Here is a 144,179-nt window from a genome sequence, read left to right as displayed (position 1 = left end):
GTGACGAAAGTTGGATTAAGAATCAGTGCCAAAAAGACCAAGGTACTCCGAGTTGGCTATACACGTGCCTGCGTTCCTGTCATGATCAACCAACAACGTGCTGAAGAGGTGGAGAATTTCACATATCTTGGCAGCATCATCTCGAATGACGGGATCTCTGATCGGGATGTCGACGTCAGAGTAGGGAAGGCGGTCGGTGTCCTGCAACGTCTCCAACCTATTTGGAACTCGACCTCCCTGAATGTTAGGGTCAAGATCAGACTATTAAACTCTATCGTCTTTCCTACTGCACTATACGCTAGTGAAACCTGGCGCTCAACAAGTGCAATTACTCAACACCTGAACGTGCTTCAACAATGTGGCCTGCGGCGAATCCTGAGAATTTCCTACCGGGACCGAATAACAAATGAAGAGGTCTTACGCAGAGCAGGCACCCGCCCGTTAGCCGATGTTGTTGCAGAAAGGCGCTTCCGCTTTGCGGGCCATATTTTACGTCTACCCCCTCATCGCCCAGCCAAGATTGCCATTACATGGCTCCCACGCACTGGCAAGCGAAAGCAAGGCCGACCAAAGATCACATGGCGTCGAACGTTCATGGACGATCTGAGAACTGTTGACATTGCTTGGCACGAAGCTGAAGCAGTCGCTGCTGACCGACATCGATGGAGATCATTAGCTGCCCGATGCGCCGCCCGGTGTAGGAGGAACTAAGTCTAAGTCTAAGTAAGTCTAATGATACTGCCTGAGGGAAGCATGTATAATGTAAACAGAATTGATCCTAGCACTGAACCCTGTGGAACACCATAATTAACCTCAGCGTGTGAAGAGGACTCTCCATTTACATGAACAAATTGGAGTCTATTAGATAGATATGATACAAACCACTGCAGTGCAGTACCTGTAATACCTACAGCATGCTCTAATCGCGCTAATAGGATATTATGGTCGACAGTATCGAACGCTGCACTGAGGTCTAGCAGGACAAGCACAGAGATGAATCCACTGTCAGAGGCCATAAGAAGATCATTTGTAACCTTCACTAAAGCTGTTTCTGTGCTGTGATGAGCTCTGAAACCTGACTGAAACTCTTCAAATAAGCCATTCCTCTGCAGCTGATCTGTTAGCTGTTTGACAACTACTCTTTCAAGGATGTTTGATATGAAAGGAAGGTTGGAGATTGGCCTATAATTAGCTAAGACTGCTGGGTCTAGAGATGGCTTTTAAGGTAATGGTTTAACTCCTGCCAGCTTTAAGGCCTGTGGTACATAGCCGATTATTAGAGATAAGTTGATCATATTTAAGATTGAAGCATTAATTAATGGCAGGACTTGTTTAAGCAGTCTTGTAGGAATGGGGTCTAAAAGACACGTTGATGGTTTGGAGGAAGTAATTATTGAAGTTAACTCAGAAAGATCAATTGGAGAAAAAGACTCTAAATAAATATCAATGGTACTGAATTGTTATCTAAAGGCCAAACAAAATGCCCAACACAGTTATTTTTTCAAGTGGACCATTGCGGCTTTTGCTATACTTTTCCAGTTGATAGTCATATTTTATTAGAATTTTTTTTTATTTTGAGTTGTTACAGTCAAAATGGACAAGACTGGGGGAATGCAAAGAAGAAAGAAAGAAGTTGGGTAGAAAGTTAACAGAAGGAGAGGGAGAGAGAGAGAGAGAAAACACTGAAAATCTGCTTCATCACCTGTTGAAAACAAACAAACAAGCAAAACAAGTCCATGCATAAGTAACAGTAAATAATAAATATTGAATGTTACTGAGCAGCACAGTACTAATAATACATATGTTTAGAGGCAGCAGCCGACCAAGATAGTGTGCATTTGTGAGGACCTGTGTGGACACCTGTGTGTGTGAGTGCACTTGTATTCATTAAGGTTTCTCCATTTAAGTATTTAGTAGTATGTGTAGGGAGCCACAGCCATTCCCCCCAGAACATGAAACAGGCATGGAGGAGAGCTGGCCCACCAGAGCATGAGATGTCTAAGAGAGGTGGAGTCGAAGACCCGACCTGACACATGGACAAACAGGCATACACAGAAACAAACATGCATTTTCACCCTCATGCACACATATACATATACTCACACACTCGCCCAACATGGAGATAGACTTGTAGTCAAGACCGCCTAATCCGAGACCAAGACAAGACCAAGACCAGAGGGTATCGAGACCAAGACAAGACCAAGACCGAGACCAAGTCGAGACGAGACCAAGACCAAGACCGAGACAAAAAAGTCTTTAAACTGCAGCCAGATGCTGCTACGTTTACGGGTGTCAGGCATATTTATGTGTTTTTGCTTTCGCACAGCCCTCCTCACCGTTGTCTACTGTCTCACTCACTTACTGAGAGGACAGACGGATGCTCCACTTGACTGTTGCGTCTCTCACCCTCTCTGTTTTTCACATAATGATATTATCCTATATCCTCGCATGTGATTGGCCACAACATGGAGGGATTGGAGCATAGCTGAGCCACTGTGTGAGAGCTGAGCAGCAAAAGGAAATTAAGTGAGGGTAGAAATGACTGAAAGATTATAAGGCTCTGTTTTGAGTTTTGTTCAAAAAAGAATGACTTCATATAGGAAAAAAAAATATATCACATATGCAGGACACCTTAAACTGTATCAAGACACAGGGACTAAACCCCAATTCAACCAGACCCAGAACTGATCCGGAATTAAAACAGGACTACAACAGTTCAAAATCAGGACTACTTAGGACTTAACCAAAACAGAACCAGAATCAAAACTAGATGATAGTAGCACTAAAAATCATCATAGACCTGCACTACACTTATTTTTTAATTCTACCAAAGTACACTATTTAGATTCAGAAAAGTTTATATAATTGTTTAGCCTTCATAAGCCTGCATAACTTCATAAATATAGAATTTGAAAAGTAACAAATGGTATCTAAAAAGTTACACTATGTACTAGATACATGTTCTGATGAGTTTTGGCAAACAACCATTTGACTAACATGTGTGTCCCACCTGCTCTTGTTCCATCTCTGTTTTGTCCTCTTTCTTCATCTCCCTCTCTGTTCCTCTCTCTCCCTCTTTGTGCTGACAATCAAGCCAAACACCAACATCATCAAATATACAGTTGAAACCAGATATTTACATACTCTTCAGATAAAAACACAAACATTGTAACATCAAATCAGACTAAATGTTTATTTTTTTAGATTGATAAATATAAAAAACATATTTGTTAACTTTTGTATTTTGTATTCAAAATTGAGCCACACTTATGGAGCTCCACAATTCTTTTCCTGGTGTTTCGGTTGACATTTCTTGATTTTCCCATGTCAAAGAAACAGGCTCTGTGTTTTGCCTTATACGCATCCACAGGTGTGTCACCAATTTACTCACATGGACTCTACTAACCTATCAGAAGCTTCTTAAGCTCAGAATGGAATCGTCTGGAGTTTTCTTATTAATTAACAATAAACTTAGTGTATATGTACTCCTACATTTGATGAAAGTGATTAAAATAGACAGCTCCCTCTTTTTATTCTGACATTTAACTAATTCAGAAGATATTTCAACATGTATTTATCTAAAACAAAACAAGTTCACTCTGAATTGATGTTTAACAGTAAAAAAAAAAAAAAAGTTTTTATGTTTTCTCCCTAAAGTGTAAATATCTGGTTTCACCTGTGAATATACTGCTGTGTATTGGAATTCCTCTTGTTTTGCATAGAAATATACTGAACAACATACAAAGCATAATATATAAAATAACATCTACCTGAGTTTTTTCTTTGAAAGAAGCTCCTTATGTCCATTGTTGTTTACATCAGTACACAATTGAAACTGATTTAGAGAGTTTGTTTAGCCGTGGAGGTTAAGAACTGAAAATATGAAATGTAAGCTAAGACTTTCTAAAAAATCAGCATTGTTGTTCGGCTTTTTATTTATCCATTTGTTGATTCACTCGAAGAGCAAGTAACGCAACCAAGTGATCAGTTTGATATCAATCTTTTGTGATACACCGTCATATTTACATTATTTGTACAGTACAAATGATTTGTGTTGGTACCTGGTCAAAGTTAAGCTCTCCTCTGTCTGCAGCGAACTCGCAGGGAGCAGCTTCTCCCCCCTCGCTTACATGTGTGCTGCGCTCAGTCGCCGGTGCCTGAGCTCGGATCATACCAAAATTAGGGGGAATTTATGACGGTGCGCTATGTGCTTCGTGTGTTGTTTTTGTTTTATACAGTTGTCAGTCAGGCATCTAACTAATAAATTACACTCCAAAAGACCCCATGCTTCTGAAAAAATGACCCTGGCTTAAGCCCAGTATGCCCCCCCCGCTCCGCTGATGGTTGACTCCAAATCTCCCGAACACTACGTCGATTTAAGAACGCAAGACCGAGACCAAGACCGAGACCAAAGTCAGTCGAGACCAAGACAAGACCAAGACAAAAGTCCGTCGAGACCAAGACCACGTAAAAATGGTCTCGAGACCAAGACCGGTCTCGAGACATCCAACTCTACATGGAGACACATGTACACCTGCAGCAGCAGGGGAGCCCACCAGTCCAGACCGCGACCAGGCGGTCAGCTCCTCCTCCCAGTCCTCTGTGAACAGAGAAAAGGTTGTGAGACGATTGGAATAGAAATTATAACGGAAACTAGCTTCAACTGTGACAAACTGAAACTTTTAAAAAATAAAAAACAAGTTAATCATGAATAGTGATAATATTTTGCATATAGCCATTCAGTGCAAACACGCTGATCAGGGGGGTTGAGGGTTATGGTGAGATCATAGCCAGTTTGAAGAGAACAATGCTCCTCCACAGACCACAGCATATACAATAGTGCAGAACATGAGCTGGTGAAATGGTGTCATTCTGCAGCTGAGACACACAATCATGACAGTTGCTTGCTCGCTTCAACGTCAAGCTGTACGAGTCACTTGTGGATCTGTAGGCTTCGTTTGGTTCATGGCAAAGCGTGACATTAAAAACTGGTGACAATATCTGAGCTCTAAAGCTGAGGACTGACCTCAGAATCACAGCTGGGACCTCTTCACTCATCGGGTTTCAAAGAGGCTTTATTGATTCTTTGCTTACATAAGATGTTAAGAGACAAAACTTGAATTTGGATTCTTGAATCTACTAAATGTACTAGGTATCTTGTTTGAATACTCTGAGGCTAAAGATATACAATGATACATGAAACTTCTGGAGGATTTCCATTGGACATTTATAGAACATCTTTAAGTCTTACACATTGTGACTGCAAAATAAACAATTTTAGCAGCTTATTTATTTCTATCCATTTACTCAAGTGGTCAGACAGGTATATGATTTCAGTGAAAAACTCCTTATTTCATGCCAAGACCTTTACACAATGCAACGAAATCTTAGGCAGTGACAGTAAACAAGTGAGTTTTCAGTAAGGTTCATGATTTACTTTAGGTTTATGAGGTTATTTATTTTCCAGTTATTCAGTGTTTCATCCTTGTATTTACTGTTGGTCTTAGTTTCCGATCGAGTCTTTAGCTTTCTGTTATCATTTCTCCCTGTGTTTCCCGTCCACTTGTGTCTAGTTTCCTGCGTTAGTTCTTCGTACCGCCCTGTGATGTCAGTTTCCCCAGTCATGTCTCAGTGTCTCTCGCCCTCTCTCTCTCTCTCTCTCGCTCTCCGTGTGCCTCTTGGTCTGCATCATCCTTTGACAGAGGTCTGTCATGTGCTCCCACATCTGTTTATCCCCTGTCCTAATGTCAAGTTTATGTGTCTTTGTACCCTCTTTATTTTGAGGGTAACTCATCTCATGTGTGTTCAGTTTTGTTCCAGCTGTGTTTCCACCTGTTGCCCATCGTCTCGTTATCATGTGTATTTAAGTCCTCAGTCTTCCTCTGTTCCAGGTAATGTCATTTAATCCTGTATTTTGGGTCCTAACCTTGCCTGCCACACAGTGAACCCATAATCCTTACACATATACATGTATTCTTTTTGTATCTTTATTTTGAACATGTTAAAATAGCATAACAACAACAGACAAAACAAGAGACAAAGCACAACAAAAGGAAAATAAAACACCAATTTAATGTTCTTTCTTTAGGTTCAACTTAAATGTTCAAAAAGGAGTAGGAAGAAGCATATGCTTATTTTACCCCCATTTCACTATTTAGTAACTAATAGTCAACATTTTTTCTTCCTGTTTATGGCCTATCCATCATAAATTCTTCCTTACAATTTGTTACATGTATTTGCTTTTATAACTCCAGTAAAACATCAAAAGATATACAAATTTACAGATAAATAAATTTGTATAAACAATTATGCATACATAAAAAACAATCTGTTCCACAGCTTCACTCCACACACACACATGCAAAAACTTCAAAGTCAAAGTAAACTTTATTGTCATCTCTGCCATATACAGTACAGTATATAGAGAAAACTCGTGTTTTACAAATACAGGATTGTTTTAAATTTTGGAAAACCATTTTAGAATATTGTCCAGAAGTAGATTGTTTATTGCTTTATACATAATCTGGGCAGTGAGAAAATGAACCAGATCTGTGAATTTTAATTAAGTAGATAAAATGTTTACCACATGAATTTTGCACAACATGGCAAACACATTGCCTGTATCCCTTTTTAACTCTACTGGTTGTGCATGCTGGTAGTGAAGGTCATCTAACTGGAAGGTTGTCGATTTAATCCCTGGCTGCCTCAGTGCTTGTATGAATGTGGGTGATCATGAGGTATGTTGTATAAAGCACTTTGAATGTGCATGTTAAAAAAAATAAAAATAACATTCACTGCATGCCAGTCCATTCAACCAGATAGATTGATTCTAATCAGTTTACAATTAAGTGTATTTCTTAAGACCAGGATTTTTTGGAATGGTTTAGAAAAAAAACTGCAGCCACAGGTAAACTCCATGTCAGATTCAAAAAAGACCGGGGAAAAGGATGAGGGAGCGTCAGGACCACGTTAAAAAAAACCCCATTATAATTAATCTCGATATTGTTTTTCATTCAGTTCTATGGAACCCGTTTTATTTTGGGTTATTATTGCTGTCACATGTATGTGTTCTTTGTATATTATTTCTGCAGATGTTTATATATTCTACTTATATAGTCTACAGTAATACATCATCTTTTATCTGCTCTTTGATCTGCTGTTGAGATGGTCAGCAGTGTGAAGTTCCTGGGTGTGCATGTATCAGATGACCTCTCCTGGAACCTGGACATCACCACCATCATGAAGAAAGCCAAACAACATCTTCACTTTCTTGGGAAACTGAATAAGGCCAGTCTCCCTCCTCCCATCATTTTACCATGGAACCACTGAGAGTGTCCTCTGCTGCTACGTGACTATCTGGTACGGGAATTGCACTTTCGCTGAAAAGAAGTCTCTGCAGTGGATAGTGAGGACAGCAGACAGGATTATTGGAGGCTCTCTCTCACTCATCTCCCAACTCTTCGACAAACACATAATCCGACGTGCAAACAGCATAGTGAAGGACACTTTCCACCCCTCACATGCACTGTTCTCCCTCCTTCCATCTGGCAGACGGTTTCGCAGCATCAAAACCGTAACGGCCAGACGCTACAAGAGCTTTTCCCCCCAAGCAGTCAGAACCTTCAACTCACTACCAAAGGACTGATAAACACAAACACTTTTACAAACATCTTACAACACTCACCAAAAGACTCAAACAACAAAAACTTCCACAAATCCACAACAAACTGGACCTGGGAACAATATGTTTATTTGCACACCTCAGTCACATCATGCTTTAACACATCTGTATTACACGATATTTGCACATTTTGCACCTTGCACATGTCTTCCTCCCGTCTTGTCTACAATGTCCTAACCATAACTTGAACCTGGCATTCAATACCTACAGCAGAGTCATCTCACTTTACTGTAATTGTACATGACCACTTAGTATTATCTCTGTCCTGCCTTTGTTTATTGTACATAGATATAGTTAGTAATAGTACCTTTTTATCTCTTAATTTTACCCAAATTTAGCGAGTTATTATTTGTAATTTCTAGTTTTATATCTCTTGGAGATGTTTTTTATGTTCTTATAAATGCACCATAGGGGGCTTGGGGTGAAACAGCATTTCGGTACGCTGTATACTGTGCATATTGTTGTATTGACAATAAAGACCTTGAATCTTGAATCTTTATAAGGATTCTGTGTGCATCACCTGCCCTGCTAGACCCACTTAGTAAAAATTATCCTGTTTAAGGCTCTGATATCTTTTCATAATGTGACTTAACGCAGTTATATGGTATGATTTTCCTCACCCAAGAAAGGGAATATTTAATAAATCAGCCTACTCTTCAGTTTATTAGAAACATGCAACTTGTGAGTTTTCTTTTTATCCAAAATAATGTAGTGGTGCAGATATATTAAAATAATATCCGGTATTCATATACAATATAGCCATATATACACTATATACATGTTTCAGCAGCTAGTGTGAGCTGCTAACTGACAGGCAGAATTGGGAACCACCAGTACTGGAAATGCATCATCTCATAATTACCATTTAACAATACAAATCTACAGGCTACAGTCACACACACCAACACAAATCACTATCCTAATGAGGAGACACATGTTATCTTTCTGTCAGCATTGACGTATAACCACTGTTATGTTCCCACCCCCACGTGGTGGGGGCTAAGACAGTTAGGAGACGGCAGAACATTACAACCAAAATGATCAGAATCAGAATCAGAATACTTTATTAATCCCGAAGGAAATTATGGGTTACAGCAGGCAGCACGCTAATGGCGCATGCGCACTTACAAAGGAACCTTCTGACCGAACTTTACACAAACATCACATTGGGAAGACATGTCAGAGAGGTAGGCGGATAGGAAAAAACAATGAAAATACATAACAGACGGGCTAGTGGAGAGATACAACCAGACTCTCAAAAGTATGCTGTGCAAGTTTGTCTCTGAGACAGGTGCTGACTGGGATCAATGGCTGCCATACCTTCTGTTCACCTACCGGGAGGTCCCGCGGGCTTCTACTGACTTCTCGCCTTTTGAGCTTTTGTACGGCTGCCAAGTGAGAGGCCCACTGGATCTGCTTAAGGACTGCTGGGAGGACCCCAAAGCAGAGGGTGAAAACATCGCAGCCTATGTCATCAACATGAGAGAGAGATTGGAGAAAATGGCATCATTGGTGCAAGACAACATGAAAGCTGCACAAAAACATCAAAACACATGGTACGATCAGAAGGCCAGGGATAGGATCTTCCCTTCCAGGTCAGAAAGTACTGTTATTGCTTCCCACCAGCGATAACAAGCTGCTGACAAAATGGCATGGACCATATGAGATCGTTAGACAAGTGAGTAAAATCACTTATGAACTGAATATGCCAGAAAGAGCCAAAAAATATCAGACATTTCATGTGAACCTGTTGAAAGAATTCCACAGCCAACAAGAGCCGGTCCATCAGTTACTGGTGCGTTCAGTTAGGGATGAGGAAGTGACGGAGAAGTTCTTTCCAACTAACATTCCAGTTTGTGCTTCAGTTGACCTTTCTCATTTGTCTCCTACTGAGCAGGCTGATATAAAACCACTCGTGGACCCACAGCTCTTTCGAGAAACACCCACTGGTTCAACACAAGATATGGGTGAAGGAGGATGCACCGGTTCCTCAAAAGAGCTACAGGATTCCAGAGCGGTTGGTGCCAGCGCTGAAGAAATAAATAAAACTGATGTTGGATCTGGGAATCATTGAGGTGTCAAGTAGTGAGTGGTGCAGCCCGACTGTTTTGGTACCAATGAAAGATGACACCCTGAGATTTTGTATTGATTTCAGATAATTGAGTGCAGTATCCAATTTTGATCCCTACCCAATGCCCAGGGTGGATGACCTGTTGGAGAGAGTTAGATCAGCAAGGTACATTACGACACCGGATCTGTGTAAGGGATACTGGCAAGTGGCTTTGGCACCAGAAGTGAAAGAGCAGACAGCCTTCAAAACTCCTTTTGGTATGTACCAATTTAAAGTCATGCTACTCCCTCTTCACCCACGACTGCAGACCTGCTGATGGTTCCAACACCATCATTAAGTTTGCAGATGACACCACGGTGATTGGCCTCATCAGTGACAACGCTGAGGCCGCCTACAGGGAGGAGGTGGATCGTCTGGCTGAGTGGTGCAACACAAACAACCTGCTGCTTAACACCGAGAAGACCAAGGAGCTCATCGTGGACTACAGGAGGAATGCTGACCCACATCCACCCATCCACATTAAGGGGACGGCTGTGGAGCGTGTGAGCAGCTTCAAGTTCCTGGGAGTCCACATCTCCGAGGATCTCACCTGGACGACCAACTGCTCCAAGCTGGTCAAGAAGGCTCACCAGCGCCTCTTCTTCTTGAGGACTCTGAGGAAGAACCACCTTTCCTCAGACATCCTGGTGAACTTCTATCGCTGCACCATCGAGAGCATCCTGACCAACTGTATAACAGTCTGGTACGGGAACTGCTCTGCCTCGGACCGGAAGGCGTTGCAGAGGGTCGTGAAAACTGCCCAGCGCATCGCCGGAGCACCACTTCCTGCCATAAAAGACATCTACAGGAAGCGGTGTCTGAAAAGGGCTGGGAAAATCATCAGAGACCCCAGTCACCCATCACATGGACTCTTCACCCTCCTGCCCTCTGGGAGGCGCTACAGGAGCCTCCGGACTAAGACCACCAGGTACCGGAACAGCTTCTTCCCCACAGCTGTCAGACTCCTGAACTCTGCCTCCTGACATCTGACAGCCTCTGTAGAAATTATCCACACCCTCACTTATCTTAACTGCACTACTGTATAGTTCTGTGTAAATAATCATTCTGTACATACAATAATTTTTAACCTTACAACTGTTTACAACTTGCATAGTTCCCATTTCTGTATAACTGTATATCTCATATTTCTGTAAAGTTATTTATTTCATATTCTGTATAGTTTTTCATATTTATATCCTGTTCATATCCTGTACATAGCTTGTACTCACTACAGCCTGTACATACCTATAGTTATAGAATATTCACAACATACTTCATACCGTGTACATTATAACATACCACAATAGACCCATTTCTGTAATATACTTGCATATCTATATTATTGCTAATATATATTGTAATATATCTATATCACTAAAGCACTTCTGGATGGATGCAAACTGCATTTCGTTGCCCTGTACCTGTGCATGTGCAATGACAATAAAGTTGAATTCTATTCTGTTCTATTCTATTTGGGCTTCAAGGTGCACCAGCGACATTCCAACGATTAATGGATCATGTACTGAGAGATGTGTCAGCATTTTCTGCAGCATATCTGGATGACGTGGTGGTGTACAGCCAGTCCTGGGAAGAGCATGTCATTCACCTACAGAAGGTGCTACACTGCATCAGAATGGCTGGACTGACTATTAACCCCAAGAAGTGTTCCATAGCCAAGAGAGAAGTGGAGTACTTGGGCTTTGTGGTTGGCTCTGGGAAGATAAATCTGCCGGTTGGAACGATCGAAGCAATCCAGTCCTTCTCAGTTCTGATGACAAAAAGGAAGGTGAGAGGTTTTCTGGGTCTGGTAGGCTGGTACAGGAAATTCATACCTTCTTTTGCAGAGTGATCCGCTGCACTGAATGACCTCACAAAGGGCTCAGCCCCCAACAAAGTGCGTTGGACAGAAGAATGTGAGTAAGCATTCAGAGACCTCAAGGAAGCAGTTTGCACACATCCAGTGCTCCACAGCCCAGACTTCAACAAGCCATTCATCTTACAAACTGATGCTTCAGGAGTGGGCCTTGGAGCTGTCCTTCAACAAGAGGTGGATGGTGAAGGAAGGTCTGTGGTGTTTCTGAGTCGGAAACTACTTGACAGGGAGACGAGGTATTAGACGGTGGAGAAAGAGTGCTTGGCCATGAAATGGGCTATTGAGGCCTTGAGGTATTATCTTCTGGGACCTCACTTCACTTTAGAGACTGATCATCGTGCCCCCCAGTGGCTGAACCGCATGAGGGATGCGAATGCCCGCATTGCAGGATGGCACCTGTCTCTGGAGCCTTTACGGTCCAGTACAGGCCAGGGAAGTCAAATGTGGTTGCTAAATGTTTATCTAGGATGACAGAGGTCCAGACACCATTTAAAGGTTTTCCGGGAGAGACCATGGGTTAAGGGAATGTGGGGAATCTTTTGTGCTTGGGTTTTTATAATATTGGGTTTGGTGTCAGATTAAAGTGTAAAATATTTAATAATCTGAAAATGTGAAATGTATTTATATATTTATTTATTCAAATTGATGTATTGTATACTGTGGTGGAAGGTTGGGATTTAAGAATTTATCTGAGAGTGGAATAATAGTTTAGTCTGTGACAGCTGAAAGTATTTAAGGCTGCCAGTTGTCATTAGAGAGTGTTGATTGTGCTGTGAAGAAGCTCGACGAGTAAATTGTTTGTAAGGAGACCTATATGGCAAATAAATACTTTTCGTTCCACTGCCCTTGCCTTGGTCCATCTCACTGTGATTCTAGCTGCTAAGGGCCACCCTGTTACACCCTTACTCCACAACAATGATACAGAAGATTTGCCCAGTGCTACAGGGCTATAACAATGTAAGGAATTCTTAAGTTCAAAAGTTGCTGCAGCCCAGCCAATCAGTATTGAGTAAACAGAGGTGGGAGAAATAGAACTCCATTTTGTTCAGCACTCCATGAGGTAGGCATGGTTGTTAATATCAACTGGTTCCATCCCAAATGATGCCCTGAAAAAAGGTGTGTCGTTACCAAGTTGTCACACAAAAAACATTTCATGATGTGTAAAGCCAATAAGTGCTCGCAACACCTTTGTATTCTTATTGTTGCAAAACATACTGATGGCACTGGTTACAGATACATTTCTAAACTACTGAAGGTTCCAATGAGCACTGTTTGAGCCACAGTAAGGAAGTGGAAAGAACATAATATCACCACAAACTGGCTACAACCAGGTGCTCCCCACCAGATTTTCCACAGAGTAAAATTATCAGAAGAGTTGTCCCAAGCCAAGGATCACTTGAAAACTCACGTTGAAGTGCATTTAAAGTTTGCTGAACAACATTTAGACAATTAATTTAGAAGAATTAAGTCTGGTCAGATGAGCCAGAGTGAACTCTTTGGATATCTTAATGCACACCATGTTTGGAGCACCATACCAACAGTGAAGTTTGAAAGTGAGGACATCATAATGCGGAGCTGTTTTTCAGCATATGGCTCTGGCAGGCTTCATATAATTTAAGGAAGGATGAATGGGAAAATGTTCTGAAACACATGATTAGTTCATTACCAGGCCTCTGGAGAACTTCAAGACATGTTGAGGAGGTCATTTAGCCATTTGTATCAGCTGTGTCGGATCAAAGACACATCTAAAACCTGCAGGACACCGGCCCTCGAGGCCTGGAGTTCGACACCTGTGTGCTAGACAATGTTTCAAGTTTCAAGTTTTATTGTCATGTACAGATAAACAGTGTAGCCACATTTACCCATAATGAAAATTCTTTGGCTCGTGCTCCTTAGCTTTACATGAGCATATAGAAAGTGTGCATTTATATTAAGAAGAAAATAACAGAAAATAGCAGTAATAATAATAATAATAATGAAAAAAGAGAAAAGGAGAGAAAAAAGTATTAAAAATTTAGAGAATTTAAGACAGTTGGTATTTACAGTTTGTGCAATGATCCCAAACACAGCCAAAGAAACTCTCAACTGGTTTCAGAGAAGGAAAATAAAACTGCTAGAATGGCCCAAACAATCACCTGACATGAATCCAAATGAAAATTTATGGAAAGAACTAAAACTCACAGTTTACAGAAGGTGCCTTCAGGATTTGAAGACTGCATGCATTGCTCAAAGCTGAGCAATGCATGCAACTAGTTTTTCCGTACAGGAGTCTTGAAGCTGTCGTCACCAACAAAGGCCTTTGTACAAAGTAATAAATACATTTTTACAGTGTTTAATATTGTTCCTTGTGTCATTTCTCACAATGACACATAATTTATGGACATCTATGGTGTCAGTTCTTTGCATGTGTGGATTGGATGGGTTGCTACTGACATCTGGTGAGAGTTTCATGTCAGTAGCACCTTTCCAAATATATTTAGTTAGAAAATTGGTGATGTGTTTAATACTTATTTTACCTGCTGTATGGTTAATATTTGACATTTAGCTCTGTTAGAGCACATTTATGAATAACAACCCCGTTCATTTTTGTGATAAATTGTATTAAAAAAACACTCTGTCATGACCAAGATATTGGTGGAAATAAGAATGGTTATATTGAAAAAAAAAAAACAAAACATTAAATGAATGAACCCTAACTTGCTAATGTTACTTATCAAATCACACCTCAACCTTCTGGTATAATTTTGACTGGACATTTGCTCACTCTTCCTGTCAGTATTGGTAGAGGTTGTCTAAATAGGTCACTTTCCTGGTATGGACATGATGTTTAAGCATAGTCCACAGATTTTTAATAGGGTTGAGGTCATTCCAGGAGTTTAATGTTAGTCAGCTTTTCCATTCCAAAACCAGTTTTGATGTATGTGTGGGATCATTGTCAGGTTGGAACACCCATTTGTATCTAAGTCTTAGCCATCTAGCTGTTGATCTGAACTGCTGTTAAGAAATTTAGAGGTAGTCCTCCTCATTTATTATTCCGTCCACTTTATACATTGTACTAGTACTACTGGCAGCCTCAGAGCATGGTGGTGGGAACACCATGCTTGACAGCTGATACTGTGTTCTTAGTCCGCGCCATGGTCCCTGCGTTATTGACCCAGGGTTTTGAGTTTTCTTTAGCTTTGTATTTTTATAATCTTGGTTACATTATTTTGTACTGGTATCATAGTTGTTCACCTAAGGGATTTCTTAGTCTTACTCTGGTTCTTCTTTCATTCTTGCTTGTTTTCCTCTAGTTTTTCCTTCTTCCATTGTGTTTCTGTGTCTGGTTCAACCTCATCTATGTTTGCTTACGTTTCTGTCTTTGTGTCAAGCATGTATGTCTTAGGAACTGGCTAACACTGACACCTGGACTGTCTTACATTGATAGTCTCTCGTCCTGTGTGCATTGTGTTCGGTTTTGCTTCCCGTGTCTCATTAGTGCACGATTAGTTTCAGCTGTGTTCCCACCTGTGTCCTGTTCCCTCATTATCGTCTGTGTTTATATTCTCTCAGTCTTCCCTTTACCTATTTTGCAATATCCATCTAGGCTGTGGAACCCCGTGTGATCCTTTGTTTGAGCTGAAGGCAAGGAGTCTGAAGTTGAAATCATAATAAATCACATTTTTCTTTTGGTAATATTGAAATGTGTCCCACAGATGTGAACATCACATAATGGTTAACAGAGACAGGCAGTAATGCTTACCCGATTACTTTTTTCAAGTAACAAGTAAAGTAAGGGATTAATATTGCAAAAAAAGTAATTAGTTTACTGTTACTTTCCCATAAGCATGCTGCGTTACTGCATTACTAAACTGTGATTTTGTTTGTGAGAGTGTCTCGTGACAATGACATACAAGCATGCGACAATGGATAATATGGAGTGCGGGAGAGAGTACGACCATGCAGCGTTTGAAGCGTGGAAATGCTTTGAGTTTGAGTCTGTAAAAAGTGACAAAAACATTAGCGTCTGCTGTACACTCTGGGAAGAAAACTTCTTTCTAGAGCAAAAAAATTAAACTTCAAATCTGAGCAAGCACCGAGCACACCGCCATGGGAATATCAAATTCACAGAGAAACCCCCGGATTCCCCCACTGACATGACCGCTGCAGCACCAGGCAAACCTCCACCGGCCCCACTCCTGCTAAACAGGTGACAATAGATTTAAGAGTTGCTGAATCTTTGATATTATTTATTTTTTGCTGTGTTTTACTTGCATCCATCTATCTATTTGAGAGAGTGAGTGTAAACACAAAACATTATTTTATTTTATATGCTGGAATATGCAGAAAATAGGTTTAAATAAATTTCTTCCAGTCAAACACTGCTGCATATAATTCAATCTTTGCTTGAAGTCAAAAAACTAATAAAACTAATAAAAAAAAGTTTTAAAAATAGACTTTTCCATTTGATTCAATTTTATATGATGAATTATGCACAAAAAATAGAATTGGGCTGAAAGGTCTATTGCTTTATAACGTATTCAGGTTGTGTATCATGTTTTTAAAAAGTAATAAAGTAACTAATTAGATTTGAAAATAAATAATCATTAAAGTAATAGGATAACTAATTACTGTTTTCAAGTAACTTGACCAACACTGATTGTGAATGGCAAAATCTTAACCTTGTCTTGATATCTTCACTTTTTGCATTAAATCATACTGGGATGTTTGTTGTACAAGCGTGGAACTTCAATATGAGAACTCGAACAAGAGATACCAAGAAACTTCATATAGCTTACAGATATTTTCACTGTGCTACTGTGCACAACTCACCTAAGACCCCATCACATAATTTCAATTGGGTTAAGGGCTTTACTTTGATTGGGCATTTCCACCACTTGATTATTTCCGTTGTATATTTACACGTGGGAATGGGATTATCATCTTGTGGCATAACCCAGTTTAGCTTTCAGACAGATAGCTTCACATTTAACTCTAGAATACTTTGGTATATAGGAAGTTTAATCAAATTATCAACCTGCCACCACTGCTTGACAGCTGATGGGGGGGGGGGGGAATCAATATGCTGGTACTGTGCATTATGGTCAGATATTTACATATTGGTCTAGTCTGTCTTTTTTTTGGTTTACTGTTATGAGCTTCAACATTTAACATGCTGAGGCCCTTAGAGCCTGAGATTTTTGTCTTCAGATTTTTAAAAATTATTTCACTATTTCATGGTTTCACCTTGGGGTGAATTTACTGACATGTTGACTTCTGGGAATACTGACTGTCTTAGACATTTTCCACTTAATAATCTTTCTCACTGAAGAATGACACTTTAAACTGTTTGGAATAATAAGTTAATCAACCACATCTGATTAGCAGAATCTGGCTGCTACTTGCCCTCTTAATAGAAGTAGTAAGGGTGGACTTAGTTTTCACACTGCTTCTACTTTCTGGCTTAGTTTTTGTTCAATAATGGCACTGTATAATGTGCTGCTATTCATCTGAAGTTGATATGTAAAACCTTAGAACTAAAAGGTATATACTGCTTTTTAGCTATTCCAGTTGAAGTGCTTACACCAGATTCAGAGCATTTTTAATATTAGGAAATAACATGCTATATAGCACTTTCATCACAATGGTGTGATTAAATAGTTTGCATTGTGTGTTTAAACTATGTTTTCTAATATTAGTTTACACTTTCTTCGGAAAATGCACAACTGCTGTAAATAGACCTATGATTATGACTGCTCGCATTGCCTCTTTTTTGTAAATATGCCCATAACAAGATTTGTGACATCTTGGGTTGACTTATCGACAGTCACCTACATTTGACCACCAGACTGCCGATTTTAGGGTCAGTGATTATCCTGATTATGTTGAACTTTTCAAGGTACATGTCCTAGCACCAATAGGGGAAAATTGTACACTTTAACAGCAGAACTCAAAACGCTCAAGGAACAAGAGTCACAAAGAAACTTTATATAGTTTTCAAGTATTCAAAACTGTTAAATAAGTACAAGATGTGTTCACATGATTTACATATTGGACAATATATGCACTGCCCATTTTTATTTGTCTTTACATGATTCCCACTACCCACGCAACAAGCTAAAAATTTCCGCAAATTATTCACATTTGTTTAGATGTTTTTCTTTTTACTTTTTGAGTGAGCTGGTTATTGTGACAGCTTTCTATTGGACAAGGACCACACAGATGGTAACACCTGGAAGAGTTTACAGTGTGGGATGGACAAGTCCAAAGGAGGGGATATTGGGGCCACACTGAGCATGGTCAAAATGGTGATTAGCTGCTGGTGATGTCAACAGTACATATTAAACACAGGAAATAAGATTAACATTGAGTCTCAGTCTTGATCCCTTGGGCTGTTCATTTACATCCACACAATAAGAAAATAATATACAGAAGGACTGACGGTGGGCTTTTGATGAAGTGTTTCTCTGGGAAAAGCAGATGGCTTAGCATTTACACTCTTTCATGATTAGCTATGTGAGAAATTTTGTCAAAATGTGTCAAAATGCTCTTTAAGGCACCTAATGCTGTTGGAAAGTATATGTGCTCCTGTAAAGGAAACTAAAAAAACAACAAGTGACTAAACATATAAGTGATACACTGTATTTCTAAATTCTAGGTTAATGCTGCCATTTGTACATGGAAGATAAAATCAAACAGGTGGGAAGGAAATTAAAGTAGCACCACAGAATGTATAAAAAAAAAACAGAAAAAAAGAAAGCCTCAGTACTATACCAAGAACATTCGAAACAGTGAAAGGTTCCTCTGCAAAGTCTAGTGTCAACAGACATCACTTCTGATTTTACAAACTCTCACAGTAAAGAGTGAGCGTGGAGAAAAAACATCATTCAACGGTGACACGGAAGCCAGTCATTCTGTACATTACTTTTAACATTTCGGATTTCAAAAGCATATACTGGTAGCCTTTAAAAGTGGATCTGAATGACCTTGAACTACCACATGTGCCATGTTACCATTACAGAGTAGCTCCAGAAATGAAAATTTTTGAAGAATACAATTTTATGTATGCTGGATTATAAAATGGTTTTTGATGTTGTTTTTTTAAATTATGCTGCTTAAAGTGTGTATTTACATCACTGAACAGGCTACAGGGATTTACCGAAAAGAAATGTGCTCAATGTCTGAACAATGAAAAACACACATGCATGTTCCTTGCTGCTAAAGCTGGACTACTTGTTTACTCTGTCAGTCGTTTCCAACACATAACAGAACCTGACCAATATATAAGCCTACCACAGATCTTTTTGTAGACCCACACATATTGTTTGAGAAGCCTCAATATAAATACCTTTCTAAAAAGGAACATAACGCAGAAAGAAATCATTCAAAAAGGTCTAGAAAAGGTGTCATCACATTTTCTCCACTAAAGCGCCTCCTTCCATTTTTATTCATGTATTTAAAAAAAAAAAAAAAAAAAAAAAAGATCCTCTTGCTGTCCATATCACTTGCAGCAAAGTAGCATCACAGCGGGGGAAAAATGGTGGGGTGCCTCTACTGCAAGTTGCTAACTACTTTGTGAATTACTATAGACTAAATATAAAAGTTTATTTAAAGCCTCAGCATTTGCATTGTGGCTTGCTTTACTTACTTATTTATTTTTTTGTTTGTTTCTAGCCAGAAGTGACCATGTGAGAATGAGTGGCTGGAGTGCTATGTTAACAGCTAATGCTAGCTTTGTTTGGTAGAAAGGTGTATTGCACCTGTTCCTGCACATTAGAACTGAGTAACACAAAAACACAGGAATCCGACACCCTAAACCTGGAGAACAGACTTCTCAGAAAAATAACCACTCAAAAAAAAAAAAACATTTTGTACTAAGACAGACAAAAAACACAGACAAGAGATCCAGTTCTGTGACTTCAATCACCTGAGGTGACATCCTGCAGACTGAGAGTGTAGCACTAACTATCAGTTATACAAAGAGTGATGCATAATTTAAGTCGATAAAGACTTGAACAAAATCTAGAGTCACACAGTTGTTACGAAGGAAGTAATAACCTCCCAAGGTAGCTACCAAAACTCGGCTGTAAAATGTGTAATTGTTCAACTGTGTAACACTTTTTATCATGGGAGTCCACAGAGATTAACTAACTTTTGGAGTCGGAATCATATTACCACAAGAGGAACTTTTGACATTTCATTAATTTTTCACTTTAAACTAATGCATGTCCCTCTTCCAATACAACTCACTTGCTATTTGTATTTAAGCATGTAATACTGAATTTTTGGGTAGCAAAAATTTAGTATAAGGATCGATCAGGCTCTACCTACCTGATATACCATAAATGAAAACTGTTCCTGTGGATAAGCTCATGATAGCCCAAATTTAACATCATAATTCAATTCTATACATACATACACATGATGAACTTAAATTATACTCTGAAAAAAGACATTCTTTCCCAGGAAAACTACTGAAATAATGAGAACATGGCACCTGCATCCTAAAGGACTGTCTGGATGATGTTACAATGCCTCTGGACCAACCACTCCACACTGTTCATTCAGTGCAGTTTGCCTACTGAAACTTATCAACAAAAGACAAAAACCAAAAGTTCAGTAAAATACCTGCCTATGAGACAGAGAGGAATAATCACCATACTGTACACTTTCTACAATATCCACGTCCATTATGAATAAACAAGTGCATTTACTTAAAGGAATAGTTTAGCTTAAAACAAATTCTGTTTTCACTTAGGAGCCAGCTAGATTATTCCCAAAAATGAGAAAGATTCCTATCACGGGATGGACTCGTAAAATTTCCATTAATCAATATTTTGGGTGGTTGGTCTTTATATGAAATAAAGTGACAGAGTGAACAACAAATTTGTTTCAAGTTAACAGCACCCTCTAATAATGTTCAATTTCTCTCTCTCTCTCTCTCTTTTTAAATTACTGTACTTCTTTTACATCAACACAACAGTTGATTAGCAGGTCGTCTATATTTACAGGGAAAAGTCCACCGCTTATGCATTGAGCCTCAGAGACTGATCCTCTCTCCTCCTGGAGGAGATATCAATGTCTATGGAGTCTTTACCCACAATGAGTCGGAGCCGCTTTGCTGGAGGAAGTGGAATGAAATCGTCTTCAAACTCATTATCAAAGTAGTCATCGTCATCCTCCCCTTCCTTGTCCTCATCGTCAGACGAAGGGTCTGCCAGGACCTTTTGGGTCAGATGTCCGCCATTCCTGGTCTCTAGACCTTGACTCATGTCTCCATTAAAGGAAATCTGGTCCACCTTTGTCTGTGATAGTCTTCGTGCATCATCCTCCCGCTTCAACTGGATTTTCAGCTTGGTGGAATTGCTGTGGACCACAGGGGCAAAGCCGTTATTCAGTTTGGCGATGTAGGAGCTGCCTTTATCCTTGTCATGATCCTTGCTGAACTTGATGCTAATTTTGCTCGAAGAAGGCGAATTGACCGTAGATGCAGAAAGATGGGAGGAGCCAACAGGATCGTTGGGGTCAGTGGTCTTGCTACTGCTGCTATCCCTCCGTCGGCGGAGCGTCAGTTTGGGGATGCCTGTGTTATTCTCTAGGATCAACTGAGCATCGTATCTTGTGATCCGACGCTTCTTCTTCCCCTTGTCCTGAGACCGGCAACTACCCTTTCCCTTGTCCCGGTGGAAAGATTTGCTGCCATGGGTGACGCAATTGTAGTCTCTATGTTGGTCAGCAAAGCTCAAAAGCATATTTCCACAATCTGAGAAATCTGCAGCATGGCTGCCAACCACTTGCGTGAAGGACTCCCCATATGTGTCTTCGCATTTAATTGTCCGCTCGGTCCTGAGCCGTGCTGGCCGTTTCTGCCTGGTGCTTGAGCGTCTTCTGGCATAGCCAGCATCTAACGATGGATGCTCTAGCTCAACTCCGTGGTGGAGGTACTCCTCCATGTCAGCTGGCTCTGTTTTGATGACCACCCCACCAGGGACTGGACTCAAACCATCCATGGCGCTGGGCTCTAGCTTAACACCAGATGCTGTTTCCCGAGCTTTTACAAGGGTCCTTGTGGACCTGCGAGTTCTGTACATCGAACACTGGCTGCCTTCGCTGCTCTGCACAGCTGGAAGGTGGCCATTTTCCTTGGCAGTATGACGTGTCAGATAGCCTTGCTGGCCCAGTGTCTGCTGCACCAGCTCCTGCCCATCCTTCTCCTTCTTTACAGTGACGCCTTTACACAGCGACATCTTTGAGTCCGTGAGACCCAACTGGCAGGTCTCTCGTTTGGCCAGTGCCTTGGGCTCTGCAACCCTCTTCCGACTTCGCAACTGGACTTTACTTAGTGAAGGCTTAGATTGGGATCTTAGTCTCTTTGGTACCCTGTTTACGCGACCTTGTTTTGAACATGAGGTAGTAAGGGCTCTTGACAAAGTCTGTCTGGTTTGAGTCCTGTTTTTATACTTCAGGCCAGATGATGATGACGATGATGATGTTCTTTTTCTGGCAGCTGGAGAAAAAACAGAAAAGGCTGCACATTATAATGTTTTTAGATAAGTAACTGTATATAGAAAAAAAAAGAAATCAAATGTAACATTTTGGAGTCCTGCAGCACAAATAATATAGATTACTGGGGATGACTCATGGTACAATTAAGAGATATAAGACAGTATTGCCCAAGGAGTTTCACATCTGGGCTGCGATAGACGAAATACATGTTAAACTGTTAGAGGACTCTTACACTGATGTGTTTTTGGCATTTCCTGAGAGTCTACATCGGTGTGCGAGCCTACAGAGTGACTGTCTGAGGTCCTGTTTCCCTCCCCTAGCTTCTTCAGCCTGTTGAGGCGCTTGTCTGTCTCCCGCAATCCGTACTTGCTGTTGATCACCGGTACTTCCACTGGCAGTCCAGCTTTGGATTTGAAAGCACCAGTACCTCGTCTACATGACAGAAGGGAAAAAAAAAAAGAAGTATGATTTATTTGTTCTTATTGTACTCAACTGAGATTCTGAGTTTGTTTTACTCAAATTCTTTTGTTTTTCCAACCCACACTGAAACACTGTGTTTAGTTTTCTCATGACGTATACTCCTACCTTTCACAAGTATAGCATTCACAAAATTCATTGTTTTCCCCAAAAAACCCATCTCCATAGTAGCACGAGATTTCTTCTCCTGGCTCAATGTCCCTTAAAACTTTTACACAAGCTGTGTCCCGACCTGTTGACACAAACTTGGAAGACAAACGGAAAAGGTCTTAATAACCTGAGTTTCCACATTTAAAAGTGACTGATCCCAAAAGACGCTGAAGAAAGCCTACCTTGCAGTTTGGCCGACAATCTGTGGGGGGAGGGCACAGCAATTAGTATACTCGTGAAAAACAGTGATGTTAAATTTTTAACAAGAGGACGTGATAAGATCTCCACAAGTAAAACGAAGATTACTACCATGATTGATGAATGCAGCTGGTCCAAGCCACAGCTGCGCACAGTTCTTGCGGGTCGAATACATGACACTGAAGTCATTCTCTCCATGCCGCAGCAGTAAGTTCTCCTCACTCTCTGAGAGCTCAGCAATGCATCCAACCAAGTACTCAATCTTATCGTTTCTTTTCCTGCGATATTAAATCAGGCAGAAAGGGTTATCACCCAGGTTAAAAACAAGTTTGTAAGTTAACATCATGCGCTACCACAACTCTGGTTATCTGTTTCTTCTAACTTCTAATAAACTGCTCATGTTTCTTCTTTTTGAAGTTTTATTTTTGAATATTTTACTATATTTTACTCACATCCTGTGAAGGACCTTTCATAGTGTTACAATTATTATTATTAGATCAAAAGTTTGAAATCACTGTAACTGGAATTATTTTTGAACTAGACAATGGCCAAGTTTAAACAAAACCAAAGTTCATAGTTATTAATAACATATATCAGTTGGTTCTCACCATTCCTTCGTTGCCACAATTTTAGCTCCATTTTGCTCAGATGAGTAACGGTTACAAGGAAGAATCTCAAACCCACTGTCTGTAGCAAACATGCGCAGATAAACAAACACCTATGGAAAACACATAATGAGCTTTGTGATTGGATGGCTGGCTTGCACAATAGTGGAAAAATAATAATAGTGTGCTTACATGCTGCTTGAAGAGCTTTTCTTGAGCCTTCGTCTTGTGGAGAAATATATTTCGAGCCCAGTCTCCTGATGTCAAAGCTTTGAAAGCTTTTTCCAAGTTGTCGTGTTTCTTGAAGCGCTCAATTATCTCTTTCAGCTCTTCTTGCCTTCCCTTAATAGGTCGAAATCTGTCAGGAGACATTTGAGATACAAAAGTAACTACAAGCTTATCATCTGGAATAATCTCAGGAGAAGCTGTAAGCAAATTAGCAGAGGCATATTTGCTAACCTGGTGTTCATTTTGTGTGTCTGAAAGCCCAGATATGGATCCAGGATGAGGCTCGTGGTTAGATCGTCATTCTCACACAACTCCTTGGCAGTCATTCCAGAGGAGGGCACATAGCGCCTTTCTGCCTCCAGACTGGCTGCATTAAATCCTACAAAAAGCACAAGCATGCTGAAGTTAAAGTATGCTGCAGCTGAAGAATCCTTGGATTAGTCAAAGCAAGCATTTTGAACTCACTGCGGCTACATCTTCGGTTTCTGGTGTGGCTCTTGTTGTGGCGCAGAGATGCACGTTGTGGATGCTGAGAACGAGTCTGGCTCTGGCTCACAGTCTGCTCGCCAGTCAACTTGTTTCCATGTCGTCTGCCATTTAATACCATGTTCTTGGATTCGCCCAGCCACTTCATGCCCACAAGACCCCTGGTCCAGTTGCATTTAGTCTCTGAGATGAAGCAACACTCTTGAGTGGGGAAGACTGGGGACAAGACTTTGAAACCTGGTGAAAGAAGAAACGGACAAGAAATTTTTAAACTGCAAAAATTCAATTGGTTAACAGAAAATATCTTATAAGTGGAATGATAGAGTTAATCTGTTTAAAAACAGGTATCAAATATTCAGTTTCTAACTTCAAGGTAAGTTGAATATTTTTTGACTGAATGACAAACCAATATTGAAGTTGCTGGTTACAAACTTTTCATGTTGCATTAAGAACACTTTTTGCTCTGTTTAACGTCGCTACATCAAGGCATCTTCATTTTAGATACCTCATTATCTGGGTTTGTAATGTAATGAGAACACAGCAGAACACAGTTACTGTAGGGTTTGTATCTTACAATACAAAGTGTCTTGGGGTAACCGATGCTGTGTAATGACGCTATATAAAGAAGACTGATTTGAAAAGTTACTCAGATGCCATTTGGCAATCACATAGGTAGAACAGTGAAGGTAAACATATTTCTTGCATTTCTTTCTTTTCTGATTTCACTGATATCTGAACTATAAATTCCTTTAATCAATCTCAAACTAATTTCAAGCAAAAAGGACAAATTTGCTGCTTATAGCTTTTCAATGATGACAATTTGTTATTATTTTTGTTTGCCCAGTAAACTGCCATTTAAAACACTACTGGCATAAAGTGATCAGCATCAGTGAATGAACCCAGCGCTGTGAGACGCTTCAGGTTTGGGCAATGTCAGTTCAGAACAATAATCCTCGAGCGCCGCTTAGCGTTAATTCCATATATTGCATTGCCTTACTGTCAAGTGCACCAGAAATGACTTCTCTCCTGTCATCCATCCACACAGTACTGTCCTGTTAATGCATGCATCATATGACAGACACGTTTTCGGCTTCATTACCATGCCATGATGTTTATGAGTCTGTCATACGAGCAGTTTCCAGGGCGCTAAAGTGTGGCATCATCGCAGTTGTGATCGAAGCAAATGTGCTTCGTCTTTATGGTTCAAAAGCTAACGTTAGCTACTATAGAACACAACATCCTCAGGGAATGGGAGAGGCAGTAGAAACCCGGAAGGCCACACCGTAATCTGAGGCCGAAATTGTACCACAGTTGTGAATATAGCAGGGTATTGTTTGCTGACAACTCCCCTCTCTCCACCCGTTCGCTTCGTTAGCCTGAAGCTAATTACCACGAACGAGGCCTGAGTGGTTAGCTTGCCGGCTACATGCCTAGGTATTTTCCAAAGACTAAGCACGTCTCACAAGTACTACCCATCAAACGCAATTAAAAACAAAGGCTGATGTCGAGTATTGTTAGACTGGTGCACATATTTAAGGACCATCTCATGCCACAGTACACCAATTCGACATCACAAACTGCTCTGACGTTTCCCTATCAAGCTGCTAAATTTCAGCAAAAAAAAGACCAAATACGGCTCGTTTGCCGGGCCTGCTGATTTAAATCCTCAGCGAATCCTCGAGCATTAACGCACTCCCCGAATCATGTTAGCCGACATGAAACTTCACCTTGTAACTTAACTTGATCGTCAGTGAGCAACGACTAATTGCATGTATTCAGTCTCTCCTCATCAAATTTATGTCGTCTCAAAAATCATGAAATATTCGGTGATTACACGGCATTTAGCTCCCAGCATGTCCCAGTAACTAGTTTACGGTATGCAGTCTACCTGCAAACAACTAGAATACACCAGCTAACGCAAGCTAACAAACTGCATTAGCACAGGTTGTTTGATATGGAAGCCATTAGCTAGCTCGATGGGCTAAATATTCAGTTTCTCAGCGAATTAAAAGTTACTTAATGTACCTGAATCCATGTAGATACAATATACTGTCGTTATCAAAGAAAGCAAATAACGAGTTACCCGGTGTAAGTAATGTTATACATCATAATGAGTTCAATAGCAAGCTGAGAGCGTTACACGGCTTGGTATCGTTAAATAACCCCAGTCGACAACAAAAAAAAGAAAAACACCAAACACACAGAATACTTACGATCTTAAAACGCTAAACCGTCGCGTAACAAAACAGCTCTTCTTTAAACAAATCCAAATGTAGCACGATACCCTAAAAGAAAATAACACAGGAAACACATTTTTTAAAAGAAATTAACATTAAAATTCAAGATGGCGGCCACGGACAACAGAGGGACAGAGAAAAACGCAGCACAGCCATCCTAAAGAAAATAGGTCCAACAAATACGACGCAATTCTTCCGTCTGTGCTTAAAGGATAAACATAATTAGAAAACGCAATGTAAAACTTGAAAAATGGACACCATTGGGAATTTTTCTAAACCTTTTTTTGTATTAAAGAACGCCGAAAATTGTTATCTTAGTTTGTAGCAGTAATTGTCGGAGGTACACAAAAGTAGTGCTGCATAAACAAACCTCGTTACACTTCCTAAAGAATCCACCGGTGTGGGAAGAGCTGGCTCTGCTGCATATTTTATGGAGAACCGTATCTGAACTACATCGGGATATGGAAAGTTCTCTTCCCAAAGTCCTTCTTCTTCTGCACTTTTATTTTTCATCCAACATCACTTTGTAATGAGAGTAGTCCGCATTCATATAGGCTTATCCTTATGTATTTATACGCAGACTAGCCCTAACCAATTTTTGTTATAAAATATATTCTGACTTTCCAATATTTGCTACCTTCATTAATTACACCTTACTAATTATAAATGGGTTTCAAAAGTACCCTGCCAATTGGGGTTTATGCGTAAACCCAATACTCCATAAAGCAGAATTAGTATGGGGACTGCACCCTCAGCTCTGTCTCAAGAGGACGGATATGGAAGACCAGAAGCGTCACATGTATCAAAATAAAGAATTTTTGTGCTTTTGTAATGAATTGTAAAATAAAATATGCATTTTTAATCAATCACCAATTATTTTGATTATTTAAACATGACTAAAGTAATTTATTATTTAATAATTTAATTTAAAAGAAAACATTACTTGAGTCAATATTTCAAAATGAATTAATCCATTAATAAACACTTCAAATCAAAAATGGATTTCACATTAAAAAATTAACCTTTCAATAAAAAATTCGGTTTGAATTTCAAATCAAAAAATAGATTTTCAAAATCCTTTTTAAAATACAATTTAAAAGAAGAGAAATAAGTAAAATGACTTAAAAATCAAAGATTTATTTCATGGGATTAAGTACGGGATTACTTCCATATTAGCTAACAGATTAACTATCAAATTATCTTTCACATTCCTTTTCCCCCCTTTCTTTTTTTATTATGAGTATTGGCATGAAACACAGTTAAGTATATGATATAAAAATATAAATTCGAGACTTATGAAGTTGAGAACATTTACAATGTAAAGCAATAAATAAAATAAATAGAAAAAGAAATAATGAAACATACAGGAAATACCTGACATGTACCCCACATGTCAGATATTTTAAACACAATCTTTAAAGGCATTTTAAGATACTTTTCATGGCTTTTCAAATCTGTTAAACCTTTCAAAGTCCCAAGGTAGGCTTTCAGTTCAGTCTTGAATTAAGGGGAATTGAGTTTTGTATCCGAGTTTTCCAAATAGAATCTAAAAGTTCTTCCTTATTTTGTAGGTTCATTTTAATACCAACATATAGTTGAAATAATTGTTCAGTTTCAGTCCAAAAAACTGAATATGAATACAATCGTAAAAATAAGATGCAAAACTGATTCTCTGACTGTTTTACAGAAGGTAAAAGATTCATGCAAATCATTTCTATATTTTTTGACAAAATGGTTTGTTGTAAATATTTGATGAATTATTTTAAAGTAAACGTCCTTGACCTTGTTGGTGACTAAAGACTTTTAAGTTACCAACAATTAGTATTCATAAAGTTACTATTCCAATAAAACTGACAATGAGCAGTTACAGGACAATGAATCATAGACACATTTTTAATTAATTTTTTGTATCCTACATATTAATGCAATTTATGAGAATTTATGAATTTATGAGAACATCTTTATATCTTTATATCTGGTCCATTTCTGTCTTGTAGCAGCCTTAAAAAAATAATTGCAATTGCATCAAAAACTGTGTTCTCTCACAGACCCTGGGACATCAAAAGTCCTCAACAACTCCTGACGTTTTTCATTCATTAGTTTAGATACATAATTAATATTATTTTGGATCCATTTCTTGTAAAACATTGATTTATTTTTGTATTTAATGTTTTTGTTATTTCAAATAAGAGATTTATGTTGGGAAAATTTATGTTTGTAGACAAGAATAGAATAGAATAATGCCTTTATTGTCGTTGTCACATGTCACATGTCACATGTATAACGAAATTAAAACTGGAATAAAACATAAATAGCAAGACAGCACCAATAAATGACAAACAGGAAAAATTAACACAATCAAGAGGAATATAGACAAACCATAGGAATATATATAAAACAATAGAACAGCACACATTGGAGAAAAAAGTGCTTGGAAGTAGTTGAACTGATTGAGGTCAGTTGGTGAGGAAGTCTTTGATCCAGGAGCAGGTGGCACAGGGGATCTGAAGGTGAAAACACAAAAACGTGCAGAGTAGAAGCCAACATGATAATGCCTGTCTGTGAAAAATAGATAAGTGAATGGGAATTTTGTTGACATCAAAATCACATTTAAGAAGGAATTCTTAAGGTTTGGTGTTAAATATCATAATCTATGTTTGTCTCTAATGAAATATTTGATCCAGTTCATCTTGAATATCACATCTGATGTATTGAAATCTAACATATTTAAACCCCCTTGATTATAACGATTATTTAGTACAGATCTATTTAAATAATTATATTTATTTTTCCAGACAAAATTATAAAGTGCAGAATCTATGAATGATTTAGGAACAGAGATGGGCAGTAACGCGTTACTGTAATCTGATTACTTTTTTCAAGTAACGAGTAATGTAAGGGATTACTATTGCAAAAACGGTAATTAGATTACCGTTACTTTCACGTAGGAACGCTGCGTTACTGCGTTACTAAAACCGTGATTTTTTGCGAGAACGTCTCATGACAGTGACGTAAGCGAGTGCGACGTTCGTGACAACAGCTGTGTGCAGATCATAATATATCGAGTGCGGGACAGAGTGTAGCATGCAGCGTTTAAAGCGTGGAAGTACTGACCTTATTTTGAGTTTGATTCCATAAAAAGTGACAAAAACATGTGTCCGTTGTGCGTGGGAAGAAAACTTCTTTTTACAGCGAAAAAAACCCTAAACTTCCAAGCAAGCACCGAGTGTACCACGACGTAATGTGAAATTCACAGAGAAACTCGCGGATTCTTCCACTGACCGCTGCAGCACACCTGCACCAGGGTAAACCTCCGCCTACCCCAGTCCTGCTTTACAGGTGAAAATAGAGCAACAGGACCGCTAGTCTTTGATTTTATTTATTTTCTGCTGTGTTTTACTTGCATCTATTTGAAAGAGTGAGTGTAAACACACAAAAAATTTTATTTTATGTGCTGGAATGTGCAGAAAATAGGTTTAAATGTTAAACAAATTTCTTCCAGTCAGAGAATGTTGCATATAATTTAATTTTTGCTTGATGCATAAAGTTAAAAGATTAAAACTAATAAAACAAGTTTTAAAAAGAGACTTTTCCATTTGATTACATTTTGTATGATGAATTATGCAGAAAAAGTAGAACTGGCCTGGAAGATCTATCGCTTTATCACCTATTCAGGTTGTAAATCGTGTTTTTAAAAAGTAACTAACTAAGTAACTAAGTAATTAATTACTTTTGAAAATAAGTAATCAGTAAAGTAACGGGATTACTTTTGGGGGGAAGTAATCAGTAATTAGTAACTGATTACTTTTTTCAAGTAACTTGACCAACACTGTTTAGGAACATGTATTACTTTTGCAGGATATACTAAGTGACATAATCCCTCTGTTTTAGATGAAAGGATTCTTTCCCAAAACACTGATTCTGTTCATTTGGACGTAGTGTTTTCACTCAACATTTATACACATTGTTAGAGCAATGGCTGCAACCTACAGCCTTTAAATCACTGAGCCATGATTAAAATGCTGTCTGTAAACACATCAGTCCAGATGTTACCATAATAACTTTCTGATACTTAAGTGTTAAAAGAACTGAGAAAGGGTGATTACAATGATAGCTGTCACTTTTATCATTCCTTATATTACTGCCCTCTGCCAAGGCAGAGAGTAGAAATGACATTACTGATTTAAGTTCATTTGTTGTAATTACACAAGAGGACACATTCATTCTCAACTAGACACAGCCTCTGACCACGGTATGTTGAATCTTAGCATTGAATGTTCAGTATATGTAGCATTTGACCATTTACTGCACCTACATCACTTATATGTAATCAATGTGTGGTAAACATACAGATAGTGAAATTTAGTTATTTATAAATTATATGTAAAGAAAACCAAAGCTGAAATGGATTCAGTTTTTTAATTTTCCAGTGTGCCCTGGCTATAAAGGCTCGGAATGCTGTGATGTAAACAGTAAATAATGTGGAAATACACACAACTTTGGCCCGTGAAAAATCTGATCTTAGATTGTTGAATATAAACAATGAATGCATGTAAAGCAGAAACTGCACATCCAGCATCAAGAGTTTGGTAAAGTAGCATGAGTACTGTAAAGTTTTGGAGGATCCTGTTGAAAGTCACACACGCATCACACCACATCTGCCAAATAAACTTTCACTTTATACAGTACACTGTTGAAATTCAGTTCTGTCCCAGTTAATTTTACTGTAGTTAGTCAGTTAATGGATGTCACTGGTAAATGAGTGGTGAATTTTACTTCAAGTGTTTTTAACGAACTGTTTCTTGTTTTTGAAGAATTCATCAGCAGATGTGGAGAGATGTATTTAATTATCTTTTGTTCCACTTTTCCTTACCTGAAGCTGAGGATGGCTTCATCCTAACAAAGAGACAAACCTCAGCACTTTACGTAGGCGTCACATCCTCCGTGCAGCAATTCCAGAGAGAGATCAATGACCACTTGTTAAGATCAGCCAAAAATCTGTCCCCAAGCAAGATAACAGGGAACAGACAAAATAATAAATGCCTTAATTTTAGGTAGATGATGATGAGACCTGTGGCAGAGTTCACATCCCTGAGCTGGTCTACAGAACCAATAAATCCAACGTATAATAAGAAAGTTTACATTTGTAAAATGCTGGGTTATGCATGAGTTACCTCTGACCATGTGTCATCATATTGGGATATTACATTCTGCCCCTTCATTGCGCTCAGTTAAGTGCTTTAAACTCTGTTAAGATATAGCAGCTTTGGGTTGTACCTTTTAATTGAAGGTGATTAGGAGGAGAAATTAGAAATGTAAACACCAAACCAGATTTTGGGTGTTAGCAAGATGACCTGTGATCAAAGGGGTCAGTTTCACATATTATGTAAGAACTTTTATTCTCGCTCAGTTTTAGTGAGAATTTCCGCATCTAACAACGACTTTTTCAGCCTCAAAAAGTTGGTTAAATTCAAGTGGACACAACATTTTACAGTGGGAGAAAAATTACACAACTCATCCGAGAACACTTAAGTAACTTGGATGCGTAATAAAACATTTTTGTCATGGAAAAATTTCCAGAGGAACTTTTAGGCATATCCTTACCTGGGAATAATTCATGCATTCAGACATCTGTTGTAGTTTTTTTCAGTTAGCATTTCTCTTTTCTTATTCTCAGCCTTAGCAAAAAGTTTTTAAACTATCTGCCAATCATCAAACCAGAAGATTATTCAGCCAGGTATTATTCTTGGGAGTTAAAGAGTGAAACTGAGCTCAAACAGTGAATTCACTTTAGATTGGAATTCATACGGTTGAAAAAATATACCAGTTTAGCTGGATGAGGATGTTTTCTTTGATGTCTGCTGAACGTGTAATTAAACAAGTTTAGACTTGATATTCACCTGGTCTGCACATTAACATTCAGTATGACTAGTGATCTGTACATTTACAACATAATGCAAAATGGAAAAAAGTCATTTATGTGAATAACTTTACTCTCCCTAAATATAACTCATGAAACAAGTAATAGTACAAATGTGAGGAAGTTACAGACTTCATTCTTAATAACTGTACATGACTCTGTTAGAAATGATTTGAATTGTGTGTTAAAGGAGAAACAGATTAGGAGGTAAAGCAGAGGACACAGAGTCAAACATCACTGAGGCAGTCTCTCCTGCAAGGTTGAAGGTCTTCCTGTGTGGGAGCTTGATGCTAAGTTCAAAGTGCTGTCAAAGCTGTAACATCCTCCATGACTGTGGTATGGAACAGATGTGGGTGTTTCGTCATCTCCCTGAGTCCAAGTTGTTGTCAACAAGCAAACCTACACACCCAAAAATCACTTGAAAGTGTCCACTTGAAATGATAAAAGTCAGCCAAAATATCAGCAGGGATTTAATAACATAACTTTATAAAATGAGCTCATTATATTCATTATATACATCACAGCATTCAGGGCGTTTATAGACACACACTACAGAGCACACAGAGAAAATTAATCAACTGAATCAATTGGTCTTCATTACATACATTTTTATTAATAACTACATTTCATTATCTGTATCATTACCACACATTTGACTACATACAGGTACTGCAGGTGCAGTAAATGGATAAATGTTACACATTGCACTACGTGGGACATTCAAGGCTAAGATTCAACATACTGTGTTAAAGGCAGGGCTGGACTGGGACAAAAAAATCAACCCGGGCATTATGACTAGAGTACCCACCAGGTATTATAGGAAAAGCTATAAAGCCTTTGAATGGAAACAAATGCTGTTGTAAAAATAAGAATTAACTGTAATTCTTGATCTTAGTATGTTCCAAAATGGAGGATATTTCTATCGTTGGTATGAAATGCTTCCTTATTAGTTAACTTGTTAATCACAAGTCCTTGATGAAGACTTTCATATTTTATTTCATTTTTTATACTGTGAAAATTAAACATTACACTTACATTACACTTTTACGACTACTCTTGAATTTTTGCTCAGTTTTATGCATTTATTTGTATCAAAATATTTTTACATAATGACTTTTTTGCACCCGTTAACAGCGGACATACGTCACAAGAAGGTCAGAGGTCGAAGTTTATTGCTGACGTAGGAGCTTCGTGGTAGTTGGAAGATTCGCGGGAAATGTCTGAAAATAAGTCGACTCTGACGTGAACGCGTACAATTTCAACCGGAGTTTGTAGTTGAACCTTTCAGACTTAACAGATAAATATCAGTGTCTTCATATAACGTACGCCCTGAAACGGAGGGAGTTTTATCGTGGGGTTGCTGAACTGAGTAACTCCACGCACACAGCATTGTCAACGACGCTAATCGGTTAGCTCAGCGGTAACAGTCCTCCACAGCCTTTTAGCAACGATAACGGCTAAATCTGTTCTCCTAGAGCGGCGGAAACAGCGGTGCACATACAGCGGGCCCAGATAAATGCACATTAAACAGTGAGAACAATGGCAGAGAGGCCAGAAGACCTGAACCTTCCCAACGCGGTAATCACCCGCATCATCAAGGAGGCGGTGAGTGTGAACATCGAAAGACGATAGCAGTCACAATGTCGCGCGCGGTTTGTCTTTTTGTTTGTTTTATACACGCTGAGGATGCTTAAATACGCCAAACAAATACAGGACGCAATTCTGGGAGGTCGCCGGTGACCCAGGTTAACTGTTTTTTACGTTAACCGGTTAGATTTGCTTATGTATTCCACTCTCCGTTTTTCAGATGTTCCATCCGCTGTCTTTCTGTAACATAAATAACGTGCTGACATTTCCCTCACGACACCACCGATCAGCTCGCCGGTGTTCCAGATTATCTGGCGTGGCAAATTAACTGGTGACTGTCGAACAGATGTGTGGTAGACTTGCTTTTAAGGAGCCGCTACCGACAAACCAGCAAAAAAACACTAAATATTTCATCTGTGACATTTGTGAGGTTATCTCAAACACAGGCCGTCCGCCTTGTTGCTGTTGAACAGCAAGATATTTAAAAATGTCGCGAGTTTACCTGGTGATATTCTCATGCACGAGGAGACCGCGAAAACCGCAAACAAATAAACGTCGCCACGCCGATACTGTTCACAAGACAGCAAAAGTAAACGATCTGGAGAATCTCGTCTTCGTTATCGTTCCCCTCGTACATTTTATTACTCCGATTTCAGCGTTTTCGCTTCACAACTAAAGCGTGCAGTTTACTTTGTGTGCACTCAAATTGAGTCGAGTCAACTAGCGTCACCTGTGGCCAAGTGCCATAGTCTAGAATCTAGACTCTAGATTAACTTGTAACACACATCTGCACCACGTTTGAATTTGTTTCGTGCACAATACGTTTGTAACTTTCATTTTTTTCTGTTTGTGCGTCTTGCAAATAAACCTTTAAACTAAATGAAATGGTATTATGTAATTATTTTTGGCCAAATTATATACACAAAGTTATAGAAGTCACCACTCCCATTGTTCATAATGATTTTAATATTTTTTCCCATAAGGAGATGGCAGGTACTGTGAATTATTTATGTTTTTTCTGGACTTCCCCTGTACAGAAGGTGACTACAAATGTTCTGAATGCTAAATAAACAGGAAAAAAAAAAGATCCCTGTTGTCTTTGCTTAATGACTGGTTTTAGTCCTGACAATCCACATTGCTGGCATTGCATCTTTCCACATGTTTGGGGGTCGATTTGAATGCTCCAGGTGTAAGTGCAGCCGTGTCACAAGTTCATCTGGTAGTAGGCTATGGCACTTGGCCACAGGTGGCAGTAGTGGACTGAACTCCATTTGAGACCGCTCCAGCTGCTATGTGATACGTCAGTCATCACTTGCATCATATGCAAGTTCTGGAAATTAAATTATGAATATTCTTAGCTTAGCTTTAAAACAAAAAAAATCAAACTCACCTCAACACTCAAAAACTTATGACAAACCAACTGAGACACCTGAGTCACTCACTTTTTTAAATCCACTCACTCTCACAAGCTCTACTCAATCAGACTGGCTCTGTTTATTACTAATCACTGTGTAACTGCTGTAAATTCACAGTAACTCCCATCTCCTTACAAATGTTTGTTAAATTAACCACACTTATACAGACTGTATATAACTACCAACTCTCTCCAGCCATGTTGATGTATTACCTATATTGGATCAAAATGTTCATTTCCAGAGAAAAAACACAGGCAGACTATGCTAACAGGATGTGATGTTACAACACTAGGGAAATAGTAATGTGTAATATATTTGTTCAAGACATATTTCTTTGTTATGGAAAAAAATATTAAAATCATTATGAACAATGGGAGTGGTGACTTTCTACAACTTTGTGTATATAATTTTGCATTTCCGACTGATGTAGGCCAAAAATAATTACATAATACCATTTCATTTAGTTTAAAGGTTTATTTGCAGGACGCACAAACAGAAAAAAATGAAAGTTACAAACGTATTGTGCACGAAACAAATTCAAACGTGGTGCAGATGTGTGTTACAAGTAGACTATGGCACTTGGCCACAGGTGATGCTAGTTGACTCGACTCAATTTGAGTGCTCACAAAGTAAACTGCACGCTTTAGTTGTGAAGCGAAAACGCTGAAATCGGAGTAATAAAACGTGCAAGGGGAACGATAACGAAGACGAGATTCTCCAGATCGTTTACTTTTGCTGTCTTGTGAACAGTATCAGCGTGGTGATGTTTATTTGTTTGCGGTTTTCGCGGTCTCTTCGTGCATGAGAATATCACCAGGTAAACTCGCGACATTTTTAAATATCTTGCTGTTCAACAGCAACAAGACGGACGGCCTGTGTTTGAGGTAACCTCACAAATGTCACAGATGAAATATTTAGTGTTTTTTTTTTTGCTGGTTTGTCGGTAGCGGCTCCTTAAAAGCAAGTCTACCACACATCTGTTCGACCGTCACCAGTTAATTTGCCACGCCAGATAATCTGGAACACCGGAAATCCTGTTCACCTGTTTAACAACACTTGCTAATTCAGGAAACACAACTACATTAACTGGTGACAGTCACAGTTTAATGTGGGCAGCGGCTGATCAATATAACGTAATGTCCCACAATATTCTGCACAAAATAAGCGAATGTGGCTTGTTTCCTCAGTGCAGAGCTGCTGCAGTTTGTGTGCCCCTTCAGAGTGACTCATGTGGGTTCAGGGCTCGCAAAATTTCAAAATCCCTGGTAGCCCTTCGGGCAGGCACTCTTCAGTGTTTGGTAGCCCAAAATAAATTTAAGTAGCCCGGGAAAAAAAAAAAAGAGAACAATTTTTTGATGGATGTTTTGTTTCCTTTACAGTAATATACATTAAAGTATAATATTGTAAAGGAAACAAAACATCCATCAAAAAATTGTTAAAACACAAATTACAACAATTGTATAAAAATTACAATCATCAACTCAAATATTTGGAACTGTGTAGAACATGAATCAGTGTGTGTCAGATCCTGAATCTGAAACCAAGATCTAGGCCATTTGCTTTTTGAAGTTTGCAAATATGGCTACATTTTGCCAATGGTATACTCTTTGGAACATAGTACACTGTTCTAAACAGGTTTTTCAGAACTTCTTGTTGTGCTTGGTTTATTTTTAGTATGTTTTTGCAATTGGTGTTTGTTCTGGGAAAGATACTGAGCAATAATGCATTTCTTGCGGATTCTGATGGGGTCTTTCTCAAAATTACTGGTCCCAGTAACAAAGGCGCTTGTCGACTCAGATATCGAGGGAAACTCACGACACACCCGGCAGAACATTATGTTATTTAGCTCGTCATATTCCAGCCACATAAATTCTTTTGTCCATGAAACCAAAAAAGCTATGCTTTCTTTTTGCCTCATAGTCTGATTTGTCATAATTTTTCCATTTTGTGGTCGGCTTTTCTTTGGCTGTCCCTTCTTCACCCTGACCTGTCTTATTTGGCTCAGCAGAACTAAAATTCCTGCGTAAATCCTGCTGCTTTTAGTTTGCTGCGGGAAATTTCACTTGTCACGTTTGAATAGTAAGCTAACGATTGATAAGACGATGTCAGAGGAATTGGTGCGCAATTAATCTGTCACTCACCAATCAGTGCTGCCGCTCTCTATACACAGTTCGCGCGATCGCAAAGTGAAAGTGAAAGTAAAAAAAAAGAAGCACAAATTCAAACTCGATTTCACATATTGACAGTGGCTCATCGATGCCAATGACATAATTACCCAGCTACATTTGCGAAAGAATGGAACAGCATTGACATATATTTTTCCTTCCTATGATAGCCCGACGGGCAGGGCTGAGTTAGATTTTGGTAGCCCGACTGGAAAAATCGCTAGCCCCGGGAGGTCGGGCTAGCGATTTTGCGAGCCCTGGGGTTAAAAAAGCCAGATGAACACAGCACTGGGGTGAATCAGAGCTCAACACAATCCTGCAGGACATTTGTCCACTAACAAGGACCTGTTGGACCCTTTGAGTAAGAAAGTTTAAAATCGGCACCAGGAGTTGGTCTGGGAGGCCAGTCTCTCCCTCAGATAATGAGGCTGTATCTTATTACAAGCAGAGGAGTCAGCAAACAGAAGTCGTGCATGAGAACTGGGTTTTTCGAGGTTGCCTATAGATGATGTTTAATTTAAAAAGTTTCTTGTCATCCACACTTTTACTTGGCTGATAAGCAAATTGCGAAGCATCAAGTTGATCAGCAATAAAGGACACAATAATACTCTTTAAGATATTTTCAAAGGTTTTAGGAATAGGTATGATAGTAAATGTCTTCCACAATGTGGGGAATTGTCCACTATTGATACACCACTGGAAAAGTCTGGTGAAGACCGCGCTAAGCTGGTCAGCATAATGATGCAATGTGTGCCCACAAATGGCATCGGGACCAGCAGCTTTAACCCTCTTAAATTATCCATGATTGACACCATGGAGCCCTGCTCTCAAAAACTGTGAAGCTGGATTTAAGACAGAAGTGCTTTAAGTTTTTAGAACACATCAGCTTGTCACTGCAGAACTTGACATTACTGGGTTGGTTGTTTGCTGCTATTAGACTTAAATTAGCTTAGGTTAGCGATGTTGTTGTTTGGCTAGCTGCACTCAAATGGGTATATCCAGCTGTTAGCTGCAATGTTAGGATTTGTAAAGCGCATTATAAATGAGAATAGTGAGGAGAGCCCAGTCACCAGACAGACAATTATGAGTCCAACACTTCAGCTTTTCCTCACTTTTCCTCACTACGCTGCATGTAAATCAGTCTCTGACTCCAGCTTGTTGGTCCGGAGAACGACCTGTCACCCGATTCAGACAGGCTGTCCTTCACACGGTCCTCATTTATAAAGTACTTTACACACCCGAACATTACAACTAACAGCTGGATTTTTGTGTTTCAGTGCAGCTGGGCTAACAACATAGAGCCACTTACTGCTTAAGAGACAGTCGCTTGTTGGTAGTCTCTGCTTAACGGTCCAGATTAAAAGGAATACGAAACCCTGTCAGTTCCAGGACCCTGCCAGTACACAAGTGTTCCTCATTTCATGTTTAAATGAGTCAAGCTTATTGTTTGTTAAGCTTATAGCAGTCTCTAAGGTTTGTGTACCTGAGTTGCCTTCGAATTCCACCCATTCTCACTCTTTTCCTACATGAAGGTTTTCCATACAGTCTGAGCTCTGGAGGAATATTCACCGCCTTGACTCTGCTGATAGACCAAAGTGACAGGAGAAGCCCTCATCTAAGAATGAGTTTACATGTTGGTCGTGGCCTGATATTTATTTATTGTTTTTTTTTTTTTAAATCCAAGATACAGTTCTGCTCAAAAGCAGGAGGAGATAAGACCACAGATAACCTCATTATCAGTAAACCGGCTGACCCAACCAATCATTTTTGGCAAATACTGGAAAGCACATCTGGGGTTATACCGGAATTATAAAGAGGGATATACAGTGGCTTGCAAAAGTATTCGGCCCCCTTGAACTTTTCCACATTTTGTCACATTACAGCCACAAACATGAATCAATGTCATTGGAATTCCAGGTGAAAGACCAATACAAAGTGGTGTACACGTGAGAAGTGGAACGAAAATCATACATGATTCCAAACATTTTTTACAAATAAATAACTGCAAAGTGGGGTGTGCGTAATTATTCAGCCCCTTTTGGTCTGAGTGCAGTCAGTTGCCCATAGACGTTGCCTGATGAGTGCTAATGACTAAATAGAGTGCACCTGTGTGTAATCTAATGTCAGTACAAATACAGCTGCTCTGTGACGGCCTCAGAGGTTGTCTAAGAGAATATTGGGAGCAACAACACCATGAAGTCCAAAGAACACACCAGACAGGTCAGGGATAAAGTTATTGAGAAATTTAAAGCAGGATTAGGCTACAAAAAGATTTCCCAAGCCTTGAACATCCCACGGAGCACTGTTCAAGCGACCATTCAGAAATGGAAGGAGTATGGCACAACTGTAAACCTACCAAGACAAGGCTGTCCACCTAAACTCACAGGCCGAACAAGGAGAGCGCTGATCAGAAATGCAGCCAAGAGGCCCATGGTGACTCTGGACGAGCTGCAGAGATCTACAGCTCAGGTGGGGGAATCTGTCCATAGGACAACTATTAGTCGTGCACTGCACAAAGTTGGCCTTTATGGAAGAGTGGCAAGAAGAAAGCCATTGTTAACAGAAAACCATAAGAAGTCCCGTTTGCAGTTTGCCACAAGCCATGTGGGGGACACAGCAAACATGTGGAAGAAGGTGCTCTGGTCAGATGAGACCAAAATGGAACTTTTTGGCCAAAATGCAAAACGCTATGTGTGGCGGAAAACTAACACTGCACATCACTCTGAACACACCATCCCCACTGTCACATATGGTGGTGGCAGCATCATGCTCTGGGGGTGCTTCTCTTCAGCAGGGACAGGGAAGCTGGTCAGAGTTGATGGGAAGATGGATGGAGCCAAATACAGGGCAATCTTGGAAGAAAACCTCTTGGAGTCTGCAAAAGACTTGAGACTGGGGCGGAGGTTCACCTTCCAGCAGGACAACCACCCTAAACATAAAGCCAGGGCAACAATGGAATGGTTTAAAACAAAACATATCCATGTGTTAGAATGGCCCAGTCAAAGTCCAGATCTAAATCCAATCCAGAATCTGTGGCAAGATCTGAAAACTGCTGTTCACAAACGCTCTCCATCTAATCTGACTGAGCTGGAGCTGTTTTGCAAAGAAGAATGGGCAAGGATTTCAGTCTGTAGATGTGTAAAGCTGGTAGAGACATACCCTAAAAGACTGGCAGCTGTAACTGCAGCAAAAGGTGGTTCTACAAAGTATTGACTCAGGGGGCTGAATAATTACGCACACCCCACTTTGCAGTTATTTATTTGTAAAAAATGTTTGGAATCATGTATGATTTTCGTTCCACTTCTCACGTGTACACCACTTTGTATTGGTCTTTCACCTGGAATTCCAATAACATTGATTCATGTTTGTGGCTGTAATGTGACAAAATGTGGAAAAGTTCAAGGGGGCCGAATACTTTTGCAAGCCACTGTAAATATATATAGATTCCATCTCCACAATGAGTCCTAATGGTCACGTTGCTGTTATTACACCTTACTGTAACAAGCATAGCATATGTAAGCATATATGTCTGTGTGTGTATTATCTCCTAAACTAATGGGCCAGTCTCAACAAATTTTTGTACACATACGCAGGTTATTGACATCTATATGCTTTCTTTTTTTAAAGCATTTATGATAAATTACAGTTGTTTTGATTTTCATATTCATCATCACCTGGGAATGTAATGCTACATTACGTTCTCTGTTTTTGTTTGTTTTTATGTTCAATGGGGATCACACTTATGTAACTTCACGGTCACCACTCGAAAAAGCAATGCAGGCAGAAATCTGTGTTGCATTATCAATGCAGAGAAGCATGGATAAGAATTCCACAGTTAGGGACAGAACTACTTATAATACTAGACTATCAATAATTATGATTGTGTAGTTGGAGAAAAGATAAATGATTATTGCAGGCTTAGCAGGTTATGCTGTGAATAAAAGGTTGTGAATTATTATGCTCTGCCTGACTCAGCTGGTTATGTTTATGGTGTTCCAAATAGGTGTTGCCAACAGGGAAGATGCAAAGTGCCCTCTGGTGGGCAAATTTTGTAACATCAACTCTCATAACCAGGTTAAATCATGTTACTCTTGTCCCTTGTTTCCTTATTGGCTGGTATTGATACTGATTGACTGATATATCAGTCAGGCTCAGGATCAGTCATGTTGGACCTCATATTGAGTTTTGGTGAACAACCAACAAATATAAGTTCAACACTTGGAATCATCTCCAGATGCAGCTTCATTTCCTTGTTATTTCATGAAAAATTAATTTAATGCAATACTGACCAACCCCTTATGGGCCTTTGTTCGCTGACTGTGTTTTCTGATAATGTGTATGTAGTGTAGCTCTGAGGTAACACTTCTGTACTGTTTATTTTCAACAGCTCCCAGATGGGGTGAATGTGTCAAAAGAAGCAAGAAGAGCCATATCCCAAGCAGCCAGTGTGTTTGTGTTATATGCCACCTCCTGGTAAGAAGTAATAAATCCCATTTACATAACGTGATAGACCACTATTTATTTATTTTAGCAACTATTAATAGGGGCGGGCGATATTTCGAATATGCTCGCTGTATCACAAGTTTTTCCACATACGATGGTTAAAATGGCTTAAACGTAACCATTGAGTATAGGTTGCCATGGAAATATTAAGATGTCTGCATTTAAGTCAGTTTTTATTTCCTCTCACACGCTGTGAATGCATCATTAACCCCTCGCCCAACACTGCCCAATGCACTGAGCATGCGTCTTTATATATATTTATATAGAGAAAAATATGTCAAACAAAGTACAGTAATTTGCAAAACATGCTGTAAAACTATTGGCGCAAAAGGTAGCAGTAGGGCTGCTCGATTATGGCAAAAATGATAATCACGATTATTTTCACTGAAATTGAGATCTCGATTATTTGACGATATTTATTTAACAATAACAATGTATTGAATAGTGGCTTTAAAGATTGTCAAAAAATAATATAAAATAGTGTGCAAATACTGATTACAGTGCAAATTTTTGCAATATAAAAAATAAATGAAAAATGTAAACATCTATGTTTAGTGAACTTCAAAATACTGCACAATATTTGATCCACGTCTGACTCCGCGAACCCATAATGTTTCCACCAGTGTTCCCTCTAATTTTTCATGTGTCTGAGCGAACACACAAACTCCCTGAGCGTCCCTTGGACCACTGTGAGCGACATCAGACGTGTGCACTGTGGTCACGCCGGCATCGAATCCATCCAAGTTACATGGTTTATTAAAATAATCAAATTACAGCATTTACATTTATGTTAGACTACTTTTAATTAACTGCTTTAGCCACTTACAATGAAAATTTAAAAAATCCTGTTCATGACCTGTGTAGTATGTTAACACTATTGGAAGTAAAAATAACTTGAACTCCAATTTTGAAAACACAACTTTCTTTCTTTTCTTTTTTTTTCATAAAGCTCTGACTTGTATTATGAGTCTGTGGTCTGGGAGAGAGTCTGTAACTCTCTGTCTGCAAAATACAGGATATAATGACCAATGTTGGGCAATTAATTATATAGTTCTTCAAAAAAGTAACTCAGTTTGGCAAACAACAAAGTTTTTTGCACCTATTTATTTTTTTTAATGCAGTCAAGGCGTTTTTTTTAAATAAACATTTCAAACTATTTACAGAACAATCAGCTGTTCTGCATCAAATCTGATGCCACACAAATTATTTGTGCCACTCCAAAAAATCATTTCTGTCCACTATGAGATAAAGGAGAACAACAGCCTGATACCTGCAGGCCTGACAACAGGAGATGTATCACTGCTGTAACACCTGTAACATTCAGCAGCCGCCTCATTGTTCTGACACACCAACAAAACTATTGACTACACTACACACTAACTACACACTAACTACACAAGATTTGTGCTAAACGTCTCAAATCTCTCACATCTCAGAACACCGCCGTCACTCCTAAAACTTCCCCCCGTTTCTTAACAACTAGATGCCACGTTGCCATATCATTTTTTGATTGGTCGACACAGTACTTTTTTCGACCAATAGGAAAGGGTGGGGGTTTTTGGTTTTGTTTTTGCTCACAGGCGGAGAGTGCTTTCGAGCGTTTTCCTTATAAAACGCCGTTTTTACCGTTTCTTCCCGCAGTAAATATAAACAACGATAGTATTCAGGAAGAAAACCAAACATTGCAGATATTTTTATAACAACTCTGGTTTTACGTGGCCTATCAACACAATTTAAAAACTGGTATAAAGTCCACACTTTTTCCGTCAATTGTTCCGTCTGTCCTGCTCAATATCTCCAATGGTTGGACACGTTGTCATTAACGTGGCTTCACTCCACATCAGCCACGCCGCTTTGCCAGCTAAAACTCCGGTGTCGGCACATAAGAGCTGTGTCCCAAAACGTCGGCTGCATCCTCCGGAGGCCGCATTTGAAGGCCGATTACGTCACAGCCCGGCGACGAAGGCTGTCCCAATTCGTCGACTCCTTCAAATGCAGCCGACAAATGCGTCCTTCATTTCCCCGAATTTGAAGGATGGGTTAGGTGTGTCCTTCGTGGCCCACCATATCCCAGAATTCATAGCGCGGTCCAGCCAAATTTCAGCTGCCAACAATGGCGGCCGCTACTAAGTTTTAAAATTAGTCTTATTAATCTTTCTGGGTCAGAAAATAAACTTTTAACATATTTTCAGGCGAGAAAGTGGCGGTGTAAATTTCAAATATCTGCTTGGTTTATCAAGACATCACATATTTGCAAAAGTGCGCCGACGTTTTCGGAGACGTCTGTTACCCACCCGCTCGATAGCAAACCGGGGGGTTCAATGGTCGCTCGAGCTGGCGAGAGCAGCGGACTCCCGGCTTCATCGTTTTCAGACCCTCGCTCTTTCGCTACTCATGTTAAACATTTTTAAGTTATCACTCGGATAACTTAAAAATGTAATTGTTTGCCTTATTTCGGTGTTTTATTTGTTCGTGAGTAAATCGGTTTGGCTGAGATCAAAGTTATTAGATTATTAGATTAAATAAAACTTTATTAATCCATCGGGTGGGTTCCTCCGGGATTTTCACACAGCTGAATTAAAGTCAAAAAGAAAACTGATTAAACAGAAGTGTGAGATGGTCGAGAATTTACGCCAGTGTCCTGTTATATTTTAGATAGCAAGGAGCAGACGGCCGAGTTTATTAAACTCCACCGAGACAGCGGTGACGCAAATCTGAAGGCTAGACCGTCCCATTTCACAGCCTCGCACTTCCGGCCTTCTCAGTCTTCGAAGGACCCGGCTCACGTAGACCGCGAAGGCCGGGTCCTCCGAAGGATGCAGCCGACGTTTTGGGACACAGCTAAGGACGCTGTCATAGCCTGTCAGCGACGTTGATTGGCTGCGTATATACGAATGTGAATCGCATTATTGGCTGGACTATAGGATAAGGTGGCATCGTTCTAATCCCATACAGGAGCAGCCAGTCACTTACTGACTAACACTGCAAAACAGAATTGTTAAAGTATTAATTTTAATTTCAATTCAGGTTAGATTTTTTTTGTGCGCAATGCAGATTTTCTGTGCGCAGAGACCGTGCCAGCAGTGCGCAATTGCGCACATGCGCAGCTTAGAGGGAACATTGGTTTCCTACCACTGAAGTCGTTTTACCTCTCTTTTCAACCAACGGCATTCTTTCTTCAGCAGCCATTATCCTCTCCTCTCCAAATAACTTCTACTTAGCTTTCCGAGCTTCCCTCGGGTCCTCTTAATTGTTGTGACACGTGTTCGAAATGCAGAGAGGTGCGCTCGATTTGCCACACGGAGCAGCGCGAGAGTAAAGCACGAGGGAGGTGCTAATAATCGGCTCAGTCATCTTTAATGATCGTTGAAAACCCAGATCGTAATTGAGATTAAAATTCGATTAATTGAGCAGCCCTAGGTAGCAGTACCACGAAATTATTCCACCAGCTGAAAAGTCATCCACTGCAAAATTAAGACTGTTTTAAACTCCGCATGTGAACGTCTTCCCACACACCAAAGAAAACTTTAAACCCGCTGTTATATGAGCTACAACAGCTATCAGCAAGAAGCTGAGACTCTGAGGTTTCTGTGGACCACACATGCTGATATTTTCTTAAAAAAATAAAAAAAATAAAACTGACTTCACTGAGGCTTACAGTACAGCTCTCCCCCTTTGCCCCCAGGGGGCGCTGGGGCTCAAGACATATCGCCATATATATCATGTTTTGGAGTAGCCAAAATTTGTGAAATTTTCCTCATATCGCCCAGCCCAAAATTATAATGACTCCGACATACATGCACATATATTTATTTATATTTTTTGTACTTATATATTCGAAATTCTCTTTAAAAAATTTTTTTTATACATAGAATAAAAGTTTAACAAGAGTGCATGTTATTTTGTTGTGCTTTTGGCACATCAATAAAATCAGTTTTTATTCTAATTTCCAGCACAGTAACAAGCTAAGAATGCTATGATGTGAATGTTAATTCACAAACACTGAATCAAACAACTGCTTCAGTTTAAATGTGTTTTATTGTTTCCCCCCTTCTTTTTTTTTTTTTCTCAGCGCAAATAATTTTGCTATGAAGGCCAAGCGAAAAACTCTGAATGCAGGAGACGTCTTGGCTGCAATGGAGGAGATGGAGTTCGAAAGGTTCCTGGAGCCCCTCAGAGAAGCTTTGGAAGGTGAAACTTTGAAAATACTCTCAGCTTTTAAAGATATTTTAAGAAGTCCACAATAAGTTCAGTGACATCAGGACTTCTATTAATTTCTTGTGAAGTTGGTAAAAACAACACTAATGTATGTATTAGTGATGTTTTTGTGAATAATTTCTTTGACGCCTAAATATGTATGAATGTATGTATGATATCATATCAAACGATATGATATATATATATATATGTACACACACTATTATTTATTGCCCCAAACTTTGTCAACAGAGGCATTTTAAACCATTCATCACATTCTTCAATAGTATATCATGCTTTTTAACAATGCAGCACCTCTCATTGTGCATTATCAACCTTACACATTACACTCCAGACAGACAACGAAGAAGGAAAACACTTAAAACACACAGATGTTAAATTGCGACTGAATAGTGTGGTGCATGCATTATAACTAATAGATGTAATCTCACCAGCGTGTCCCGGGTCTATGCTGGGGCTGCCTCCTGGTAAGACATGCCCGGCTGGAGCTTAGCTGGCTCCTTTGAATATGGAGTAGGTAGGAGTAGTAGTAGGAGCTTTACTCTGAACTGCTTCCGAGTGACTGCAATCCTCACCCTATTGCCCATCCACCTTTCGAAGAAAACTAATTTCCACTTGTATCCCTGATCTCATTCTAATAGTGTTAAAAAAACACAAGGCCTAGATGAAAAGATTTATGGTTTCTCAACAGTGATGCACTACCTGGTGGCAGATAGCTGCATAGTATTTAGAATGCAATGATTTAGCAGAGTTGGGCATCACTTAAAATTTTGGCAAACATATTAAATCATCAATAAACTACATGGATGAGTCTCCTTCATGAAAATCCAAATCTGGCAACAAGGGAAATGGCTGCACAAAAAGTAAAATCCCACGTTGACCCTTTTTTAAAAAATGTATTTATTTTTTAGTCAGTGTCAGCAATTATGTCAACAAATCATCGTAGCCCTAAGGTAAAATATATTTAACTGCAAGTAACAGCAGGTGTTTGTATTTGTCAACAGTGTATAAAAAGGGACAGAAGGGAAAGAAGGTGTCTGAGCCGAAACGGAAAGATAAAGAGAAGAAGGTCGACACAGAGAATAATAAGAGCAGAGCTGAGGAAGGAGAGGATGACGATGAGCGCATGGAAGAGGAGCCCGAGGTCGAGAATGAAGCAGAGGAGGAGGAAGAGGTGGAGAACTGATAACATTCTCCCCACAGAGAACTCCGTCACATACTCTGGGATAATTCCTGGCCAAACGGGATATGTGTGCGTGCAGCTCAGCGTCACCGTGTATCAAATGATAATGAAATGTGAGCTGAAAACGGGTGACTGAAAACATGCAACACGAAGCACAAAGAAGCCACTGTCTAGATATGTCATGTGACCTCCAATTTTGGATAAGAGAATAACAGAGAGAAAAAAAAAATGCTCTGTTTCTGCTCTCTGACGTGACAGTTTTTCTACATGAAAATGAAGGAAATATGTCCGGATTTCAGACAAAATAAAACATTTAAAAAATGTCATCTTGTTCTAACGTCTCCAAAAAAAGTATATTAAATTGCAATAAATAGAATTAAAAACTGTTATCTTTATCTGTTAAGAATTGAAAAGATGAAATGAAATCACTGTGATTTCTTTGCATAGTCTCCGAAGCCAAAGTTCTGAAAGTAGTTGGAACACATGTTATCATATAGGAACTTTAAGGCCGATGCTGGCAACATTTGGATTAAAGTCTGTGAGATTGAAGTTGTTGCTAATATTGGCTACAAAAATGCATGTTTATGGCTTATCCCACAACTACAGCTGATGTGCATTGAGACGGTGTTTGTAGTGAACTGCTGTTGGGTTTTATACCTAGATAAACTAGTTTTTGTTTTGTTGTTTTTGAACCATTTATACTTTTGTAGACTTGTATACAAGTGGCTAAGATTTTTAATAAATTTGTACAAAAAGCGAACTTGAAAGCTTTGTCTTGATATAACATCTATTTTTCAAACAGGTAGCTTGGGCAGCTTCTAAAAAAAGCAAAGGTGGGGCTGTCTCTAACCAGGTAGTGCATGTCCTATATGGTAAATAGTCTGGCTTTTTTATAGTGCTTTCTATGTGAGCACTGAAAGCACTCTATACAACTTGCCTTATTCTCCCACTCATACAAGCATTTGTCCTCTGTTTTTTCCAAGTAAATGGTTTCTAATGTTCACACAAATTCGTACTCTGATGGATGCATCGGAGAGCAACTTGACACCTTGCACAAAGATATTCAGTATGCAGACTGAGTGCAGTCAACCTTCCACCAACCCTCTGATTAGTAGATGAACTGCACTACCTCCTGAGCTACATTTATCCCTTACATCTGTCCAGATAAAGGATCTCAGCCACTAGCCACTTTAAATGCACCCGTGTCAGCTGCCTACTAAGCTAGCTAATTACATGTCAGCAACCTAGTACGTTTTGGCATGTAGATGTGATCAAGACAACCTGGTGAAGTTCAAACTGGGCATCAGAATGTGCGAAATTGATGATTTAGATAATGTTGAATGTGGCATTGTTGGTGGACTGTTTAGGAAATTTAAAAAACCGCTTATCTACAATTTTTCTTTACAGAGAATGAAACCAAAAAAAGAGAAAACATACAACGTGTAGCAGACAAACACACTTGTTGAGGCATGGCCATAGTCTTCATCAGCATTCATCAGTTTCCTGTTCTTCAAGAACATGGGTTTAAAAATTGGACAATAGAAGATTGGAAAAAACGTTATCTGGTCTAATATTTCGATTTCTACTGTGACATGGGCACACCATGCGGCCAATCGCATGCAGAGACAGACTGGGATCATACTATTCTGTGAAAGAAGGAAGTGCAGATATTCAGAAGATGGCAAGTGTAGGTACAGGGTAGGTAGAGAAATGAGGGAGTGGATTTAAATGCAAGGTTGTCAGGAAAAATTGAAGAAAAGAGTGAAAATGTAAAATGAGCAGCATCTGGCTGCATTTCAGTGAGACTGAAAACTGCAAAGCTGTGTGCAGAATTGATCAAATTAGGAGCTGGTTAAAGTGATACCTGTTTTTGTTTTCAGCCATTTTCCATTGTGGGGTTGACAAAAGGTTTCTAACTTGTTCTGATGTATGTTCTCCCTAGAAGTAGTAAATGTCTTTTATGAAAACACTGAATAAAAAATTGCGTCCTTGTGGAACCCCGCAGGGTAGGGAGGCAATGTTAGAAAACCTGTCTGTTCTAACAGAGAAGGTCCGATTAGATAAGTAGGAAGTAGGAACAAAACCAGTCTAAGGCAGAGCCAGATACACCAGCCAAAACCTTAAGCCTATTAAGTAGGATTTTGTGATCAATGGTTTCCTGCATGAGAGGCCATTAAAAAATCATTATAGGCCTTCAAGAGAGCAGTCTCAGTGGAGCACTGCCTCTGAAATCCAGAGTGAAAAGGATCAAAAATCTCTAATCTGTATCTGTATTTTTTTCTAATAATTTGCTTATAAATGGCAATTTTGAAATAGGCCGATAATAATCAGTAGAGCTGGATTCAAAATTCAGTTTCTTCAATGTGGAGTTACCTCAGCATGTTTAAAACAGGATGGAACATGACCTTGCCTCAGTGAAGTGTTGAAGATAGATAGCAATGTGGGACCGATGCTGGTGAGAGTCCCAGACAGGACAGGGAGGTAATATATCTAAGGAGCACGATGAAGATTTAATTATACCTGTTACTTTAGTTAAGTCATTCGGTGTAACTGGAGTAAAAGAAGTGTGTCCTTATCTCGCAGAGAAGGCCAAGTTGTTATCAACAAAGAAACCTACACATAGAAATCAACTGAAAACGTAAACATCAGCCAAAATATCTGCAGGGATTTAATAATATAACTTTATGAACTCTGTGAAAATGATTTCCACATCATTTATTGTATACATTACAGCATTCAGGGCCTTTATAGACACAAACCCTACAGAGAAAATTCATTAACTGAATTAATTTCAGAGAAAATTAATAAACTGAATTAATTTCAGCCTTTTAATTTTTATTGTTTTTATTAAATATATTTTATTAATAACTAAATTTCATATACAATATCTGTATCTTTACTATATCTTTGACTAGGTATGGTACTGTGCTAGAGAGGCTGGGCTTAAGAGAATATGGTCCTTAATGATCATCTTGACCTTGATGCCCAGTTGAGAATGAACAGACACTTCTCAGCAGGTCAAAGCTATCGGCACAATCAATAATGTAAAAAAAATCCAGGCAGCCAGCATGTGTCTCTCTAACCAATCAAAGAGCTCCTTAAATTGCACAGTGTGTCTAATTTGCATTGCTTTTTTAAAGGAAATGGTAAAAATTGGATAGCTAATCCAAGAGCTAATCCCATAGTGAATCCAAAAGCTAATGCATTAGCTAATATGATAGCTAATCCATGAGCTAACTGGAAAAAAAAAATGCAGTAGGAGGAAATGGATTTGAAAATGAGGAGTGGAATTTTAAATGTCAGAATTTATTTACTTATTTCTCTTTTTTAAATTGTATGTTAAAAAATGATTGAAAATCTTTAACTGAGAAATCTATTTTCGATTTGGAGTATTTATTAATGGGTTCATAGGCTAATTACGTTTGAAATATTGATGCTTAATTATTGTTTTTAACTCAATTCAATTCACTTTTATTTATACAGCGGCAAATCACAACAACAGTCGCCTCAAGGTGCTTTGTATTGTAAGGTAGACCCTACAATAACACATACAGAGAAAAACCCAACAATCATATGACCCCCTATGAACAAGCACTTTGGCGACAGTGGGAAGGAAAAACTCCCTTTTAACAGGAAGAAACTGCCGGCAGAATCAGGCTCAGGGAGGGGCGGGGCCATCTCCTGTGATTGGCTGGGGTGAGAGAAGGAAGACAGGATAAAGACATGCTGTGGACGAGAGACAGAGATTAATAACAAGTATGATTGTCTAAGGAGCTCAGAAAGTAAAGTGTCTGGACTTCTTTAAGTTTCTTGAAGATGTTTCACCTCTGATTCGAGAAGCTTCTTCAGTTCTAAGAGCAAAATTTTAAGCACTATGGGAGTGTCCCCCCAAAATCTGGGACTCTCCACCATTTGCTTTTAGAACTGAAGAACCTTCTCAGATGAGAGGTGAAACGTCTTCAAGAAACTTAAAGAAGTCCAGATGCTTTTCTTTCCAAGCTCCTTAGACTACAACGACCTGGATGACTGAGAACCTTCACAGACAACAAGTATGATACAATGCAGAGAGGTTTATTAACACATAGTGAGTGAGAAAGGTGACTGAAGAAGAAATACTCAATGCATCATGGGAATCCCCCAGCAGCCTACACCTATTGCAGCATAACTAAGGGAGGATTCAGGGTCACCTGATCCAGCCCTGACTATATACTTTAGCGAAAAGGAAAGTTCGAAACATAATCTTAAACGTAGAGTTTGTCTCTCAAATAACTACAAATTGAATTCATAAATGAATTTACTAATGTATTGCACAATTCATTATTGAAGCACAAAATGCTTCTGGTTTCTGGTCTTTTCGCTGTTTTTTGCATTCAGTAGATTCATACATCATCCATTTCGTCCGGATCTTTGCAAAGAAGCGTGTCATTTCTGGGGCCGTAAATTACGTTTCATAGTGACCCAAACAGCAGGATTTTTCACACCTCCCCCTCCCTCTTCTCAATGGCTTTTGTCACCATAGCAACTGTGTCACCCTTTCTCTCTCAGCCTTTAAGTCTTTATGGCTGTGTGTGTGTGCGTTTGTGTGTCCTCTATCAGGATCATCCAACACCTTCATAAGCCATATTATAAGCCATATTTGATTATTCAGTCATTCATTTTGATGAAAGTGTGCCAAACTTTTAAAATAAACACTTCTGTGAATGATGTTGTTTTATGGAGTTCCCATGAAGGAATTCTCATTCTCTTTTTTTTGTAATATTGTAGGGTCTTTACCTTACAATGTTGCTGTGATTTGGCACCATATAAATAAAACTGAATTATTAAAATGACCCATTAACAAATGTTTAGGTGTGTCTTTCATGTAAATATCTGTTGAAAGACACATATATCTACACTTTGTTACACCTTGAAAATAAGACTGCAAAGAAAGAGTGTCTTTTAAAAAACATTTACATGGAGTTCTCACCTTTACAAATAAAATCCATTTACTAATAAAATTACACTGCAGTACTTTTCTAATTGTGTTTCTCATGTTCAAACACATGGCCAAGTTATATTTGACCATCAAAATAAAAGCTGAAAAATGTAAAAAGTTTTTCTCTGGGTTTACGTATAGAAAATCCACCATACAGTGATTTTCTCAATCTGCAGCTGAGCCGCTACTTTGGCACCACAATGGAGTTCATTTAGAAAGAGTACTCTTATACAAAGAAATGAACAGTGCCCAATTTTTATTGTAGTTTTACTTTAATTGTAGTTTAATTTCATCCCCAAGCAAACAGTGATTTAGTGGTTGGTTCCTGGTTAGTACTTGATTCATTGGCAAGTACAGTGGTAGTCAAGCAGTCTCTGTTATTTTTTCCAGTGACATCATTTATCTTAGTTCTTGACATTTTTTCCCCCAAAACACTGAAATGAACTTTTTGACTCTGATGAATTAATGTTTGTTCCTTTTTAGCGTCATTATATTTAAAATTGTCCATTTCCATCAGAGGTGTTAATAATATAGTTTATTATGTTTTATACAAATCAAATTGAAAAACCATTTAACCTGCACATTTTTTCTAGCTAATTATTGGGCTTACAATTTCTTTGCAAATATCAGACAGCGATTACTCTTTAACATAACCGATTACTCTTAAACTTCAATCACATTACACAACATCAAGGATTTACAATTAATGATTCCATTTATCATTAATTATCATTTTCAATATTTCTGATCAGTTTTGTCCTCTGTCAAATGAAAACAAATGTGTTTTTCTTATAAAAACATTTTCTTTCAGCTCATAACAGAACAAAAAAACTGCAGCTGACTCAATCTGATTTCCATTGGTCAGTATGATCCTCCTGTTCTATTTTAGAAATTCAGAAAAAAATAGCCTCAAACAAACCTGTGAGCAATGCTCTCATCGTATCATTTTCACAAGGAAAATACACTTTGAAATGATCGTTCTCCTCTCAGGAGGACTGAGCTCAGGTTAAAATGGATTGTTTACTGTAGAGGTGATTAATCAGTTTAATCTTTAAAAGGTCACGATCTCTGCAGAGGTAAATATTAAAATATCTAGAGGACATCAAATAGTAAGACTGAATGCAGGGTGCTTATATAGCAATAAGGAGAATTCATATAATTTACAGCTGATGGGACTCATGAGTGTGATCGCTTGGATGACTTCTAATTCTCAGCAAAGGACACAGATGTTAGTATCTCATACAGACGTGGTAATTGCTACAGAAAAAGCTTTGTGATCAAGAATTATGATATTTATCCATTATCCATATTAGAGGAGCGATATCAAAAACTCTTTTAGGGCTAAGGCATTATTTTAAATGATAACATGGCTGCACCTTACCTTTCCTAGTTAATCCTTTTTACACAAGCTAACAGACTCATGTATTGTGCTCATACTGTATGTGATATTTCGTTGAAAAATAAAACACAGAGCTAACACAGAGATACAGACAACCATTCACACCTACAGTGAAGTAGAGTCACCTCAAGGCGCTTTATATTGTCAGGTAGAACCTAAAATAATACAGACAGAGAAAAATCCAACAATCATATGAGCAAGCACTTTGGTGACAGTGGGAAGGAAAAACTCCTCTTTAACAACAAGAAACCTCCAACAGAACCAGGCTCAGAGAGGGGCGGGGCCATCTGCCACGACCGATTGGTGTGGGCGAGAAGCAAGACAGGACAAAAGACATGCTGTGGAAGAGAGCCAGAGATTAATAACAAGTATGATTCAGTTCAGAGAGGTCTATTAACACATGTTGAGTGAGAAACGTGCCTGAAGAAGAAAAACTCAATGCATCATGGGAATCCCCCAGCACCCTACACCTATTGCAGCATAACTAAGGGAGGATTCAGGCTCACCTGATCCAGCCCTAACTATATGCTTTAGCGAAAAGGAAAGTTTGAAACATGATCTTAAAAGTAGAGATAGTGTCTGTCTCCCGAATCCAAACTGGAAGCTGGTTCCACAGAAGAGGGGCCTGAAAGCTGAAGGCTCTGCCTCCCATTCTACTTTTAAATACTCTAGGAACAACAAGTAGGCCTGCAGTGCGAGAGCGAAGTGCTCTAATAGGGTGATATGGTCTTTGGATAAATGAAACCATGATGAATTTGTACCAGACTGATGGGAAGAGAAAAGTAGTAAGAAAAAAAGCATGAGATAATGCTTCGAAGCATACTACTTCACCACTATGTGAAGCAGTGGGAATGTGAATCAGCACCTCCAATTGGGGTTGGTCGTTCTGAAGAGAGAGCTGAGTGTAAAAGTGAAGCTCTCAATTTACCATTTGATCTACGTTCCTACCCTCACCTATGGTAGGGACGTAAATCAAATGGTGGGTAGTGACCGAAAGAACGATATCGCGAATACAAGCGGCGGAAATGGCTGGCCTGGGAAAGCACTGGTCTTCCCAAGGTAGAGGAAATGGCTGGGGAGAGGAAGGTCTGGGCTTCTCTGCTTAGGCTACTGCCTCTGCAACCTGACCCCGGATAAACCGAAGAAGATGGATGGATGGATGGCTCTTATCATCCTTTTGGTCATGTAAATTGCTAGACATTCCACGATCCATGTTTGAGATATTTCTTAGGCCTTCTTGTAGTCAATCCAGGTGGTTCACAGGTTGTCAGGCTGGTCTTAAGGTCTTGGGCCACTGCTCTGTCTATGAAGAGCTTGTGTTTTGCCCTTCTGATGTTTCTGCCAATTCCTTTCTGGGCTTTGCTCATGTATTGAACCCTGTGCCTGTTCATCCTTGCTGCTATGATGGCTGACAGAGAACTTCCATATTATACTAAGGCAGGTTATTGGTCGGTAGTTGGATGGGACCGGTCCCTCCTGGGGCTCATGGGGGATCAGGACTGTCTGATTTTCAGTTAGCCATTCTGGGTGGGTCTTGTCCACTAGCAGCTGGTTCATGTGTGCTGCCATGCACAAATGGAGTGGAGTCATCTTCTTTAGCCAGTAGAAGTGAATCATGTCAGGGCCTGATGCTGCTCAACTCTTCCTACTGGAATCAAAGTCAAGTCAGAGTCAAAGTCAGCTTTATTGTCAAAGACCATATGTACAGTCATACACAGGAATTTGAAATTGCAATGCTCCCATGGCCCTCAGTGTACACTAAAAATATAAAGATACAAAAGGAATAAAATAAAATAAAATGCCTGATGGACGAAACTGTCTTACAGTCTGCTAGTTCTGGCCCGGAGGCTCTTCAGTCTCCTTCTACACATATAGAAGCTGCTCCCTGTCCTGACAAAACAGTGTTCCCGTCTTTGCTCTTTTTCTTGTTTTTCACAATGCTCATACAGTCATGAGCTCCTTCTCAAAATCAAGAGAAGCAAATCCACTAACTTTTTAATCACAGAAGAGCTACGAACCACACTGTGAAGCATGGAGAAGGTGTGATGGTGTGGGGGTGCTTTGCTGGTGACACTGTTGGAGATTTATTCAAAATTGTAGGCACACTGAACCAGCAGGGCTACCACAGCATCCTTCAGTGTCAAGCCATTCCATCCAGTTTGCATTAGGTTTGGCCATCATTTATTTCTCAACAGGACAATAACCCCAAACACACCTCCAGGCTGCATAAGGGCTATTTGACCAAGAGGGAGAGTGATGGAGTGCTGTGCCAGATGCCCTGGCCTCCACAGTCACCTAACCTAAACCAAGTCTGGATGGTTAAGGAGGAGATAGACGACAGAGTGAAGGTGAAAGGGCCAACAAGTGCTCAGCATCTCTGGGAACTTCTTCAAGACTGTTGGAAAACCATTTCAGGTGACGATGTCATGAAGCTCAATATTGTACCGGTCAAAAGTTTTAGAACACCCCAATTTTTCTAATTTTTGTTGAAAATTATGCAGTTTAACATCTCATTGCACTCTGAAATGAAAGCATAGTCCAAATAACCAATGGGAGTTAAAAAAGAAATCATGGAATCGACTTATAGACCAGAATGTATTCTCAACTTTTGACTCATCAGTGTAGCCACCTTTGGCAGATATAACAGCTGAACACACCTGTGGCATTCTTTCTAAAATAGAAATCCAATATTCTTCAGAAAGTTCTTCCCATATCTGTTGCATAACTTCCCATAAATGTGGACCTTTCATTCTTCTGTCCAGTTCATCCCAAACCAGCTCGATAGGGTTTAAGTCTGGAGACTGTGCTGGACACTCCATGTTTTCAAGCTTACCATCTTGTTCTATTTTCCTGAGGTTGTTCTGACATAGCTTGGACTTATGTTTTGGGTTGTCTTGTTGTAGGTGTATACCAGAGGGTATTGAATGGCACTGCAGAATGGTGTGGTAGCTGTTTTGGTTCAGGGTGCCTCTCACTCTGAATCCAGCAAACAGCCCCAGACCATCACACTTCCTCCTCCGTGTTTGACAGTTGATGCCACACACTGTGGAACCATCCTTTCACCTACTTGATGGTGTACAAAGATCCTACGTGATGAACTGAAGATTTCAAATTTTGATTGATGAGCCCATAATACCTTCTTCCAGTCTTCAGTAGTCCAGTGGTGGTGTTTCATGGCCCAGGCAAGCCTCTTTGTCTTATTCTGAAGTCTTACCAATGGCTTTCTTGCTGCAACTTGTCCTGTCAAACATGCAGCTCAAAGTCTTCTTTTCACAGTTGAAACTGAGACTTTCTTACTACGACCACTATTAAGCTGCTTGAAGCTGTTGTCCTGTGAGCGGCCTATCACACAAGCTGTTAACTCTCTGAAACCTGTCCTCCGATTCAGTTGTGGCTTTGGGTCTGCAGACTTCTTCCTGTCACAGTTTGTTTCTGAGTGCCTTTTTATGGTGAAGGAAACTGTACTCACTGACAGCTTGACTTTCTTTGAAATTTCTCTGTAGGACAGACCTACATTTTTAAGTGTTATGATCATCTATTATCAAGCAGTTCCATTGTCAATCGCCTTTGTCTCGCTATTTTTGTAGCAACACACTACTTTCTGCAGTACAATATGCTTCAAGTGATGCTGACGAGGGTATGTTACCACAGTGTATTCCAACACTGCTTTTATGCAGACAGAGGGAATTGTAAGTAATCCAGAAAAGTTGGAACACCTGTAGGAATTAGTAGCACCAGCTTTCAAGGCTTGATGAACTGCCATTGCTGCAGAACAGCTTTAAATTGTTAACCCATGTTTTGTTCCCTGGAGAAGGTCTTTTTGTATAATTCTGAAATGTATATTATTTTTCATTTTCTGTTAACCTCCCCCTTTTTAACCTCTAGCAGTTTACCTACCTTTGTACAATTTCAAGCTATTTATTGTACTTGAATGACTTGAATTGCAATAAATAGTTGGACAAATTGGGGTGTTCTTTTGACTGGTAGTGTATGTCTGTGTGTGTAATGAGCCTTCATGGTGACATTTGCACACTGTAATAAAACACTACATTTTTTTTTAAGACAGGCAGAAAGGCTGGTGCAATAGTACATTCTCACTGCTTTCACAAAATCTTATTAAGTTGAATATGCAAGTTTTTTTCTGTGCTTAGAAACTGCGATTTGTCCTCTGTGAGAGTTTCACACTGTTCTAAAATACTCCACAGTGTCTAGTTAGAGAGTCAGTAATTAAGCAAGACATCTGCCAGAACGAGGAGCCAACTGAAAATGAAGCAAATTACTTTATTACTGCTGTTCAAAAAAATTGAATACAAGTGTAAAAGTTAATCCACTGCTCGGGTCAATTAAAGCCAAGAGAAATGCTTAAGTCACATTTTTTTTTCCTTCACCTGTGATTCGATCCCTACTGCCCAGTTTGCATGCCAAAGTGTCCTTGGGCAAGATAGAGGACCCCAGGTTAGACAGAAAACTCAATTCAAACTCGTTTCAATGAGGCATGTTGTGAAGTGCTTTGAGTACCTAAATGAAAAAGTGATATATAAGAACTAAGTCATGATAAAAAGAAAAAAAGTCGACTAACTTTTTAGTAGTAACATTTTATATTCTTTCTGCTACTATGTTTAGTTGAAGGGACTTTAAATAGTCATGTATGATATGATCAATTTTCTAAATCATTGTGGATCAATTTTGACCCACTCTTCTTTACAGCTTTACTTAAGTTCATTTATGCTCAGCTCTCCAAAGGCAGGGGTGGGCAACTCCAGGCCTCGAGTGCCGGTGTCCTGCAGGTTTTAGATATCACCCTGTGTCCACACACCAAATGATTAGTTCATTCCCAGGCCTCTGGAGAACTTCAAGACATGTTGGGGAGGTAATTTAGCCATTTGAATCCGCTGTTTTGGATCAAGGACACATCTAAAACTTGCAGGACACTGGCACTCGAGGCCTGGAGTTGCCTACCCCTGTCCTAAGGTCTGATGAATGCCCAGTCAAACAGTGGCTCTTTGACTGGGCCACTGTAACATCTTGATTCTGTTGTTTTTCAGCTATCATGCTGGTGTATTTGCTGATGTACTTCAGATCATTGTCCTATTGCATAACCCAATTTTGACCAGGCTTCAGCTGAATGACAAATGGCCTCACATTTGATTATAGAATACTTTGGTATACAGAGGACTTCACTGACTGTAAGGTGCTGTAGCTGCTAAACAGCCTCAAATCATCACCATCAGGTATTTACACCACTGTAACTGATAGTTGGTATGAGGTGTTTTTCACCAAATATGGCACTGTGCATTACGGCCAGCTACACTTTGGTCGTGTCTGTCCAAATGACATTGTTCCATTGTCTTTTGGTTTGTTCAGATGCACTTTTGCAAACCTAAGCGGTACTACCATGTTCTTTTTAGATAAAAGAGACTTTCTCTTGGCAATCAAGTCATATTTGTTTAGTCTTTTGCTTATTGTACTGTAATAAACTTTGAGACTACTTCTATAAAAGCAGAGGTTTTTGAGACTACAGCCCTTGTTTAATGTCTTAAAGGGAGTTCTGTAGCTCACAAGTTGGAGCAGGTCATCTACTAATCGGAAGGGTAGGGTTTGATCCTTGGCTCCTCCTATCTGCATGCCAAATATCCTTGGGCAAAATACTAATGTCAAGTTGATCTCTGATGCATCCAAAATGTGACTGTGTGTGAATGTTAGACAGAAAGCACTGAAAAAACTGTTTGTATGACTGGATGTTAATAGGTGAATGGGGCATGTTGTATAGAGAAGAAGAGTGCCACTTGGTGATGATCAATTAATCAAGTATATTTGATAACCAGCACCTGGCTGCTGCATACCCTCTGAATTCCTAAGAAGGTATTCCTAATATGTCGTGTGTTTTTGTTCATCTAGGTTGCATAATTTTAGGACATGCTAAAGATCAGATTATTATTATTATGTCCTGATTCATATAATAACTTGAAATTTAAAGACGGTGTGCTTTTTTCACTTACTCACTGTGATGCATCAAAATCATGATTGGAGTGCATCCTTATAAAAACATGTCAAATACCAACTGTCTGGTGTGGGTCTGGATTCGGTATAATCATACACATAGGATGTCAGACCCTCAGGCTACCCTCTTGCTTGGCTCACTCACAGTTTTTTCTGTTTCTCTGTTTGGTCAAAGGCATTCATACCAGAGGCCTGTTCAAGGTCATTTTGTAGGGCTCTAGCAGTCCTCATCCTGTTTCTTCTTGCACAAAGAAGCAGATGCCTTTATTGATAATGGCTTAACAACCATCTACAGACCTGTCTGGTCCTTCAAGAGTATGCCTGTCTCCTGGAATCTCCTAGGTGCTCTTGAGACTGTGCTGGCAACTTACAGTAATGCAAAACTCCAGATAGCTTCAAGGCCTGTGTTACACAGATGTTTTTAACCGCTTACAGGTCTGCATTTCTCATTTTTCCATGGAACAGGATGTCCTGCTACAAACACAGCAGCAACACCTGGTTACTGTTCAAGCATTTAGATTCTGAAAGGCAACCAATCAGAAGAATGTTGCCTTAAAGGGGAGGAGTTAAAACAACTTTCTTTAGACACACTGAAAAAAAGGCCATGTTGGATTTACTTGATTCAATAGTGGACATCGGTTGCACACAAATGTTTTGCTTTGGCAGAAACTTAAACAATTGAGTTCAATCAGCACAACTTTTTCATAGTCAATAAACCTGTGCATTTTGTGTTCATAAAACGCGATTGAAACATGTTTAGAAGAAGTAAGTTGAGCTCTTGGAATATTTTAATCCTTCACAATTTTGTCATTTTATTTCAACACTATTCAATAACTTTTACCCCAATACTATTTGGTCACTTAAATACTACATGTTCTCTTCATATTAGATAATGTTCAACAAAGTCTAGATCCTGGTTACCATAAAAATTGAATGGATGTACAACAACTACCATCCTCCTATCTTTATCCTGGCTGCAGGAGGGCTGGAAAATAACCCTGAAGTGATAGGCAGGGTACACCCTGGACAACTCATAAGTCTATCACAAACAACCATTTGCACTTACATTGACAGGTAATTTAGAATCACCAATTAACCTAACTCTGACAACTGCATGACTTTTAACTGTGGGAAGAAACCAGAATACCCAGAGAGAAACCAGTGCAAACTAGCCATACTGTGGATTTGAACCCAGGATCTTTTTACTGTGAAGCAACAGCACTAACCACCATGCCACCAATCCAGACTTACCAAAAGTAGGAAAGCTATGATTTCAAGGCTTGATGCAGAATTTTTTTGTACATTTTTGTCCTTGACAGGTTAAACCACAATAAATAGCAATAGCATACACGTGGTGTGTGTGTAATTGTCTGCCTCTTATAACTCCAGTGATTTTCCTGCAGTTTGACATCTCGTGCGATCTTGTGAATTTCATGAGTTCAGCAACTAACCACTCTTACTAGATTGTATCATGTCATCTCAACAAGAACAAGTTGTTGGATTTCATACAGATCCTTCATGATTTAATTACGTTTATAGAAACATGATATTATTGTGTTTAAATTACAAGTTAGACTTTTTTAATGTAACAACCACCCAATTTGCTCGATTTGACTGAGATGGATGCCTTCCTGAAACCACGATCCAAAGCGTACGAGACTGAAAGTTATTGACTTACTTCACTCGAACATGATATGAACAATTTAATCTAGCCTCTCTGCATATCATGTAGTTTCTACACTATATAGTTACACTTAACTTTAAAGCATGAGGCAATTGTGTTAAATACACGCAAGTTGCTTACATAAATCCAAGAGCTGGCCAATCCCTTTTTTTCAGTGCAGAGGATGAACTGAGGATCTGCACCAAGGTCCTGAACTGTAAATATTGTAAAGGTACCTTAGTGGAGTCCAAGAATAAAAATAATGAGCAATCAACTTTATAGTTGATCAGCAATTAACTAATAAGTTACAGCAATGATTGATTATAACTATATATTTGTTATTATGTCTTGATGCATTCTCAATCATCCAGGAAAGTAAATCTCCAAAAGTTGAATCTGTTCATCTGGACGTAGCGTTTTGTGGGAGAAACGTTTCGTCACTCATCCAAGTGAATCCAAGTGAATTTGTTATTATATTATAGTAGTAATAAAACAAATGAATTAGAATTTTGAACATCTGTCAAATTAAGAACTTTTCAAAAATTATTCATCAGCAGAAAGGTGGTATATGTTTGGTCTTAGTATTCAAATCTCTTTGTTACTGTCACTTTAAGCAGTCAGTGCAGACTGTGACTGGCCAGCTGAGTGAGTGAGTTTCAGCCTGTACTGCTGTAGTGTTGAGCTAGAGCAGCAGATAGCTCTAGCACAGGTGCTCAAGTAGAGCTCTCACCCTGACCTACACAAGCACAGATTATTCACACACAATCGTGCACATTCTCTGAGTAGATACAGCATGAGTACAGTGTCTGAGTCTCTAGATGGGAGCAGCAGGTCTCTGTCTGCAGCCAGGAGACACAAGAGTATCAGGAAAACCTCCAGGAGGATTTATTCTGCCTACCAGGACCACCAGGAGGGGTGAGTCTACTCTCTGTTCTTTCTCCACTCTTACTACTATCTGCACTTGTGGAACTCCTTGCTGCTTGCATCTGTCTGTCTGTTTATAGCTGCTCTTTCAGAGCTTCAAATTTCCAATTAGTTGCAAAATTTCACATTTTTAAACGAAGTCAAAGAGGGAAAACTGCAAAGATTTTTATGTGTGCTGTGTTGTTACATTCCTCTACAAATACATTTGTTTTGCTTGGCTCATTAATTAATATTATTAAAGAGTCTGACTCCTGGAAAGCAAACACAAAGAGATACGTAGAGCATACAGATGAGTTTTTATTTGATGTTTTATTATCAAGAAATGTACTGCACGAATGATATATGGAAAAAATACCATCATTTGACATCACTTATCGATTGTAATGCATATTTGCATAATAGCTTGGTGACAATGAATATTGTTTGTGTATAGAAATGGTTGCATCGAGCTGTTCATCTGTAATGGGGAGATATTCAATTATGACTTTTGCATTCCATATTTCAGCTAAAATAATTTATGTTACTCATTTATTATCATAAGTGTTTACACACAGAACAATTAGATTCACTCTTTTTAGAGATACATCAAAGAGCTGTCTTCTTCAATGCTTTCTTATTAACAGTGAACTACAAATTAACTACAGCAATTAACAACATAGCAAATGCATTTGTTATAATGGGCTACTTAATGGTAGAAAACCACTGGAGGTACATTATTTGTATGCTGTAAGTACGGCATCTGATAATCACATTGGTCATTGTTTTTGTCACATAGTTTTCTGCATGTAAAATCCCTCCTTTGTGGAAAATCACAACACTGCTTCTGCATTCACCATCGACAAGGGTGTTTTTTTGTTTAGGGAAAAAATTCATAAAAGCAACAGAATAATTTACTTGCATGCTACTTCACAGTTTCAGTTTAATTCATTAAGCACATTAAAATAAGTTTAGAGATCCCAACATACAGAAAACATAAACATAAATACAAGAATACCAGTGACAACCAAGACTTAGAGCTGCTAATTCTCATTCCCGCTGCTTCACACTTGGCTGCGTATGGCTCAAAGGAACCAAACATATTCATCAAGCTTTTAATAAATGGAATACGGTTTCCCACAAAGGACAGGCAGAAGCAAAAAGAGATGGGAGCAATGTCTAAAAGAAATATTTCAAAATATGAAATCAGCAATTTCTTAAATATCAGCAGTCCATGATAGAGGCAAGATTTTAACCCAATCAACTGAACTTAGAAATACCTACATGGGCAAAAGAATGATTCATAATTGAAAAACGGGATTGTCCATCGCTCAGATCAAAATTTCAGTTCACCTGCACATCCATTAGTGGGTTTGTGTGTCTTTGTGCATTATGTCATTATGTGTATGTGTCTCTGTCTGTGGCCAGTATGTCTGGCCAGAGGCCTGGCCCCTATGGGACATGTTTGTTGAGGATGAGGGCGCTTGCCCCACCCTACTGCTCCCTGCTGGTTGTGGCAGCCTCACCAGTGATGTAGTCTACTTGGTGTTTCATGATGATTTGACATGGCTGCTGACCCGGTCCCCTGGGGATTGTGGTCTGGGGTGGCTCGGGCCTCTTCTGTGTGGGCTGGAGAGGGGGGTGTTTACCAGGTGGTTCTTGGTTTCCTTGGGCCAAAAATCACCATTTGTGATTGTATGGGGTTCATTAGTTCTTATTGAATTGGCAGCTTGCATATCTTGAAAACCACCATCAGTGCTGAAAAGTACAGTTGTGGCTGGAAAACTTGAGTGTGACACAAATATTGTGTTTTATCAAATTTGCTACTCCACATCTGCAGTTCACCCTGACATGCTGCCAATCAACTTTTAAGCCACATCCTGTCCGATAGCAACCCATTCTTGGATAATTAATGTGTGGAGTTTGTCAGAATTAGTGGGATTTTCTCTGTCTGCCTGCTTCTTGAGGATTGAGCACACGTTCTCAGTGGTCTGGGGAGCTTCTTAAACAACTTAGCTATAACTTTTGTTCAGCAGCTAAAATTCTGTTTGAAACAAGAATGGGACAACATCCCTCTCCCAAAAGTCCAGCAAGTGGTCTCATGAGTTCCCAGGTGTTTAGGGAATGTTGTTAAAAAAGAGCAAATACTACACAATTGTAAATGTGTACCTGTCACAACTTTCTTTTATATGTTACATTTTCTCCATTTAAAAATGTTGTCAGTTTCAAATTATTGCATTTTGCTTTTATTCACATTTTACACAGCTTCCCAACATTTTTGGAACTGGGGTTGTATAAAGTGAGCCTGACTGGAAATATAGGTTAATATGACACATCAAATGAAAAATATTATCTCAAAGTAGAGACATTGCAGACATGTTTTTTTCACACTGAAACCATTTAGATCCATTCTTTGTAACAGAGTAACACAGAACCATATTTCCCTTTGCCCATGTGTCCTATTCTGTAGCTCCTCAGATGAAGAAGACAAAGTAGATGAGAGGGTGGACAGCAATGATCCAGAGGAGATGTTCCAAAACATTCAGTACCAGAAGGAGATCATCGCCAATATTCGGACTAGGCCCTGGCCAATGAGGCGCAAACTCAAAGTCCTAAAGTAACCATCATTTTGATTGTGATCTCTGTGTAGACTGGTACTCTGTTGCTTTATTCTCTGTGTACTGTGTATATGGTCTTACAGCTGTATATTCCTAGATATATGCTCATACTGCAGACATATCAATAATGAAATATTATTTTATCTGTCACAAATATGCATGTATTCATACATATGCATGGTATGAAGAGGACTGCATTACATTTAAAAGTGTTTCTGATATTACATACAACAGTGGTGTCCTATGACTTTTACATAATGGCAAGCAGAGATGACCACCTCGCGTTATCATACGCACACAAACAACACCATTTATTTCAGAAAAATTAAGCCAAAATTCAGAAGCAGCGTGTAAAAAACTAAGTACACCCCAACTGCTTCTATAGGATAACTAGCACTGTTTAGTAAGTAAGATAAACATTTATGCTGCCTATCTGCACACTACATGGACATCTTCACATTTCTGGCCTCCTTCCTGGCTGAAGAATTGTAAAATATTATTTCTTCTGTAGTGAAATTGATATCTGCTATATTGCAAAAATTATTTACTAGCAGACAACGACAAGCTGTGGAGGAATTTTTCAAACCATTTCTTAATAAAAAGAAGCAATAAAACATAATTAAAACACCTCACCACAAATAAAACTGTATTATTGGAAAATTGTGCATAAAAATATAAAAACCTAAAATGCACCTTTCTATATGGAGATTTCTGTCATAAGCTGGGATAAGGATAGACCCGCACAGGTTTATTTACAAGTTGAAAATAAATGGCACTGTTGGTGATATGGTGAGGTTTTGCAGGTGGTCCATGGGCACACACTCACAGTCTCTAAGTTTTTACTGGTTCCAGACACAGGGAGAGGTCTGCACAGAAACAATGATTATTCCAGGGTAAGATGAACAGGCGGACAGAACAGACTGAGGCCAAGCACGTCACCAGGCTGATCCAACAATCTAGAGGTAGAGCGGGTCATCTACTGATCGGAAGCTTGGTGGTTGGATCCCTGGCTGATCCAGTCTCCATTCCAAATATCCTTGGGCAAGATACTAATTCCAAGCTCTCTCTGATGCATCCATTGGAGTATGAATGTGTGTAATTGGTAGATAAAAAGCACTTAATCATAGAAGAATACGCTTGTATGAATGGTTGAATGAGGCATGTATAAAACGGCTTGAGTGCTCCGGGAGAGTGGAAAAGTGCTATATAAGAATCATTTCATTTAACTCTGGGTACTCTAGCTTTGCAATATAATTGTTATTTGTAATTTTAAATTGGCCATTAACTTGCAGTAGATGAAGTGTATAAAATCAGTCAATATCAGTGGATGTATAATTGAAATCTGATTTGTTGTATAGCACTTTTTGTTTGGTTACTCTTACTAGAAAAGCACTACACCATATTGTCAAAAACATTCACTCATCTATCTTCACATGCATATGAACGTGAGTGACATCCTATTCTTAATCCATAGAGTTTAAAATGATGTTGCCTTTACAGCTATAACAACTTGAACTCTTCTGGGAAGGCTTTCCACAAGGTTCAGGAGTGTGTTTGTGTGAACTCTGACCATTCTTTCAGAAGCATATTAGTGAGGTGAGACACCGATGTTGGACAAGGCTTGGCTCACAGCAGAGTCCAGTCTCTGGACCTTGCTTTGTGCACTGGTGTGCAATCATTTTGGAACTGGAAGGCGCCATCCCCAAGCTATTCCCACGAGGTTGAGAGCATGAAATTGTCCAAAAAAGAGGCATGACACGTCTCCACTCCTCTGGAGTCCAATGCATCCATTGCTTTGCACTCCTAGTTGGTGATCTAAGGCTTGGATGTAGCGGGCATGGAAACCCATTCCACGAGGCTCTCTGCATACTATTCTTGAGCTAATCTGAAGGCCATGAAGTTTGGATGTCTGTAACGTTTGACTCTGCAGAAAGTTGGCAACCTCTGTGCACTATGCATCTCAGCATGTGTTGACCCCACTGTGTGATTTATATACCCCACCACTTTGTGGCTGAGTTGCTATCATTCCCAATCATTCCCACTTTGTTTTAATACCCAGCAAAGACATTTCACAAGTGGACTTGTTGCACAGGTGGCATCCTATCACGGTGCCATATTGGAATTCAGTGAGCTCCTGAGAGTGAATCATTCTTTCACAGAAGCAGTAGAGGCAGCCTAGGTGCTTGATTTTAAAAAGATGGATTGGAACACTTGAAGTCACTTTGATGTGTGTGTGAATACTTTTGGTAATATAGTGCATATTAAAGCAAGCAAATTATACAAAAGCATTCTAGAGTCAAATATGAGGGCATCCGTTGAACAGCAAAGCTAGGCCAAAATTGTGTAATGGTGCACTTGGGACAATGATCCCAAGCACACCAGCAAATCTGCTACAGAACTGTCAAAGTTTCAGAGGACTCAGATGCAGCTGAGAAAGGTTCTACATGGCTTAATGAACAATTTCAGGAATGACTCCAGCAAAAAAGTTTACTACAATTCTTTCACGAGTCAGGATATCAGTTTTTCCACAGGGCCAGCTTTGGAATGCCAAAGCCTCTAGAACAGCTTGCAACTGAGTGTGTGTGAGAGACTAGGCCAGACAGGTAAGTACTCAAGCAGACACAGCAGCTAGGTTTTGACACAGAGTAGGGCAACAATGTGGTGACAAGTGGAGAGGAAAGTACTGCCAGTGACAGGAAACAGGTGCGCTTGTTTTAAGCTGCCTGAAACAAGTTAAGTATATACACACACACACACAGTGTGATAAACAGTGTGATAAAAAGGGACACATTTAATTTTACCTTCACCAATTATATCTTTTTGCATAAGGAAATAGAAATTTTTTGATAGTATCAACAAATAGTACAGACTGACTGAATCCAAGGAGACTACTAGTCAGAGAACAAGCTGAGCCACAGAGAGACAGAGGGAGTAGACAGAGAGCTCTGAGATGTGGTGAGTGTGTGCCATGAATAACAGGTTTTATATGGGCAGTTTGCTATTACCGCAGAGGTTTTATTACCATCATCAGGGATGGGATGCTAGTGTGCAGTTTTAAACTCAGGGTGAATGTAATTATTTCCACTGCAACAACAATTTATTTCACACCACAAATTTGTGATTTTTACCCACATTTCCAGACACGAGTTATTCTTCAGATTTGGACTCTCTGCCCTGTAAATGAACATGTATTTATTGTAAAGGCAGAGTTTCTTTTTTGAGTCTTGAAAGTCCATGAATTATTATACAATTCACACACTTTCAGTACTCAGTGGCTTCCTAGTTGTTCCTTGTGCCATAACAAAACAGGTTTGATTAGTTGAATCAGAGAAATAATATTTATATATTGAAAATCTTTGTGATGTAAGTATGTTGGGGCTACTTCAAGAACATTTAATTAAGATTTAATTTAATTTTGAGTTATGCTCACTTGATTATTAATTACTTGATTACACTTGATTATTTGTACTGAGTAAGTATTCACAAAATTTTCATTTGTAAAAATGCAAGTAACTGAATGGAAAGATCTTTTTCTGTTTAAATAAATAAATGTACTTGGTGGACTTTATCTGTGTGATTCCCAGGCAGGCCAGAGAGATTGTTCTGAGATATGAGGGCCGACTAACCAGAACCCGAGGTTACCAGACCGCAGGAGCTGATGTACGTCCACCAGCCTTTCATCCACTGACTTTTTTCTTCTTCTTTTGCAGTAACAATCTAATCCTGCTGGACTGGAGATTGGAAAGACAGATTGCTTAATGTATTTATAGTGCATTATAGATCTTGTCCACAACAGGACAAAGTGCTATTTCAGGGCAGTTTTATTTCTCTGCACTGCAGTGGCCTGATGATTACAGCCAAAACAGTAAATTGTGTTGGATTTCTTGTATAAAGGCTGCTGAGTTTTGATCTTTCAAGGCTCTTCTCCTATGTGGGCTGAACACACACGTATAACTCTTTGTTCGTATTTGCAAAAAGATTAAGTCAGACAGTGAGAAAGATAGTTGTGCTGCAAAAATCCATGCAGCAGCACAAGTGAATTTATAGCCCGTGTTATGGCGCAGTTAATTCAATGTTTGGGCTCCTTCCCACCCATTAGAATAAATTGACTTTCAGTGAGCAGTCTGATGATCAGGTATCAGTTCTACAGTTTCGCTCATGGTTAATTGAAAATCAGAATCAATGGCCCAGCTGACTTTCTCTTGATTAACAATCAACAGCTTAGTTGCGTTTCTTATCTTTCAGCACTGTAAAAATGATACAGCCACGCTGTTTCAGATGCCAGGTGTCTGCTACTTTATTATATGCTGAAAATTGAAAATTAGACAGTTCATCAACAACACACAATAAATAAAAAAATGTCATTGCTGTTATAGTTTTAGAGTTTACTTTACTAAGAGCTTTTCGTCACAGAAGCAATGGTAGAAGTAGTTTTTTGTTAAACCTCTGTCAGTGTTTCTCAGGTTGATTCTCTCCTGCAGCTGCTGAAGAAACTTTCCCGTTTGCTTTACAACATTGTGGTGCTGTTCATTCCTTGGGAAGTCAGGATCAAGAAAATTGAAAGTAAGTTATCTGTTTTCTTTGTTCCCTGCATTTTCATGAAAACATATTTCCTACATCTGCTGGCTAAAAAGAAAAAAACAAAGGAGAAGGGTGTGTGTGTTTGGGGCAGGAAGAAATCACTCAAGATGTTCAACAAGACAGAAAATGGGAAATTTGCTAGGAATAAATTGGAAAATAGCGTTTTTTTTCGTCAAGGAAATTCATTGCTTTCCGCATCATCTTTGCTGTGTAATGTTCAAACATTAGATGACCTTATTCAATGATACTTTTCAACTGGATTTAGCATATTTATTTAGCAATTTAGCAATACTTGTGATTTTAGCTCAGAATCAACACATTACCATAAGCATATGGACTTTGAAGAGATGTTGTTGTGAACTGGAGCTATTCGAGAGAAAATAACACACTGGTTTAGATGCATATCAAGAACTACGGCACAACAGATCCAAGGATACGGCTGGTTACATGTTTAAGCTATTCAAATTCGTGGTACAGCAGAACACAATCCAACAGATTATTAAAGAATCAATAGTGTGGAGCTTCAAAGAGAGCAGCATTTTTGGTGACAGCAGTACAGTACTAAAGATACAAATGCTATTTGGCACATGCACTCTTATGATAAATTAAAGCCTTATGGATGCATTGATGAGCCCAGTCATTTTATTGTATGGATGAAGGCATCGACATAAATAACAATCCAAGGGTTGTTGGTGACTGTTATATCCAAAGTGTTATATGCTTGGATGGTTGTCTAGAGAGGGGTCATGTGATGGCATATTAGGCCACCATAATAAGCCGGCCCAGTGCAACTGCCTAATTTGACATATTTTTCTCATAAACTTTCCACTTTAATGCTGAAGATTTTTATTTTTTTGTCATTAATGTTGCAAATTGTGTTTGCTTCAAGGAATCATGAATGTGAAAAGTTTATTCAGTGATCTGTGTTTGTGACCTGGAGTCCTGACTCAGTTGTCTAATTAAAAGTAACTGCGGTGACTATAATTTTCCAGACAAAGTCTATATAATACAAAGCAAACATTTATATTTATATTTTTTCAAATTTTTAGTCACATGATTCCAAAACTGGTACAGATATTCTTTGAACATTGAATATCAAATGTTTATAATAGTGTTTAGAAATGTTAAAGGTAAGTCTGCCATGACATCTGGTGCATTACTAAAACCTTTTCTGTGTGCACATTTTGTTAAATGTTTGCTAGAACTTCACCAAAGTATTTGACAGCATAAGCAAAAATCTTGGGACAATTATTTTTTCATATCAGAATTTATTACCAATATGTTAACAGTGTGACACACTCAATTTTGGTGATATAACTGTATCAGCTTGTGAGAAGTGATGTTCAAAACTATGTCATTGCACTGGTATCCATGAATATTAAGTTAGATTAGGCTTTGACAGAAACCACCAAGCTTTTTGATCAAACAGCACCATCAAAGTGTATTACTGTCAGTGGTGTACATCTGCAGCAGTGTTTGTGTGTGAACTGTGTGCAACATATTAGTCAGTCTTATTTTGATGTTTCCTCTGACTTGCTGAGGTCACTTTGGGTCAGGCGTGGCCTCCTACTTTATCTTCCTCCGCTGGTTGTTTGGTATCAACATTGTTCTCACCATCATGACTGGAGCCTTCATTGTCCTACCAGAGGTCAGCAAATCTCTGATACCAAATATGGATGAATGGATGGATGGATGGATGAATGGATGGATGGATGGATGAATGGATGGATGGATGGATGAATGGATGGATGGATGGATGGACGATTTCTTTCTAGTTTCTTTAGGTGGTAATCCAGCTGCAAAATTACATAGGCACTTGACAACCTTGCTGTTATACAGGAATATGATCAGAATACAATCAGTTAGCAGCAGCTACGTCCCCTGTTGGACAGAGAGATATCATAGATGAATTGCACTCATTGGCACCAAATGATTCAGACTGATTGCAAAATTTAAAATTTTGCCATGAACAAAAATTTGTTGAATAAATTTTAAGCTTCACCCTCAATTTGTGTAAATATAATAATACAGTCAGTCAAATTATTCATATCATATATTCAAATCATACACATAGTTTCCTGGAAACTAGTCTGTAGAATCACGTGGCTAAGTGTGCAGTATATGACTCTTAGAGATACCTATGATAGCAGTTTTCTCTTCATAAATGCATGTTAACTCCTATTTCTCGTTCAGTGCAGTGAAAATGTTGAGTTAACTGGCAATGAGTCTTTCACATCGTGGTTGAATAATTTTGCTCCACTCTTCTTTACAGATGTCAGTTTTATTTCAGTTAAGATAAAGCACATAGTTAGGGCTGGATCGACTGTCATCTGTCAGATGATCTGGGGTCTTTGACCCTGCACTTTGAATTTAACATTTTATTTTTCTTCATTATTATATTCTCTGCATAATCCTTTCTTTATTCTTGTTTGGATTTTCATATTCTAGCTTTAATTTCTGTTTTTTTGGTTTTCCATGATATTTTCAGGTTGTATTTTGTTTTCATAGTTGGATGTTTTCTCCCCATCTGTGTTCTCCATGTCAAGTTTGCATTCTTGTGTCCGGTGTTTAGTTACGTCCTGTTTTAATTTGTTAACATGCTAATGTTGTGTGCATTGTGTTTAGTTTTGCTTGCGCTTGTCTCTTTAGCTAGATTTGATCTTTTATCCACCTGTGTCTTGTCTTCCCCAGCTTCCTCCCCTCTCCCTAATTACCTTGTGTGTATTTAAGCGCTTAGTTTTCCTCAGGTATTTGTTGTACTGTACTGTTTGTCCCTTTGGATAATATTTTCTTGCAGAAATCTCTCAGCACATCTCCTGCCCTTTAAATTTAAATGTTAAATATCTTAAATAATTAAAACCTACACAAATGGTCAATGATGAGTTTAGTATTTAATTTTTACCCCAGTAAATATATTGTTGAGTTGTCCTTTAGTACAGATTATAGAATATTTGCAAGGCAAGGCACGGACAGTAATAGTGGGATAGGGCACCTGGATATATATCTAACACTGACATGCAGACACAAGCAATTTTCACAGACATAACTTATAATGTCATTCCCGCTGCATATCTTGAGCCTCCATTTTTCTTCTTTCTCACTTCATGGTTTGTTGGAATTACCATTCTGCTGTTCCCATTTGCACGTCTCACCTTTATCTCACCTTGCTTAGTGAGTAATATAATTCACCATCAAACATTATAGGTTCTCGTTTTCACGTTCCTGTATTGTACTGTATGGTAGTTTGAGCTCTGCTTGCCAAATATCCTTGGGCAAGACACTAAACCCACTTTGCTCTCTGATGCATCCATTGGAGCATGAATGCATGTTGATGTTAGATAGAAATCAATAGCATAGAAAGAGTACAGAAAAAAGTATTTGGGTGAATGAGGCAAGTTTGAGATAGAGTATTAAAGAACCAGTCCATTTACCAATTATTCAACAAGGTTTGAATGTAGGGTCAGTCCACCTGAATTATCATTGTCTTTTTTTAATAACACACTCTCAAAAACATTTACAGTGCTCCTCAGTTGTATTTGTTCAATGCTCTGCACACAGTGGAACACAGGCTTGTTTGAGCCTATGCTGAAGTTGTAGGTTTGCTCAGTCATAAAGAAATTAACATCCTCCAAAAAAATTAAACAAACATTTAATTTTAAGGGAGAGATCTCAACCAAAAAACACCCAGAAAAAAACATTTTGGTTAAAAGTTAGAAATTGACTTGCATGGCCAACTGAAATAAGTATTTGGTCCCCAGGGAAAACACGGTGGAGAAACCCTCGTTGGTAACAATGTTTCTACCTCCGTAGTGTGCTTCAAATTGTGTTCTTTGTTACGACAGTTCCAACTACCTTTAAATCATTAACATGCTCCTCCTGATTGTTGTTTTATAATAATCACACCAACAGTTGGTGTGATTATTTGAAAATAATAATACTCACAAAGCTTCTTGGTGATGATCTTTTAGCTCATCTCAAATGGCAGGTCTACACTCCTGTCCCTGACATGCGTTGACATTGCTAGGCCATTTGTATTGTTAACACCCACACCCCAACCTTAACCCTCATCACTCGGACCACTCACACACAGAGTCTACTCAGACCAAGTCCTTGCACTACTTTCAAGAACTTTGCAACCTGTTCTTCTATTGTGTGCCTTACTCTTGGTTTGTATTTATTTCTCATGTCTATTTATTCCTGCTGTCTTACTATTTATGTTTCATACCTGCACAGTTGTTGTGGAGCACCCACAGTTAGGTTGTACATGTACAATGGCAATAAAGGGTTATTATATTCTATTAAATTATCTTGTTATGCAGATAGATGGATGGAGGGATGGAAGCGTTATCAAAAAATCCAACAGTAACACCAAGTTTTTTTATTTTAAAAATTACAACAAAGTTTCTGTAACCTTGCACTGATCTTTACCTAACACTAACGCTGCCATGTTTGTGACTAAACCTAGCAAAACCGTAACGAGGAGGCATGGACTAAAAATCAAGCATAATGTTACAAAGTCCAGCTGCAGATCAGTAGGTGATCTTAATATCAGCTCAGCTCAGCTGTCAACTAAACTGATGTCCTTGTACAAATCGCACAAGTCTTGCTATTGCTCTCTGGCTCTGGATGAAGGACGGGGAAGTCCCAGAAGAGTCATACCACCAAATAGATATGGTCACCTATCTTACAGATAAAAATATCAGTCTTCTTTTGCCTGTAGATAACGACTGAAATGCATTTTATTTATTACAATTACAGTGCACTGAACTACTGTTTGTGTGCACTAGCTGCTGGCTGGAGCACCATTTGGAACAACAAGAAGTAAAACTATTCCCAAGGAACACCTGGCTTCAGCCCAGGACCTGGACACCATCTGGTCTCTTGGGGCAAGCTTCTTTCTTTTTACTGTTCTATCAATAGCACATTACTTACAGATAGACTAGAACATTATTTAAACATTATTTTCTCTTTGTGTGTATTGCCATGTGTGTTTGTGAACATGTTTTGTCTTTGATTCTTCACAGGGCTACCTCCAGTACTCTGTGTTATTCTATGGTTACTATGGCAGGGTGAGGAAGATCGGCAGTGCAGGGTACCGATTACCCCTTGCCTACTTCCTGGTTGGAATGGCTGTCTTTGCCTACAGTTTCATCATTCTGTTGCGAAAGTAATCATTATGCTCTTTAAAACTTATACTGACGCTATAATTATCTGATGGGTTAGCAATGTGATGCCTTAGAATGATTTCAAGTTTGTTGAAATTTGGGGAAAAACTGGGAAAAAAGAGTTAAAAGTTAATCTAATCTTTACTTATCCCTATAGAATCTATAACATTTCACAATAACATGGTCAGAGTAATGTTTAGCATAATTTCCATCATTCTCAACATTCAATAATCAGCAACTTGAAAAACATAATGTCAGGACCCAATGTTTCCCAGCATAACATCACACAAGGCATCACATTGCCTCCTACTGGTTCTCTTCTCCCTATTGCTGTTAATGCTTCACTGATGGTGAAGGACTGTTATTATTAAAATGCTAACATGATGTGCAAAATATATTGTCTGATAATATTCCCTGAAAAATAATATTTCTGCAGAATGGCAAAGAATTCACGCCTGAGCCTGGCTAGTGCTTCTGATGAAAGCTTCACTTTCTGCTGGAGAATATTCTGTGCTTGGGATTACCTGATAGGAAACCCAGAGGCTGCAGAGAGCAAAGGAGCTGCCATTGTTAACAACATCAGGGTCAGGGAAGAATGTAACATGAACTGTGCAATTAATAATTTTTTTAAGAAAAAGATATTTAAATTATGACCTAAGCACATGTGACTATCAATATTTTTCTGCACAGGAAGCCATTGTCGAGGAGCAAGAAAAGAAGAAGGATACCAGTCTGTAAGTGCTTATTTGTGAGTGTTGTTTTGTATGTTTTCTGTTTGTCCAGCTTCCTCCAGCTCAGTCTATTGAAGCTATAGGTGAGTGACTGTTTATTTACTACCCCCAAAAGTTGATTCTGTTCATCTCGACGTAGCGTTCAATGCAGAAGCGTTTCGTCACTCAGCAAAGTGACTTCTTCAGTCTCAGCTGACTGCAGCTTTCCCCAACCTTATAAACAGTACATTTGCATAATGACTAAAACTAGCACCACTGGTGAACAATGGGCTGTGAGGTCAGTTTAATGGTCATTAATATGCAAATATTCATGACCATTGATCAAAAACCATTGATTTAGTGAATGGCTGCAATCACACCATTGTAAGATGGTGAAAGACGTTCCCTTAGGCCCCCTCCTCATTTCTGAGCTGTTCTGAGTTGCTCCATCCACTTAGCCAGAGGTTGTTTGCTTTCCCTGATGTATAAATAATGGCACTTAAAAGTATGCTGTTACATCTCTCTTCACAGAGAACAGAATCAATTTTTGGGATTTCCTTACCTGGATGATTGAGCATGCATCGATATAGCCATTCACAGGAAAACCATTACTCCTCATTATCAAGTTGAATTGGGTAACTGGATTGAGATGGAAACCTCCTGAATGCCTGCCAGGTTTGGTGTTTTGGGCATGTCTAACTGGGCAGGTACCTCAGGCTAGGCTCAAGGCATGCTGAAGAGATTATGTCTCTTAGATTATCTCAGAAGATAATGATGAGGTGGCTCGGGAAGGGAAGGGGAGGTAAATTCTGCTTAGACTGCTGTGCTAGGATAAATGGCAGGAGATGGATGGATGGATACAAATCTTTAAGTAGCCACTTTAAAAACAAGTGCAACTCCTGAAACTGAAAAGGACAGTGACATGTAAATCATTGGTGACACTGAGCTACAATACTTTACTTTAGGCAGAAGTCTACGTTGATTAAACCTAAAGACTTTCTAATGTCTAAAAGCTATACATTGTCCAAATCCTTGACATTTTATATTCTAGGTTCAGTGTTGGTATAGGGAGGCTAAAATCCTACAGACAGACTCATGACTGAAGGTGGTCCTTTTGAAAGTCTATGTAAATAATGCAAGAGTCAGCAATAACAAAAAGAGGCTGGAGTGACACCTTATCTGAAGTGTGTGTTGTTCAGAACATCCAACATACACTTCAGATGTCTACTAAGAATAGTGCATCACAATTATATCCACTTTTCTAACTGATCATTGCCAATGACACTGTACTTTTCTTCAGTGCAGTTCTGATCAGTCTACGGATCTTGGCCAACATCCTGGTGCTCCTGTCTTTAGCAGGAAGTATATACATCATTTACTTTGTGGTGGATCGTTCTCAGAAACTGGAGCAGGAGAAGCCGGAGCTGACGCTATGGGAGAAGAATGAGGTACGGGAACAGACTGGACGTCACCATCCTTATCATCGGTTATTTTAATTGGATAATCCAATATACAATACAGTTCTAAGGAACCACTGAAAGTGGAGACTTGACATGGATCCAGTGGAAGGCAACTACTAAATGTATATATCCATCTGCCAATGATGGCTTATGATTTCATTCATTTTAGAGAGCTTTAGTCACCCTACAGCTTATCTGCTGTTCTTCCAGCTTGATGATCAAAATATCAGCTCAATCTCACAACAAAATGTGTAAGCTATGCTGATCAACTGTGCAACACATGTACATGTGTACTCTGTGTGCATACACACATACAGAATTTTTTTTTTCTCAACAGAAGCTGTAAAACTGCTACATGCCTACATCTTCTGACCTGTTTTTGTAACACACATTGTTGCCAAAAGTATTTACTTATTACATCCAAATTATTGAATTCAGGTGTTCCAATCACTTTCATGGTCACAGGTGTATAGGCACGCAGACTGCTTCTACAAACATTTGTGAAATAATTGGTCTTTCTCAGGAGCTCAGTGAGAGGGCATTGCGGTACCGTGCAACAAGTCCAGTCTGGAATTTTTCTTGCCATCAAATATTCCGCAGTCAACCGCTAGTGGCATTATGCCACACTGAAAGTGACTGAAAAAGGCAGCCACAATTAGGCTGAGGCCACGGAAAATTGCAGAGCAGGGTCAGCGGATGCTGTGGAATGTAGTGCCCAGGGGTCACCAACTTTCTGCAGAGTCAATCTGTACAGACCTCCAACATTCCTGTGGCCATCAGAGCTCAAGAACAGTGTATAGAGCTTCACAGGTTTCCATGGGCAAGCAGCTGTATCCAAGCATTATGTCACCAAAGTGTTTGATGTGGTGGTGAAATGTACACTGCCACTGCCACATCGGTGCTTATAGCTGAACTTCTTGCCACACACACATAACTGAAGACTGCACCTAATGAGCATGTTCAGTTATTATAAATATTCAATGAATGAATGAATGAATTAATCAATTAATTAGGACCCTCAGAAATCCCAGAAATTGTTAGAAAAGATGAGACTTATATTTGTTAGATGTATTTCAGTTAAAATAACAAACTTTTCTCCAACTACCAACTACCTATCAGTTACTTATGTATCCATCTTCTTTCCAGGTGAGTGTAGTAGTTTCTCTCATCACCATGATTGCTCCATCTGCTTTTGAACTGGTGGCTCAACTGGAGATGTACCACCCACGAACCTCACTGCGATTCCAGTTGGCCAGGTACCATTGTCTAACCGCAGCCTGTAATGACACAATAATGGCATACTATATTATTCAGAAAATGAATGGAACCCTTACATTTTTATGCCAAAAATCTAAGTTAAAATTTTCCCTTAACTTTGGTTAGTTATGTCAGTGGTCCCCAACCTTTTTTGTGCCACGGACCGGTTTATGCCCGACAATATTTTCACGGACCGGCCTTTAAGGTGTTGCGGATAAATACAACAAAATAAAACTAGTACCGGTACCGAAAAAAAGAAGATTTATTCATAACACACGTGAAAAGACCCAGGAAAACCGAGTTAACGATAAAAACAATAACAAAATAACGCTGAAAACCGCTAAAAACCCTGAAAACCATACATTTCACACCTGAGCCTCAACTCTCGCGGCCCGGTACCAAACGACTCACGGACCGGTACCGGTCCGAGGCCCGGGGGTTGGGGACCACTGAGTTATGTGACAATAGTGATATGAGTTGCAACAGGCCCTCCACGTTTTTAAAGTCTTTAATTTAAAACCTAAGTAGTACAAAAACTGGTTTTATGGCTTCAAAGTTTGTGGTGATTTTATAGGTAACTATAATATATAGTTGGTATATAGTATAATATAGTTTCCACCAAAGTTAGGTTGGTTTGTGGGTTGTTAGGTTGTTTTGTTCTCAACAAATTATACAATGTATTTCAGTAACACGTTTTACTTTGACTATTTCATTCTTCAAGATCTAATGAGATCCCTCATTGGAGCAGTATTTATATAATAACTGAAAGGTCTTACAATGCCCATCTATTTACAGGGTCCTTGTCTTATACCTTGGGAATCTCTACAGTCTCATCATTGCTCTCCTTGATAAAGTCAACAGTATGAGCTCTGCTGTGAGTATGTTAACTAGCCCCAGTTAAGAATTAGCTCTCTGAAGGTACAGCCATGTTTCCCCAACATTTTTGTTTTAAAATTGAACACTATTTAGAAAATAAAATAAGATTAATAATTTAATTTGCTGGTCATTCATTTTGCCACAGTTACTAGAAAATAGCACAAACAAGTTACCAAATATTTAACCATGGAAAAATTGCTATAAAATTCAAGTTTTGAAAATGCAGTGTTTAGTGAACCTTCTGATGAAATTTAAAAAGTAAATGAATATTAATATGAGTTTAAATTTGTATTGTGACTCAGGCATTTTAGTTATTTTTTGTTTCAATTTATTATTTAAAAATGTAGTGTGGAATTGATTGTTAAGGGGAGAAATATCACTGACGTAAAAGTCTCTAACTCACAAAATCTCATCAAATACAATACTATTGGCTTTAAATGGTTAAACTGAGATACATATCATTCAAGTGAAAATTCAGTATATAGGTTATTTTAATGTTGACATGAGCAACACATTGCAAAGAAAATAACTGGTAAACTTGTTATGCTAACAACTAGCACTATTCCGGTATTACTTTGCTACATTTTAGAGCCAAAGTTGAGACTTTAAGAAGGTAAACACAGTTCATTCTATCTTCAATGTCTTTAAAACGTGTCTTGGTATTCTGTTTACTTTTTATGCACATAAACTTACTAGTTTGGAATTATCTTTATACTAATGCTAATGCTAATTGTGTAGGCTAAATAAGCTAATACGCTAAAATGCTCAGTCCTACATTTTAGACGTCTAAATTCAGGGGTTGCATCCTTCAAAGGCCACATTTGAAGGCTGATTATGTCACAGCAATGCGAAGAAGACTGTTCTCCCAGGATCTGAAGGATCCATGAGGTGGAACCTTGGTGGCCCTATCCCAAGATTCGTTGTGCATGGTGGTTCTAGAATATTTTTTTTGAAAAGGATGGTCCAAGGAATGCAGTCAAGAAGTAAACTCAAATGTAATTACTTGTTTTTATTTCACTCAAATACCCTGTAGTAATAATATTAACAAGAGTCAAAAATGTCAAAATTCTACAAAGTTTCAGATATGTAACGAGTTAGTGATGCTTTTAAAGCTTTTACATTAAAACCTAAGAGGTCAAAAAACCAACTTACATGTTTCAGAGTTTGTGTAGATGCTATGGAAAATTGATACTAAATATATCCGGATTTCCCTTCAGTTGTATATAACTTTTAAAATCCCCTACACATACAATTCAGTTTTGATACCAAAGCTGGGTCTGTTTAGTGGTGTGAAGTTTAATATTCAATTCAATTCAATTTTATTTATATAGCGCCAAATCACAACAACAGTCGCCCCAAGGCGCTTTATATTGCACAATAGATCGTATAACAATAGATACAGAGAAAAACCCAACAATCATATGACCATATGCTTCAATGTTTTAGGGAGAAAAAAGCCAACAGTGACCAACAGTGTGATTACATAATTAAATGTTATTTCGAGGTACTTTACTTCAAATTATGTTTTGTTTTTTGTTAAGTTTTTTACAGTAAAGGAGACATTCATTATAATGTAAATAATTTAAGTAAACCGTAAATAATTTTACAAACTGCCTAAGTAATTCTATGTATAATGGATGGTCCACTAGTCATCTGTTCTTTTATATTAAATATAAAAATGAAAATGATAAGAATTTTTCTCCTGATTATTTGAGATTGTACATTGATACATTCAATCAAACTTTGCAGGGCATAGGCTTATCAGAGCATATAATAATGAAGTGAAGGTGAGTTGTTTTCATGTTAAGAACATGAAACAATTTCTTAACACTTAAGAAAATGTTTAAAAGCTTTAACAATACAGTACAATACAAAATTATCCTTGCACTCTGACACTACGGAATTCACTTTTCCCCTCCTTTTTAGTTTGGCAGTTGTCTTTTAATAGATGGGAAGTGTTCAAAAACGTCCTCAGTTAAGAAAATTGATGATGTACAATAAAGCTTTGATTATGATTTGGATACCCAAAAGGTATTAAGACTGTGCAGTGCAGTGTTGAAATTACATTTTTTTTTTTTTTTTGGCTTTGCAAACAAGCCATTACATCACCCACTTGCCTCTTCATTAGGTACACCTCACTACTACCAGGCTGGACCCCTTTTTGTCTGGCAAAACTGACTTAATTCTTTGTAGCATATATTCAACAAGGTGATAGAAACATTCCTCAGATTCTTTCATCATACTTGGAGTCCTTTTTGACCAGGATATGACCTTCAATGCACATATTAAACAAATATGTAGGACTGCTTTCTTCCATTTCCTCAGTATCTCTAAAATTAGAAATGTCCTGTCTCAAAGTGAAGCTGAAAAACCAGTTCTTGCATTTATCACCTCTAGGCTGCACTAATTCATTATTATCAGGATGTCCTGATAATAAAACTCCCAGGATGTCCTGTCTTCCTTCTCTCACCCCAACCGGTCACAGTAGATGGCCCCGCCCCTCCCTGAGCCTGGTTCTGCCGGAGGTTTCTTCCTGTTAAAAGGGAGTTTTTCCTTCCCACTGTTGCCAAAGTGCTTGCTCATAGCGGGTCATATGATTGTTGGGTTTTTCTCTGTATGTATTATCGGGGTCTGCCTTACAATATAAAGCCACCTTGAGGTGACTGTCGTTGTGATTTGGCGCTGTTTAAATAAAATTGAATTGAACTGAATTAAGCATTTTAAACATCTTTTCTTGACCTAAGTTCACAAATAACTTAGGTTATTCTCATTTATTAACACAAACCATTAATTGGTGGAAACTGCCATTAAATCACAAGTAAATGTTATCTGACAAATCAATACACTACATCACTGACAACTAAAATAATTGTCTATATTATAATTTGTGTATCTTTTCTTAGACTTACTTGACTCACTAGGAACTGTAGTTTGTGTATTCTTTGTCACAAATATGCTGTGATAACGAGAATACAGATGAGGTAAGAAAAAAGAGTTTACCCTTCATTTTATCTGAAACAAAATAATCACAAGTTTTCGTTTTATTTATGTATTTTGTGTCACTGTGGGATATTTCCAGTAAAAGCTTTCAGGTGTTAAGCTTTCAGACAACTTGAGTAATTATAATATATTAATATTTGTCTGAGTCAGTCATAGATGTATAAAGTGATATGAATTTAAATAATTGTGTCATGAATTTGAACTGGACTGCAGTATTTGAGTTAAAAATCTCCCTGGATCATTTTTCAAAATGTGCATAAATATATATATTATAATAAAACAAACATGTATGATCTATTATAATTTTTTTTGTTTGTTTGTTTTGCTTTGTTCTTTGTGTGTGTTTGCTCTACTTTTTACTTTTTTACTATGTACAGCACTTTGGTCAGCTTGTGTTGTTTTTAAATGTGCTTATAAATAAATCGATAGATTGCTACTTTTGTGCTGCTGTACATATTTGTTTATTGGCTAAAGTTAACACTGTGGTCTAAATGGACTCAGCCTCAGACCCACACCGATTTAAATATCTTAGTTTTTTTCAAGTAACAGTAAAGCAGTTTGGATAAAATAAAGATTTGTTCCTCTGTTTCTTTCAAACAATGTTGTCCAACATATATGTAGTTGCTGCTGTCACAGTTGGACTAGACCATGAACAGTCACTCACTTCCAGCCTTCTCGGTCATCATGGAGCTTCTAAGGATGCAGCCCTTGAATTAAGAAATACCTTTGAAGTCACTCATATAAGTAAAGCATAGCACACAGCTGTATGGATTGTGATCTGTCTTCAAGGTCCAAGTGAGTAACAGTAACTGGAATGAGTCCAGCTCCTTTCTGGCCACAATATCTCACCCTGAGGGAAACAGCCTCTCCACCCTAGTGTCAGATATCTCCCTCTCTAAGAATCACAACAGCACCGCAGCAACCATCGCCACAGTGCTGGCTGTAACCAGCAGGAGCAGCTCGGGGGACGTCTACAACCAGACAGCTGTGTTTGAAAAGAACACCCGACAACAGGATCAGTGCTGGGAGACCTATGTTGGACAGGTTTTGCTTTCTGATTGGATAACGGTGTATATTTGTGGAAATGATAAAAAAAATATATAAACATTATGACCACCTGCCTGTTGTCAAATGATAGCAATGCATTGTGTATTCTAACACGTTTCTATCAGAACCACTTTTTCAGAATTGTTTGAGCTACAGTAGCTCGTCTGTTAGATCGGAACACGTAGGAAAGCTCTCATCGCCATGTGCATCAATGAGCCACACGAGCCCATGACTCTGTCGCTGGTTCCCAACTGTGAAAGTGGGAACACCCCAAAAGTTTTGGAGCTCCTCTGAACCAGTCCTCCAGCTTGCTCAAATCCTTACACTTGCCAAACTTTGAGGGCAAAATGTTAACTTGCTCAGTAATGTATTCCACCCAGTATTAGGAGAGATTATCAGTATTATTCACTTAACGTGTCAGTGGTCATAATGTTATGCCTGGTATATATGGTGTATATATATATATATATACGTTTGTGTATGTAAAATAAAATACTTGTATATAGTATTTGTAAATTGCCCTGATGAATATGTGTATATTGTGTCTTTAGGAGATGTTGAAGCTGTCCATCATTGACATGATCTTCACAGTGGCGAGCATCCTGCTCATTGACTTCATCAGAGGTCTAGTGGTTCGCTACCTCAGTGACTGCTGCTGCTGGGATTTAGAGAGCAAATTTGTAAGTTGGTTGCAAGCTTTTGCTTTTACAAAATTTAGTAAGTAAATGCTAAACATGAGAAACTATTGAATGGAATTCTGTATACATACACAATACACAGGTCATGTTTCAGACTTGAAAAAGGAAATAGACCCAGAGAATGATTTCTTCTCCAACACTGGAGACATCAGCTGCTGCTGCCACAGTGATGAACAGTTTAATCACACCTTTAAAATGGATGAGAAATGATCAATGATCAATAACGTTAAAGAATATTTAAATCAGTTCACAAAAGCTTTCAAAATTATTGTTGTATCTGAAATATGGATTAATGCAGAAACAGGGATGGACTTTTCAACCCAGGAAAGGGGAGGCTGTGTACATGGATAATAAAATAAATTACAAGGTGGTGGAAGCTATGATAACTGTGTTTGATAACTTATTAGTTAATATATAACAATTGAAATTTGCGAGGAATATAAAAAAATGTAATAATTTGCTGTATATATAAAGCACCAGGCTCTAGCATTCAATCAAAAAACAAATAAAATTATATCAGATCAGATATATATTTATGTGGTGACTTTAACATTGTCCTGTTGAATGTAAAAAAAAGCATAAAAAAACTAACGAGTTAACACAACAGTTGGGCTATCCTAAAATCACTAGGCCAAACAGAACTACACTTCATTGTGCCACCCTAATTGATAATAGTTTCAATAATTTTTTCCAGTTTTTGCAGTTTGACAGTAATCACAAGAGACCACAACCAGGGGAAAAAACAGACTCTAGACTTTGTGGGACATAAACATAAATTACTCTCTGTCAGTCAGTATGGATTCAGACTGAACTCCCCTGCACGGGCATTAATTGGATCAGTCGAGCAGATTATAAATGCTACAGAGCAGAAACCACATGCAGCCAGAGTATTCCGATATCTTAAAATATTTGATGCAATTGATCATGAAATATTAATTAATAAACTGGAACGGTATTTAATCAGAGGGGTTGTACATTGGGTGAAAAATTATTTGACCAGCAGGAAAGAATTTGTGAGATAATGGATTGGATTTATATAGCGCTTTTCAAGGCACCCAAAGCGCTTTACAATGCCATTATTCATTCACGCTCACATTCATACACTGGTGGAGGCAAGCTACGGTTGTAGCCACAGCTGCCCTGGGCAGACTGACAGAGGCGAGGCTGCCATATCGCGCCATCGGCCCCTCTGGCCAACACCAGTAGGCGGTAGGATAAAGTGTCTTGCCCAAGGACACAACGACCAGGAAGATGGGAGATGGGAGAATAATACTCTTAATGTTTGGACGTTGCTTCTTGCATTACCCAGAGTTCTGTACTGGGTCCAAAACTATTCACTATTTAAATACATTACATTTGAAGGGTATGTGATATATTAAAAATACAAATTTTTGCTGATAACACAAATATTTTTGTTATTGGGGGAAATCTAATGGAAATGCTGAATATGATTGCTTTAAAAATGTTCAAAATAAAAGTGGTTTGAGAGGAAAAAACTATCATTAAATATATCCCACCGTTTTCTTAAGCCTCACTAGAGAACTCGAGAATTCCCTGTCCCCAGTCACCTCCTCTAGCTTGTCCGGATGAACAGCAAGGCATTCCCAGACCGACTGAGAGATATAATCTTTCCAGGGTGTCCTGTAGCCTCCTGTCAGTGGGACATGCCTGGAACACTTCACCCAGGAAGCATCCTTTTCAGATGCCCAAACCACCTGAACTGGCTGCTTTCAATGTGGAGGAGTAGTGGTTCTACTCTGAGCCCTTCCCGAATGGCTGACCTCTTCACCCTATCTCAGAGAGAGGCCATTCACCCTTTGGAGAAAGCTCATTTCTGCATATCCGCAATATTTTTCGTTGGTCACTACCCAGTAGGGATGGGAAGCTGGTTCAGGTTCAAAAGCTGGATTTGTCATACTATGTGGGTGCTTACAAAACCACAATGAAAGCTCAAAGGTCTATATGCATATTTTAGAGCAATATATGATTTGATCCAGATGTCGTTTTCAGAGAAGACCTTGCATATTTCAGCAAGAAAATGCTAATGCTGAATCTTTTACAGGAGTATGTCTTCATAGCACAAGAGTCCTGGTACTGAGTCCGGGCATCCCTGCAAACCAGACCTTTGCAGTAACTGAAAACATTTGGCGTGTCATGAAAAGACAATAAAGACCCAGAGAGACCCTTGTGTGACACAGGATTGTAGCAGTAATTACTTTTGTTTTGTCTTTTCTCAGCCTGAATATGGAGAATTCAAAATAGCTGAGAATGTCTTGCATCTAATTTATAACCAAGGAATGATCTGGTAAGTCTGAAAAACATTTTACAATTCCAGAACCACAGGACCTATTTCAGAGCTAATGGCCTGACTAGTGCTGACAGGTCTCCATTACCCTGTTTAACGGACTGTAGCTCTCTGTAATCTTTCCACTACACCTCTTGATTGTATTTTCTCATCTAATTTCAGAAACGTCTCCTTGCAGCAGTAAATGTAATGAAGTGAAATCATGAACCACTGAATGTAATATCTTTTATATGAAGTGTGACCTTATTGCCTGTGTGTGTGTGTGTGTGTGTGTGTGTGTGTGTGTGTGTGTGTGTGTGTGTGTGTTACTGATCTATTTCTTTCTTTCCTTCAGGATGGGGGCATTTTTTTCTCCCTGTCTTCCTGCCTTTAATGTGCTGAAGCTGATTGGTCTGATGTATCTGAGGAGCTGGGCTGTTCTTACCTGTAATGTTCCCCATCAGCAGGTCTTTCGAGCATCCAGGTTTGATACACACACACACACACACACACACACACACACACACACACACACACACACGCAGATGAAACATGCCCAAATTTCCAGTATAGTTTTTTTTTTTTTTTATCATTTTGATGACTTTTTATTTGGCATAAATATGATGCTGCTGAATAATGGACTAATAAAATATTAGATTTTCACTCATCAAAACTGAAGCACAAACCTTTTGGACTGTCTGTTCCTTACAGCACATCACTTAATTTGTTAAATAAATCCATTAAAAATGCTGCAAAAAGGCATAAATAGTACAAACACTATGGAGAAATCAAAGTCAGCGAGAGGTGCAGCTCAGCACTTTTCATAACCACCATCAAAACACCAAGAATGTCTGTGTCCAGACATTCTCTTATATTACATCCTGGGTTCTTCACAGTTTGATAAAGATTTAAAAATGCCACCAAAATCTTGTATATTATCAGCAAAGGGGGTATTTTTCTCAAGCCTGTTCACTTATCAGCGTGTGCAGCAACTTAGACATACACACATATACTCCGCCAGGCCACTCTGATTTATGTTTAAAAAAAGACTGTGATTGCCTCTTTCAGTCCTTATCAGCCACTCCCAGATGTGGTGGAAAATCAGACCAGACACATGTGCATATTGATAGCAAAGACAGTTCACTGTGCAACTGAAAATACAGTGGTGTGAAAAGGTTTTTGTCCACTTCCTGATTTCGTATTTTTTGTATGTCTGTCACATTTAAAATTTTCAGATCATCAAACAAATTTAAATATTAGACAAAGACAACACAAGCAAACACAAAATGCAGTTTCTAAATGAAGATGTTTATTATTAAGGGGGAAAAAAATCCAAACCTACATGACCTCGCTGTGGTAAATGGAGACATGAATTCTGCTGTCTACCAAAACTTCCTGAAGGAGAATATCTGACCATCTCTTTGTGACCGCAAGCTGAAGCACACTTGTGTTCTGCAGTAGGACAATGATCCGAAATATAGCAGCAGTCCACCTCTGAATGAGTATAAAAAAAGAAGACTAGAGAGGCCAGTCAAAGTCATGACGAGAAAATTTAGACAATCTCACTTGCTAGTTAGATTTAAGCACCACAAACTATTTGGTGTGTTTTAAGAAAGGATCTTGCCATGAGTAAACTTTTCCTTTTCCACTTTTCCTGCCTGAGTATTATTTTGACTTAGCAGCCACTCATGATTCACCACTCATTCAAGACTTGTCAGAATATTTTTTTCTATGATCTATATTGCTCAAAAAGGGAACAGTGCTTATCCTGTTACTCGTTGCACAAAGGAACAGATTCTGGTTCTGCTGATGGGTTAGGACCTTCTACAGCCCTGACCAGATTAAGATCCCAGAAGTTTAATTGACTTGATGCTATACTTTGATGAAAGATTTTCCTTAGTTTATTTATTTATTGAGCAGTGTATTTAAGCAAGTAGAATAGTCACAACACTCAATCTAGTTACTTTGAGCATGTAAATTTTCAGTTAGAGGTTACAGATATGTGGTCAGATACACAGAAAAAACAAAGAAAAAAATCTTTACCTTTTGAAGATGACAAACTGTTTAGAGCATATTTTGCAGATATACTCTGGGATTCTTCTGCTAAGTTGATTCACATGAATTGTAATTTTCTACTGAACTGCTCAGGAGCATGAAGGAAATACAGTAATGTAAAAATGAATCACATTAACACATCCATGTTCTCACTTTGCTTTTTTAGGTCAAACAATTTCTACCTGGCTATGCTGCTTTTCATGCTGTTTTTGTGTATGCTGCCCACCATCTTTGCTATAGTGAGATACAGACCATCACAACACTGCGGACCTTTCAGGTAAGGAATTAAAATTGATGTTATATCCATCAAGACCTTCAAGGTCAACTTAATAATTTAATGGTGAGAAACCGACAAAAGACTATAGAAACTATGACTCTTGCAATTTTGGTGTGTATTATTAACATATACAGTAGAACGTATTGTATAAGGATTTTGAATATCATGTCATATTTCACCTCTGACCTCTCCCAAAGGTCAATAAATTGATAATGCAGGCAAAATACAATACTATTCCCCTAAAGTAAATACTGCCAAGGGAAGCAAGCTGCTTTGGCAGAGGTTTGCACTCTGACTGTTTCTTGTTTTTAATGAAACAGTTTCATCTAATATGTTCCCTTTTTTATTTACTGCGATGAAAATGGAAGACAGAAGTGGATGTTTTACCACATGTACCAATGAGGGACTCATTTTGCTGTCTTCCATCCTCAGCCTGCACAATAAATATTTATATGTGTTTCGAAATGGGACATATTTTAATTCATGAGGGTAGCATCACAGTTCTGAAAAGATCTTTCTTTGCATTGTTTACAAAGTCAAATCCTGTTTCCAAAAAAGCTGGTAGAGTATTTAAATAAAACCAATATTATGAAAATATTAAATTTTCATAATATTTAAAGACTATATTTAAATACTTCAGAAAGAATATATTAAAAAACTGAAATTGAAAAATATTATTCAGTTTATATGAAATGTTGATTAAACTCCAGCTACACATTAAAACAGTATTAAACAGCTCCATCTCCTTCTGTGTTGCATCTCCTTGTTGGACTGAGTTGCTGTAGTTTGAAAGCGATGCCCATTCTTCTCTTGTTTGGAGCTATATTACTGAAATGGATGCAGAATGTTCGGGACTGTCTTGCTGAAATAAGCAAAGCCTTTCCTGGAGTTGTCACCTGGATGGCAATATATGTTGTCATGCAGCTGTATATATTTTATTCAGCATTATTTTTGCTTTCATTGATGTGGAAGTTACCAGTGAGATACTATATACCCTAACGCTTCCCAATATTATTACTGATACTGGTTTTTGAAATGTGGTGCATGAACAGCTCTTTTGTTTTTCCCCTTTTTTGTGGTTGTGTTTCAGTGTTCAGACAAAGAAAAATGCTTAAATGTGTTTCAGTGGTCAAGAGAAGATTTACGACATCATCTCTGAGACAGTGGCCACTGACTTCCCGGTGTGGTTCAGTAAAGTAATAAGTTATATCACCAGTCCTGTCGTCGTACTGCCAGCACTGCTGCTGCTGTTGTGAGGCTGCACACGACAAATATTTCATATATCTGTCGTGTATACACGCGCTCTCTCACTCAGAATTTCTCTCTAATTCTCTCTCACACACACATATACACACACACTCACAATATGCAAATACGCAAACATCTGTATCCTACATGACTTGTGAATTGTTCAACTGTGTTTCAGCATGCTGATATACTATCTCCAGTCTATTGCCAGATCCCTCAAATTCACCAACAACCAGCTAAGGATGCAGCTCCAGACTGTAAGTTGAATCACTTTCAGCAATTTTTCTCATAAAAATAAGCAAGATTACAGATGAGGACAAACTTATTAGCCCCTCTATGAAATTTAAAGTTTTTGTCAAAAATTTCCCAAGTGCAATTTAACAGAGCAAATAATTTTCCAAATAGCATTTTTAAACATATAGTATCTTTCCTGTGACTGGGTTCTACTGGACATAGACATCTGATGTTGTGCCTGGGATCTACTGGAGGCAGTCTTCCAGTTTGGGAGCTACAGCCTGTAATACAGTTTGGATTTCTATATCTGCCCTAGTAGTTTCTTCAACCCCCAGGTACTTCTCTATTTTCTTGCACTTCTCCTTCCTGATGTTGCTGGATTATAATAACTATCGCAACTGCAGCTTTCTTCTTCTTGTCAACTGTTACTATGTCTGGTTGGTTGGTCAGCAGCTGCTTGTGTGTCTGGAACCTGAAGTACCACAGGACCATAGGCCATTATTCTCAATCATCCAAAGTGGCATCTCCCATCAGGACTCAGGGACTTGGTTGTGCCTGTTAGTGAACATGGTCCCGGCTTGCACCTTAGATCCTGCTACTATCTGCTGGATTGTCTCTCAAGTACGTTTTGCAGACCCTAACTTGGGTCCTGTCATCTGTAGTAGATTCTTTCTGTGGATCTACTACTAACGATCTGTGGATCGTTAGGGCCACCATCATCCCTCTGTGCTGTCCTTTAAGCCAGCTTTTCCTAGCAACTGGTAGGATTTGTTCATGTCAGCCACTTCCTCCGCCTTGTAATGGTACGTCTCATGCACAGGCTTGGTCATCTATAATGGTTCTTGGTCCTGTCCTGCATCACTGTCTGTCTTCAGTTGCCTAAGGCATTCATGGAGCATCTTGATGGGCCTGATCTATTTGCACGTTCTATGCTATATCCTGGATGGTGACTTTATTAGTCACTAATCCTCACTCCCTCTTTTTATTGCTCATAGAGCTTTAAGGTCCTGGACTTCATGTGGATTGGATGGACATTATGAGGAATGTTTGTATCTTCATATCAGCGGCATCCGTCTCCTCTTTTGGCTAGCTTTTCATTCCGATAACTGGCAGGGAATCTCTACTGATGGCATGGATCCTATTCTTACTGTTTAGCTAGCTTCTCAGCACCTATCTTACCTTCTGGAGGTATTTGGCTGTGGCTGACCTTTTTGCATCTTTATCATGGTTCCCACTGGCCTGTGGGATACCCAGGAACTTGTAGCTATTCTGCATATCTGCTATTCTCCCTTCTGGCTTAATAGTCTGCATCACCTTTCCTCTGTTTTGAACCAAACTTATCCAGTTCAAATAAGATCACGATGTCCTCACAGTTGATGCTGAAGTGGATCTCCTGGTGTACATCATAATTTCTTTGTACAGGAGATGGCTGATGGTCACTCCAGACCTAAATATATATTCCTATCCAATCTTACTGATAAACTGCTTTAGAGGGTTGAGGCCTATACAGAAGTGGGCATCACCTCGGTATGCCCACACTTGATGGTGACCTTTGTGATTGTCTTCGAGTTTGTCTTCCAAAGTCGCATTAAGTACACTGTTAGCCTTGTACAGTGCCTAGCACCCTAGTATCCATGTGTGGACCATTCAGGCTTTTTTGGTGTCAATTCAGGCAGTAAACATATCATCATTGTTGAGATATTTGACTACAAGATAAACAGCCACAAGGAGCAGTACCCTCAATTGGGAAGGAACAAATAAATTGTGAAGGACCCTCAAGCTTCCAGGCCTCTGTTAGAGCGCTTTAGCTAGAAGGATGAAGACCACACACAGGGGGAGTGGAAATTTTTATCATTTTTAATCTTGTAAACATAAATACTGTCTGTACGCATTTGTGTTTTGTATTTACTCAGGTTGTCAGTATTATAATTTGTTTGACCTAAAACATTTAAGTCTCACACATATGCAAAGGAAGGGAGGGAGCAAATACTTTGTCATGTCACTGTGTGACATGACATAGTGGAGTCTTAAACTGGCCATTATGTAATGATAGTACAATGGTGTGCATCTTAAGTCAAATTTTTTTCAAACCTTCTCAGGAGCGCACTGAAGACAAGAAGAAAGTCTTCCAGATGGCTGCAGGTATCTCTAGTCTTCTATGTTTGCCCCCTTATTGATTACCTTTTTGATTTACCTTTTTATGTATGTTTGTCACCCTCAAATATTAAAAATAAAACACAAGTAAACACAAAGTACAGGTTCTAAAGGTATTTATTATCAAGGGGGAAAAAAGCCAATGTGTGAAAAAGTGATTACCGCCTAAACCTAATAACGAGTTGGGCCACCTTTAGCAGCAACAACTGCAATCAAACGTTTGCCATAACTGACAATGAGTCTTTACAGCACTGTGGATGAATTTCCCCCCCCCTCATCTTTGCATAATTGTTGTAATTCAGCCACTTTGGAGAGTTTTTGAGCATGAACCATCTTTTTAAGGTCATGTCACAGCATCTCAGTCATGTTCAGGCCAGGACTTTGACTAGACCTGTCCAAAGTCTTCATTTTGTTTTTTTCTAAGCCAGGGGTGTCCAACTACAGGCCTCAAGGGCTGGTGTCCTGCAGGTTTTAGATATCACCCTGGGTCAACACACCTGAATCAAAGGATTAGTTCATTACCTTTGGAGAACTTAAAGACATGTTGAGGAGGTAATTTAGCCATTCAAATCAGCTGCGTTGGATCAAGGACACATCTAAAACCTGCAGGACACCGGCCCTTGAGGCCTGGAGTTGGACAATCCTGTTCTACGCCATTCAGAGGTGGACTTGCTGCTGTGTTTTGGATTATTGTCCTGCTGCAGGAGTGCAGTTCAGGTTGAGGTCACAATCAGATGGCTGCACATTCTCCTTCAGGATGTTTTGACAGACAGCAGAAATCACAGTTCTATTTATCACAGCAAATATTACAAGTCCTGAGGCAGCCACAAAGGCCCAACTGACTGGTGGCCCAACCCATTATTAGGTAAGGGGGGAACTTTTTCACACAGGCCCATGCAGGTGTCGATTTTTTTACCCTTAATAATAAACACCTTCATTTAGAAACTGCATCTTGTGTTTACTTGTGTTATCTTTGTCTAATATTTAAATTTGTTTGATGATCTGAAACATTTTAGTGTGGCAAACATACAAAAAAAAAGGGAAATCAGGAAGGGGCAGACACTTTTTCACACCACTGTATTACCTTTCTACAGCGAGACTACAGATTCCAGAGGCTGCTGCAGACAAAAAGTCAGATCATGAGGAAAGCAACATCGCCAGCCAAGAGTCCTCTAATCACACCCCATCTCCCTGTCAGAATAGCAGCACCACAAACTTTGATTCCCCTGTTCATCGTGGGAATTGCATCCGCACCATCACGAAATCAGTAACTAGAGGAGACCTGAACAGAGGAGGTGTGGCCGGATCTATCAGATGTCCAGCAGTAACCGTACTGCCCAAACATTGGCTGGAACACATTCCTAACAGGTCTCACACACTGACATATTGCTTTAACCAGTCAGGTTTACACCTCTTAAACTTCAGCATCAACTCTTAAATGATGAATATAGTGAAACTGTATTATAAATTTCCTGTATCATATATTCACTGTGAAATTATACCCAGGAGCGATGCCTAATGATATGTTTTGATAAAGTCTCAGTCTAGTTTGCTAATGGAGGAACTCAGACTTGGTCAAATCTGGTAAAACATATACAGCCTATTGAGAAAGTTTCTTTTCTAATGTCCACTGTAAAATATTGGTAATGAAAAAAACGTAAATTAAAAATGATCAGGCAATTCAAAAAGTTGCTTTTTATATATATTTAAAAGATTAACTGTTTTTTCTAACCTATGACATTTCAGAAGTAAACTTCTCTCATGCTGCCTGTTATGTTAATCTGTATAGATTTCACTATAATCTAAAAAATAGGTCTATAATTTGTCATACAAAGACATAAAACATTAAGTCATGACTAGGACATCCTGCTAGTATGTGTCTCTGTCGCTTCCACATCCCCTAAAGTCAGCTTATTAACATGTATATAGAGATATTATTAATAATATGTATATATCAGGCCCCAAAGTATTTGGACATTGACACAATTTTTATAGTTTTGCCTCTGTACACCACAGTAGTGAATTTCAAATTATTTCAAAGCTTTTAACAGTATTTTAAATATGAGGCCCAAAGACATGTCAGTGCAAGTGAGGGAGGCTATTACTGGGCCGATAAAACAAAATACAAATATTATAAAACTTTAGGGGTGGTCAAAATCAACACTTTGGTACATTCTTAATAAGAATGAAGGCACTCGCCACAGCAACACCAAGAAACTTGAAAGACCACAGGAAGACAATCAAAGTGAACAATGACAAAATGATTTCCATGGTTTAGAAAAACAAAAGTAGAACATCTAGCTAAGTCAAGAACACTCTCAAGGACCTATAAGCAAGAGATGCCTAAATTAAAGAGGGTTTGCAACAAGGTGCAAGCCATTGGTTACACTCAAGAACAAGAGGGCCAGATTAGACTTCTCCAGAAAACATCTAACAGAGTGTACATATTTCTGAAAAAAATATTTTGAGAGGTGAACAAGTATTACTATCACCAAAATGACGGGAAGAGAAATGTGTGGCAGAAGCTCATGATCCAAAATATGCTAAATTATCTGTCAAACATGGTGGAGACAAAGTTTGTATTGTGGCAAAGGGAACCGAGTTATACCGCTCAGATTCAACGAAATGCTGCCAAACTGATTGGTCCATGGGTTCCAGACTTTAGTCAGTCATTGAGTACAAATGGCTGTCAATCAAGTGCCTCTTGATTTTAATATAACAAGGATTAAACATTCAGCCCTAATTTGTAGCTAAATAATCCTTAATCAGCATTTTATCAGGGGGCAGAGATATGTAAAGACGGTACCATTTTTCCTTGTTCGACAACACAAGTGTGCTGTGGAGAGCACTGACATTTGTAATCCATGGAAAACAAAGAAATGTAATCTGCTGTAACACAAAAGCTGATTGTTATTGTTGTCCTTTTTCATTACAGGCCTCCACCATTTCTTGGTGGTCCTAGTGGTGCCTCCAGATCCAAGTCCTATCATCACATGGTATACAATTCTCCACCTCACTGTTCTGACAGTATTCACTCTGACCCCTTGTGCAGGAAGACTATACATTCTGTTCATCCAGTTGAAGCTGCTGGGATCATCACTGCACAGAGTTATAGAGGACGCCGTGGTCACACCACCCGCTATGTGATTGTCAATGAGCATGAACCCAGGAAAAAGTTGCTGCGCTCAGCCACACGGATCCCACGCCATTATTTCATGGAGGAACCCACAGAAATCATGGAACTGTACCCACGTAATGTCAGACGGTACACACCACGCAATGCTCACAGTAAACCACGTCCTTACCAGTCCCACGCATCACAGCAACACCCAAGTGAAGAGGATGAGGAGGAAGACCAAGGGAAAGGCAGGAGAAAGATGTCACTAGGGAAAACTCATCGGCCCCGCTCACCATCTAACCTCCAACAGCCAGCACATTTCTACATTGGTGACCGTCTAGAAACCTACATAACTATATCCAAAGAAAACCACCCAGCTCAAGGAAGATATGGGGCTCAAGACGTACATGAAGAGGAGGATGGAGTAGGAGAAATAGCCTGTGGAGATGAAGAGTCACACTCTGAGTCACAGGCCAATGTGAGAGTAGCTGACCCTCTTCTTCTGCGAACCAGATGTCACATTCATTCCCCGAGAAGACAGTGTCTGTCTCAAACTCGGGCCAGGCATGTTGAGCCTCATGTGAAGTCCAAGACGAAGCAAAAGCTGGAGAATGTGCAGACTGAGTCAGACTCAGCTTCCCTGGCCTCGAGCAGTGACCAGCAGAATAGCAGCAATGACCAGTATATTCAGGTTATCCACAACAAGGAGCGCTATCTGAAGTCTGGAGCCAGGCAAGGACAAATGGCCAAAAAGAAATCCAAAACCAGCTTTGATCTAAAAATCACTGAATCAAATGATCTGGTCTGCTCCAATGTTTGAAATGTTGGAATTTTTTCTGTTAAATAATATATGTAGCATCAGGTATTAATTGACACTCTGCACTGAAAGCACACAAAAATGTAATTTCCTTTCTGTGTTTGTGTGATTCCATATCCTTTTGATGCTGTTAAATAATTGCACTAGCTATTGTGGAAGTGCATAGAATAGAAGAATGTGTCTACTTGTGTAACATCAGCAATAAAAACATAAACAACTTAAATAATTACATTTGGTTGCCTTTTATTATAGATAGATAGATAGATAGATAGATAGATAGATAGATAGATAGATAAAATTCTATCCGAGGTGACTGTAATCACGGAAGAGGGCGGGTGTGTGTGAAGCTGGAGACATTTCTATAAGGACCGAGGGACTTCAAAATATGATAGATGTGAGCTTGCTCTCCCTAAATCAAAAGTATATCACTTTATTACAAGCCACTGGGCTTTTTATCATGGGAATACTGGAATTAAGTTTTTAAAAAGTTCACTGAAATTTATTTGTAAACGTTTAATGAATGAATGAAAAGTAATTAAATAAAGTTTATAGATGTTTTGTTTTGAAAGCTACCGGAAGTTTATTGTTTTTTGTGACGCGATACCTCAATAACTGATTCCGGTGTTTTGTTTGTACTTTGGGGAAATTAATTGTACAAAATTAGAATTTTAATGCCTCAAATCAGGCAGGGACGGAAAGGCACACTACCCTAATCCAATGGAACATTTTTGCTCAGCGATGTGGCCGCTGCGTAGCTCGTCTCATTCATTCTGGCTAACGCTAGCTTTGTAGCGGTGGTCCACACTAACCTGACCAGGGTTTGCGTTTCTAGCCTTCGTTAGGTACTTTTAGCCGCTGGACCTGACTTGTATTGTTAAGATCCAGCGTGACTTCAGTTTTCTGTCTCCCGTCAGTTATTTAATCAGTCTACTTTGGATTAGGTGAGCAAGATTAATTGTTATTCCTTAAAATGGATTATCAACATAAAGCGAAAGCAGTGGCCGACTGCTTGATGAGCTACAGGAAGGATGAGTCTGGATGGAAAGTCTGCAAGAAATCGGTAAATGTTTCTTACTGCCTCATATGAGCTCAACACCATATCCCTACTTTTTCGAGATACATGCTGTTCTCTGGTCTAGTGGGTTAACTGACGTGGCCCGCGTCGGTAGTTCAGAGTTCACAAACGTTAGTTTGGGCTTTCTAACTTGAAAGCTTTGCTAATAACATTTTGCATCCCATTCATTCACTACCGAAAAGTGAAACATGTGTTTTACTACTGACTGTACTGACTACAGCTGAATAGTAGACATAGAATACATATTGGTCGTTTCTCAGTACCAAAGTACGCAAGTTCGTGCTCGGAAAGTCCGGAGTCCGGACTCGCACAGATCAGCTGTTTACACAGGTAGGGAAGGTTTATAGTATGGACCAGTTTCTACTAGAGCTCTCCTCTGGATAAATCTGTACTGAGTCCTAATCCTCTGAACCCTTTGCACTGTACTCTGTGATTTTTATCAGAGTTATTTCTTATATCAAAAGCATATTGATTCTCCTTCAGCCTCATTTATCTGAATTGCCTCGCTGTTTTAGAGACGCAATTCAGTTTGCATTGAATTTTTGAGTCTGTAATTCACATTCTCTCGCCAGAATGCTGGTTTCACTAAAGTGAACTAGCTGCATCTTTGTATATAAATTACAGTGCATTGTTAGATCATCCTGCAATTGCGACATGACAGTAATTTGCCTCACTTAGTAAATCTGTTCCATACTTATAAAATTAGATCTTATTTTCTTATATTTTTCTTTTGGAACTTCTTTCCTCCTCCATGTTAAGAGTTTCTGTAACTGCAGTAAAATTTCCTCCATCCATCACTGATCCCAGCTGACTTGTACTGAAGTAAAAAGATAAATCCTAAAGACTCAACTACAGGAAATGACATTACCAATGAACACTGATTATACAGAACGTTAAGCACATCCAGCAGTGTGATGTTCAGAGTTCAGCTGTTACTTTAACAAACTGTTGTTAAAAACTCTAAATATATCAAGAATTTATGCTATGATATGGAAAATGCAGTTACAGTTATAATTTCCGTGATCTGCGCAATTGTTTATATCTGTTGCAATGAATTATGGGACGCTGTTCTCTCCTTCCTTTTCATAAAGGATGGTCCAGTGTATCCTATGCTAATGGAAGCATTGAAGCTCCTTTCCTTATTATTTGGAGAATTGGAACAGCTGTTGTTAAGGCTGCCACACAGATACTTTCACGTCACATCTCTTAGTTAGGAGCCTGCCGAAGCAAAATGGATTTTGTTTCTGTTTTCTGGTAGACGGTGACATTCTACTTTATTTAACAAAAATTCAAAAGAAAAAACATGAATACAGAGGAAGTCTAGATGTCATGGGTTCCTAGTAGCAGGCAATTCATGCACATCCATTTAAGGTTTTGTAAGTGAGTTGTTACTTCTATTTTTAAATAAAAGTTAAAAATTGAGCTTAAATGATCACAATTCAGGTTTGGATTTACACATCTGTCAAATTGCTTTGTATTTGTATGTGGATTGGACTTTGTGAGTCCTCAAAGTTAGACAGAAATCACTGTACACTGTACAGTACATGACTATAGGTCAGGAGCAGGTCATCTGTTAATCGAAAGCTTGGCAGTTCGATACCTGGCTGCTCCAAGCTGCGTGCCAAATATCCTTGGACAAGATACTAACCCCAAGTTGCTCTCTGATGCATCACAGTCACACGTCCATGTGTGAATGTGCGAGAATGTTAGATAGAAAGTTGTTAAACATAGAAAAAAGAGAAAAAATGCTATATAAGAACCAGTCCATTTATCATGTGTAAATTTTAGTTTACACCTGTAGATCATGTATGCATTTGTAACACTTTGAGGTAAGTCTCTCTGCTAGGAGAGACCTGGCAGATTGCTGGCAGTCTCTTGTGGGTAAATCTACTGGTAGGAATTCATCGTCATCTCCAGGGTTTATTTAAGCTGATGCTAGCTGAGAGCAGAAACCGTTTAACTTGGTGATGAACTCAGATGACAAACTTCATGATTAGTTATTAAGCTAATATGATAGCCTGCTGTTATCCAAGAACAGTAAGATCAGCATCAAAGTGTTCCACACTACCTGGTTTATCCATATTCAAACATACAGAGATTCGTTAGCATATACCTAGTTCAGAGGATGATCCACAGGGATATTCAACCATAGTGTTCCCCCATCTGCAGCTATGCACTGACCAAAGAACGTCCAGCACGGAAGAGCAGCTTATTTAAACCACACATTAACCTTCGTAGGTTACTGTGTAGTGTTTGTAACTTGTAAATCTGTGTTTTCTAATAGAGGGTTGATGAACTGGTCTGTTTATTTAGAAAAAGAAATGGGAACAGAGTGGAAGCCCAGATGTCACAGATGTTTCCTATGGGACTTGAACATACCATACATTTGCGGATCTTATGTATTTTAGACTTTTGTATCCGCAAGAAGCTTTAAAGAAATGATTCGAGTTGTGCAGCTGCAATTAAAAGAGTTGCACGCAAATGACCGCTATTTATTTAAATGTGCACATCAAGTTTGGATGGACACATTTGTAAAAAATTTTATGTGTGGTCTGATTTTTTTGTATGTGAATTGAAGCACGCATTTGTAAGTACCCAAAGGTTACACACAAATCACTGTGCACATTTGTAAATTTTAGTTTATGCTTGTCTATAATATATATTTGTAACTCTCTTCATGCAAATTTCTCTCCATAGGTTTTCAACAAACCTGACACGGTCCATTATAGGCAAACATTTCTCGGGGGTTTTCTGTCCTGAGCACATTCTTGTCATTAGTTTGAAGCACAAGGCTTTTTTTCCTGGCAGATGTAAACAAGCCATACATTTTCTTTCCTCATCAAAATTATTGTGTTGGATAGTGACCTTTCTAGGACACATGCAGCATATTGAGGAATATAATTTTTGACCTATGTTGGTGTTTTGAAATATGTGTGATGTCTCAGAGAGAATAGTGTGTGCACATATACCCTGCCTGTTTGACACAGAATACTAAATGCTGTTCACAGTTAATGTACCGTTTTCTTTGGCAGAATGATGTCATTGTGTCGTGGCGACCCTCATCTGAGTTCCCGGGGAATCTGTGAGAAATCTGCCTTTTTTCACTTCTTTTGCACTATTGGTTTCCTGAAATATTAAGCGCACATGAAATATACAGATTAGTGCTTTTCTGGAGAAAACGTTGTGCAGATGTAAGAATAAAAACAGGAATAAGGACAATGGTGACTTCCTAGAATGATGGAATTAAAACATGTCAAACCAGAAATGCCTCAGGAAAGCTTTTGTGCTTGTTGGGGCTCCTGGAATATTGTTTTTGTTTTTTTGGAATACACTTCTTCCATATTCTTTTTATCAGTAATTGTAATCATACATTTATCTGTGGAGGATTTTATTCAACTTCCAGTTTAACTCAGATTAAAAAAAAAGAGCAGTGTGTGTTCTTGACTGTAAAGTTCAGGTATCAAGGGGAATCTACCAGTTCATGGTGGAAATTCCCTTTTCAGTGCAGCTGGCCAAACGATAAGGAACCCACTTACTGGTTAAGAGACACAGACTGACAGTGGACAGCATATTCTCAGTTTCTTAAGATAAAACTAACTCATTGTTACTGCCAGGGGCAGCACAAAAGTGACCCTCTGGGACTGATTTTTAGTTTTAGTGTTCTTATTTTCCACCCAGTTATCAGTTATGTTACTGGTTAGCTAACAGAAACCAATGCAAATCTATTGACTGCAACCAGTGTGCTGCCACAAGATGGCATTAAGTGATTCAAGTTTTTAAAACATGTTTATTTCTTAAGTCCAGCTACATAGACAGTGTTACATCTGTGTCTGTTTTTGAGAGCAGAAATGTCCACTTTAACCTCCTAGGACCTGGCGTCCACACATGTGGACGTCACATTTTGGGTTGTCTAGACCACAATACTAAATTTTGCTCTACAAGGGCCTGATATCCACTTACGAGGACATTATATTACCACTGTCCTCATATGTGGATCTCATCTTTTCAGAAACAAATATTAGGTAAAAAAACCCCAAAACATCTAATTCTTTGTTTTCACATTCATCAGGTCCCAATCAGCCCAAATAGCAAAGAGAAATTAAAAATGCATGCCATGAAAGAGTTCGGGTCTTAGGAGGTTAAATATGAGTGAAATATATATTATTTAATTACACTGGCCTCATTAATGAAAGCTTGTAAAGTTACAGCAGATCATTATTACTCATTCTAATGTATGATGATGAACCTCAGAATTTCTCTAAAAATTGACATATAGCTAAACTGCATTGCATAAATCAGAGTGTATTATTATGCTGAGTTCAGTACACTTTTATTTGTATAGCACAACAACAGTTGTTTCAATGTTCTTTACAACATAAAGTAAAGACCCTCCGAAATGATCCAATAATCCTCTTTAAGCCAGAATTTGGTTACAGATGGGAGGAAAAATTCCCTTTTAACAGCAAAACTCAGGAAAGACACGGGTTGCGTGTATGGATAAAAATGGGCTGTTGTCAAATTAGATGTCTTGTTTTTGGACTGATAGTTTCATAGCTCCTATTTAAAGGAATCAATTTGAAGCCATTGAAGTTTTCAGAAAAGTTAGTGAGTCTACTTTACATACTTTAATTTAGATCTTTAATAATGCTCAGTGCATCACCTGCATGTGAATGTTTTTGCAAGTCACATTTATAACAGAATGTTTTGCTTCTGTTATCTGTGTGTGTAGGTCGAATTGTTTTCTTATACAAGAATGTGGTAGTCTTGCCTTCATAATCTTCTCTCCTGACTATGTGCCATTATCTGATTACACTGGCAGTTATAAGGGTGACGGGATTGTCAACGGCACTCCTGAAAAAGTGTGGGAATGTCTTAAACCGGTACCCAACGGACTCAGAGTCAAATGGGACAACAATGTCAAAAGGTTTGAGGTTCTGGAACAAATTACAGAGGTGTGTTATTTTTTTTGTCTCCTTTCTGTTCAAATAATGTTTTGTGATCATTATTATTATTTTTTAGTTAACCATAGAGTTTTCAGGTACACTGGGGGAAATTCTTTTTTTTTTTTTTAAAGTTTTATAATAGTTTTGTTTAATAAAGAGAGACAGAATATCAACCAAAAATCCAGAAAAAACACATTACATAAAGATTATAAATTGATTTGCATGCCATTGAATTTTATTGAGGTAAGTATTTGATCCTGTACAAATCAATCAGAATTCAGTCTCCTACAGTCATTCAACAAATTACATATACTACTGATCTCAACGTGTGGATGAAATAAGATTGATGAAAATGTGACACCTGTTGGTGCAAATATTTGGAAATGGGCGAAATATAAAATGACAACCAGTCTCTCTTGGGCTGGAGCTCCATGCGAGATCTTGCCTCATGGGATAAGGTGAATCATGAGAAAGGTGCTGGATCAGTTCACAACTACAGGGGAGAAACTTGTTATTATTGTGCTATCTACTGTACAATATAAAGCGCCTTGAGGCGACTTTTGTTGTGATTTGGCGCTATATAAATAAAATTGAATTGAATTGAATTGTTAATGATCTTAGTGATTAAGGCAGTTGGGACCATTACATCAAGAACAGCATTGTTAGCATTATGCTTTGGGACTGTTTTTCTGCTAAGGGTAAAGGACAATTTGACTGTATTGAGGGGCCAATGGACAGGTCTGCGTACCATAAAACCCAGTGAGCAATGGGTCAACAAGAATGACAGTGATCCAAAACATACTGCAATGGCAATAAAGGAGCGAGAAAAAGACAAACACATTAGGTCATGGATTGGTTTAGCCAGTCCCCAGACCTATTTTCATATAAAACGTCTATGGAGGGAATTGAACCTTCAAATTGCTTTAGAGAGTTTCTAGAGGAGTGGGCCAAAGCCCGTCCTGAGATGCGTGCAAACCTGGCAACCAGGAATAGTTTCATTACCAAGTCATGTTTGCTTGGATCAAATACTTTTTCCCCCAAATCAATTTACAACTGTCATGTAATGTGTTTTTTCTGCATTTTTGAGTAACTATTATGTCTCTCTCTTCATTAAAATGAAACCACCAGAAAAATTAGGAACTGTTCATTTCTTTGTGAATAAATTTAGAAATTCAGTTGGGATCAAATAATTATTTGCCCCACTGTAGTTTTTCCCTTACATTCTTTTAAGTTCCATCAAGTCATTCATTTTTTAAATTTTATTTAAAGCTGCATCAGTTTTTTTTGTTTTGTCTTTTTTTTGCTTTCCACAAAACTGTTTAGAAATCTTATATTAACCAGCATCTATGAATAAGTAGTATGAATGAAAGCACTTCTCACATCTCTTGTCATGGTTATGTGTTTGTCTGTTAATGAAAACTGATGAATTGGATCAAGTAGGAAAAGTCATTTACTTTATTTTAAAATGAAATTCTTATCTGGTGCAGTTTTAAATGCATATGCGCTTCACTTGTTCCACATTTGGTCATATTACAGCCTTACTCCACAATGGCTTAAATTTATTTTTCACCTCAAAGTTCTACACACAATACCCCATAATGATGAAATGTAAAAAAAATAAAAATAATAATAAAAATGCTTGCTTGAAATTCTTGCAAGTTTATTAAAAATAGAAAAACAAAAGTAACTTAACAGTCTTTCCCGTGACAGTTACAGCTGAGCTCAGGTGCATCCTGTTTCCACTGATCATTTTTTAGATGTTTCTAAGGCTTGAACAGAGTCTGCCTGTGGCATATTCAGTTAATTGGACATGATTTGGAAAGGAACACATCTATCTAAGATCCTCTGACAGTCTATGTCAGAGCACAAACCAAGCCATAAAATCTAAGGAATCGTCTGTAGACCTTCATGACAGGATTGTATGAAGGCCCAGATCTGGAGAAGGGTACAGGAAAAATCTGCAGCATTGAAAGTCCCAGTGAGCACAGTGATCTTCATCACCTGTACATGGAAGAACTTTGGAACCACCAATTATCTTCCTAGAGTAATCTGATCTGAGTGATTGGGTTAGAAGGGCCTTAGTCAAGGAGATGCCCAGTCCACTCACTCTCCAGCATTGCTATGTGGGAAGAGAATGGAAGCCACTTGTTTGTAAAAGGCATATGACAGCTGGAGTTTGCCAAAAGGAACCTGAAAGACTCAGATTAGAGAAACAAAATTCTCTGATCTGATGAAACAAAGATTTAACTCTTTGGTCTGAATGCTAAATGTCATATCTGGAGGAAACATGGCACGCTCATCACCTGGTCAACTGTCAAGAGAGAGGTGGAACTGAAAGATATTGAAGTCCTCCTGGTTTACCTCTCATTACATCTGAGAGAGGGTAAAAGCGCTTAATGTCTACAGGTGATACAGAGTTTATCTTTGTGTCAGTTTGCTATAAGTGAATCATCTTTAATTTTAATCAGAAATGTAAAGTATAAGTCTGTGGTGAGGCGTGGTCTGTGGTGCTGTGCGGACGCACCTGCACGGCATCCGTGATCACACCCTCAGTGTTAAACACGGGGAATCAGGGTTTGGGAAGAGAGAGTTGTGAGTTGTGGCGTGGTGTATGCACGGCTGGCAGTCTGTGAGCTGCCGCTTCAATCAATAAAATGGCCCAAAAACCTGACCTGTGCACTCGCCGTGTCTCATTCACGCCACAAAGTCTAATATGATGAATGAGAAATTCAGTAGACATGAATCAGCTTTGACCTTGGCAGATTAGTGTCTTAGTGAGTGTGAGGCTGGCTGCAGGAATGTGAAAGATAAGAAATGTCTCCTGCCCATCATTATATATGATTCTGAATGAGAGAAATGGTATGTTGTAATTGTTAAAACACAGAATCATAACTTATATGTGATTTTACTGATAGTTAACTGCTTAATACCGATCAGAATGTAACAAATAAGAAAGCAGTCTATGAAATGATTGTGATAGCAGACCTCTCACCGAAATTCTGAATTTTAAAACATTGCTCAATTCTTACAGGTTGCTCTATTCAGGTCTTTGGGGCCTACTTTCCAGACCACTATATTCTAATCCAGTTAGTTACCAGGTGATAACTGGTGTAACTGATAGGAGCGCTTAAGCATAGGAACACTGGCAAGTGTTCAGATGGAGCAGGAATCGCATCCAGAGGGTTGAGTAAATTTGCAATAATTTCAAGCAAACATTTTGACTTTGTCATTATAGAGTGTTGTGTGTAAAGTTTAGGAGTAAAAAATACTTTAATTCATTTTGGAATAAGGTTGTACCATGATAAACAAGTAAAGCACTGCAAATACTTTCTGGATGAACTGATATCAAAATGTGTATCATATTTGTTTGTTGTTAAGCTTTATTGACTACATTCCCTTGTCGTCCGCTCTTGTACAGGACATCTCGATCTGCCGAACAGTCACGCCCTCAGCAGCTATGGGCATCATAGCGCCACGAGACTTTGTAGATGTTATTTTAATTAAGCAATACGAAGATGGCAGCATTTCTTCAAATGGTGCGTAATGACTCAATTTTTGTCTCTTCCTCTTCTTGCACGTCTGTCTTTTTTTACTTTCTAAGGTTGATTGTGATGCGCACTAAAGCACCATTTTTACTTCCAGAAGTGAGTGCACGGCTCTTTGAGATGTTATTATGATTAGGATAAATCGTGGGAGAAATAATTATCTGATCACTTGTAAATTTGCTCACTTGCACAGAAATGAACAGCATTGACTGGTTCAGCACCGTGCTGCTGACCCAATCATGTGGTTAGATTAGAGTTAGAGCCAAGTCAGGTTAGTTTGAGGCACACAGTTTACAGTGCCACTATACTCAACATGTCATCCGCCTCTCAGTTTTTGTAAGATGGGTTGAAGAAACGAGTGTATGATCTTGAAGGGTTTTTTGTACCATTTTAGTTATATTTTAGCAAAGAAGCTCAGAAACCTCCAGATACACAGATGGAGTCCCAAGCCTTGGCCTCCAGTTTTGACAACAACATATCCTATATCAAAGCTTATGTGGTGATATTGTCTGAGTAGCGACACTTGTGGTTATACCTATATTGTTATATACTGCAGCAGCTTTCTGCGCCGTAATGGTGGGTATAAATACAAGTGTCTGTGAAATGAGGTTTTGGCAGAGGGCAAAGCGACCATTACAGTGGGTGTACTGTGGCCTTTAAGGTGCCAGTATACCCTCTGCAGTGGCTGCTTCACTCGCCGCCCCACAGTCATCACACAGATGCAGTCATTTATACCCGCTGTTAAGGCGCAAGAAGACGCTGCAGTTTTCTCCTAAATGATAGGTGTCGCCACTCAGATAATATTGCGTCACACTTGCTGATAAAGTTGAGAAGAAGTCAAAACCAGAAGTCAGGACTTTGCAAAAAACAACCACTTGACAAAGTTCCTTCCACATACTCAAATTTTTAAATGGTTGCAACATCTCCCTCTGTGTGTCAGTATATCTCTGAGCTTCTGTGCAGGATTCTCGTTAAAATGGTGGTAAAAAAAACAGCACGATCGTACACTTCTCTTCAACGCAGCTGCAATGGCCATGGCACAACGCACCAGGTAAAAAAAAAAATGTTGCACGACCGGGCGATGTGCCACAAAAATGATGTGTTGCAACACAGGATGTGATGTGAAAATCGCCATGCGACAAAAGTGACACGGTGAGCATAAAAACAGCCTTAGGAGGAGGTGTGTGCTGTTTGGGCTACTGCAGCCATATACACCAGTGCGCTCGTAAAGTGAGAGCAGTAAAAGACAAAATGACAGAAAAATGTAATGAACACTCAGCCAGCAGCAATACTCTGACAGACACAGCCCAAATGGTAAATGGCCTGCATTTGTATAGCGCTTTACTCAGTCCCTAAGGACCCCAAAGCGCTTCACACTACATTCAGTCATTCACCCATTCACACACAGGCAATGGCAAGCTACATTGTAGCCACAGCTGCTTTGGGGCGCACTGACAGAGGCAAGGCTGCCGGACATTGGCACCACCGGGCCCTCTGACCACCACCAGTAGGCAAACATGGGGTTAGTATCTTGCCCAAGGATATTTGGCATGCAGCCAGGAGGCAGCCTGGGATCGAACCACCAACCTTTTGATTAGTGGCTGACCTGCTCTGCCACCTGAGCTACAGCCCAAAGTTCTAAAGATAACAACACTTACAAGAGCCAACTTGGTAATGTAAAGATATTTTGGCAACTCGATGTATGACAAAGAAGCAGAGTGGTATACACAGAGGCAACTAACTTTATGAATGATTTTTTATTATTTTAAGCAGTGCTGTCCATGTGCAATGCACAGTTGACTTTTACCTGCACAATGCAGTGCATGAACAGTGAGAGACTTTACAGTTTCAGACACTTTACAGTCTCAGACACTTTCTCCCTGACATTGATATCACGAATGTAGAAGTCTGCTTTATTGTAAAAGACACGATAACAGTAGAGTTGAAAATACTGGCTTTAACTGGCTGATTAAAGTAGCTGACCTACTCCCTGGCCATAAAGTCAATTCAGTTTTTGCCATGAATCGCTGTGTGGCAGGCAGGAGATTGGACCCAAATGCAGGACTCACGGACAACGAAGGCGAGAACTAAAGAAGGCAGCTTTATTTTGGCTGTAAAACTCTTCATACAGAAAATAAAACCGAAAACGAGGAACTAGAAATACGAACTTAAATGTAAACACTAAGACACTGGGAAACAGAGCTAGGAACTACAAGGAGCACAGAAGGGAGAAAACAGCATATTGAGGGTACGACGCAAAAACAAGCAGGGGGAAGACAGAGGACTAAAATACACAACGGAGAAATCAGGGAATGGGAGACTGTAGGGCAACACAGCTAGGGGGACAGAAGCTGAACACAGAACAGGGCTATCAAAAATAAAACAGGAAGCACATGTCGGGGACAGCGATGGGGTGATATGGTACTATAAGGTCATTAAGATAAGATGGGGCCTGATTATTTAAGACCTTGTATGCGAGGAGCAGGATTTTGAATTCAATTCTGGATTTAACAGGGAGCCAATGAAGGGAAGCCAATACAGGAGAAATCTGCTCTCTCTTTCTAGTCCCTGTCAGGACTCTTGCTGCAGCATTTTGGATTAACTGAAGGCTTTTCAGCGAGTTTTTAGGACATCCTGATAATAATGAATTACAGTAGTCCAGCCTGGAAGTAATAAATGCATGAACTAGTTTTTCAGCGTCACTCTGAGACAGGATATTTCTAATTTTAGAGATGTTGCGCAAATGGAAGAAAACAGTCCTACATAGTTGTTTATGGTGTGCATTGAAAGACGTATCCTGGTCAAAAATAGACATAATAAATAAATGAATAAGACATTCATCAGAGAAATAGATAGACAAAGAAGAAAATAAGTGAGGTAAAATCACTATATTATTAGAAGCATTTGCACCGCAAAGCAGCGCTGCCATTAATCAGCCTGTTCTTTTTTTTTTATTCAAGTGTTTATTAAAGTCATACAAAGAAACAAAAATGAAAAGCACAGTGTTTGTTGATGGCGTCTTTTGTCCTCAGAGTCATATATACCGTAGTCTGAATAACCGCCATCACATTAAAAAAAAAATTATTTTTTTTTCTACATATAAGCACAAATTCACATATAAGGGTAAAAATTTTAAAAGGAAGAAAAAAACCCCCCAACCAAACAAACAAACAAACACATAAAACAGAGAAACATACGCATAAACAGGTATAATATGTAACTATATACATCCAGAGAGGGAGCAGCTATAAAACCAACACTTTCGGTAGCAGATGGTAACATACCATTAGTACATGTTATTATCAAAAACAAAGTAAACAAGCAAGAAAAGTGCCTGGCCTTTCCTTCAATGATGAGTATCAGCAATATCTGGCCTTATAGGACTCATATAGCGAAACCATTTTCCCCAGTGTTTTACAAATTTCTCATACTCAAGATTCACTAAAAAAGTTATCTTTTCCATCTTGTAAATTTCAAAAGTTACATCAATCCAGCTGTTTAACGTTGGTGGATCCTGTGTCAACCATTTTTTAGTCAGTGCCTTTTTACTTCCAGCCAGCAGCACACCAAATAAGTATTTATCTATACCCTTTATGTCTGGGGATATGTACCCCAAAAATATGGATTTAAAATCATAGGGTAAATATGTACCAAATATGTTTTGAAGATGCCATCAGTTTTAGATCAGTGGAGCTTCAGGAACTCCAATGCAGTGAACTGATGCAAAATATGCTGGTTAAATTGTTCATATGCTTGAGACATGTTTACCAATAGCATTTTTATTGTGATGAGGTTAAACTACACGTTTACATTGTTACAATCTAATATTCTCAAATATGTGTTGTTATGAATCTTTGATTTACTCTCCCATGGACCAGTATAAATAGACTCATATGGTTATGTGCTTGTATCTTTTGTGTGACACCAAAAAGCTACCAATACAATTCACCCGAGCTGCCCTCCCCAGTCTGGCTACGTGAGAGGATTCAACCATCCCTGTGGTTGCATCTGTGTCCCCGTCTCAGGGTCGGTAACTAAACAATACATTGCATTTCATTTGTGTGTGTGTGTGTGTGTGTGTGTGTGTGTGTGTTAAAAGTTTCTCTCTTTTTTCCCCCCTTGGTTTTTTCCAGAGAGCCCAACAAAACCCAGGTGCTGACTTTTTTCCAAACAGACCTAGGAGGCTACCTCCCTCGTTCTGTGGTTGACTCATTCTTCCCCTCCAGCATGGCCGAGTTCTACAGCAACCTGGCCAAGTCTGTTAAATCACTCAAGGACTTTTGACACAAAAAGTTCAATTCCTGCCCGAGGGCTGCTCACGAGTAGTTCAGATGTTCATGCCATTTTTAACAGTCTAAGTCAACAGTAATGAACAAGCTCAGATTATCAGATGATCACATGAAAATAGACGTATTTGTACACGTGATAAAAGCATGAAATACATTCCTTTTTTATGAGAATAGTGTGGCATTAGACATTTCCTCTTCTTGTGTGTATAGTAAACATGCACATTGCACAGCTCTTAGTCAACTTATGCTGATATCGTTTATTGGTTTTAACTTCATACCTCACATTTACAGCAGGTAAAAGAAGTATGAAACACATCACCAGTGTTTCAAGTAAATATATTTCTAAAGTTCCTATTGGCATCAAATTTTTACTATGTGTGTAACAACCCAGTCAATCCACACATGCAAAGGAATCAAACCATAGATGTCCATAAAGTTATTTGTAATAACGAAAAGGGACACAGGTTAAACACATGAAGAAAGTCATGACAGCAACTGAAATCTATCAGTAATTAGAACGCAATCCTGCCACTTAGTGCAAATTAATATTAGCTTGTTCAGTCCCACCTGATGGCTGATAAAAAGTAACATTACCAAGGTGTCATGCAAGAATGTCATGATGGGTTAAACCAGTGAGCTCTGCAAGACCTTTGCAACTTTATTGTTGCTAAAGATACTGATGGGATTGGTTACAGAAGAATTTTTAAACTACTCAAGGTTCCAGTGAGCACTGTTGGGACCATAATCTGACCATAACCATTTCTCCAAAAACCAGCCACAACCAGGTGCTTCCCGCAACATTTCAGACAGAGGAGTGAAAAGAATAATCAGAAGAGTTGTCCAGCAGTGAAGAACCACTTGTAGAAAGCTACAGAAACACCTGGAATCAGCAGGTACTGTTATTTCAAAGAAAAAATTAAGTAATGCACTGCACCCCCATGACCTGTATCCATGTTCACCATGCATAACTTCATTGCTGAATAAAAAGCATGTTGAAGTACGTTTAAAGTTTGCTGAACTTTTATACAAGCCTGTGAAATGCTGGGAGAATAAAGACTGTTCAGATGAGACCAAAACTGAACTGTTTGGATGCCATAATAGAGATCATCATCATATTATCCAAGAAACGCTATACCAACGGTGAAGTTTGGCGATGTGTTGTTATGAATCTTTGATTTACTCTCCCATGGACCAGTATAAATAGACTCATCATGGTGTGGGGCTATTTTTTCAGCTTACGTTACTGGCATGTTTCATATAATTAAATGAAGGATGAGTGGGGAAAATGTACAGAGACGTTCTTGATAAGAGTCTGCTGGTTGAAGACTGTTTATGAGGAAGACTAGGCCAAAATTCCCACCTGAGCAATGCATAGTTTTTCATCTCGAAGCTGACATCACCAACAAAGGCTTTTGGATACATTTCAGTAGCCATGTTTAAAACTTACACATAATATATGGACATCTATGGTTTGATTTGTTGGCATGTGTGGATTGGATGGGCTGTTACTGACATCTGGTTAGAATTTCATGTCAGTAGCACTGTTACAAATATTTACTTAAAAAATGAGTGACATTTTCGATACTTAGTTTACCTGCTTGTTCGTGTTGTACTTGAATTCCTGTGGTTTTGTTCACCTGCAAAGGATGAATATCTACCTCTTATCAGCTATACTAAAACGATAAAGTATTTGTTGGAATTCGTGGGGAGCCCTTGTAAGCAAAATCTTCATGGTTTTTTTCTTCTGGCGTACCTAAAATGCCTTTAAATTTGATATTTTTAATGCCATTCACCTGAGCAGAAGTGTCTTCCTGTGACTTTCATGGCAGTGTTTTCTGAAGTATGGTTTCCATTCTGTTTCTTGGTAAACAGTACCTGAAACAACAGTGGAACTTGGGTATGACCAAATCAAGTATATTTCATTTAGGAAAACATAAAAAGTTTTTTCTTTTTCTTCTTTTTCAATTTCAGATCAATTTATAAAACTACGACTGACAGATTTGATGTAAAAAAAATTTAAAAAAATAAAACATTTAAAGTGACATGAGGTAATTGCATGTGTAAGATAGAATAATAAGAATAATTGCTGTATAACTGGCTCAAGATATCAAGCTGTTACAACCCCAATTCAAAAGAAAAAGGAACGTTTTGGTGACGGTGAAGTATAGGCAATGTACGGTAAAAGTGACACGTGAAACAAACAATGATGAAATGAAAGTCATAATAAGTGATAAAAGTTAATTGGTATTTATAAAATAAATATAAAAGATAAAAAAAGACAGATGTTAATGAACGCTGTATGCGTAGTAATGTTTGGACAAAGTTTTGTTATGATTGGCTGACCCATGTATCTGTACTTTATGAAGATGGATATGGGTAATAGCTTGTTTCATCTTTTTCTGTTTTAACAAGCAAACATTCCATTTAATCTATAGAAACTACAGTAGTCTCTTTGCATTGTTTTGGGGTTTTTTACAGGGAGGGGTTACAGTTTATAAATCCTAAAGACAAAAGTAAGTTTCTAACTGAATGGAAGTGAGTGAGTAAGATTTTAATCTTAATTTAATCTAATTTAATTTTCAAGACAGAGTGGGAAACTTTGCTAGCACTTAATAATAATGCATAATAATGTCAGACTATTAAGCATTATCAAGGTATGAGCTTAATTCACCTTTTACATTGCATTACTCCATATTATGCCATTTATAATACAGCTATATTATTATGAATATGATCATGATTATGATTATGATTATTGCTAGCAGAGATGTAGTATCAGTGATTGCTGTACATGGTGTAAGTATAAAAAAACCACATACTAGGGAGGATTAAATGCATATATAAAATGAAGTACTTGATAATACCCTGTTAATGCTTAATAGTGTGACACTAGAAAGTGCTACTGGAGCTTCACATTAATTTATAATGTTTTGTTTCTTCAAATTCTAATGATGGAATACATGGATTAGGGATTATGCCAATTTTTGCCAATTTGGATTTTCTTTCTAAGAACTATAACTGACAGCATAGACAAATAAAATCCAATTATAATCAATTACCAACAATTATCATGCTATAATGAAACTACCAAGTTCAAAATGACACTTGTATAATAATCCCCACTGTATTCACTGATTTGAGAGGTTGTAATCACAGAGTTGTGGTTGTAATTAGTAAAAAAAAAATAAAAAAATAAATGCGAGTAAACTTTGAATGACACGTTTGCAGCTCTCAGTATATTTGTGAAAACGTCAATCAACACATTTGTGAATATTTTTTCTGTAACTGTATATTTAAAACAAAAGTGTGTGGAAAAACTTTTTCAAGTTGAAATGTCAGAATACAAGATCACATTTTTTTTCCTAATCCATTATTGATTGTTTTGTCAAAGACATTCACACCATTGGCCTGCTGGTAGAATGTCAATATCCAAGAAATCTTTGTGTAGAGCTCTTCCAGTGCTCATCCTGTTTCTCCTTGAATAAAGAAGCAGGTAATGGTCCTGCTGATGTGTTAGAACCTGTCCAGCTCTCTGGCTATCTCCTGGACTCTCCTCCATGCTCTTGAGCAAACCTTCTGCCTATGACACGTATTGATGTGATTGGAGGATTTGGACTACCTGTGCAACATCTGTAGGGTCCAAGTATCACTTCACACTAACTATAGTGACACTGATCCTAGCAAAATGCAAAACTAGTAAAAACTTACTTAACTTACTTACTTACTTATGACTGCATATTTGTTTTTCATTCTGTTAAAGATGAAACATACAGGGACATTAAAAACACCTTTACTTAAAACATGACAAATTTCATGAGAGCACTATAACATCCCAGCAGAGGACTGCTGTATTCAGTTGCATTGTTAAAGGTGTTTCTTTTGTTGTGGCTGTTTTCTGTAGTTTTTTAAGTCTCTTTCAAATTTCATCAAAAATCTCAAGCAATTGTCAATTTCAAAGGCAGCTGTGGTAGCAAGGAGGAGGGGGAAAAAAATCAGACATCACCTGAATCCCAGTGACTAAAGCCATTTATTGAAGATACAGGAAGTTGTTCATATGACCTGATTGGTGGCAAAGGGAGTGAAACTGCTGGTTATCGCATACCTTCAAATATAGTCCAGTGTCTAATTTCAGGTTTTCACGTGGTACATATGTGATTGGACAATGGTGACAAACACAGGCTAAATACAACTTTGTAGGTGTCATGGAGAAAAAAAATGTCTTCACAAACTTGCAAAGACACTAGTAATCATCTATAAAAATTACCATTAATATTGTTATTTCAGGCACATGACTTAGACTGTGAGCACAGAAACTTTTTTATTAATTTAAAAATAAAATTCAATCCAGTATAACAATTTCTGTAATTAATTTAATCTCTTAATAAGATTCAGTGTCAAGCTCCAGCAGCAGTAGGAAGGTACAGGTACCTGCAGTTGTTTGGGTGTTGAGCTGCCTCCAGATTCCAAATTGATTTTGTTTGTTGCCACATTACAAGCTATTATCTGTACAAATATCATTAAGCAAGCAAGTTAAAGCAAAATGAACCTTTCAGTGTTCAAACCATTGCCAATTAACTGGGTTTTGTATTATTTCTCGACATGTGCAGTTGTCCTTTAATTCTGAGAAATATTGTTTTTTGGAACAGTAATCTTTTGTGTTTGTTTTGTGTTTCTTTAACCAATTTGACAGTTTTATTTGAGAGTCTTATTTGCATATGTGGGGCATTTCCTTTTTCTCGCCACAAGATTGGAAAGCAACAACTTGTGAAATTTCACTATTTTCTTCTGAAATTCAAATTAAGTAGATGCAAAATTACTGCATAAAAATGAACCCTTTGGCAATGTCTTTGGTATAAAACTAAAAGAATTATTAACCTGGTGAGATTTTTTAAAAAACAAAAAAAGAGAAAAAGTCCAACATCTGTGTCCTTGATTGCTACTGAGGCTGCTGTGTTTTTTTTGTTTGTTGTTTTTTTTGTTGTTGTTTGTCTTGGGGTTTTTGTTTTTGTTTTTTTGTTTTTTACTTCAATCAGCACCCATAAGCTGTGCCAGTCATTCTGCACCCCCCAGCCTCCTCTTGAGGACCACTGTGATGGGTCCTTCAGGCAAAGCCTTGATCATGTTCCATGCCTCAAATCGAGTCATGTCCTGCAGACTCATTCCCTGGACCTGCAACACTTCATCTCCACTCTGCAGACCACTCTGCTCTGCCGCTCCCCCTGAAATATCCAAAAGACATTTGTCCAAATATTATAACATTACTGCTCTAATTTTTTGGAAGCAAACTCGTTTTTTTTTTTTCTCAAACTAAAGTACGAAAGAAACACTATTGATAACGTTTTTTGTAAATACTGCCAGCTTCGTGAGTGTACCTGTAAAGATCCTGTTGATGACTAAAGGTCTGTCTCCATGGATTGAGCCTTTTCCTCCCTCTAGAGTAAAGCCAACACCACCAGCACATTTCTCCAGCTCCACAGTCATTGGAGCACCCCATTCCTCCACTGCGACACAGCAAAGACACAGGGTATATGTAGCCTGCATAGTATTTGATAATAAAAATGTCTATTCTGACCTGGGTAAACCTACAGAGCTATGTCTGCATACATTCTGTAAAAATCCCCCCCCCCCCTCAATGTTCCTCGGTTTACACATTTGATGTTTTCTGTGTTCTGCTGTGAATAAAACATATGTGTATGATATTTACAGTCTTTACATTCTGTTTTTATTTATTTTGCACAGATTCCCAATGTTTTAGAAGGATTGCATTTTGCTTGATGGTTGTGTGATTTCTGCTACAACAAATTGCAGATAATAAATGGATTCCCAGCTGTCTGACTGACCAGCAGGATTTGGTTCTTCACTCCTACAGCTTCCTTCCTCTCTTCCCTCCTCCATGACTCTCTTGCAGATGACAACCACAGCCAGCTTCAGATTCCGGGCCTGACGCAGAGCAGTGGTGGCATCAGTGTGCGTGACACCCCACAGTGTTTGTCCATTTATAGACAATATCTCATCACCTTTCTGAATAGTGCCCTCCTGAGCTGCCAGGCCACTGAGAAACACTTTGTGGACCTAAACACAAGATAGTCAGTGAGACACACATAGACACATGTAGGAAACACTGGCAAATTCAAAGATCAGGTACAACTAGCCTTAACACAGTATGGGAGAAATTGATTTCATATTTGTTTTATTGTTGTTTTGTTAGATTGATATAAAAATGAATAAAGCCAGATTTGACCAACACACTGTGGATAACTCAAATCCTGACTAGATTGGAGTAAGTATCTATGGGAGTAGAGCTTCTACTTTTCTACACTGAAAGGAGGCAGCGGAGGTGGTTCAGTGGTCCAGCATGTCCCACTGGGCGGAGGCGCAGGGGCAGACCCAGGACAATGGAGAGATTATATGTTTTGGCTGGCCTGGGAATGCCTTGGTGTTCCCCCGGACAAGCTAGAGGAGGTGGCTAGGGAGAGGGAGGTCTGGGCTTCTCTGCTTCTCACGCAACCCGGGCCCAGATAAACGGAAGAAAATAGATGGATGGTATGGTTCATTATCACCAACAGATGTGACGGATATATCTGTTAGCTCAGGTGGCAGAGCAGGTCAGCCACTAATCAAAAGGTTGGTGGTTCGATCCCAGGCTGCCTCCTGGCTGCATGCCAAATATCCTTGGGCAAGATACTAACCCCATGTTTGCCTACTGGTGGTGGTGGCGCCAGTGTTCGGCAGCCTCGCCTCTGTCAGTGCGCCCCAGGGCAGCTGTGGCTACAATGTAGCTTGCCATCACCAGTGTGTGAGTGTGTGGATGACTGAATGTAGTGTAAAGCGCTTTGGGGCCCTTAGGGAAGCGCTATACAAATGCAGGCCATTTACCATTTACTATCTGTTGGTGAAGCCAGCTGAATATGTCGCAAAATACCAGCTGAGCAATCAGTTGATGTGGGCTTGCAATTCGATGACCTGATTTGCTGTCAATCACCATTTCATTTTTTCTTTTAAACATTCTTTTCAGTGGATATTCACAGGTGTCGATTGCACATTACTTGCATTGCATTTTAAACTAATGCCAACGTTTCAGTGAATACAGTTGCAAGGCTTCTTATTTCACATTAGACAAAACATTTTTGTAAAAAAATAGATTACAATTCATTAATATAAATGTGTAGTGTGTATCTTACAGTAACAGCTTTGTTCTCCAGATCAGACCCTCCAGCAATGCTAAAGCCAAGCCCAGCTCCCTCGTCTTTATGAAGAATCACAACATGAATGTCCACTAGTTGCTGTGGAAAGATGCAGGTTTACTTGAGCGGGCATTTTTTTCAACAGTAATCCACACATTTTCTATTTTCTGGACCATGTTTTTCAAATGTAATATTTTTACATGTAATATTTATACATATGAAATGTTGCACTTCCTTATTTGAATTTTGAGGGTTTGTTGTTTTTTTTAATATTTAGTTTCAGGACAGTTTTTAAGATTCACTGTAGGGCATAGTTTAATATTAAAATATGTACAATATAATATATTGACAGAGGCCAATTTAAAAGGTTCAAAACAGGTTTGAAATATGTCATTTTGTTCCAAACACCAACTACAATATCCTACACAATATAGCAGAATCCAGTAAACTATGACACTGAAAACATATTTAGTGCATGTACGATATTGTGTGGTAAAGAAAATCTAGCAATTTTATTATATAGGAAAATTCATTACCAGAGGGCAAATTGCACAGCGTGCTTCAACAAAATCAATTATCAATAATCTGTTAACATTTTTCAGTATCCCTCATCCCACACCACTCTGCATTTAATCATGAAATATTATTAATCTCTGTCTCTCTTCCACAGCATGTCTTTATCCTGTCTTCCTTCTCTCACCCCAACTGGTCACAGCAGATGGCCCCGCCCCTCCCTGAGCCTGGTTCTGCCGGAGGTTTCTTCCTGTTAAAAGGGAGTTTTTCCTTCCCACTGTTGCCAAAGTGCTTGCTCATAGGGGGTCATATGATTGGTGGGTTTTTCTCTGTATGTGTTATCGTGGGGTCTGTCTTACAATATAAAGCACCTTGAGGCGACAGTTGTGGTGATTACAGCACTGTATAAATAAAATATTTTTTTATTTATACAGTGACAAACGTATTGTTCAAGAGAAATGTTAAATCCTCAACCTATCTTTCAACATGTCTGGTGAAAATATGTGTACTTTATTGGTCTTGGATAAGGGCATTTCAAAATTGCTCAATAGTGCCACTTACAACATCCTTATCAAAGTACTACAGACATGTAGTGCACAGTTTGATCAACGTTAATGAATTTTGGTACACATGTGTAATATGCCAAGATCTTGGAGAAGCTTGAGGCTGCCGTAAACACTCAGAATAAGACCTCTGAGCGAAAATTGGATTACATCGTGGAGAAGCTCACGGCGGTCGTGAGTTCTCAGAATCTGCTCTTTGAGCGCAAGATTGATAACATCATGGAGAAGCTCGCGGCTCTCCAACGGGAGATTGAAAGATCAGTGTCGGACTGTTAGAACAGCTTTGAAATTCACATGAGTTGTTCGCACTAAAGTAAAAACCACCATCACTTCATGTGGAGACCCCTTCGGCGCCAGCTGTGGTCTCAAGGCTGGAGCTGAACAACAACACCCTGATAACGACTGTGTTTAGACTGTTCTTCCCTTTCTATGCAAGGCCACCTGGGTTGGCTGGAAGACTGTTTACTTAGCCTGGCAGGACAAAGGACACTGTCTCAGCTGAACTCTGGACACACACACACACACACACACACACACACACACACACACGCAGATATACACTCATACCCCCCTCCCCCTCCAAACGCCTTCGACGCTTATTCCCTTTCGATGCTGACGGTGGATCAAGGAGACCAGCGCTTATGCTGCAGGCCCGGATGCGCTGTCTACATTGGCTGTCTCTCACCCTTTACCCACCCCTGTTGCTTGTCATGTGTTTCGATGGTGTATTAAGAGTTTTTCATGTGCTATGCACAGAGGTGTTTTTTTTCTGTTCTCAAACTGATCTCCCTGTTGGAGCTCAATCTGGGGGGAGTTATTTTTTCTCCTTGTCTTTCCTGATGTTGTGTATTTTCCATTGTTCGGTTCTGGGTCGCTGCTCGTGTGGCTGACCGGCCAGCTGCTTAGCCTGACCTGTCTCCCCAATGTGATGTTTCTGTATTGTATGTACGGTCGGCAAGGTCAGTCTCTCAATTGCCCCTCGGGGATAAATAAAGTCTTCTGAATCTGAATCTGAATTGTAGTACCAATTGTATAATTTCCTGTGGCCACACATTTTCCAACTCCTCCTAGGGATTATATCAGACCAACCTAATATTTGGCCCCATACTTGGGTAATGTTAAATTATGATGCTTTTGAGCTTTCGTTGAAAGGCGTGTCCGTGGCGTCATGGCAGATTTCTACCATTTGCCATGAAATTTATTTTGCAGTCATTCACTTATATATCCATTTCAATTTGATCCAGTTTCATTTATATTCTGCCACATCACAACAGCAGTTGCCTCAAGATCCTTTATATTGTAAGATAAAGACCCTATAACAATACAGAGAAAACCCCAACAATCAAATGACCCCCTTGGAGCAAGCACTTGAGCGCACCATTTCTGCCTCACAGGGAACTGCATGAATTTCTGGGCATTAAATCTGTTCTGGTCAGCATCTACCACCCGCAGACTGACAGGGTGGTGAAGGAACTGAATAACACTTTAAAGTAAATTTTTCCCAAGTTCATTCACGAGGATGAATGCAAATGGGATAATTGGTTAGACCCTCTGTTGTTTGCAGTGCAGGAGGTGTCCCCGGTCTCCACAGGATTTTGTTCCTTTCGGTTGTTGTTTAGCAGGAAGCCGTGGTGGGTTGGATTTAATTACAGAAAATTGGGAGGAAGATATTTTATTTCAGTCTTTTTTTGTCTCCGTTACTAAAGTTACATTTTGTTACTTCATGATGTATAATTGAAAATGTTAATATCTTACAGTTTTTACAACTTGTCTCTAAAGATGTTGTGAATTAGTGGAACTGTGATATACAACATGTTTATCTTTTTTTTTACCTTCAATGTTTCTTCATCTAAAGCCTCAACTTCCTGAATCATCTTCTGTATTTCCTGTGAAGGGATAGCTGAGATGACAGAGTGCGCAGAAGCAGAAACAGAAGCAGTCTCGTTGTGAAATCCACCCTCCCCTCGATCAGTGATGCACTCCCTCAAAGTCAATAGGCTGTATTTATGGAGACAGAAAGGCATTAGATCTGAGGAGTGTCAATTACCCATGAGCGCAAGCATAGGTACAAGTATAGAACTGTCCTCTATTTAACATGTTTTTGATAGTGAAAAATTAACTACTGCTTCTCTGATTAAACTGGGAGTATTTGTTAACCTGAGCCTAATTCCTTGAGAACAAAAGTTAAATAACAAAGAAGTGCATTTTGCAGATGTCTCAACTGAAGTGATACCTGAAAGATAATCCTCTGCCTGAAGTGTCCAAGGCTGGATCAGACTCCTGCTGGTTAATGGAGTCCACCGAAGAGGTGTCCTGCAGGTTTGTGGAGGAAGGATTACCTCCACAGATGGTCAAAGAGCACATCAATGCTTGTGACACCTGTAACAAAAACACACTAAATCAGACTGACACAAATTTAAAATCATGTTGTTTTTGTGGTGAAACTGTAAACATACAAAGACAATTACACTGGGAAGTCCAACAAATATTTAGAATCTGTATATTGTAAATCAAGATTTTCTGATTTATGTGGTAGCTATGGGGGGTGCGAAGTCTTTTTCTTTCAAAACCCATTCTTCTGTTTAGGTTAGGGAGACAGGTACGAGGCCTGTGTTTTCTTTTGGATTCCTCATGATAGGTAAGTTAGTTCTGTTTTATTTCTAGAGCTTTTTGTTTGTTGTTTTGGTGATGCCCACCAGACTAATAAAATATTTGGTTGTTGTAAAATTCCAAACTCTGTGGCAGCCTTGGTCCTTCCTTGGGACCAGGAAGCAGGGGCATGATCTTTTTGTGTTGCTCTCTGGTTTCCTCTAGGCTGGGGTGTAACAGCATACACAACAGATACACAGCATACATTCACCCTGCAGGAAAACGAGTGAAGGAGACCATTAGGACCAAGCTGGGTTTGTTGGTTGCAGAGGTTGAAGAAACTTCCTCCCTTTCTTTCATCACACCTGCCCTGTGTCAGATGTTCTATTGACCCACGGAGAGAAACATCATCTGAGCTCATCCCAGGGATCAACCAGTGTTCACCAGAAGCTCCCTCAGAGAGAAATCTCCTTCTCTACTGTAGATGAACAAATCCAGCACTTTAGGAACACCGTTATACTGATGTTTGCTTTGTGTGATGGTAGAGTCATTTCCCATCATCCTCAAATAAAGCCCAGAGGCTCTGGACTTTTACATAATGGTTTTGTATTCAGTCCTGTAGAAAGTGCCAGGGGGTTCCTGCCAGGGTGATGGGACTCTGGTGGGGTCAACTGCCCGTCGCCTGTGGTTCTTTGGGACTCTCACCCTTTGGCCGTGGGTATATTGGGCCTCCCTCCTTTTCCTGCTGGGATGGACACACAGTTATCCCCAATATGTGTGGCCTTAGGTCTTCTGTACTCCTGGGGTCTATGGATGGCCCGGATCTTTCTCTGTCTGCCTCTGGCTCCTGGGGGCCGCTATAATGACTTCCCGCCCTCATTATCAAGTACATTTCATAACAAACAAAGATACAAAGACACTCACTCCTACTCACAAACACCACAAAAAGATTGTTGATTTGTGAGTCTGTGCATTTTCACGTTTCTGTTCCATGTGTTGTATGTTTTTGTTCCCAGCTGATAAAGGAGGGGTTACTACATTTAATTGTGGGGAGTTATGATGTAGTAACTCATGTAAGTGAAGCTGGTAGAGGAACAAAATAATACTGTACTGATAAATGTTAAGGCTGAATATTCCCAAGTTTGGGAATATTCAGCCTTGACTATATAAAATAAACAAAATATATAGTTTCCCCCATGTGTGAGATTACCTGATTACTGAAGGTAATTATTTTCCCTAAGCTTTCACTCTCTGGGCTGCTCACGGTGTTACTCTCTGTGGTTGGAGCAGCATTCCGAGTAGTCCTTGACAGCTTTCCTTCCTCCTCTGTCCAGTCAGAGGTATTTTGACCTTCAGTTTGATTGGATCTCATAGATGTTTCAGAATACTCAGAATCCACTCTTTCAAGCTCAGACTCCAGTTTGGTGGGTAAGGCTTCGCTGTTGTCATGCACTGGAGCAGACTGATAATCATTTATCCCTGACTCCACATCAGTGTTGATAGTCTGAGAATACATGGAATCAGTGGCTGACTGATTAAAATGAGTTTCATCTTCAGAGGACTTTTCTGTTGCTTCTTGACAAGCTTCACTGCTGGCTGAGGCAATGGCACAGGGTGCAACAGAGGCAGGTATGTTGTCCTCCTCCTTAATAGGTGCTGGATCTCTGGACTGGATCTCTCTGGAAAATTCAGGTTTGTTCTTCACATTATCTCCATTTGAGGCAAAATAGGAAGAGCAAGGGGCTCGGGGTCCCTTCTCCACTGGAGAGAGGGTTGTTGAAGGAGCCATTGGTCTTCTGTTGCTCCCCTTCTCTGGAGCTTCTGGACTGGAAAAAGTCTCAAAAGAGTGAATCCTTTGCTTGATTGATTGGTTGGTTGCAGATGATGCAGATCTGATACCAATGCTTCTGCTGAAGCCTGCAGCAGATGTTTGCTCTGATGGTTTTGCTTGTGTCTTCTGGTCCTGCTCATCCTTAATTTTCCTCAGACTCTGGCGAAACCAGGCAGGTTTGGGTGCCACTGGAGGCGCCTTTTTAAGTTCTGAAGGAGTTTCAGATTTATTGTCAGGAGTCATAGTGGAAGGTGAAGTCACATTTGTGACTGCGTCATTGACCTCAAGGACATTCTCTTCGTCATTCATTGTGGCAGAAAGGCTGTGTACATTAACAGTAACTACTGTCTGTAACGTGTAGGTAGTGATTCTCAGGCAGCTTTTCAGAGGAGATGTTCTAGCGAACCCAGGGATCCCACAGCTGTTCTTGGATAGGGTCGTCAACACAGGCCTGTCTCTTTAGAGTTCTTCTCTTTGGCTGTGAGCAGTGCACAGCTGATGAACTACCTGTACAAAAGACACAGACAAAAACAACATAATTTATTGTGCATTTGAAACATTTCATGTCACAAACTCAAAATCTAAATAGTTTTAACCTAAAGGTGGCTGGACTCTCTTAAAATCCACCATCTTAAGAAAGACCTCTTGGGTTAGAATCAGAGTTAGGATATGTCAGCTTCTTTGTAAGGAATTTTTCTGTAGACACTGTAATTTCAAATTGTATAAGACTTAATTTGAATTGTTATATCTAGTTCAGGGGTGTCAAACCAATTTTACATCATGGGCCACATACAGCACACTTTGATCTCAAGTGGGCCGGAGCAGTGAAACTCAGTCTAAAGAAGTTACATATTTAACTGTTTTTCTACATAATAAAGAAAAAGCTGCTGTGGTAAATAAAGAAATCTGTCAGCACGATTCAATGAACTTCTTCTTTTTCTGTTTTTTAACTGTTGTTAGAAACATGAAATTTCTACAGTAGAAAGTGAAAACAGAAACTTTTCTGTTTTTCACAAAGTTACAGAGGTTTTATTGGAGACATAGCTAAGGAATTGCAATTTGGTATAATTTGTGAAAGTAGAAATTTCTCCCGTATTGAACAGCAGGAATTAGGTTTTCTTGTCAGAGGTCGTTTTTAGGGAAAAAACAAACGAACAAAACAAAAACAGCAACCGACAACACTGTACACAACAGCAGACCGGTGCGTAATAACCATGGGAAACTGGTCTCAAAGTACACTGAGAGATAGAGCTGTGCAGGAAATGGGATTTTATTCTGGTGGAAGCAAAACTGCAAAGTAAGAGAGAATTCATAACAATGTTTATCAGACATGAAGTGCAGTCTTGGTCTTCTTTTGCTGCTGGTTCAGTGAATTTTGGTTGGAAAGTGACAAAACCTGCAGTTTTGTAATTGCAAAATTACAAATAATTACAAAATTTCAAAAAAGCAGCCCCTGCACTATGTTTAATCTATAAATCTGAAATTTGACAGCCTCATATAAAATATCAACACAATCAAAACAGTCTCTTAGAGCCATCTCCTAGAATCTCTTAGAACCCAACAGGAAGTCGGCCATTTTGAGTCTACTGAGTAATATTGGCTACATATCTCGCCATTTCTGGGCCTCGTACTTTAACAAACTCCTTGTAGGGATTTCATCAGATCAACATGATCTTCAGTGAATGGAATCGCTGGAATGTTAAATTGCAAAGCTTTTGAGGTTTTTGTGAATGGGCATTGTCATGGCAGCACGCCAAATTTCAATCATTTAAAATGAAGCATGAAACTGCTGCAACTCAGTGACAGATTCTGCAAACTGCAGACTTGACAGACATGATGAGAATCCAGATTGATATGCCATATATTACATATTTTATTGGTTTCATACATAAGAGTTTCAAAATGGCACCTTATGCATTTAGAAAGTCCTAAGGAAACATAGTATGAGCTATGTCTGTGAAGGTTCTCAGTCATCCAGGTCATCATAGTCAAAGGAGTTTGCAAAGAAAAGCGTCTGGACTTCTTTAAGTTGCTTGACGACGTTTCACCTCTCATCCGAGAAGCTTCTTCAGTTCTGAACCTAACTGAACTGAAGAACTGAAGAACTGAAGAAGCTTCTCGGATGAGAGGTGAAACGTCTTCAAGCAACTTAAAGAAGTCCAGACGCTTTTCTTTGCAAACTCCTTTGACAATAGTATGAGCTACAAGAATGAAATTTGGTAAACCTGTGTAACATAATAAGAAGGACACAAAACTCTCCTGGGCCCATTGTCCGCCTTGTATTTTTGCAGGATGTTTTACATTTTGGGATACAGCTTCAATGCAACAGCCTCAAACTGGAAAGCCTTAGGGAGTTGGTCTTAAAGTTACATCGAAAACTGAGTTTTCGTCAAAGGGCATGACCCTAGCAGCATGGCGAATTTCAATGTTTCACCATGAAGCAAGAAATTGCTATAACTCAGAGAAATCTAGTCCAGTCTCTCCCAAAATTCACATGGATGTTGAGAGATTGGCACACACCTTCAATGTGATATTTACTTTCCAGTTCTATAGCGCTTATCAGTAGTTGTTGCAAAATGGAGCCAAATTTTTAAAAAAATGTTTCTTTATTTTATTTATTTATTTTAGACAAGACTGGTCCTTGTCATTTAAATGAAAAAAAAAAAAAACTATCACAAAATATACAGACACTTGGTCCAACGTTTATGAAAGCTTGACATAGATCTTGTGTAACCACGTGTTTTAACTGTCAAAGCTTTAAACTGTACAATAGGCAACAATTGACATCATCTGTGCACATGTAAAATTCACCGCCAACCTATTAGCTTGCATGTAACAACTTACAGCACTGTCACTTCACAACATCATCCTCAGAAAGATCACTTCTGAAGATATGAAATAAGTATTTCACTTTGCTCACTGTTATATTCTGGTCTCATTCACGACAGACTCCAGAATATCTATTTCCTACCCAACAGGGTAGTAAGATTTATTAACAAGTCATGTGACTCAGACTGACTCTCTGCCATGTACCACAACAACATACAGCCTAACGTTCCGGCCCAACACTCACTTTCTTGTGTTACACTCTAAAACGTCCGTGTAGCAACACAAACTATCCTGCAGACAACAATTCACATTATTACACTCACCACATCCAGTACTTGGTGTGCTGAATAAAAACATGGAACATTTAGCTTCTGATGCTGCTTAGTTGTAGCAATCACAATAACGCTCTTTTTAGGGTTAAACATAATATCATACTGGGCACCATAACTAGCACAAACTCTTAAGTAATCAGCACTGTAGTGGGACAAAATGACAGATCACCAGCGTACATTAAATGATTAATAAGAAGGTTACCCACCATACAATCAGTCTTACAATCATTTAACTTGACAGAAAGATCATCAACATACAAATACAATAATCCACCTTGTCTGACTTCAGTAGATACAGAATCTCCTTCTCTACTGTAACACCACCTTCAAAAATACCAAGGCGGTTTTCTTACCCACCCGTCCACACACGCAGTGAAATATACTCACACACACAGAAACACACACCTCACCCACACACACACGGTACACACAGACTATATAAAATGAGACAGTAGAGTTTTGTTCTGCATTTGAGCATATAAATGAAAACAAATGCATGTATGGCATCTCAAACTGACCAGGAGTCTCTGTCTTCATTATCTCAGGGATAAAATAAGCACACATCATTACACATTTTTGTTAATATTATGACATATTTTCACTCTTAAACTGTAGTTTTTTTCAAAACATATCTACATTTCCATGTTATTGGTACTACAAATACTCAAACACTCTAAAAACTTGAAAAAACCCCAACTACTTCCTGATTTTTAAGGAAACGTCTATTTTATTACTTTTATTTAAAATTTAAATTTTCTTGAAGATTTGGGGGAGTTAAAGGTAGATAGTTAACACAGCTAGTAATGCAGACTTTGCACTGTTTTTTGTTTTTCCACATTTGATGTACAGGAGTCAGTATTCAGAAAATGTATTTGTTAGATTGGACAACTCCCTACCTCATACTTTTATTTGAAGAAGTATAAGAGGTAGAAAAGAAATTGCAGCTAGTAATCAGCCATTCCTTGATTTGCATTGTTTTATGCTTGCACAAGCACAAAACCATGCTGGTGCTACACATTTTATCACCATGGTTGTGGGGGAACGTTGTCTCGATTCACTGTGTTTGTACCACTGCACATGGTTGAAATGACAATAAAGCCACTTGACTTGACTTGATAAAACAATGCAAATCAGTACTCAGCACTGTTTAACAATGCAAAACAGTTTGCACTGTTAAACAGTGCTGCACATTGTTTTATTGCCAGTTAATTTCAGTGTATTTTTAAAACATGTATACAAATTAAACAATATTTAAGAGAATTGTGTATTTGGTTTGTGTCCGTTGTTGAAAATAAATCTTATTAGTTATTAAAAATGTTTATGTTGACTTATGTTAACATGTTCTTTCAGTTTGTATCAAACCAGAGAGATGCTAGCTTAGAATACTAATATGAATTTATACAATGCAGAAAAAAATGTTGTGGTAATATTTTTGTCCATATTGCCCAGCGCTACTGAAATGTTTTGTCTAATAAGATGATCACTGTGTGATTATTGGGTGATTCTAATGATTCTCACAAATTCTCATGATTTGTGTCAGGCAGAATTGATAGAGTACATAAGTGTTTACAACCAACCTTACTTGACATCTTTGACATGTGTGATGTCATCAGGAAAGTATATATGATGCTGTCAAGCTTTAAAAAGACTAATTTTTTCCAAGCTGTATACACACGCATCATCATTTCTCTTTTGCTAAGTCATTATTACAGTTTTTGACAGCTAAGCAGTAAACAGAAGAGGGCCCCATGTTTATACTGGTCAAAAAATATTAAAATTCGAATGCTTGCCTTCATCATTTTTGAGCATGAAATATCCAAGACAGAGTACCTATTTTTGTTAACTATCACATACATTATAATAGGATCATTGTTTGCAGCTCCAGCTGATACCTTCACTGTCAGACTCTAGTCTCAGTGGGATAGTATCATGAGTCTTACAAGTGGTTATGATCTATTATCATGAGTTACATTTTACTGGAGTCCATTCGTGAATATTGTGAGATAATTTGTATTCCTTGTATCTTTGTTGCTAGACACAATTTTTTTTTTAATTGTCACAATTTTTTATTTATTACTATGCTGCATATTTTTCTTACATGTTTTGCCACTGCTCTGAAGCAAATAAACTGTTGTGTAGTATCTTCAGTTGCTCTGCGTTGCCTGACCAAGAAAAGGCCAGGCAACGCAGTGGTTAGTGTCAGCAATCACACCTTATGTTATTTCTAGATTACCCCTAGGTTAGGGACGTAACAGAATTTATGATTATTGACGACTTACTTGTGACCATAGTAATAACAGCATAACATCAGATCCCCTCACTACAGGGTCCAAGGATTCAGCTTTTTCCTTTCATTCGTTATTCTTCCTTGAAAAATGAAATGAGCTGACAATCACTGACAATTTTAGTACAGCTCCAACCTGTTATTAGGAGCACTGCTGCCGCCCCGGATAAAGACACACCTTTTTCTTTTTGTTTGGTGCTTATGGGTGTGTGGATGTTTTGTGTGCTTTTTGATGTATTTACCCTGTATGACGAACTATACAGAGAAAGACAAATCCTGTTTTGTAAAGGAAATGAACAGTCTTTTACTTTCTGATTAAATGCTAATCACCGCAGTACCAGCCTGAGTTTGCTTTAACATTTTTGGAACAATTGCATTGTCAGCTTGTTCTATAGTTGCATTTATATGGATAAATAACAGGTAACAGTACCTTGTCTCCGTCCTGTATCTCGACTGTTGTCACTGCACAGCACAATGTCTGCATGAGCAAAACCCTTGCTCGTCTTTGAGTGTTCACGTTCTTCTTCCTGCTTCACAAACAGGAAGCATTGTATCACAAGAACTTCTCTAGCAGCAACCACAGAGAGGTGCAATAACGTACCATACTTCCGTTCAGACATTCAGCTGAGCAACTGTTACTTGACTTTTTGAGTCAATACCTTCACACACATATGTATGCAGAGACATGGCAATATCAATACAAAAACTAAATAAATTAATAAAAGGAAAATACAATGCTGTTTAACTATAACTGTACTGTAGTTGTTATGCACAGTATTGAAGTAGAGTAGAAAAGCAACAACGATTATATTTACCTTTCACACTCTTCAGTACCACACTAGGTTTGTCAGTGGGCAATAAACTGAACTGAGGGTTCGATATCTTGCCCAGGGATACTTTGGCATACAGACTGGAGCAGCCACGGATCAAACCACCACCCTTCCGATTAGTGGATGACCTTCTCTAGCTTCTAAACGAGAGCCACCCCATTCGCTTAATAATCCAATTAGTTCCAACTAACAAACCAAATAAAGGCTGCTCTATTAGAAAGCAGATCTAAAAGTGTAGATATTAAGCACTTTACTGCCAAATGATATTAATCGCAATAATTGAGTTAAATGATAGGCTTAGGTTTTCTCAAACACCTCAAAGCCAAACCACACAGCATGCTTTCAGTAGCAAAAAAATGAAAGTCGCATTTCTTCACATACATTTCTTAAGAGTAATCCCAGAATCTTTTGCAGGGTTTTTATATACTGATAAAGAGCTGCAGGAGGCGTGAGGAGTGAAGTGAGTTACGTGGTAGGTTACTTGTTGCATCTGTAGGATCATTAGTGCACTGAGTGCGTGATTACTTACACAGGCTTAGCGTACTGAGAAAAGGCAGCAAGGTAAGATGGCAGCCGTTTCTGCTGATACATTTCAGGGTAGGAACTTAGAGTGGAAGTGAAACGATTGTGATCTGTCAGTTTCATCTTGCATGCAAGTGTTCAACTTCCTTATATGGGCACTAAGCTTAGACACTGTTTGCTAAACAAACATGAACGATGAGACAAGGATGTCTCATAGCAGAAGGTCGATACAGAAAACAGAAAACAAGAAAACAACAAGAAAAAAAAAGAAACTGGTTTTCACCTTATTGTACGCTTTGTATGAGTGTATCCTTCTCAGCTTTGATCATTCAAATTGCTTCTTAAACACAGAAAGCACCCAATTTAAGCTTGAAGGTTTCAAAACCCATCACAGCACAGAAACAGCTTTAGTGAAGGTTACAAATGATCTTTTTATGGCCTCTGACAGTGGACTCATCTCTGTGCTTGTCCTGCTAGACCTTAGTGCAGCGTTCGATACTGTTGACCATAATATCCTATTAGAGCGATAAGAACATGCTGTAGGTATTACAGGTATTGATCAGCAGTAGATTAAATCATATCTTTCTAATAGTCTCCAGTTTGTTCACATAAATGTTTTTCACCTAAGTGGAGAGCCCACTTTACATACTAAATTTAATTATAGAACCCACAGAGTTTCACGCTAAGACCAATTCTGTTTACATTATAAATAATTCCCTTAGGCAGCATTATTAGAGGGCATAGCATACATTTTCACTGCTATGCAGATGATACCAAGCTTTATCTATGCATGAAGCAATCAAAACTGCTCCCAACAATCATCGATGTTTACATCTGCGCTGTAACTGCAATAATTTAATCAACCGATTCACACTACAACCTGGGTTTGCCTCTTATCTGTAGTTAATTTTATTTTATTTAATAACTGTACAGTACTCTGTTTATAGTAACCATTGTCCTTGATGTAAATATGTAAGAAAAAAACTGTGTATGTTTCTGTTCTGTGTCCTGTGTACTGTTTGTTTGTATATGTGTCTTTCTGGCTGCTGTTACAACCAAATTTCCCCTTGTGGGACAATTAAAGGATTATTCTATTCTTCTTCTATTCTAAGCTAGAAAACACACCTATTAGTTAAACTGCAGGGACATCTCAAAGGCATAAATACCTGGATGACCTTTAATTTCCTGCTTCTAAATTTGGATAAAACTGATGTTATTGTGCTCAGCCCTAAAACTTTTAGAAATATGGTATCTAACCAGATGCTTACAATGGATGGAATTACCTCGGCTTCCAGTAACACTGTGAGGAACTTTGGTTTTTTTTTTGACCAGGACCGGTCCTTCAATGTGCAGATTAAACAAATATGTAGGACTTCTTTTTTCCATTTATACAATATCTCTAAAATTAGAAATATCCTGTCTCAAAATGACGCTGAAAAACTAGTTTATGCATTTATCACTTACAGGCTGAACTGCTGTAATTCTTTATTATCAGGATGTCCTAAAAACTCCCTGAAAAGCCTTCAGCTGATCCAAAATGCTGCAGCAAGAGTCCTGACAGGGACTAGAAATAAAGAGCATATTTCTCTTCTGGCTTCTCTTTATTGGCTCCCTGTTTAATCCAGAATCCAATTTAAAATCCTGCTCCTCCCATACAAGGTGTTTCATGATCAGGGCCAATCTTATCTTAACCTCATAGTACAATATCGCTCCAAAAGAGCACTTCGCTCTCAGACTTATACTTTACTTGTGGTTTCTATGATATTTAAAAGTAGAATGGGAAAGCTTCAGCTTTAAGGCCCCTCTTCTGTGGAACTAGTACCCAGAATGGATTTGGGAGACAGACACCCTCTCTACTTTTAAGATTAGGCTTCCAGCCTAATTGGGGGGCTTGTGAGGGCTAGCTTTTAGACTAACAGCAAATTTAGCACAAGTCCAGCTGAGAGGCCAGTGGTAGAGACAGAGCAAATCTGGGTGCTGACCCGGGAGGCCAGAGGCAGAGAAAACAAGCTCCCATCGCTTTGCTGAGTGCTGTTGATCCCTGAGGAGATGGAACTCCCTAGGAGACAAAAGAGCAAGCCAGCAGCAAAGCTTTTTAGAGGACCAGCAAGGAGGTTAGGAGACCCTCCTGTGGCTGAGGAGGCACTCGATGCCAGCAGGGACCTACTAATGCTGGCAGGGATGGCACTGGAGAGCCCAGTGACACAGGGACCCCTCTGGAGTCTGGTGATGTAGGTGGCAGGACCACTCTGGCTCAGGTTCAGCTGGAGTGTGACCCACAAGCTCTGGGAGTATTTGCTCTGACCCTCAGATAGTGAGGAACCAAGAGCCTTGGATTTTGCTAGTACAGGTGGCCTCAAAGGTTCTGGGTTTGTTGGCACTGAAGTCACTGAAGGCTCTGGGTTCGCTGGGAATACAGGGAACTAAGGGTTCACTGGGGATATCAAAAGTCAAAAGCTGAGTGGCGTAGGATGTAGGCTACAGCAATGGAGAAGAGTTGGCACCCGGGGAGGCTGGTGAGTTGGTAGCAGGCATGGCAGTGCAGGGTTGCAGTAGGAAAGAGCAGACCGATGGTGAGACTGGTGAATGAGTGTTCCCCCCTCTCTCATCTCAAGCCGACTCAAGCAGAGGAGAAGCAGTCGGCCAATAACCAATAACCAATAACCTATCCATCCATCCATCCATCCATGCATTTTCTTCCATTTATCCAGGGCCAGGTTGCAGAGGCAGCAGCCTAAGCAGAGAAGCCCAGATCTCCCTCTCCCCAGCCATCTCCTCCAGCTTATCTGGAAAACACCAAGGCTTTCCCAGGCCAACATAGAGGTATAATCTCTCTATTCTCTTTCTCTCTCCGGGGTCTCCTCCCAGTGGGACATGCCTGGAACACCTCACCCAGGAGGTATCTTTGTCAGATGCCCAAACCACCTCAACTGGCTCCTTTCGATGTGAAGGGGTAGGTGCTCTTCTCTGAGCCCCTCACCCTATCTCTAAGGGAGAGGCTAGCCAACATTAGGAGAAAGGTCATTTCTGCTGCTTGTAGCCGGGATCGTGTTCTTGTGGTCACTACCCAAAGCTTGTGACCATAGGTGAGGGTAGGGATATAGATCGACCGGTAAATCAAAAGCTTCACTTTTATGCTCAGCTCTCGCTTCACCACGATGGTGACAGCGGTACTGTCAAGGCAGATGGGAAAGCAGGACCCAAACACTTGACTTCCAAATCAAAGACAGGGGATTTATTTACAGTGAATCTATGCACAGTGAAAAACAGTTCTAAAAACGTGATCTTTGTGACACCCAGTGACTCCTAGTGAATTCCAACTTCCTCAGTTCCCACGCCAATATTTACAAAACACCACGTGACTCTCCTCACATGCTGTCCCCTTCACTACTTGTCAAAAATGCTAGATAATTCACCAAAGCACGAGCTGGGGTTCTGTCAGAGTGAATTGTTAAATGTTTGTCATTTTTATGCTTACCATCCATCCTATATTGTTTAACTGTGGGATGAAAGGAATTTCACAGTCCCCCTCCCCAGATTCCCGAGGTTCTGGGTGAGGGGCTATAGTGTTTTATTGCAGATACATCCTATCTGGAAGATCTGCTTCTTTTGATGTAAGCTTCCTGCGTTTACGACCCTTTGGTCAGCAGGAGGTAACACACACACACACACACACTTACAAAAACACAGGCAAGGTACTCTTTGTGTGTATGTATACATCATATGTTAATGACCCTATGCATATTCAAGTAACCTCAATAAAAGGAGTGCTATGGGGAACCTGGCTGAGAGTCTGACGGAGGTCAAGTGGTTGGAACGACACTTGGCTCCAGGCAGGCCTCCCTCATGCATGAGTAACACAAAGAACTTTGCCTACTTCGTGTCTTGCTTGCTGTGTAATTACATTGCCTTTAATGCTCCAGCGAATAGGTTTAAGCTACAAACCTATCAGGTTCACTGACTGTTGTCACACAACGATCCAGCATCGACTGAAGCTAGACTGTTAAATGGTGCCCAGGTAATGATCCATCAGCAGAAAGTGTGGCCGAATCAAGAGCACGAAACTCCTCCCGGTTCCCGCATTTACACATAGGCGAGGACATGGCCCACACACACAATTGCACAAAGTGTGAAGGGGAGACAGGGAGCAAAACAAAACACAGGCGGGTGGCAGGTCAGCTGGCGAAAACTGGAGATGGCATAGATGGCACTGTTTATGTGATGGCATGCCATATCTGGCCCGATTGTGGTTTGGTTTATGTGGCCCAGGCTCATAGACAACAGGTCTGGCCCGGATCTGGCATCAAGCTGGCACTTCTGACTGACTGGTGCCATGGCAGGGTGTATGCCAACCAGATGTGGGCCAGATGTGGGCAATGATGGCACTATTTATGTTTCTATTTTTCTGTTTTAGTTAGAAGACCCAAATGCCTCGTTGCAATACTATACTGCTCTGGTAGCCAATGTTTCAAAGGCAGGTTTGACAGGTTTGTGAGTGTACATTTTAGTGAGGATTTCCTCATGTTTACCACTGGGTGGCTGTAGCTCAGGAGGGCAGGTTACCTATTGATCGGAAGGTTAGTGGTTCGATCCCTGGCTCCTCCAGTCTGTATGTCAAGAGTGTGAATGTAGTTAGAAAGCACTCAGTTTAGAGAAAGTGTGTGATTGGGTGAATGTGGCATGTTGTATAGAGCACTTTGAGTAATCTGCAAGAGTAGAAGAATGTTATATAAGAATCAGTCCATTCACTGTCTGAACAGAGTTTCGTCATATTACTTTTGCACTATTATGTTCCAGCATATGCTTTTATTACATGGCTCAATTTAGGTACACATTAGGCTGAAATCTGGGGCCAGAGCTGAAACTGTTCTGGGCCAGCACAGGGCCAGCAGTGTGTCTGCAACTGGCCTTGTGCTGGCCAATGTGTGGGCCACCTCTGGCAAACCAGATCTGGGCCACCAAAGGGCCGTCATTCTTTGCGGTATGTGGGCCATGTGTAAGCACATTGTGTGGGCCAGATCCGGGCCATACCAATTTTCGGCTTTTCAATTTTTGAAAAGCCGAGACGATATTCTGAGACCACTCAGCTTTCCACCACTTGGATATGCCTAGAAATTCTGTCCATGAAAATTATGAACAGAATCTATGATAAAGGGCAGCCCTGACAGAGTCCATCACCCACCGGGAACAAGTCCGAGCTATTGCCGGCTATGTGGTCCAAACTCTTGCAACGGCTGTATAAGGCCTGAATTGCTCGTAGCAACAAGCAAGACACCTCATACTCCCAAAGCACCTCCCACAAAACACTCAGAGGGACAAGGCAGAATGCCTTCTCCAAGTCCACAAAGCAAATGTGGCCTTCGGAGCAACCATCCTCTCATCTACAGAAATATTCTGCCTTGGATGTGTCACTGTGAACAAACAGACCCAAGCGCAGGACTCTGTAGCTCTTAAAGTACAAGACAGTTTATTTACACATCACCAAGTGCTGTTTACAAAGTGAGGGGAAAGTTCTCCGTGAACTCCAGGGGAAGGAAGGGTCACACCACACTCCTCTTTGGTCACACACAACCCTCTCCTCCTCAGTCACACATGCTACTCAGCCAAACACTCACGATCCTTCACACTCACACTCAGAAATCCAGGGGAAACAGGAATAGGTCCAGGAAGGTCTATGTACAAAGGGAAACATGATTATTATCCATGAACCGGTCAAAGTCGAGAAAAACACGATAAACAGGAATGAGCTGGGGCTAAACTGGCGAGAGCAGTATAACTATCCAGCGACAAGAAGTACTAATCTTCTGCCTTAAGTATTCGTGACATCTTCAGCTGGATCGCTCTTGTGAATATTGGCTGAAATGACAAAAAAAAATGGTTCTTGAAAGCAACAGGAAAGGGAACTTGAAAAATTGTTTTTGTTCTCCAAAAAGTCTGAAGACTTTGGGAAGTGCATCACAGCCATGTACAGTAGCAGTCCAAGGTATTTTTGCATCACTACTTGTGTTAGGTCCTTACATTCATGTTTGTGTTTGTACACAGCATTTTAAGGACGTCAGCATCAAAAAAATGAGAAAATATTTCACCTGCCGATGGCTTTCCAAAATATACACCCAAGTTCTTTTAGGGATAAACCTTGGTGGCTGGGGGACCACATCAGGGTCTTTGTCAGTTTTCCAATGACAGCATTGTAACCGGCTGCGAACCGCATTCCCAGCAGCCTGATACCCTTGTCGGTGATTCTGACCCTTGGTGAGACTCCTGTCCAATACAGAGGAGGATGATGTCTGTATAGCAGAAAGCAGCCTAAAAGATAGACACGCATAAGTTGTGAATAAAAGTAACTAAAGGTAGGGCAGATAAGAATAAGAATAATGATAGAAACCTTCCATATATAGAGGCTAAAAACTAAAAGAATTATAGAATAGCAGAATAATACTGAAGATGCGTATACTGAGTAAGTAGAAAAAAATTCATTTACAATTGAAAATAATAAAGTTACAGATAATTTAAAAAAAATCACACAATGCTGAAACTTAGTTTTAGCAAAATTGTCATTTTCTTTTGTTTGCAAAAGTCTCATTCCCTCGTTATCCTCTGTGTACTTTATCTTCCTCTGCTTGTTGTCTTGTCCCACATTGCAGTGTGTTTCTTCGTGCTCCTGGTTTCCCTTGCTGTGTCTCATCAGTGCCTGGTTTCAATTCAATTCAGTTTTATTTATATAGCGCCAAATCACAACAAAAGTCGCCTCAAGGCACTTTATATTGTACAATAGATCGCACAATAATAAATACAGAGAAAAACCCAACAATCATATGACCCCCTATGAGCAAGCACTTTGGCGACAGTGAGAAGGAAAAACTCCCTTTTAACAGGAAGAAACCTCCGGCAGAACCAGGCTCAGGGAGGGGCAGGGCCATCTGCTGCGACCGGTTGGGGTGAGAGAAGGAAAACAGGATAAAGACATGCTGTGGAAGAGAGACAGAGATTAATAACAGATATGATTCGATGCAGAGAGGTCTATTAACACATAGTGAGTGAGAAAGGTGACTGGAAAGGAAAAACTCAATGCATCATGGGAATCCCCGGCAGCCTACGTCTATTGCAACATAACTAAGGGAGGATTCAGGGTCACCTGGTCCAGCCCTAACTATATGCTTTAGCAAAAAGGAAAGTTTTAAGCCTAATCTTGAAAGTAGAGATAGTGTCTGTCTCCCGAATCCAAACTGGAAGCTGGTTCCACAGAAGAGGGGCCTGAAAACTGAAGGCTCTCCCTCCCATTCTACTTTTAAATACTCTAGGAACAACAAGTAAGCCTGCAGTGCAAGAGCGAAGTGCTCTAATAGGGTGATATGGCACTACAAGGTCATTAAGATAAGATGGGGCCTGATTATTTAAGACCTTGTATGTGAGGAGCAGGATTTTGAATTCAATTCTGGATTTAACAGGAAGCCAATGAAGGGAAGCCAAAACAGGAGAAATATGCTCTCTCTTTCTAGTTCCTGTCAGTACTCTTGCTGAAGCATTTTGGATTAACTGAAGACTTTTCAGAGAGCTTTTAGGACATCCTGATAATAAAGAATTACAGTAGTCCAGCCTGGAAGTAATAAATGCATGAACTAGTTTTCAGCATCACTCTGAGACAGGATATTTCTAATTTTAGAGATGTTGCGCAAATGGAAGAAAGCAGTCTTACATATTTGTTTAATATGTGCATTGAAGGACATGTCCCGGTCAAAAATGACTCCAAGGTTCCTCACAGCATTACTGGAGGCCAAGGTAATGCCATCCAGAGTAAGAATCTGCTTAGATACCATATTTCTAAGATTTTCAGGGCCGAGTACAATAACCTCAGTTTGATCTGAATTAAGAAGCAGAAAGTTAGCGGCCATCCAGGTCTTTATGTCTTTAAGACATTCCTGCAGTTTAACTAATTGGTCTGTGATACCTGGCTTCATGGATAGACAGAGCTGCGTGTCATCTGCATAGCAGTGAAAATTTATGCTATGTCTTCTAATGATGCTGCCTAGGGGAAGCATGTATAATGTAAATAGAATTGGTCCTAGCACTGAACCCTGTGGAACACCATAATTGACCTCAGTGTGTGAAGAGGACTCTCCATTTACATGTACAAATTGGAGTGTATTAGATAGATATGATACAAACCACTGCAGTGCAGTACCTGTAATACCTACAGCGTGTTCTAATCGCTCTAATAGGATATTATGGTCAACAGTATTGAACGCTGCACTAAGGTCTAGCAGGACAAGCACAGAGATGAGTCCACTGTCAGAGGCCATAAGAAGATCATTTGTAACCTTCACTAAAGCTGTTTCTGTGCTGTGATGAGCTCTGAAACCTGACTGAAACTCTTCAAATAAGCCATTCCTCTGCAGATGATCTGTTAGCTGTTTGACAACTACTCTTTCAAGGATGTTTGATATGAAAGGAAGGTTGAAGATTGGCCTATAATTAGCTAAGACAGCTGGGTCTAGAGATGCTTTTTGAGGAAAGGTTTAACTACAGCCAGCTTGAAGGCCTGTGGTACATAGCCGATTATTAGAGATAGGTTGATCATATTTAAGATCGAAGAATTAATTAATGGCAGGACTTCTTTGAGCAGTTTTGTAGGAATGGGGTCTGAAAGACACGTTGATGGTTTGGAGGAAGTAATTATTGAAGTTAACTCAGAAAGATTAATTGGAGAAAAAGAGTCTAACTTAACATCAATGGCACTAAAAGTAGCTGTAGATAATATTACATCTGTGGGATGATTATTGGTAATTTTTTCTCTAATGATAAGAATTTTATTTGTGAAGAAGTTCATGAAGTCATTACTAGTTAACGTTAAAGGGATTGTTGGCTCAGTAGAGCTCTGACTGTTTGTCAGCCTGGCTACAGTGCTGAAGAGAAACCTGGGGTTGTTCTTATTTTCTTCAATCAGTGATGAATAGTAAGATGTTCTGGCTTTGCGGAGGGCTTTCTTATAAAGCAGCAAACTATTTCTCCAGGCTAAATGATGATCCTCTAAATTTGTGACACGCCATTTCCTCTCCAGCTTACGAGTTATCTGCTTTAGGCTACGTGTTTGAGAATTATACCACGGAGTCAGGTACTTCGGATTTGAGACCTTAGTTTTCACAGGAGCTACAGTATCCAGAGTCGTACGTAGTGAGAAGGTAAAATTATGAATAAATTATTATTCTTCACAAATAAAATTTTTATCATTAGAGAAAAAATTACCAATAATCATCCCACAGATGTAATATCATCTACAGCTACTCTTAGTACCATCAATGTTAAGTTAGACTCTTTTTCTCCAATTGATCTTTCTGAGTTAACTTCAATAATTACTTCCTCCAAACCATCAACGTGTCTTTTAGACCCCATTCCTACAAAACTGCTCAAAGAAGTCCTGCCATTAATTAATGCTTCAATCTTAAATATGATCAACCTATCTCTAATAATCGGCTATGTACCACAGGCCTTCAAGGTGGCTGTAGTTAAACCTTTACTCAAAAAGCCATCTCTAGACCCAGCTGTCTTAGCTAATTATAGGCCAATCTCCAACCTTCCTTTCATATCAAAAATCCTTGAAAGAGTAGTTGTCAAACAGCTAACTGATCATCTGCAGAGGAATGGCTTATTTGAAGCGTTTCAGTCAGGTTTCAGAGCTCAGCACAGCACAGAAACAGCTTTAGTGAAGGTTACAAATGATCTTCTTATGGCCTCTGACAGTGGACTCATCTCTGTGCTTGTCCTGCTAGACCTCAGTGCAGCGTTCGATACTGTTGACCATAATATCCTATTAGAGCGATTAGAACATGCTGTAGGTATTACAGGTACTGCACTGCAGTGGTTTGTATCATATCTATCTAATAGACTCCAATTTGTACATGTAAATGGAGAGTCCTCTTCAGACACTAAGGTCAATTATGGTGTTCCACAGGGTTCAGTGCTAGGACCAATTCTATTTACATTATACATGCTTCCCCTAGGCAACATCATTAGAAGACATAGCATAAATTTTCACTGCTATGCAGATGACACGCAGCTCTATCTATCCATGAAGCCAGGTAACACACACCAATTAGTTAAACTGCAGGAATGTCTTAAAGACATAAAGACCTGGATGGCCGCTAACTTTCTGCTTCTTAATTCAGATAAAACTGAGGTTATTGTACTCGGCCCTGAAAATCTTAGAAATATGGTATCTAAGCAGATTCTTACTCTGGATGGCATTACCTTGGCCTCCAGTAACACTGTGAGAAACCTTGGAGTCATTTTTGACCAGGACATGTCCTTCAACGCACATATTAAACAAATATGTAAGACTGCTTTCTTCCATTTGCGCAACATCTCTAAAATTAGAAATATCCTGTCTCAGAGTGATGCTGAAAAACTAGTTCATGCATTTATTACTTCCAGGCTGGACTACTGTAATTCACTATTATCAGGATGTCCTAAAAACTCGCTGAAAAGCCTTCAGCTAATCCAAAATGCTGCAGCAAGAGTACTGACAGGGACTAGAAAGAGAGAGCATATTTCTCCTGTTTTGGCTTCCCTTCATTGGCTTCCTGTTAAATCCAGAATTGAATTCAAAATCCTGCTCCTCACATACAAGGTCTTAAATAATCAGGCCCCATCTTATCTTAATGACCTTGTAGTACCATATCACCCTATTAGAGCACTTCGCTCTTGCACTGCAGGCCTACTTGTTGTTCCTAGAGTATTTAAAAGTAGAATGGGAGGCAGAGCCTTCAGTTTTCAGGCCCCTCTTCTGTGGAACCAACTTCCAGTTTGGATTCGGGAGACAGACACTATCTCTACTTTCAAGATTAGGCTTAAAACTTTCCTTTTTGCTAAAGCATATAGTTAGGGCTGGACCAGGTGACCCTGAATCCTCCCTTAGTTATGCTGCAATAGACGTAGGCTGCCGGGGATTCCCATGATGCATTGAGTTTTTCCCTTCCAGTCACCTTTCTCACTCACTATGTGCTAATAGACCTCTCTGCATCGAATCATATCTGTTATTAATCTCTGTCTCTCTTCCACAGCATGTCTTTCATCCTGTTTTCCTTCTTTCACCCCAACCGGTCGCAGCAGATGGCCGCCCCTCCCTGAGCCTGGTTCTGCCGGAGGTTTCTTCCTGTTAAAAGGGAGTTTTTCCTTCCCACTGTCGCCAAAGTGCTTGCTCATAGGGGGTCATATGATTGTTGGGTTTTTCTCTGTATTTATTATTGTGCTATCTACTGTACAATATAAAGCGCCTTGAGGCGACTTTTGTTGTGATTTGGCGCTATATAAATAAAATTGAATTGAAATTGAATTGAATTAACAAGATAATCGACCTCTGTTGGAGTAGCGTTCAGGTAGCTGCTCTGCTCTATGTTGGTACAGGGCATTGAAGATGATAACAGTGGGTGGATTATATTCTTAAACTTAGTTACAGCACTTTCAGAAAGACATCTACTGTGATAAAGTCTACTCTCCACTGCTGTGTAATCAATTATTGTAAATGTAAATGTTATCAGGAAATGATCAGACAGCAGAGGGTTTTCAGGAAACACTGTTAAATGTTCAGTTTCTATGCCATATGTTAAAACAAGATCTAGAGTGTGGTTAAAGTGGTGGGTGGGTTCTTTTACATTTTGAGAGAAGCCAATTGAGTCTAATAACAGATTAAATGCCATGTTGAGGCTGTCATTTTTAGCATCTACATGAATGTTAAAATCACCCACAATAATTATTTTATCTGAGCTGAGCACTAAATCAGATAAAAAGTCTGAGAAATCAGAGAGAAACTCTGTGTAAGGCCCAGGTGGACGATAGATGATAACAAGTAAGACTGGTTTCTGAGTTTTACAGCTGGGTTGGACAAGGCTAAGCATCAGGCTTTCAAATGAATTAAAAGTCTGTCTTGGTCTTTTGTTAATTAATAGGCTGGTGTGAAAAATTGCTGCCACACCGCCCCCTCGGCCTGTGCTTCGAGGTTTCTAGTAGTTAGAATGACTCGGGGGTGTTGATTCATTTAAACTAACATAATCATCCTGCTGCAACCAGGTTTCTGTAAGGCAGAGTATATCGATTTGTTGATCAATTATTAAGTCATGTACTAACAGAGACTTGGAGGAGAGAGACCTAATATTTAATAATCCACATTTCATTGTTTTACTCTTTGGTTCAGATGTGGATACTGTATTGTTCTTTCTTTGTGATTTTTTATGTTTAAATTGTTTATTGCTTGTTTTTAGTTTGTTTTTTGTCTGTTTGGGAGCTGACACAGTCTCTATGGAGATGGGTTTTTGGGGGGGTAGCAAGAGGAGAGAAGCTGCAGAGAGGCGTGTAAGACTGCAACTCTGCTTCCTGGTCCCAACTCTGGATAGTCATATTTTGGGGGGTTTAATAAATTGGTCCATATTTCTAGAAATGAGAGCTGCTCCATCCAAAGTGGGATGGATGCCGTCTCTCCTAACAAGACCAGGTTTCCTCCAGAAGGTTTGCCAATTATCTATGAAGCCCACATCATTTCTGGGACACCACTCAGACAGCCAGCAATTTAAGGAGAACATGCGGCTAAACATGTCACTCCTGGTCTGATTGGGGAGGGGACCAGAGAAAACTACAGAGTCCCACATTGTTTTGGCAAAGTTACACACCGATTCAATATTGATTTTAGTGACCTCCGATTGGTGTAACCGGGTGTCATTACTGCCGACGTGAATTATGATCTTACTGTATTTACGTTTACCCTTAGCCAGCAGTTTTAAATTTCCTTTAATGTCGCCTGCTCTGGCCCCTGGAAGACAATTGACTATGGTTGCCGGTGTCTCTAGCTTCACGTGTCTGAGAACAGAATCACCAATTACCAGAGTTTGACCCCCGGCGGGTGTGTCGCCGAGTGGGGAAAAACGGTTAGACACATGAACAGGTTGGTGGTGTACCTGGGGCTTCAGTTTAAGACTATGCTTCCTCCTCACCGTCACCCAGCCGCCCTCTTTCCCCAGCTGCTTGGGGTCTGCCGGGGAACAGCTAGCGGGGCCTACGCTATCTTCGGCTGCACCAGCTACAGGGGCCTGGCTAGCTATGGGTGAATGAAGGATGTGAAGCCGAGTCTCCAATTCAGTAATCCTGGCCTCCAGAGCTGCAAATATGCTACATTTGTTACAGGTATCATTACTGCTAAAGGAGGCCGAGGAGTAACTAAACATCTGACACAATGAGCAGTAAAGTGCAGGAGGGACAGGTGAAGTAGCCATGGTGCTAACAAGTCGGCTACGAGCTAAGCTAAGCTAGCGAAACAGTACAGACAGTGAGTGAATACTTTGGCTATAAATTAGGTAGTGAGCACACAGAAAGTGTGCTTCAGATGAAGCACGTGAAGATTATACTATGAAGAAGGAATGTATCTAAAAGTTTTTAATTAAATTGCTAAGCAGAAAAGCTACTCAGAAACACCACTGTGTTTGAGCAGGAACAGTAAGTGATACTCTACCATAGAGCGAGCGAACACCAAGTGACAGCGCCACCAAAATCAGTATCCGATTTTCTAGTTTTTTATGTTTTGTTTTCCTTTTCCCTTTTTGGATTATTTGAGTTTTGCTGCAGCATTAAAGCTGCCTCACTGAGTTCACTCCTTTGTTTTTCTTGAGTCCTGCATTTGGGTCCAACTCCTGCCTGACACAGTGCTCTACATGACAATTTGTTGGTTTGAAAGTTTTGTTTTATCAATTAACTGTTTAAAGCAAACGCTAATTGTCATTAACTCATTTAATTTACACCTTTATTATTTACATTTTTAACATGTATGAACAAAAAGCTATATTGCAACATTTTTAAATGGTTATTTAATAAATGACAAGAAAATGAAAAGATAGATAGCAATAGAACAAGAATATTTATAAGACACAGGATTAACCTGAGTGACCTGTTCCTGGACCTTTTCTTTCTTTATATTAACTTCAATAGTTTGAAGAAACAGGAAGTCTCTGGCAGTGTTGCTGGATCTGCTGAAGCAAGATCAGACCCATGGATGGGATGCTGCAACTGAGACCATTTGCTTATCTTTTCTGTTTGACGAGTGGAGCGTTACACGGGGTGGTCTGCAAAGAGTGCTTTGGGAACCTTCCTGCCACTGTTCACTGCATCGTCCATTAACAGGGTTTGCAGGGCTGGCTCAATAGATGCCTGCCACACCTCTAAGATGTACTGAGAAATATGCAAACAGGAGATGGTGAATACAGTATATTACTACTATAGTATAATACTTGTAACTCTTAAAAAAAACACAAAACAGGTAATGCTTTTTCTTATGTGTGATAAACAGGGTATTGGCCAAAAGTTGGAGGGAAGCCACATTTCTCCTTATTTGGGTGAAATCCACCACTTCGGCTCAGGTTTCTTCTTCTGCAGCTTCCTAGGCATCTCCTTACGCCACTTCACCCATCACCATGGCAGCCACCTCATGGCCTCTGTCAGGCCTGTAGAGTGCATTCCACATTCCTTTAAAGGGACTTTTAAAGGGAGTCTTGTGTCTGTTGGTATCAGAGTAACAGTCTGCTTCCAAAACTACACTGTGTGCAACAAAGGACAAAACACAAATATGTGATGCTAATTATAAGATATTAGTCTTGCAGATAAAATTAAATCCCAACAGGTCTCATTCGTGGCACTTCAACCATGTTTCCGATCTTGGTTCAGGAGATTGAACAACACTGCCAGAGACTCCCTGCTTAGTTGAAAATCAGGCCTGGGATCCATTTTATATATATTACATACTACAGGGCCATTTAT

General features: G+C 39.2%; 5 protein-coding genes across 6 annotated transcripts; 3 read left to right on the top strand and 2 right to left on the bottom strand.

Annotated features, from left to right (window-relative positions):
* Window positions 1–17,610: 17,610 nt before the first annotated feature.
* Window positions 17,611–26,457, bottom strand: kmt5b (lysine methyltransferase 5B). The gene is made up of 10 exons (XM_019346510.2): window positions 26,319–26,457; window positions 24,273–24,530; window positions 24,039–24,186; window positions 23,772–23,937; window positions 23,583–23,692; window positions 23,086–23,252; window positions 22,959–22,978; window positions 22,735–22,871; window positions 22,382–22,581; window positions 17,611–22,150 (listed from the first exon to the last, which is right to left on the bottom strand). The coding sequence occupies exons 1-10, from the start codon at window positions 26,326–26,328 to the stop codon at window positions 20,670–20,672; spliced, it is 2,697 nt and encodes an 898-aa protein (XP_019202055.1). The 5' UTR covers window positions 26,329–26,457; the 3' UTR covers window positions 17,611–20,669.
* Window positions 26,458–33,594: 7,137 nt separating this feature from the next.
* pole3 (polymerase (DNA directed), epsilon 3 (p17 subunit)) lies at window positions 33,595–48,281 on the top strand. Of its 2 annotated transcripts, XM_005463534.4 has the most exons (5): window positions 33,595–33,858; window positions 33,926–34,055; window positions 42,005–42,090; window positions 46,193–46,311; window positions 47,343–48,281. In XM_005463534.4, the coding sequence occupies exons 2-5, from the start codon at window positions 33,990–33,992 to the stop codon at window positions 47,522–47,524; spliced, it is 453 nt and encodes a 150-aa protein (XP_005463591.1). In that variant the 5' UTR covers window positions 33,595–33,858; window positions 33,926–33,989; the 3' UTR covers window positions 47,525–48,281. The 2 variants fall into 2 exon arrangements, with proteins under 2 accessions (XP_005463591.1, XP_019202000.1); XM_019346455.2 differs by having other exon boundaries at window positions 33,595–34,055.
* Window positions 48,282–62,251: 13,970 nt separating this feature from the next.
* On the top strand, window positions 62,252–96,266 carry tmc3 (transmembrane channel like 3). The gene is made up of 23 exons (XM_025911058.1): window positions 62,252–62,473; window positions 64,929–65,075; window positions 68,661–68,736; window positions 69,558–69,639; window positions 71,199–71,305; window positions 74,445–74,543; window positions 74,682–74,824; window positions 75,259–75,406; window positions 75,513–75,556; window positions 76,833–76,980; window positions 78,139–78,248; window positions 79,045–79,123; window positions 82,915–82,920; window positions 83,026–83,169; window positions 83,724–83,852; window positions 86,108–86,175; window positions 86,510–86,638; window positions 88,376–88,486; window positions 89,613–89,738; window positions 89,913–89,991; window positions 92,068–92,110; window positions 93,217–93,490; window positions 95,058–96,266. Exons 1-23 carry the CDS (start codon window positions 62,352–62,354, stop codon window positions 96,058–96,060), a joined length of 3,417 nt encoding a protein of 1,138 aa, XP_025766843.1. The 5' UTR covers window positions 62,252–62,351; the 3' UTR covers window positions 96,061–96,266.
* Window positions 96,267–96,634: 368 nt separating this feature from the next.
* stard5 (StAR related lipid transfer domain containing 5) lies at window positions 96,635–112,980 on the top strand. Its single transcript, XM_003458476.3, has 6 exons — window positions 96,635–97,117; window positions 100,165–100,214; window positions 101,952–102,084; window positions 105,494–105,611; window positions 109,553–109,646; window positions 109,754–112,980. Exons 1-6 carry the CDS (start codon window positions 97,028–97,030, stop codon window positions 109,902–109,904), a joined length of 636 nt encoding a protein of 211 aa, XP_003458524.1. The 5' UTR covers window positions 96,635–97,027; the 3' UTR covers window positions 109,905–112,980.
* Window positions 112,981–113,917: 937 nt separating this feature from the next.
* Window positions 113,918–128,561, bottom strand: il16 (interleukin 16). Its single transcript, XM_005463532.3, has 8 exons — window positions 128,465–128,561; window positions 121,969–123,096; window positions 120,403–120,548; window positions 120,002–120,167; window positions 117,091–117,192; window positions 115,750–115,981; window positions 115,282–115,410; window positions 113,918–115,128 (listed from the first exon to the last, which is right to left on the bottom strand). The coding sequence occupies exons 2-8, from the start codon at window positions 122,896–122,898 to the stop codon at window positions 114,962–114,964; spliced, it is 1,872 nt and encodes a 623-aa protein (XP_005463589.1). The 5' UTR covers window positions 122,899–123,096; window positions 128,465–128,561; the 3' UTR covers window positions 113,918–114,961.
* Window positions 128,562–144,179: the final 15,618 nt, after the last annotated feature.

This window comes from Oreochromis niloticus, linkage group LG1, assembly GCF_001858045.2.
Source record: "Oreochromis niloticus isolate F11D_XX linkage group LG1, O_niloticus_UMD_NMBU, whole genome shotgun sequence".
Lineage (NCBI taxonomy): Eukaryota > Metazoa > Chordata > Actinopteri > Cichliformes > Cichlidae > Oreochromis > Oreochromis niloticus.
The sequence above is the reverse complement of the archived record's forward strand: the minus strand, read 5'-3'. Positions and strand labels throughout refer to the sequence as shown.

Coding starts and splice junctions, on each gene's coding strand:
- kmt5b (XM_019346510.2), bottom strand. Junction 23,938..24,038: donor ACACACAAAATGAACACCAG/GTTAGCAAATAT, acceptor GTCTCCTGACAG/ATTTCGACCTATTAAGGGAA. Junction 22,872..22,958: donor ATTGTCGGCCAAACTGCAAG/GTAGGCTTTCTT, acceptor TTGTCTTCCAAG/TTTGTGTCAACAGGTCGGGA.
- pole3 (XM_005463534.4), top strand. CDS start 33,990: ATGGCAGAGAGGCCAGAAGACCTGAACCTTCCCAACGCGGTAATCACC. Junction 34,056..42,004: donor CCCGCATCATCAAGGAGGCG/GTGAGTGTGAAC, acceptor TATTTTCAACAG/CTCCCAGATGGGGTGAATGT. Junction 42,091..46,192: donor GTGTTATATGCCACCTCCTG/GTAAGAAGTAAT, acceptor TTTTTTTCTCAG/CGCAAATAATTTTGCTATGA.
- tmc3 (XM_025911058.1), top strand. CDS start 62,352: ATGAGTACAGTGTCTGAGTCTCTAGATGGGAGCAGCAGGTCTCTGTCT. Junction 65,076..68,660: donor CGCAAACTCAAAGTCCTAAA/GTAACCATCATT, acceptor TGTGATTCCCAG/GCAGGCCAGAGAGATTGTTC. Junction 68,737..69,557: donor ACCAGACCGCAGGAGCTGAT/GTACGTCCACCA, acceptor TCTCTCCTGCAG/CTGCTGAAGAAACTTTCCCG.
- stard5 (XM_003458476.3), top strand. CDS start 97,028: ATGGATTATCAACATAAAGCGAAAGCAGTGGCCGACTGCTTGATGAGC. Junction 105,612..109,552: donor TGGCAGCATTTCTTCAAATG/GTGCGTAATGAC, acceptor GACACCAAAAAG/CTACCAATACAATTCACCCG. Junction 109,647..109,753: donor ATCTGTGTCCCCGTCTCAGG/GTCGGTAACTAA, acceptor GGTTTTTTCCAG/AGAGCCCAACAAAACCCAGG.
- il16 (XM_005463532.3), bottom strand. CDS start 122,898: ATGAATGACGAAGAGAATGTCCTTGAGGTCAATGACGCAGTCACAAAT. Junction 120,168..120,402: donor GGCAGAGGATTATCTTTCAG/GTATCACTTCAG, acceptor CCATAAATACAG/CCTATTGACTTTGAGGGAGT. Junction 117,193..120,001: donor TAGATGAAGAAACATTGAAG/GTAAAAAAAAAG, acceptor ATCTTTCCACAG/CAACTAGTGGACATTCATGT.